The 141955-nt window shown below is 41.3% G+C and overlaps 11 protein-coding genes and 2 long non-coding RNA genes across 17 annotated transcripts in view; 5 read left to right on the top strand and 8 right to left on the bottom strand.

Moving 5' to 3' along the window:
• Nucleotides 1–2710, bottom strand: part of LOC144701165 (uncharacterized) — a 3558-nt gene extending 848 nt beyond the window's left edge. Inside the window, exons 1-3 of the mRNA XM_078572896.1 lie at nt 2568–2710; nt 2249–2374; nt 2094–2164 (exon numbers count right to left, since the gene is read on the bottom strand). Of these exons, the coding sequence (XP_078429022.1) occupies nt 2094–2164; nt 2249–2374; nt 2568–2672 (302 nt within the window). The 5' untranslated portion in view covers nt 2673–2710. The remainder of the gene's footprint in view (nt 1–2093; nt 2165–2248; nt 2375–2567) is intronic.
• A 166-nt stretch (nt 2711–2876) lies between these two features.
• Nucleotides 2877–8808, bottom strand: LOC144701425 (putative glycosyltransferase At3g07620). The gene is made up of 6 exons (XM_078573239.1): nt 8788–8808; nt 5177–5326; nt 4583–5011; nt 4388–4518; nt 3963–4311; nt 2877–3557 (listed from the first exon to the last, which is right to left on the bottom strand). Exons 1-6 carry the CDS (start codon nt 8806–8808, stop codon nt 2877–2879), a joined length of 1761 nt encoding a protein of 586 aa, XP_078429365.1.
• A 593-nt stretch (nt 8809–9401) lies between these two features.
• On the bottom strand, nt 9402–12372 carry LOC144701161 (putative glycosyltransferase At3g07620). 3 transcript variants are annotated; one of them, XM_078572893.1, is made up of 5 exons: nt 11485–12371; nt 11289–11419; nt 10548–10896; nt 9831–10228; nt 9402–9728 (listed from the first exon to the last, which is right to left on the bottom strand). In XM_078572893.1, the coding sequence occupies exons 1-5, from the start codon at nt 12058–12060 to the stop codon at nt 9554–9556; spliced, it is 1629 nt and encodes a 542-aa protein (XP_078429019.1). In that variant the 5' UTR covers nt 12061–12371; the 3' UTR covers nt 9402–9553. The 3 variants fall into 3 exon arrangements, with proteins under 3 accessions (XP_078429019.1, XP_078429018.1, XP_078429017.1); XM_078572892.1 differs by having other exon boundaries at nt 9402–10228; nt 11289–11377; nt 11485–12372; XM_078572891.1 differs by having other exon boundaries at nt 9402–10228; nt 11485–12370.
• Nucleotides 12373–36585: 24213 nt separating this feature from the next.
• On the bottom strand, nt 36586–39293 carry LOC144701160 (putative glycosyltransferase At3g07620). Of its 2 annotated transcripts, XM_078572890.1 has the most exons (5): nt 38952–39292; nt 38521–38874; nt 38243–38373; nt 37815–38163; nt 36586–37480 (listed from the first exon to the last, which is right to left on the bottom strand). In XM_078572890.1, the coding sequence occupies exons 2-5, from the start codon at nt 38647–38649 to the stop codon at nt 36818–36820; spliced, it is 1272 nt and encodes a 423-aa protein (XP_078429016.1). In that variant the 5' UTR covers nt 38650–38874; nt 38952–39292; the 3' UTR covers nt 36586–36817. The 2 variants fall into 2 exon arrangements, with proteins under 2 accessions (XP_078429016.1, XP_078429015.1); XM_078572889.1 differs by having other exon boundaries at nt 38521–39293.
• A 15885-nt stretch (nt 39294–55178) lies between these two features.
• Nucleotides 55179–82523, top strand: GC5 (golgin Putative 5). The gene is made up of 20 exons (XM_078572888.1): nt 55179–55372; nt 55468–55733; nt 56037–56860; nt 57438–57509; nt 72441–72515; nt 73534–73648; nt 73900–73961; nt 74051–74098; nt 74193–74477; nt 74563–74622; nt 74698–74781; nt 80255–80320; nt 80400–80498; nt 80581–80799; nt 81294–81378; nt 81461–81678; nt 81759–81818; nt 81890–82003; nt 82079–82153; nt 82225–82523. The coding sequence occupies exons 2-20, from the start codon at nt 55592–55594 to the stop codon at nt 82255–82257; spliced, it is 2736 nt and encodes a 911-aa protein (XP_078429014.1). The 5' UTR covers nt 55179–55372; nt 55468–55591; the 3' UTR covers nt 82258–82523.
• Nucleotides 82524–96188: 13665 nt separating this feature from the next.
• On the top strand, nt 96189–99748 carry LOC144701154 (DEAD-box protein abstrakt). Its single transcript, XM_078572884.1, has 2 exons — nt 96189–97203; nt 98787–99748. The coding sequence occupies exons 1-2, from the start codon at nt 96209–96211 to the stop codon at nt 99649–99651; spliced, it is 1860 nt and encodes a 619-aa protein (XP_078429010.1). The 5' UTR covers nt 96189–96208; the 3' UTR covers nt 99652–99748.
• A 29-nt stretch (nt 99749–99777) lies between these two features.
• Nucleotides 99778–101093, top strand: CCMH (cytochrome c biogenesis protein family). The gene is made up of 3 exons (XM_078572886.1): nt 99778–99918; nt 100619–100750; nt 100840–101093. The coding sequence occupies exons 1-3, from the start codon at nt 99778–99780 to the stop codon at nt 101038–101040; spliced, it is 474 nt and encodes a 157-aa protein (XP_078429012.1). The 3' UTR covers nt 101041–101093.
• On the bottom strand, nt 100761–102910 carry LOC144701156 (rac-like GTP-binding protein RAC2). The gene is made up of 8 exons (XM_078572885.1): nt 102278–102910; nt 101958–102045; nt 101784–101893; nt 101659–101722; nt 101534–101598; nt 101401–101466; nt 101223–101323; nt 100761–101147 (listed from the first exon to the last, which is right to left on the bottom strand). Exons 1-8 carry the CDS (start codon nt 102374–102376, stop codon nt 101114–101116), a joined length of 627 nt encoding a protein of 208 aa, XP_078429011.1. The 5' UTR covers nt 102377–102910; the 3' UTR covers nt 100761–101113.
• Nucleotides 102911–102937: 27 nt separating this feature from the next.
• On the top strand, nt 102938–104883 carry LOC144701158 (uncharacterized). The gene is made up of 2 exons (XR_013580933.1): nt 102938–104228; nt 104748–104883. It is a non-coding gene; the product is annotated as an uncharacterized LOC144701158 (long non-coding RNA).
• Nucleotides 104884–119479: 14596 nt separating this feature from the next.
• LOC144701153 (DNA-directed RNA polymerase subunit beta) lies at nt 119480–121775 on the bottom strand. The gene is made up of 4 exons (XM_078572883.1): nt 121416–121775; nt 120650–121094; nt 120146–120261; nt 119480–120036 (listed from the first exon to the last, which is right to left on the bottom strand). The coding sequence occupies exons 1-4, from the start codon at nt 121726–121728 to the stop codon at nt 119618–119620; spliced, it is 1293 nt and encodes a 430-aa protein (XP_078429009.1). The 5' UTR covers nt 121729–121775; the 3' UTR covers nt 119480–119617.
• A 4187-nt stretch (nt 121776–125962) lies between these two features.
• On the bottom strand, nt 125963–126870 carry LOC144700417 (uncharacterized). Its single transcript, XR_013580754.1, has 3 exons — nt 126525–126870; nt 126361–126428; nt 125963–126269 (listed from the first exon to the last, which is right to left on the bottom strand). It is a non-coding gene; the product is annotated as an uncharacterized LOC144700417 (long non-coding RNA).
• A 480-nt stretch (nt 126871–127350) lies between these two features.
• Nucleotides 127351–130120, bottom strand: PNSB3 (NDH-dependent cyclic electron flow 1). The gene is made up of 6 exons (XM_078572882.1): nt 129769–130120; nt 129588–129698; nt 129468–129524; nt 127730–127792; nt 127580–127642; nt 127351–127509 (listed from the first exon to the last, which is right to left on the bottom strand). Exons 1-6 carry the CDS (start codon nt 129976–129978, stop codon nt 127459–127461), a joined length of 555 nt encoding a protein of 184 aa, XP_078429008.1. The 5' UTR covers nt 129979–130120; the 3' UTR covers nt 127351–127458.
• A 97-nt stretch (nt 130121–130217) lies between these two features.
• On the top strand, nt 130218–133115 carry LOC144701151 (putative glycosyltransferase At5g03795). Of its 2 annotated transcripts, none has more exons than XM_078572880.1 (5): nt 130218–130375; nt 130969–131593; nt 131678–131811; nt 131889–132237; nt 132337–133115. In XM_078572880.1, exons 2-5 carry the CDS (start codon nt 131099–131101, stop codon nt 132994–132996), a joined length of 1638 nt encoding a protein of 545 aa, XP_078429006.1. In that variant the 5' UTR covers nt 130218–130375; nt 130969–131098; the 3' UTR covers nt 132997–133115. The 2 variants fall into 2 exon arrangements, with proteins under 2 accessions (XP_078429006.1, XP_078429007.1); XM_078572881.1 differs by having other exon boundaries at nt 130259–130375; nt 131418–131593.
• The last annotated feature ends 8840 nt before the right edge of the window (nt 133116–141955 follow it).

Genomic DNA, 141955 nt, shown 5'->3' with positions numbered 1-141955 from the left:
ATCCACCCAAGTATGTAGATCTTATGTGTGTTACCCCCTAGGTTCATGTATTAGTCTAGTTAATAACTTTAATGACCAATACCATATATTGCCCAACCTTATAAATTTTAATTATACTAACATAAAAATTAATAAACGAGGGATCAATTTATCCCAATTAATATGTTAAGTTCTCATTCTATATGTTGCCAAGCTATACCTCATGCTCGAGAATATAAACAATAGTAATTGACCTTTCTCATAGAATGTTCACCGTCATCGGATATCATATATGTATATTTTTTTGTCAATGCGAGACTCTTGAATGACTTATGGGTGGGTTATCCAATTAGTAGTAATGTATAACATAGATTGTGGATAGTGTCTTATCCAATATTTTCACTAGTATGTCTAGGGATTTTATGCATCGCATTCCCTGAGTTAGTCCCTCTAGTGCTAAGGACAAATCATCCCATCTTGACCATTTATCCAATCTTGTATTTGTTTGAATATTTTGAGTAGAGACTCATACAACTCAATCAAAACATAACCGCTATCCATAAGATGTCTTTGGTGGGTCAGGTTAATGGATCACTTATACAACCACGACATGAATCAACATGATTGACGTTTAGGTATTATACCATTCATGGATTCATAAGTATCAGTTCTATTAATTCTTTATCTAAGGAGTACCTGCCATATGTCCTTGTTGCCACACTAACGACCATAGGATCATACATAATTACAGTCTAAGTAAAATGAGAAAATGCTATTGTTTTTCAATAGTTTGATGTCCTTCTCAAAAATCCATCAAATATAATTACTTAGAAGATAAGTTTAGAGAATAGTGAGCACTATAATATGATCTCATCATAACTCACTAAGTCAATGTATTTATTCAAGGACTTCATTATAAAACATCACACAAGCATAATAATGAATAAACATTCATTAAAATTAACCTAAAAATATCATAGAAGTGTGACTGACTTGACAACCACATAGTATCGATTAGGAGCTAGAGTGAAGGGCAATTTGGCTCGTAAATCTTGAAGCGATGAATGTTGTGGTTAGTCATGATGTAGTATTTGATAAAGACCATGTGTTGAAGCATTATTTTTAGATATAGAATGTCAAATTCTATCAAATACTCCCATCAAGAAGATGACTTGGGTGGAGGTGGAGGTGAACAAAGCGAATAATGCATCTGACTTGGTAGTTGAAGGTTGTGATACATTGAACGAAGAGAATTATGAGAGTACTACAACTAGAAGAGGCGTCTAAGTGACGAGGCCTCCTACTCCTGTAGGTGACTTTTTTGCCCTTTCTTGGTTCACTACATGTGTGATCCAACTTTGTTCAAAGATGGGTTTTGTTCCCCTGAGAATGAAAATTGGCTAAAGGTGGTATTTGAGAAGTGAGAATTCTTGCACAAGAACAACACTAGTGATTTGGTGCAACTTACCTTGAGGAAGTTGGCTACTGGATGCAAAGTGAGACTTCAAGAGCGAGCACCCGATGTTAAATATGCTTATCAAATACGGATTTTCTCAAAACATAGAAGTTGATATCAATGAAATCTTTTCACCTGAAGTGAAACATAGATAAGCTTGATTGGTGCTGTCCATTATTGCACATGATGATATGAAGCTATATTGTGGACTGGACCTACGAGGTCATGGATCAACATCTGCTTCGTAAAGGCATTTGCCAAATTGGATATTGTCTGAATGTGATAAATTCCCCATCTAAGTAACGCAGTGATTAGGGGTTGATCATGTTCTTGCCGCGAAACAACTGACTTTGTGTACGGTTCCATTTTCTAGGCAACGTGGAATAACCATCGTTTTTCTTTTGCGAGACTTCCTTCGAAGATTTTTCCTGAGTGTCCCCTATACTCCTCGGGTGTTCTCTTCTCGTTTGCGTTAGTTTTCTGATAATCCTTATTATCTTCTATATTCGCTCCCGTCCAAATATGGTTCTGCGAATGTTTATTCCCTATAATTATTGTGGGTTTTTTTTCAATGAGAAAATATGCCATTATACTGAAATATGCATGGATGAAATGAAAGCAGAGGAGTTGATAAAAAAATCTGGCATGAGAAACTCACCAGAATTCCGCCATTTCGCTGGAAGGGATCTGCTTTGACAGCGACTCATAAAATATTCTTAGTGGCTCCCGCTGAATCAAGCAGTAAAAAGCGCATCGTGCCAAAATCTTCTTAAAACTGCAGTTTACGAAAAATCAGGTTAATGCGCGTTCTACCTCCTCTGGTCGATCGTACTTCTGGCCGGCAAGGTTGTAAACCTTCTTCTCTGCCTTGGTCTTGGTTCTTGAGGTCGTCTTCGTCGAGGTCTTTGTTACACTTGTCGTAGTCGTGTGCGGCCTCAACTTCAAGAAAAAAGAAGAGAAGAGTCAGAATCCACTGGCCGAGGAAGATCCAATGTCTATTAGAACTTCAAACTACGATCATAATCCTCATCGTGACTAGATCTAACATCGAAATCAATCCAATGCCGCGGGAAGAGATCACGAAAATAGGTGAAATCATGAACTAAAAATCAAATTCTCCGCCAGATCTAACCGAGGACGATTTAGCCGCGTTCGATCCGGAACCGTCTGGCCTCTTCTTGACCGTCTGCGACGAAGATTGCGAGGCCTTCCCCTTGCTTCCTCTGATCTCCGTCATGGCCGAGATCTACTACTCCGACAGTGAAATCGAGGCCAACGGCAACGACAACCTTATCACGCGCCAAATCAGCATCGTGGCAGCCTCTGAGCCGTCCGATCCCATCATCAACTTCCGTGCCCATCAATCAAACCCAACGGCTGAGATTCCGACACGCGTCAGAACCCCATTGGGGGATGATGACTTGGGGAGGAAGAAGACTATTTATCCCCGAGCGCGGAAGTCATATACTCGGCTGAGCCAGACGGAGTGGAGAGTCATGTGGAAGGCGTCGAAGCTCTGCGGAGAGCGATGCCAGAGGAAATGCCGTCGAACTTTGCTCACGGCCAAGCTCAGATCTTCGTACCTGCTCGCGGCTATGGCGATGAGGATCTCCTTCAACCTCGGGACGTCTTCTTCCTTGATCGCCACAGAGAACTTGTCCCAGTCGAGAACTTCGAAGAATGGCGGAACGTAGTTATCTGAAACGATCACCGGCACGCACCCTTTCAAAATCGCCTCCACCACTCTCGGGCTGTGCACCTCGTATCCCCTTGCGCAGATGCAGAACTTGCTCCTCTTCATGTACTCCGAGTAGGACATGGTCGCGTTGTACCGACGAGCTCTCCTCTTCAACGGGCCGAAGACCTTCATGTCCGGATCGCCGTTGCCCCAATAATCGAGCAATCTGGGCCGTAGATCGCCGTGGAGCTTTCCCGCGAAGAACGCCAGGATCGGCCGTTCTTTAGCTGGTTTTCCCCCGATCCCGAGCTCTGGGTTCCCCCGGTCGATGATGTTCGCCGTTGGAAGAGTCAGATCTTTGCCTAACTCGTACAGCCCTGCTAGATCTGAGTTGCATAGCGCTCGGATCGTGCTCCCCATCGCTAGCCCCGTCTCCGATGCCGCCTGCCACTTCAATTCTCAGTTTTCTTCGTTAAGGTAGGAGGATTTCGAAGTTCTTGATTGGTTTGGAGATTCTGAAAGTAATTTTTTTTTTGAAATTTCTAGGTTTAGGAACAAGAGGATTGAAATTTTCAGTTTCTCAGTTTTCTAGGTTTAGGAACAGCTAAATTCTCAGTTTTCTTCGTTAAGGTGGGAGGATTTCAAAGTTCTTGAACGGATTGGAGATTCTGAAAGAATTTTTTTTTTGAAATTTCTAGGTTTAGGAACAAGAGGATTGAAATTTTTGGGTTCTTTGAAGGTATTCATGAATTGGGATTTGCTGGGTATTTATCCATGTTCATCAAAACCTAGTATAATTTCAGTATCTTAAGTAGTTCTACGATTTGATAGTTTTATATACGAGCTTACCCAGTCATGGCAGGCGGCGAGGAAGTGGTCGGCGCCGCCGGTTCTGTTCCAGAAGGGGTGCTTGGAGGCGATCTCTGAGACGTAGTTCTTCAAGAACTGGACGATGTTCTTGCGGCTATGGGAAGTGGGGATGAAGAGCTTGTCGCGAAGGATCTTGGAGCTCAAGGGGATGTAGAAAAGATGGGCTTTTAATGGGTTTTCAGTCCGGAATCGCCTGCTTTCTCCCATGTTCTTCATGAACCAGCCCTCTGTACTGTAGATTCCAGTCAGATGCGGGCTGTGGAAGATGGGCTTCTCCCCTTCCTTGTACACATATACCTTGAGAATCTTCTCCATTAGCTCGTAGCTCCTGATGTATGTTTCCATGAAAATTTTAAAATAATTGTTCATGAATAGATCTTGTTTTTCCGGCATCAGATTCTTACCTCTTGAACATGGAGATGTTCCTGAAAGCGGGTGCGTAGAGCTCTGGATCGTTGTCGACTATTGGGGCCTTATCGATCTCGCGTCGGGCTCGTAGTATTTCAAAATCGGTGCTCACAGACCATCGCGGAATCTGCGATAATCGAATCAGGAACTCGGTGGAAACTGCGATGAAATTTCGGATGAACAAATTTTACCTTGGAGCAAGATAATCGACGATTAATGGCGAGAATGTGCTCCATCTCTCGCATCGAAACTTGATTGTTCCTCGTTTTTCTGTTCACGACCGGAATCCTTCGAGCGTCACAGCTAGTCGCGTTCCTCGAGGCTGGTGTTTCGTCTGTGTTGTTCTTCGCGACGATCTCGTCGGTGAGAGAGCTGTTGCGCGAATTTCTTCCATTTTGATCAACTGGCGGGGAGGGAAACGCATCAATGATGGAATCTCGTCCGTCGATCGTGAAGTTTTCCGTCGATGACCGATCGTCGAGCGATGTCACAATCGAATTTACCGGCTTGCGTTCTACAAACGGCGAGACAGGAGAAGCAGCGGAGGAATTTCTTGCTGGATCTGTTGTTTTTTCTCCATTGCCGAGCGAGGAGAAGCTTTCACGGGAGACTGCGGATTTCTGAAACGCCAGCACGCCAAAAGCTATCAGAATTGAGGCTATGGCGAGAGATCTGATCCCGCCATTGCACAAGATTAACCGTCGAGCGGCCATTCCCTGAATTCCTCTCGTGATCCGCGGTATAAACAAGATTGAGATCAAATTTATGGCGAAGATCTCGCTTACAAATCTAGAATGGAATTGACTCCGGCGTGGCGAGAGGACGACGATCCGGAATTGGGGAAGAAGATGAGAGATCTTCAAATGGGGAAAAGATTTGACGGAGAAAACTCGGTGGTCGGTGTCTAGGCGAAGACGATCGTCATCATCTTCTGCCTGGTTTGAATCTCTGATCTATGCCCCCTCAGTGGCATACTCGTAGTTTTTCTGCTGACGCGAGAGAGATAGATGTATGGAGAGAGAGAGAGAGATAGATATAGAGATGGACAGACAGATAGATATAACCATATAAATACATAGGTGGATAGAAATAGAGAGAGAGAGAAAGAGACAGAGAGAGAGAGGGAGAAAGAGAGGCAAAGGGAGGAAGAGAGAGAGAGAGGCAGAGGGAGGGAGAGAGAGAGAGAGAGGAAGAGAGAGAGAGAGGCAGAGGGAGGGAGAGAGAGAGAGAGAGGAAGAGAGAGAGAGAGAGAGGCAGAGGGAGGAAGAGAGAGACAGAGAGAGGAAGAGAGAGAGAGAGAGAGGCAGAGGGAGGAAGAGAGAGACAGAGAGAGGAAGAGAGAGAGAGAGAGAGAGGGAGGGAGAGAGAGAGAGAGAGAGGAAGAGAGAGAGAGAGGGAGAGGGAGGGAGAGAGAGAGAGAGAGAGGAAGAGAGAGAGAGAGAGGCAGAGGGAGGAAGAGAGAGACAGAGAGAGGAAGAGAGAGAGAGAGAGGCAGAGGGAGGAAGAGAGAGACAGAGAGAGGAAGAGAGAGAGAGAGAGGCAGAGGGAGGAAGAGAGAGACAGAGAGAGGAAGAGAGAGAGAGAGAGGGAGAGGGAGGGAGAGAGAGAGAGAGAGAGAGGGAGAGAGAGAGAGAGAGGCAGAGGGAGGAAGAGAGAGACAGAGAGAGGAAGAGAGAGAGAGACAGAGGGAGGAAGAGAGAGACAGAGAGAGGAAGAGAGAGAGAGGCAGAGAGAGACAGAGGGAGGAAGAGAGAGACAGAGAGAGGAAGAGAGAGAGAGAGAGGCAGAGGGAGGGAGAGAGAGACAGAGAGAGGAAGAGAGAGAGAGGCAGAGAGAGGGAGAGAGAGAGAGAGAGAGGGACAGAGAGAGAGACAGAGGAAGGCAGAGAGAGACAGAGAGAGGAAGAGAGAGAGAGGCAGAGAGAGACAGAGGAAGGAAGAGAGAGACAGAGAGAGGAAGAGAGAGAGAGGCAGAGGGAGGAAGAGAGAGACAGAGGAAGGAAGAGAGAGAGAGAGAGAGGAAGAGAGAGAGAGGCAGAGGGAGGAAGAGAGAGACAGAGGAAGGAAGAGAGAGACAGAGAGAGAGGAAGAGAGAGAGGCAGAGGGAGGAAGAGAGAGACAGAGAGAGGAAGAGAGAGAGGCAGAGGGAGGAAGAGAGAGAGAGAGAGAGAGAGAGAGAGAGAGAGGCAGAGAGAGACAGAGGAAGGAAGAGAGAGACAGAGAGAGGAAGAGAGAGAGAGAGAGAGGCAGAGAGAGACAGAGGAAGGAAGAGAGAGACAGAGAGAGGAAGAGAGAGAGAGGCAGAGGGAGGAAGAGAGAGAGAGAGGGAGGGAGAGAGAGACAGAGAGAGAGGAAGAGAGAGAGGCAGAGGGAGGAAGAGAGAGACAGAGAGAGGAAGAGAGAGAGGCAGAGGGAGGAAGAGAGACAGAGAGAGGAAGAGAGAGAGACAGAGGGAGGAAGACATAGAGAGAGAGACAGAGGGAGGAAGACATAGAGAGAGAGACAGAGGGAGGAAGAGAGAGAGAGAGGGAGGAAGACATAGAGAGAGACAGAGGGAGGAAGAGAGAGAGAAACAGAGGGAGGAAGAGAGAGAGAGAGAGAGGCAGATTCACCTGTCGGCAGAATGGGATCTATCTTTCTTAGATTCTTAACGGTAAAAAACGAGCATTACGCCTCATGTTCTATATGATAACAAATATTTACATTCTTTTGTCATGTTTTCATAATTTGCGGTGTGTAATCAAGTTAAAAATTACTCAAATTCGTGAACACGTATTCATTGATTTTTCCTGATCTTTAATATACTTATTTTCTTCAATTTCTCATTAAAAGTTGTCAAGTCGTGGTAAACACATATTGGTGACTATATATTTATTTTGTTTATATTGTTCTTGTTAAACCTTAGGGAATTTGGTGACATCAATCGATCAATGATGAATGGCTCAGATCCACTAAAATAAGGGTTTAAGCGTAGTGTTTATATTGGTTGAGAAGCGATGTATTGGTTCAGAAGGTTGTTTTCATATATTCAAAGTTATCAAAAGCATCTAGAACCACTTGCTATCAATATTGAATTAGGATAAATCCAACCTAGCATTTTGGTATATGTTTTCCATGTTAAATTATGAGCCATAATTTTTTAATCATTATTCAAATTTCAAGAAGAAATTCATTTACAATCAACATTGAGTATTTTTCCATTTTTTCGGAAATCTCCAAATCAAGTAAATTAACATCAAAACAAATATGGGAATCTTAGCTTCACAAAAGAAGTTACTGAAAATTTAATAATAAATAGGGTGTTTAAGTATGCAAGAGTGGAGGGGTGATAAAAACCTAAGCCTATATAAAATGACTGGTCAAAACATGAACAAATTCAATGATCATGGGATATTCTCGTCACCTTTAGGTTCTTAACTTAAGGTCATCAAAAGTCATTGACTCAGCTAGATTCACAAATAAGAAGACAATGGTATGATTTTTCCCTAAATCACTCTATATCTTACAAAAGGCCAAATAAAGGGATCCTCCACGAGTAAATTCTAGAGTTAATCAGTTACACCTAGAAGGAAAATTTAATACAAAATCTGAATAATTTTCGAAGTTAAGAATCAAGAAGGAAATACACATGTCTTAATTTTCTGCCATTGCCTTGCATTTTACAATTAGCTTTATATCATGAAATAAGATTCAAGAATACGCACATCAATAATGCATTTATTAATATGGATATTCAGAGTTTTTTTTTCTCTAGACCACCCACTGATGGGGAAATCCAAATATTGGAAAGAGAGAGGTAATATTATATTATTACACTGAGAAGTCTATAGAAAAATGCTTCTATCAAATTCTAATTACTTTCTATGTCATTGCTTTCTTTCTTGAGGGTGGATAGGCTTCCCTCCGAATTTCACACCTTCAGAATTATTGACTTAGGGAATGTATGACCAAGACGGGCCACAACCATCACCCTTAGAAACTGCTTTTGGGCCAGCTTTGATTTTCAAACAACCGGCCTCTTATTGGCCTAAATTATAATAATAAATGCCCCTGCTCTTGGTCTATTAAGATTCACACCCCAAAATCCTCATCAAAATCAATTTACAAAATCCTACATTTATAATTCAAAAAATATCAATTCCCATGATCCTCAAGCTTGTTCTTGGTGTCCTGGGTGTTTGAGGAGAGGCAACACAGATGAGGGGTAGTTTACCTACACTCACGAATCACCATGATCCATGCAGAACGTAAGGATTTATGATAAGTATCCTCGCCTTGTGGTGCTTCTTTTGATCATCTTATTAGGTTACACCCATATTTTCATCACCATTACACCACATCTCTCCAATTTTTTTTACGTCTCACACTTTCACATCGCCATGTCCTCATCATCATACCAGCATTCCATTTATGTACATTGTTACATCATCACAAACTACCTACTTATCCATCTATCTTCCTTGTTTTCACCGTATCGCTCCCTTTCATTTTCTTGCACAAATCACTATCTCCTATCTGCTGTACTTTATGTTGATCATCTTTATCTTATTAATAACTATCGCCTTTTCGCCTCACATTTTGCTCTACTCACTTTCTCATATTTTATATGTATCTGCTCTCAGTCTGTTAAACATTATTTAAATAACATTAGATCCCTAATTATTATTCCCTGTGGAGATGATCCGTAATCATCGCCAGCTAGATTATTCACATGAATACAGGCTTATATTTTTATTGACTAAACTTACAAGCAATGATGACAAATTCTCGGAAAAAATGTGTTTTCTGTCAGCCAAATCTTTTGAGAATCTCTTCGGAGTGGCTGGGAAAACTGGACCTGAAGAGGATAGACTGCAGCATCAAGCAATAAAAAAAAATTGAACGAATTTCCCAGCCTTGATCACACTTTCTTTGCAGTAATTATTATAAAAAACACGCGTTAGAATAAGTCAACAAACTTTCAGCTTTCATTATTGCATTCGGTTATCCAATCATGTTGGCTCACGCCAAAAATCACAAACCCGCTTGCTACCAAGTTTTAAGATATCAGTATAAACACCACTCAGAAAGGAGTGGACTGTACAAAGTGGTATCAAAAATTCTAGACGAATGGAACTGTAAAATGTACTCATTTGGCATAAAAAAACTGGCGCCGTTCCCATTTCATCTCACCCTCAACTGAAACACCCTGTTGAACCAGACAGAATGAAGGGTCATATGAAAGAGATCGTATCTCTCCGGCTTAGAATGCCATAAAAAATGCCGCTGGACCTTCTTCACGCCATACTGAAGCGCCAAATACTTCTCCCGGGGGATAGCCAGTAGTATCTCCTTCAATCTGGGAATATCGTTCACAGGCACCACAACAGAGAAGGCCTCCCAGTTAAGAACCTCAAAGAAGGGAGGAACGAAGTTATCTGAAATGATCACAGGCACGCACTCGTAGAAGAAGGCTTCGGCAAGACGGGGGCTGTTCGCTTCGTATCCTCTCGGGCAGAGGCAATACTTGGTTCTTCTCATGGAGTTTATATACGTTGTTTTATCCCATTTGCCTCGTTTTCTCAGCGGTCCTAGAACTTTGATATCTGGGTCTTTGTCATCTCCCCAGCGCTGTAATAGTAGCGGTCGGACGTAGCCATGCATCTGCCCAGCGAAGAAGGCGAGAAGATCTCTCTTCTCTCCGGGCCTTCCCCCGGCGTTTCTCGCCGGGTCTTCCACGTCGCGCACCGATGTAAGCGTGACGGACACGTCCTTGCCGAGCTCGAAAGCCCTGCTGAGATCGCCGTTACAGAGGGCTCTGATTGAGCTCCCCATCGCCTTCGCCGTTAAATACGACGCCTGCTCGATGAAACACAGCGACGGTCCCAGTTAAGGATGAATAAGAAAGGAGAGATATTGAAATAAATCAATCTTCTAAATAATGGCATTCTCTTTCGCAACTACATGGTTGATACACGGATGAATATAAAAAGATCTGTGTGTGTCCCGTGGGCTTGACCCCTCGAGTCCCGTTCCAGTTATGTTCATCGTATGAATGTGTATAAATCCCGTAATTACGATAATGGAATCAGTTCAATTGAGGTTTGAAATAAGAGCTTTAGTTAATGCAATTATATAGATGGTATACAAGAAATTAAAGCCTACGGTATTGTATTACCCAGTCGTGGCAGGAGACGGAGAAGTGGTCGGTGCCTCCGGTCCTGTTCCAAAAAGGGTGCTTGGTGGCTATCTCGGTGACATAGGCTTGGAGAAACTCGACCAGATTTCTCTTGCGAGGGGACTTTGGGTCGAATAATTTCATGCGAAGGTTAGTGGAGCTGAATGGCATGTAGAAGAGATGGGCTTTTGAAGGGTCATCGACGAGGAAGCTGTTCTTCGCTTCCATGTGCTTCATGAACCAGCCTTCTGCGGCGTATATTCCCCAAAGTATAGCTCCGTGGATGATGGGTTTCTCCCCTTCCTTGTACACGTACACTTTTAATGTCTTCTCCATCAGCTCATAACTCCTAGATCAGAGAAGAAGCCGAGTGAAGTAAGCTCTAGGATCTTCTATTCTTAAGGATTAATCAATCAATTAACAGAAGATAGAGAAGACACATCGAATGAATTTAAGTAAGTTGATCTTGAAGGGTAGTCTTCTATTCTTTATCTCTTTAGAGTAAAGGGGGATCTCATAGAAGTTCAACCTTTCATGTGACCCCAAATTTATGGGCGACATGAGAAACTTAATCTTGTATTGTCTATATCCTGATCCCATCATTACACACAATCGGAATATCTGAATGCCATATTAACGTAATTGAATCTCTTTGTTGGGGTTTAAATGATCGCTTATAATCTTAAAGAGGAAATATTATTGTCCATTAAGGAAATCAAAACTGGAAAGATATTTTCTCACCTTTTGAAGGTGGAGAAGTTGCGGTAAACGGGCGGGTAGAGCTCTGGATCGTCGTCCACGACTGGAGCGTTGATGATCTCTGCTCTCGCCTGAAGAATTTCCTGATCAACCGGTGAAGACCACCGCGGAACCTACGCGGAAGAATTTCAGTCCGCCATGGGCTGAAACAAATCTACTGAGAATCATGAAAACGTACCATTGAACATGAAAATCGTTGGTTTAGGCGAAGGATCTTGGCCATGTCTTGGATCGATCTCACGGGTTCTGGGTTTCTTCTTCTCTTCCGAGGATCCCACCTCTTCGGACATATTCGTTTCTCCACGTCGTCCTTCGTCTCTTCTCTTTTTTGTTCTTCAGTGCGGTCCACAGGAGGACTCGCTGGCGCGATAGAACTTCCGTTTGTTTTTACCATTCTCTGAGGTTTTGGGCTTGGCCCATTCTCAGCCGCTGGTGCAGAGATGGGGATCTGGGTTGATGAATAATTTGATGCGGAGATTGGAGCAACAGCAGAATAATTCTTCGCAGAGATCTTATCATGATCATGATAAGAATTATTCGGCGCCTCACCGCCGTTTGATGGAGGTGGTGCGGAGGATTCTATGCTTGACGAATTCTTCTTCCGAAGTTCACGGATCAGATCGTTTGTAGAGAAGAGACTGGATCTCTGAAAGTACAAGGCAGCGATCCCAACCATCATCATAATTACGAGGGGGACTCCGATCCCAGGAAGATATCGCTTACGGAGCCGATCAATACTCCTCAGAATTTCCATTGTAATACGAGATCTCGAAATTCCGCTATCCTCTTCTCATACTTGAGCTCAGATCTTTCGAATGATGTGATCAACAAAAAACAAGAACGTACCACGAAAAAAACTCAAGAGAAAAGAGTAAGGAATGAGATCAAGGCAAAGAAGAAGAGTCACACCCCGTTTCTCCCCTTCAGCCGCCGTTAGGAAAGGTGGTGTTCTTCCCCACGTCATGTCTCGTTGACCCAACGTTCAAAAGAGATAGAAATTTCCTCCGAGGTGTAGTTAAACAAGGACGAAACTTGTATGCCTTCGCCGCGAGAGCCGAGCGAAGCACATAATTGAAAAGGGCATTGATAATTTGTCATTCATCGTGGGTAAAAAATCACCGTCTGGTTGGTCGCGGATCGGTTTCTAAACGACTCGCTCGTTCTGCCAAGTGTCGGCTAAACGACTCAGGAAATTTTAATACCGGGGGGTTAACTGCTATGTAGGGCCGTTGAATTTATTACGAGAATACTGTAAAAAACAGAGATTAGACTGGAAAGATCTGAGAAGAACGGAGGAAGAAGAGGAGAGGGTAAGAGACAGTTTGAGCTAGAAAGCCTAGAATTATATTCAAGAAAATCATCCGTTCTCTCTTCATACACAATACATATATTTATAGGTTTATAGGGATGAATATATCCGTTGAGAAATCCTATCTATGTTTATACAGAATACATTTTTAATCCCAAGCAAGTTTTATCCTAGACTCTATGTTTTCCTATTTATCTTTGATCCTATTATCTATAGTGTATGAAATTATAGTGGGTATCTCTCGTGTTTAATGATTGTGAGTGACTTGTCTTGTAATTATTGGTCGATATTGTTAGATTAATTTCTTAATCTATAGACAATTATATATATGTATGTATATAATTGCATATTGTTAAGCTACCAGTTATAAATCCCACTTCATATGTGATTCACTCAATAACGGGATTAAGACATTTATAACAATAAGTGTGGTAATTAATTGTGTAGAGGCTAAGCTTATCTTAATTATAATGATGGGATTAATTAAGATAGGCTTAAGAGGATTAAGTATCTCCTCTTCCTATAAATAGGGGCCAAGTCCTTGGGTCATAAGGTTATTGACTTTTCTCCTGAGCATCCCGTTACTCAGAGAGACTTCAGGAAGTCATCCGGTATTGATCCAAAAAGCCTCCCCTGAAGACTGTTCGATTCAATTAAGCGAAGACGCGATGGATCAAGGTATGTTTTACATTGATTTACATTCACGTACGATCTTCATCATCCTTGAGAATCGATGCAAGACTCCTGTGGATCTAACAAGTGGTATCAGGGCCTACTTGCAATGTTCTTAAGGGATGAACAATTTTTTTTATATCCTACGTGTTGCATGTTGATATTCATTCAAAACTCGTTCATCATCGTACATTCAGATTTGATATTTATTTTATTGATGTTATGTGGAATACATGATGTTAGATGAGATTTTATTTCGTCAGACATTACTTTCGCGTTTAGAATGATGACAAATCCATACTGTTGAAGGATAAGCGTAATTTTTTTTTTCCTTCTTGAGCGAGGAATGTCGAAGAAAAAAAAAATTCCCATGAGGCGGTCTGCCTCAAGGGGCTGACCGCGTCAAGGAACCTCAAGGCTCTCCTGAGGCGGTCAGCGCCGTGAGGCGGTCAGCGCCCTTGAGGCGGTTGACCGCCATAAGGCGGTCGGCCCGTGAGGCAGTGACCGCCCGTGAGGCGGTCACCGCCCTTGAGGCGGTCACTCACCGCCTCAAGGGCGGGGCCATTAAGGGCCCCGCGGGACCCGAAATGGGTGGCCCATATTGGGCCGCCCAGGGCCCCCGCGGGATCCCTAATGGGCGGCCCAGTTCGGGCCGCCCAAGGGCCCCGAGGGTCCGTTAATGGGCAGCCCATTTCGGGCTGCCCAGGGCCCCCAAGGCCCCTTAAAGAGCAGCCCATTTCGGGCCGCCCATGGGGCTGACCCATAATGGGTAGCCCATTTCGGGCTGCCCAGGGCCTTCAAGAGTCCTTTAAATGGCGGCCCACTTGGGCCGCCCAAGGGGCCCCACGGAGACCCATTTCGGGCTGACCAGGGCCCCCGAGGGTCACTTAAGGGGCGGCCCATTTCGGGCTGTCCAGGGGCCTTGCGGGACCCTTTTGTGGGCAGCCCAATCCAGGCCGCCCAAGGGGCCTAGCAAAACCCTATTAGGGGCAGCCCATTTCGGGCTGCCCCAAGGCGCTGTGTGATTAATAATAGGTGGCCCATTTTGGGCCACCTTGGGGCCCTATAAATATATAAAAAGACACATTTGGCCTACTCTTGGGGCCCTTTAGGTATGATATAGATGGCCCATCTTAGACTTCCTTTGGCCCTCGTAAGACCTAAATGGGCCACTACAGCAGCCATCCCAAGGCAATAATAGTTCATATTAGGTCTTTCAGAGATGGAAATATCAAATTTCAAGTTGCAAATCAGCCATTTAAGGGCCGATAATTCAAGTTTGATGGATTTTCACCACTAGCTAGCCGAAGAAGGTCCTAAATGTATTGGTCTATGTTAGTTTAATGCAAGATTGGCAGATTATGATTGATGTTTGGACTTGAAAATACCCACCATCATGGATAATCGAAGGTATTCATAACAGCAGTCAAGTACATGCAAATTCAGTACATTGTCCAGTGTAATGAGTTTTTGACGGAAACAATATCCTGCCAAAGTGGGATCTTTTGTGGAAATCATTTACTCTATACATTGGATGTAGTGTGCACGTGTCAAATGCCGGTACTAGCTGGCCCAAAGGACAGTAAATACTGGATGAGACTTTGTACGCTCGTGATAAATGACATGAGACAAATATCCAGTTATTTTTCTTGTGATTGGTTGGTCGGTCCAAAGACAGACTTGCTAGTTAACGAGAACTTTTTTTCTCTATGTTATTATTCACAACAAGATGTCAATTGTAGTTAATGTTATTGTCCAAAGATGACACATTATTGTTGCACCCGATGTCTTGCGATGGGTTTTTACTTTATTTGCAATTCAGTTCCCTATGTGAGCTATTTGTCCTATTCTACAGCAACTGCACACGCGTATATCACTTTACAAGGGCATAAAATTCCCATCTTGAATCCCAATAACTTTCTGACATGGAAGAAAGATGTAATGATTGCCCTCACATACTCAAATCTTTGTTATGTCATGAAATCTGAAAACCCAGCCGATGGGATTAATTAAGTCTATGCCCTTAGACATGCGGTGGCTCGACTCTAGGGCTACTATTCATGTTAGTGTGTTTATGCAGGGTTGCCTCCATTGCCGGACACCGAGTGCCACTGAAAGCTTCAATTACACCGGGAATGGCAATTCAGCAGAAGTGGTGGCAATAGGGACATTTAGGTTGCACTTAAAGTCTGGATGCTGTTTAGACTTGATAGAGACTTCCGTGGTACCATCTTTTAGACATAATTTAATTTCTGTATCTATTTTGGACAAATTCAGTTATACCTGTCTATTCGTAAATAGTAAAGTTAGTCTCTTTTATGAATCAAGTCTAATCGGCACTGGCTCTTTATTAAGTGATAGCAACCTTTATATACTCGATGTGGACGTCCCATCCAATGAAATTTTGCATACTAGTGCAAAAGGGGCCAAGAGGAAGTTAACGAATAAGAATTCCATTTTATTATGGCACAAAAGACTTGTGCATATCTTTCATCAGAGAATGGATAGCCATATGTCAGATGGTATTCTAGATTCCTTTGATGACGAGGATATTCACACTTGCATCAAGTGTATCAAGGGAAAACAAACAAAACCTAAGGGAAAAGGGGCCATTCGAGCTTCAGATATCTTGGAATTGATTCATACAGATATAAGTGGACCATTTCCTACAGCAACTAGAAATGGTCAACGCTACTCCATTACTTTCACAGATGATTATTCTTGATATGGTCACTTATATCTCATTCATGAGAAATCAGAATCTCTAGAAATGTTTCAGAAATATAAAGCTGAAGTTGAAAATCAGCAAAACAAGCGGATTAAGACCATAAAATCAGATCGTGGAGGAGAATTCTATGGCCGATATAATGGTTTAGGTGAACAATGTCCAGGACCTTTTGCTAAATATCTTTCAGAATGTGGTATTGTTCCTCAATACACCATGCCAGGTTCACCCCACATGAATGGTGTTGCCGAGAGGCAAAATAGAACACTCCAAGATATGGTTAGAAGTATGCTTGCAGAATCGCCTCTTCTTATGAACCTCCGGGGCGAAGCACTCAAGACGGCTGCCTATTTACTTAATCGAATTCCAACAGCGGCAACTAAGAAAACTCCATATGAGCTTTGGACAACTCGCAAACTAAGTTTGAAACATTTACATATTTGGGGTTGTCAAGCAGAAGCACGACCTTATTGCCTAATGAATGGAAGCTTGACTCTAGAACTGTCACTTGCTATTTTTTTGGATATTCTGAAATGTCTAGAGGTTTTAAATTTTATGACCCCACTACTAAAGCCATTTTTGAGATGGGAAATGCTCATTTCTTTGAGGATGTTGAGTTTGCAAGGGGAGATAAAATTCATGACATTGTCTTTACGGAAGAATTAGAGGATGCCCCGTTAGTTATTGTTGATGACCAAGAAGATGAATTAATTACACTTGGCCCACCAACAAAGGCACCACTAATTCAAGATAATGCTTCATGCTCCTCTATTCTAGTTAAACAAACATCACAACCTCAAAAACAAGTGCCCTTAAGAAGATCCACTAGAGAAAGAAAATCTGCAATTCCGGATGCCTATATTATTTTTCTCCAAGAACATGAGGCTGATTTTGAGATCATGGAAGATGATCCTCTTCATATAAAACATGCCATGCAGAATTTTAACTCTCAAAGGTGGATAGATGCCATGAACGAAGAAATAAAATCTATGGTTGACAATGACGTTTGGGATCTTGTCCCATTACCCAAAGGTAAGAAGCCCATTGGCTGCAAATGGATATTTAAAACCAAAAGGAATTCAAAGGGTAATATGGAAAGATATAAAGCTCGTCTTGTTGCAAAAGGTTTTACTCAACGAGAAGATATAGATTATAATGAGACTTTCTCTCCAGTTTCATCGAAAGACTCCTTTAGAATTATAATGGCACTTGTAGCGCATTTTAATCTTGAACTACACCAGATGGATGTAAAGACTGTGTTTCTTAACGGAGACATCAATGAGACCATATATATGGTTTAACCAGAAAACTTTGAGATCGGAGATCCAAAATCAATGGTCCGCAAATTAAAGAAGTCCATCCATGGTCTAAAGCAAGCTTCTCGTCAATGGTATCAAAAATTTCATCGAATTATTGTCTCTTTTGGTTTTGAGGCAAACTTAGCAGATGAATGTGTTACCATAAGTTTAGTGGGAGTAATTACATATTTCTCGTCCTATATGTCGATGACATATTACTTGCCACAAACGATACAAACCTACTTCATGACACGAAGAAATTTCTATCGAGTCATTTTGAGATGAAGGATCTCGGTGAAGCCTCATATGTATTGGGCATTCAGATATATCGTGATCGCTCCCAAAATATCTTAGGTTTGTCTCAAAAGGGATATATTGAAAAAATCCTTAAATGATATGGAATGGAAGATTGTAAACCTCTAGACACTCCTATTGCTAAAGGAGACAAGTTCAGTCTTGATCAGTGTCCAAAGAACAATTTTGAAAGCCAGGAAATGCAAAAGATTCCTTATGCATTAGTTGGGGGGAGTCTTATGTATGCACAAGTTTGTACACGCCCAGATATGGCTCATATTGTTGGTGTACTGGACCAATATTTAAGTAATCCAGGTATGGATCATTGGAAAGCAACCAAGAGAGTCATGCAATACCTTCAGAGAACAAAATGACATATGCTCACATACAAGAAATCAGATCAATTGGAGATCATTGGGTATTCTTATTCTGATTTTGTTGGATGCGTTGATAGCAGAAAGTCTACTTCAGGCTATATTTTTCTGTTAGCAGAAGGAGCTATATCTTGGAGAAGTGCAAAGCAGACATTGATAGCATCTTCTACTATGGCAGCAGAATATATAGCATGCTATGAAGCATCAAATCAAGGCAATTGGCTGAAGAATTTTGTCACAAGCTTGAGAATCGTTGATGGCATTGAAAGACCGCTAAAGCTCTATTGTGATAATCGATCAGCCATTATGTTTGCCAATAACAACAGGAGCTTAACGAAATCAAAGCACATTGATATCAAGTTCCTAGTTGTGAAAGAAAAAGCTCAGACAGGGCAGTTGTCTATTGAGCATATTGGGACAAACTCCAAGGTAGCGGATCCACTCACAAAAGGACTACTGCCAAAGGTCTTTCATGAGCATATTGCTTATATGGGTTTAATACCTCATGAGGATATGTAATTCAGTGGGAGTTTGTATTTTGATGTTCATTCAGTAATAGACACATTACGGAGTTTGTTTTCATGCATGAGTAATCTCCTAAATTTAAGCATGTCTGAACAAACTTCAGTTGATCTCCATTAAGAATTCGGAGGACTAAGTTGGAAATGTACACGTATGAATCATGTTGTGTAATTTCTATGCTACACATCCATACATGATCTATGTCATTCATTGAATTGGTGTATGTGATCATTGTTTGGGTTTAGTTACTATTAATGTAACAAAAGCCCTTTGGTTCTATGCCAGTTTGTGATGGACGAGATGGGCTGAAATGTCTTAGTAATGATGGCAAAGTTTTTGAGCTCCTGCAGTGATGATATGCAATATTTCATGAACATATTTATATTGTCCAAGTTGGACATTGTTAGATTAATTTCTTAATCTATGGACAATTATATATATGTATGTATATAATTGCATATTGTTAAGCTACCAGTTATAAATCCCACTTCATATGTGATTCGCTTAATAACGGGATTAAGACATTTATAACAATAAGTGTGGTAATTAATTGTGTAGAGGCTAAGCTTATCTTAATAATAATGATGGGATTAATTAAGATAGGCTTAAGAGGATTAAGTATCTCCTCTTCCTATAAATAGGGGCCAAGTCCCTGGGTCATAAGGTTATTGACTTTTCTCCTGAGCATCTCGTTACTCAGAGAGACTTCAGGAAGTCATTCGGTATTGATCCAAAAGGCCTCCCCTGAAGATTGTTCGATACAACTAATCGAAGATGCGATGGATCGAGGTATGTTTTACATTGATTTAGATTCACGTACGATCTTCATCATCCATGAGAATCGATGCAAGACTCCTGCGGATCTAACAGATATTGCTTTGCGGATGATCCCGTATGTTTTCGCCACATGTCCTTGATTCAGGGAGTTCAAATTTCATTAATCTCTTCTTTCAGAAATACACCTCTAGATGGAGAAGATAAAAGAAAGCGATCATAAATGTCTTTTTTTATGCTCCGTGCCTGCTCCTTTGGGCGTTTAGCATCATCAATTGAAACCTAAAAAAGAACAAGGGAAAAAGGTTTTCGAATTTCAATGTGCTTTGTATGTGCTGATCATCTTTGAAGATGAATTATTACACTTTGAAGAAGCCTTCTCATTCACTTTTTTGGTAGTGGAGGCAAGGGTTCTCTACACGAATCAAGGATGAGGGACTTTGTAGAGGAGGTGATTTGATGAGTTTGAATATATAATTTGAAGTTTGATAGAGGAGGGGTGAATGAATTCTAAGTCTTATGAAATTGCACCTAGAAGGATGAAATTAGGCCATGAAATAATGAATTGCACCTAGAAGGATAACACCTACTGATTTTTTCATGAATGTCTGCGTTTGACCGCCAATCTGATTCATGTTCATCAGAGTAAAGCATATCCTTGGATTCTCCAAAAATGTGAAACTCATCCAGTTTTGGGCACTGCTGTTGTGGCACATGTGCAGGTATTTTTTTAATTTTTGAGATGCATTAATGGAAATTTGAATCGTCATATTTTGAAGTACTAACATGTGACTAATGTTTAAATTCACATTTATTGTGATGTAAGTCCCTTTTTTCTTCTTTCCATGAGTCCTTGTTAATAGAAAAATAAACTAGTATCACAATGAATATGATGCCGAAGACACGATCGTTCACAAAGAAAAATACTTCAAGAAGACACGAGGAGTGAAAGGAAAGGACCTTTACTGGAGTAAGTATGTGATTCATGCATTATGGGTTCACGATTTGAAACGATATTAAGAAATAATTTTGCAATCATCAGCACTGCCAATAATTGGGCACAGTTATAGATTGGGTACAGCCATAGATTGGCTGCAGCCAATGATTGGGCACAATCCAAGTACAACAGATTGGGACATATGGTGCAGTGCCATTAGATCTCAATGAATGTAATCTTCAATTTATAAATATTTAAAGAAATTAAGGGGGCATCTTCCTTCAGCTGTCTCTTCTCATACCCATGGGGGACAATCCCATCATGATCTTTCAATCATTTTGTTAAACTTCTCGTTGCATCTTATATGGTTTGTAATTCCATGAATAGGGTCTTGTAGGTCATAGTCAAAACACAGCCATCATCCACATTGTCTTTGGTGTCTCATGTAAGAGTACCACTTAAAAATATGTGATTGAAGTTTTGCATAATACCATTCAGGAATTCCTATAGATTAACAAGTGAATTCTCTGCAATAAAAAACACCTAATATATATCCTTAGTATCTTCACATTAATGGCTACGAGATCAACCATATCATATGAGTGAGATTCTCAAGTATTCTTTGAATATGAATCTTTTAAGAACACAGTTTTAAAAACAATGATATATGCATTTTGATCTCATTATAATTCACCAAGCCATTGCAGGTATTTGCCTACTTCATTATAAGCATCACACATGCATTGTAGTGGATTGCCAGTCACACATATTTCCATCAATGACTTGCTTTGATTATTAATGTAATTTGCAACTGGTGTTACAATCATAATATTTGGAGTGTGTATCTTTCCAGTTTCGAAGTGATCTAAAATAATCACAATTAATATCATTAAATTAATTTGAGATACCCTAAATGTACAAACAAAGTGAGCATATGGAAGATAAATATTTAATATTTGACTTTTGTCGACTATCATGATTCAAGCTTTGCATAATGGAATATTGAGAAAACTAGTTGTACTTGTGCCTTCATTGGATGATCTCTCATATCATGGGCATCTAAAAGCATAATTTTATTGTATTTTTTGTGAATGAAAAATATAAGTATGAAATTTTCAATGCTTAAACTCTGTATGAAAACCAAGCAATATTTAAAGCGACAAGTATGAGTTTACTCAACATGTGTATTCAAAACGGATGACTTCTGTTTAACTTTTTTTTCAAACTAGTTAAAATATGTCTTCAGTCTATTTTATAAGACATGTAAAAATATTAAGTTGAACACTTACCACATTAAACACAAATAAGCAGATAAGTGATTAAAATAATAATTCTGAATGAATTAGATGAACTATTTTTTGGAAATTGATGTAGGAATAGGATGGAATATTGGGATACCATATTTTCTCATGGAGGATCTTTATGTTGTGTATCAAGGGATTTTCTTACATAAATATGTGCAAATTTTGTCCCTTTTAGAAAAAATTCTGTTCCAGAAACAAGTAATTCTCCATGGGAATGTGTGTAAGGCTTTTGCAGTAAAGACCTTAACACATATTAATGTTACTGAAAAAGCTCTTGATTCTGGCACAATTTCAAAGAAAAACACCATTATTTTTCATTTTGAATGAGATAGGCCTCGCTCTTTGTCAAAGTTAATATTTCATAAAGTAAACATACTTCAAAATATATCACTGATTAAACAAGAAATATCAAATAATATTTTAAGAAAGAGGACTTGGGTCCCACTATTATACTAATATATGGTGATTAGTATATAAATAAGTTCTTAAAAAGTAGATACTTTGATAGTTAGATGTACACATGCCATGCATGCAACTTCTTTCTTAACTTTTGGGTTTGGACAGATAATATATTTGACACTTCCTGAAGATAATTTCACACTAGCATGTAGCACATATTGGATATTCCCAAAATCTCATGATACTAACATGCGATCTAAGAGATTGACATGTGATTAGAACTCAATTGTTACTCTAGTATCATAATTATTTGTATTTATTTCTATCAACATGATAATGTATGTGTATTATCAAGCTTTAAATGATTAAATCTATTTTTATAATGATATTATATTTTTATCTGGATTTTGGAGTATTTTGATATAAGTGTACACCATACTGATAAAGAACAAATTGAAAAGTCATAATATCTGTATTGTAGAAGTTTCTGACATCGTATTTGAAGATATAATTTAAATTTATGATTTTAAACAGGAATATATTTTTGGGAGTTCTTTTAAAAAATTGGGGTTTACTTTGATTCTACTATGTGTTATATCTGATTTATCAGATAGTGGCCAATCATTGGGGTTCACCAATGGTTAGCTACAAAAAAGTACCATTGTGGCATCACAATTTTCAATGATATAATCCGCCAACCTTGGACTGAGATCTGTTATTTTTAATGCATAGGGACATGTGGCTGCAGGAAAAAACATTTTGAATTCATTTTCCATAAATGCAACAGAACACAAATACATGTGTAAACACATCAAAATTCATTGATTAAAAAAATAATTAATGCACTTACAAAGAATAAAAAAACATTAAGATTTGGACCTTTTACCAAAAAACAAAAAATACATTGAAATAACATCCTCACCCAAAAACAAAAAAAATAATTTTGGAAGCACAAAAAAATTCTTTTGTCTGAGTGTGTTCTCTATTTTCATTATATATTACTGCATAACATTTTTTGAAAGCAATACCATAAATAGTAAAAAAACCTTTTGATGAAAAAACTTAAGGTTAAATTATTTCATTGGAGACTTCTGGTTAATGAAAAAATAATTTTATTTATGAGCACAGAAAGAGTTGAAGTTGAATCAACAGGGAGTAAGAAAATTTGAATTCAATTAGTTTTTTTTATATTTAATTTTGGATTTAAAATAATTTAATTAAATCAAACTAGTAAAAACTTATTAAAAATAATTATGAGATGGTGAGAAAAATAATTGAAAGTAATTTCCTAATAGACTTAATTTATTTAAGTATTATATGATAAATTTTAGAAGTTTATTGGAATTTTATATTAGAAAATAATAATTTATTTTGGATAAATACCTTTGCCTATGCTTTGGAAGCACTATGTGTCACTTGATTACAGTGGTGTGAGTAGAGTGAGTGAATTATTTGACCATGACAAACAATCGCGGAGATGGCTGCAGATACAAAGCGGAAAGCCACAATGAGTGGGTGAGTGGAAATGATTTTATTATCACTGGTGAGACGAAGATGGGGCAGATATGCACTTATGAGAGGCAGAGTTGGCAGTATCATACATATGGTGAAATCCTAGACTATTGACATTAATAACTTAGGGAAATGGGAAAAGAGAAGAGTTAAAAAGGACAAAGATCACTCTAACCTCATTCTCACATGCTCAATGGAATGATTTGTACTTTCTCTTTTGGATTCTTGAATCTGAATGTTACTGCTTCAATCATTCAGCATTTTTTACGAGCAAATCACTCGGCTAATCATAATTTCAAAAAAATCCAAGGGTGACCTTTTCACTTGGACGGGGACCTATATATAGATATGAGATGGGGGACAGATAGAGGGGAGAAAGACGAAGCTACACTCAAAATTTGAGGCCAAAACTCACATTGGATTGTAAAATACTACCATTTGAATTTGGAGCAATCAAGTCCCCTCATTTTTTCTCTCCTCATCTAAAATCTCTAGCATGACATGGAATCATCAACTTTCTGAAGGATTATGTGGTGTAGTCCACACTTGAAAATTCCTCCCAATGATGTGCTTACACATGCCTCAATTTTATACCAAAGAGTGCCAATTAATAGTGAGATTTTCTGGACTTGAAATGGCATGCCCAATAACAAAATGCCATGTGTACCTGCGAAAAGGAAAAAAGAGAGAAAATAATTCATATTTGGTGCACCTTTTCACCAATCATTCTTTTTCTGTCATGTGTCCTAAATCCTGATACATGAATCAGTTTATTTATTATAAAAAAATGTGTCCTTTTTTTATTGGCTCGTGCGCAACCCTTGTTTGGTATACATATTTTAACAATTGGCTGAGACAATGATTGTCTGATGACAATCATTCACCGCACCCCTTGTTTGGTTGGTGGCAATCATCCACTGCAATACATAGAAATAAATTTTTGATATCTGTCAGGGTGGATTAATCAAAGAAATAATGATTCAAATCCTTAAATATTTAAATACTTATACATAAATTAAAAAAAAATTGACTAATAAAACTATTTTCTTTATGACTTTAACATAAAAAATTCAAAAATAACATAAATTTGGAAAAAAATAAGACATTATTTTAAAAATATAATAGACTTCTAAATATTTTTAATAAACCCAAAAATATTTTCTGACTGGTAATATTATTTTCCTATTAAAATTAATGTCTTAAAATTCTACTAAAATATCATAATAAATAAAATTAAAAAAATATTTAAATTGTACTTATTAATTTTAATCTTTTACAACATTCATTTATGATCATTTAGGATAAAATATGTGCATAACATCCATATATTGCTACTAAAAATAGCATTTTATTTGTTATTATCACCAATAAATCATTAAATAGTCTGTAAACTTATTCTAAATCCTTTCCCGCCTAAATAATAATTTTCCATAACTTTACAAATTAGTTATATAATAATAAAAATACAGGATAATTTGAAAGGTTTTATTCAAACATAGTGCATTGAATGATATTAAATGTGAATTAAATACATTATTTTTAAATTTTCATCAACAACTAAGAAGCACAATGATATGCCTTAAACCACGGTGGAATATTCATACATAACTGATGGAGTATGTTGTGAAAATAAACTTTCGAATAAAAAAGTAGTAAACTACTTTAGGATCTTTTTGAATTCAACTACTTTTCTCATTGAATTAATGTCATCCAATTTCCCAAAATCCCACAGTGTAGTCTAGAACCAATCATATTCTAAGGACGCATAAGTTCAGTAAAATACTATGTTATACGGAGTTACTTTTTTTTACATCAGAAGTATGAGGGAGAAATGATTGTATGAGTATGTGTCTATCTCGTTTGGTTTATTTCAGTGACTTTATCAAGAACATGATATCAAATTTATTATGCTCTAAATCCATTAAAATTTAAAATAATTTGAGAATATAGATACTTTAAATGCAATTTTATTGAAATATTCATAATATTTGAGTTAAATTATGTTTTCATTCTTAAGTGGATCATTATCAATAATAACTAGACACATTCCTCACTTGTTATTCTAATATTGTGATCTGATAATATTTCATGATATTTAATCCTGAAATTTAATTGGAAGGATATGTTTCAAATAGGGCTCTGTGAGATACTGTATATCTTACAATTAGGGCAATATTAATGGTGGATTTTATGGTTTTTCCTGATGACTTTTGGAGAACTATGAAGAGATAACATTTTTTGTACTTAAACACAGTATCAGGTTCTATATTTTATCAAAAAGGGGTGAAGAACATGGCATTAGCTTCAAATGTTCCAAGTAAATTGTTATGAATGTTCAATAGGTGAATTATTTTATAATTCCCAAGTTATATCTTTTAATTCTTTAAAATATCGATTAGATGAATCCATAGTAGACCATGGAATAATTTCTAGAATATCTCAATATTTCAAATCACAAAAAGAAATGATTTTGAAAAACGAAATTACTAGAACCTATTTTCTTCTATATTATGAATAATTTTAATTTTCTTGTTACTATATTTATATCAAAGCCTTATGAATCATTTATCAAAATAAAAATAAAATGGTCATATGTACCAAAAAATAAAATATAAGGATAAATTTGCTAATATAAAATACAGGCTAATCATTCATAATTTATAAATAAATTTGAATATTTTATAGACTCAAGTTTATATAATATAATATAGTTTATTTAATCGAATTAATTTGTATAGACATTATATTTATTTCTTAATAGTATAAATATTCGTAAATGCTGATATAAGATTATGTTTGATCTGGTTATCAATGAATAATAAAGATGATAATTGGTTGATTTGAATTTCAGTTATATTCATAAGTTTTTAATGGTGAGAGCGTTCATGAAATATTACAAAGGGTAATGTGGCAAAAAATTTGAATTATCATAATGCTCAATCAAAACTTTAACAGATATTGATTTGTGGTCTTATATGAGACATGGAAAAACATAAGTGGTTAAGAAATTTAATTTTGGTTTTTTCTATTGACATTTGTGCTGGAAAAGAAAATAAGGAACGTGTAAAAACTGTCATTATATGTTGATAGATATTTTTGTGTTTCTAAAAGATATTGTAATGATATATAACCTCTGCCTAAATATTAATTTTCCTACAATTTGGTTCTCAGGGCAGGAACTGCTGAGAAATAGGTAAAACATGGGAGATGAATCCATTAAAATTTGGAAAGGATCATTAAACCATTTTGTTGGAACTTCATTTTTCTCTTTCATGCAAAAGAAAACATATAAATCGTGTAAACAAGTTATAATTCCGATCCGTATTTATATTTACTAGTTTATCTCAAGAGTCAAAAGAAGTATCATGAAATTAGAAAATCAAGAGAATAAAACCCAAATAAGGGAAATAAAAATGGACTTAAAAAATGATAAGAAACAAATTTTATTAAAAAAAACTGATTCAATTAAGAAATATAGAAAGACTGAGAAAAAAAAAGATATGTACAATTTAGTGCTACGAGAGCTTATTGATTTGAAATTCATGTGTTCAAATTTGATGATGTCCTGAAGCAGTTTTCATGCATATTAAACTTCAATATGATAAGGCCATATTTTGACATGAGTTTATTTCTAGATAGTATTATGAATACTCAATATTGATTTGTTTTATTATCTCATTGATTTTAATTTGTGTTATCATGAAGGATAGACGAAGATGTATTTAATCCATTAAAAGGAGTTTTCCCAAGAGCCAAGGAATCAAAGTGACTTTATTTAAGATGATTTCCATTACAGGTTCACTAAAAATCTCAAACTCAACCCAATGGATTAAAAATATGTTTAGGGAAAATTTATCTTCTATCTGGAACACTAAATATCAACAAATCACATTTTATAATTCCCTATATTCATATATATAGATATATATATGAATGAAGAAATTCAAAATACGGAAAGAAAATAAATAGTCTGAATCAATACAACTGTTTCATTGAGATAAATATCAGTAAGATTCATTAAAATCAATGAGAGTCATCTATATGGGGAAGGTTGATAAAAATCAGTCAGGATATCACTGTTTTATTTAAATATTGGTTAATTCAGTGTTCATTACATTATTTGAAAATGTAAAAGACTACTTTGGCTATTTTTCTCATCCAAATAGAAATAGAGCTTTTTGTGAAGGTCCCTTTACATGTTTTGCCCATAAAAAACATCATAATCAAGTAGGTGTACTTTTTGACATTTCAATTCTATTACATAAAAATTTAAAATATCCTTTACAATTATAGAATATATGTAAGAATCACCAATTTAAAAGTTAAAATTCCCCATTTTTATTATTTTTTTATAATTTCCTTTAATGCTTAATCAAGACGAGCTTATTTATTAAAACTATTGAAATTTCCATTGCTTCTCTAGGTAAAAAATCCTTAAATAAGTAGCTCAATATGAAATAATCCAAAATAATTAGTTTGACCGATTAATTTGGCTGGTCAAGTATTAATGTCTAGGTTTTGAACATTGATGCATGTGACATTGTGCCAAAATTCCTGAAGTTTTCAAGACAAAACTAGGTTTGGCCAATTGATCATAGCGTCAAAAGTCAATTATATCCATGAATATCAGTGTTCCAGGTATTATATATCTCACTCCAAAATGATATTTATATTCACCATATGATGGTTTGAGATTTTTAGATAAACATCTATGTTTGGCCATGTTGACCTAGGGTAGACTGCCTTGACAAATATTTGACCAGTCCATTTAGAGCTTTAGGCAATGAAACCTAACTTCAAATATTCATCAAAACATTAATCATATCGCTTTATTTATGCCTCTGTGTTAGGCCCTAACTAGGCGGCATTCCCTACCCAGAGGCCTGCATGCTTATTAAGAGAGCGTGTTTGCGTTAGGACTCACGATATTTAACGCCTGAGTCATCTAAGGGTAGTGATGCCCAAACCTGATCTTTCAGGCCATCACCCTATATGTGGTGATACACAACAAACGGTGTGCGTGCCCGTTCACGCTCAAGGCGGGACGAATCAGGTGAAGACCGCACATGGTGGGTGGGTAGGGCGACAAGCGCCACGCGCAGGCGCTAACACTACATGCGAACCCCAAGCGCCACGCAAGAGCGCAAAGTGGCGCGCGCCGGCGCGGGGCGTGCTAGCCGGACGGCATGCCGCGGGTGCAGCGCGCGGAGTTGTGCGGGGTGCCGCGCAGCGGCTGTGCGGGCAGCGTGCGCATTGTGTGTGCAGGGCGCGGGGTAGGGAGACATCCCGCCAAGAGACTATGGCATGTGGTGCATGGAGAGCGCTGAGGCGTCATAGAGGGCGCGTATCACTCCCGCGGGTAGCGCTGAGCACGCAGCGCCAAGCTTGAGGCCCCAAATGCGGCGGCGCCATGCAGACTACACGCGATGGTGTCAGTGCAGGTGCTGGTGGCGTGTGTGATCGTCAAAGTAGGGGTGGCGTGTGTGATCGCCATGCCCGCGGGCGCGCGGCGCCCGGCCCAGGCACGCGCAAGCGAAACAGCGGCCTCGAGGCGAAGAGGTGACACTACCTTGGCGTGAGGCATCTCGTCTTGTTCGTTTGTATCACCCCTCGTCTTCCCCCATGTAATTTTCCCAACTACGATGTAACCTTTCATGATATGAATGCAATGACCCTATTCCCGGATGGGGCTACGTCCCCACTATCTCCTCTAACCCCTTCTATGCGATCTCAAGAAATTGCAAAGACTTCTGCTACAAGAGATCAAGCTGCTTAGTATTTTGCTCTGAGCACTGAGCCCGGCACACATCAGATTCCAGCAAGAGACCTAGCTCAGGATTTAACCATGTGATAATTGGTATTAGAACCAGGTTGGATTGCTTCCCTCTATGCTCCTGAACTCGGTTGAGGAGATGGAACCACTTTGTTCACAACTATGCAAAGAGCGACGGCAAAAAGAGAAACAATAGAGGTAGGCCACCCACTTCCTACAGAAGAACCTCTTGGGCTTGAAGATCCAAGTTGACAAGAACCGAGACGAAGGCAATTAGGATGTGGGAGAGCTAAGGGTTGAGACCCCCCATAGACAAGAGATCCTTGAGGATACTGTACGCCAGCTCACGGAGATGGTATTGACCCTGAAACTGAAGGTGGAGAGACTGGAAGAAGATCCTAGTAGCCATTCTAGTAACGACGAAGGAGAAAAAATTTCACTCCCGCCACCGCGGTTCGACAGGTCCCGCAGAAAAGACGTCGTGGCAGATTTTCTGTATGATTGCGACCGATACTTTGGAAACAAGGAAATTTAGGACGAAAAGAAAGTGTTGCAAGCAAGTTACTTCCTCACAGATGAGGCGAAGCTATGGTGGCGTTAACGGGAGGAGTGTGGGAACTAGCCACCTCCTACATATGAAGATTTTGTGCGGGAAATAAAGGAGAATTTTGTATCATACAACACGACGTGGATAGCGAGGGGAGAATTGGAAAATCTCATAATGACGGGCAATCCAAGAGAATACGTGGGCCAATTTGTGTCCATAATTAGGAGGATTACTGACATGTCTGACGCGGACAAGCTCTTCCACTTTGCTAAGGGACTTCCCCACTGGCTCTAGATAGAGCTTGAGAGAAGGCACTATCAAGACCTGAATTTGGCATATCGAGTTGTGGAAGGAACGGAGCTTCGTGCCACCAAACTTGCAAAGACCGAAGAGAAATCTAGGAAGTGGAACAAGCCGCGCCAAGAACGCGCCAAGGCATCAGCAAACCCAAGCAGTCAAGGCCTGAAGAGAAAGCTCAAGACGGGCCACGACAAAGGTTGAGACAAGGGCAAGAGCTCGAGACTATGGAGGACGACTCCAGGCAGTGGGGGCAACAAGTTGACATGTTTTGCTTGCGAAGCCCCCACTTCATAAAGGATTTCCCGAAGGGTACGACGGCGACCACCAACGTCAATGTGATGGTCGTGCCGCCCGCCCAACCAGATGTTCGTGGGGGTAGCAATACGGTGACCTTGAACCCCCTCTAGTGCTTGGCGGCACTACAAGGAGTGCCCCTGTCGAATATGAGGGTCTGAACCTCTTGCACATCCCGGTATTGATAAATGGCAAACCTTCCACAGCCATGGTCGACACGGCGATGACACACAATATCCTTGTTGAGAGAGAATTGAAGAAGCTTAGCTTGAAGCTTTCATCGAGTACAGGGAAGATCAAGGCCATCAATTCAGAAGCCCGAGACATCATCGGCGTGGCCAAGGGAGTGTTGCTGTAGGTGGAATCATGGGAAGGCCAGACCAACTTCATGGTGTCTGCCATGGATGACTTCACGGTCGTCTTGGGTCTCAACCTCCTAATGGGATCACGCGTAGTTGTGTTTCCCCAGTACCGCAGTGTGTTGTTCCCTGAGGGGTTTCACCCATGTTTCGTGAGGGACCAAGGGTTCCAGAAAATGTAGAACACCGCTCTTCTGTTTGCAATGCAAATTGAGGATGGATTGAGGAAGGGGGAAGAGACCTTCCTCGTCACCATACAAGGGCCGACACCCCGAAAAAGGGTGAAAGGCAGGGGTGCACGCCAGCCCGTTGGGCGGCACTTAGTTGGGGTGACGACGACGACAACCCCGGTGTAGCCGCAGGTGGACTAGCAGGGGCAATTGCAGATGTACTACAGGAGTATGTCGGGTGATGTCCGCGAAACTCCCCGTGAAGCTGCCACCCAGGCGAGACGTGGACCATGAGATTGAACTAATCCCTGGCACTCGTCCACCTGTGCAGGCACCCTACAAGATGCCCCCCGCCTACCTAGAGGAACTATTGGAGAACAAGCTAATCCAACCGTCCAAGGCTCCCTTCGGCGCCCTAGTCTTATTGCAGAAAAAGAAGGTGGGTCCCTCTGACTTTGTGTGGACTATCGAGTGGGGAACAATGTAATAGTGAAAAATAAATATCCTGTACCCAACGCTGAAAAATTGTTTGACAGGCTCGGCAAGGCTCACTACTTCTCACGGATGGACTTGAAGAACATGTACTACCAAGTGCGAATCAAGGAGGGTGACGAACCGAAGACGGTGTGCGTGACGTGCTACAGATCATTTGAATTTTGTGTGATGCCTTTTGGGGCCATGAACGCTCCTGCTACCTTTTGTTGCCTCATGAACTCAATTTTTCGGGACTATATTGATGATTTTGTCATTGTGTACTTGGATGATATCCTCGTATACAACCAAACCTTGGATGACCATGTGAGGCCCCTAAGGAAGGTGATGACCAAGTTGAAAGAGCACGAACTCTACCTCAACCCAAAGAAATGTGAGTTTACCTTTCAGGAGATTGAGTTTTTCGGGCACATGGTCTGGAAGGGAAGTGTGCGCATGGATCCTCGAAGGTAAAGGCCATCAAGAAATGGATAGAGCCGAAGGGAGTGCCACAGTTGAGATCTTTCCTTGGTCTGGCTAACTACTACTGGAAGTTCGTCAAAGGCTTCTCCCGACTAGCTGCCCCACTAACAGATTTGTTGAAGAAAGATATGAAGTGGCAGTGGACAGACCGGTGTCAAAGAGCATTTGACAAGTTGAAGAGTGCATTCTTTAGTGAACCAGTGCTCCGATTGCCCAAATTCGACTAACCATATGAGGTACACACTGATGCTTCTGACTTTGCGCTTGGAGGTGTCTTGATGCAGGAGAGAAGATATTCAATGCATGAGAAGGAGAAGCCAGCGGTAGTACATTGCCTGAGAGTCTGGCACCACTATCTCCTTGGAGGAAAATTCGTGGTCTACACCGACAATGTGGCCACAAGTTGCTTCAAGTCCTAGAAGCAACTGACCTCGAAGCAAGCAAGATGGCAAGATTTCTTGGCGGAATTTGACTTCGTCTTGAAATACAAGCCAGGGCGGGCTAATAAAATGGTTGACGCCTTAAGCCGCAAGGAATCAGAAGTTTTTGTGGCCGCACTTTTAGGTGTCCAAGGAAGTATTCTTGATGAAATCAAGTTAGCACTAAAAGATGATGCAGAAGCCGTTCACCTGATGAAGTGCATCACAGCGGGCGAGACAAGATGATTCTCGACTGAATATGTAATTATCTATGCAAACGGGAACAAGCCATATGTGCCACGTGCGGGTGGGCTGCGTCGGAAGCTCCTCTACGAAGCACACGATGCACCCCACGCCAGACCTCCAAGGCAGGCCCAGACGCTTGCACTCCTGTCCAATAGCTATCACTGGCCGGGAATGGAACGAGATGTGGAGGCTTATGTTTGTTCATGCCTTGTGTGTCAACAAGACAAGACGGAGAAGGCAAAGGCTGCAGGAACGCTGGAACCTCTCTTGAGGGCGAGCAGATCATGGGAGTCTATTTCAATAGATTTCATCACTTGCCTTCCGTGCGTGGGTGGGCACGATGCCATCTTGGTCGTGGTGGCTTGTTTCTCCAAGTATGCGACGTTCATCCCTACCATGTCGGAGGTGCACACACATGGGGTGGCTCGTCTGTTCATGTCCCATGTGGCGAAGTATCGGGGTCTTCCACGAGACATCATTAGCAACCGCGATACAAGATTCATGGGTCATTTCTGGGAGTCGTTGTTCAAGTACATGGGCTCCAAGCTCAAATTTTCTACAAGCTTCCACCCCCTAGTCAGATGGTCAGACTGAACGTGTAAACTCCATGATTGAAGAGTATCTACGGTATTACGTCTTGATCAATCAAGAGAATTGGGTGGAGCTGCTAGATGCATCGCAATTTGCACACAACATCAATTGGAGCTTGGCTACGGGTCACTCACCGTTTGAAATTACAACGGGAAGACAACAACTAACTCCTCTGGAAGTAGTGAAGAGAAAGGGGTATAGACATTTCCCCGTGGCCTTCTGCTTTGCGGGTGATTATCATGCTCACATTGAGGAAGCCCGCGAGGCACTAGAAAGTGCTGCTCACAAGATGAATAAATATGTTTATCAACACAAACAACACTAGAGTTCCAAGTCGGCGACCTGGTTTTGTTGAAGATCAACGCGCAGATGTTGAAGACGAAGCAAGCAAAGCAACAACACAAGGGTCTGGTACCCTGCTATGATAGACCTTTCGAGGTAGTAGCGAAGATCGGACGGGTTGCCTACCAGCTCAACATTCCGTCGGCTGGCGGTCCATTTGGTCTTCCATGTGTCGGTTCTGAAGAAATATATACCAGATTCCGAAGACGTGGCGAAAAACCAGCCCCAGCTTGCGCCGCCACATGTGCAAGTGCATTTTGATCAGGAAGCAGAAGCAGTCCAGGCGAAGAGGGAAATTGGCCGGGTAGGACATCACGATTGCTATCACAAGATTAAGTACCTAATCAAGTGGAAGAATAGGCCAGTTGAATCAGCAACATGGGAGTGCGACTCGAACTTATGGCAGTTCAAGGACCTACTGTGAGCATATGAAGCGAAGCAGCAGGCGTTGATGAAGGCGTCGACAAGTTTAGGCGGTGGGGGCGTGTTAGGCCCCGAACTAGGCGGCATTCCCTACCCAGAGGCCTGCATGCTTATTGGGAGGGCGTGTCTGCTTTAGAGACTCACGATATTTAATGACTTAGTCACCTATGGGTAGCGATGCCCAAACCTGATCTTTTAGGCCATCGCCCCTGTATGTGGTGATACACTACAGACGGTGCGTGTGCCCGTTCATGCCCAAGGCGGGACAGATCAGGTGAAGTCTGTGCATGCAGGGCACGCCGGGCGATAGACGTGAGAGCGCGCGTGTCAAGCACCGCGTGCCAGCGCCAAGCGCCATGCGCAGGCGCCAACACTACGCGCGAGCCCCAAGTGCCGCGCGGGAGCGCAAAGTGCGGGGCGCGCAAGCCGGGCGGCATGCCGTGGTGCAGCGCGCGGAGTTGTGCTGGGTGCCGCGCAGCGGCCACGCGGGCAGTGTGCGCATTGTGTGTGCGGGGCGCAGGGTAGGGAGACATCCCGCCAGGAGACTTTGGCATGTGGTGCATGGAGAGCGCCGAGGCGGCATAGAGGGCGCGTAGCGCTCCCACGAGTAGTGTTGGGCGCACAGCGCCAAGCTTGAGGCCCCGAATGCCGCAGCGCCGCGCAGACTATGTGCAATGGTGTTAGCGCGGGTGTTGGTGGCGTGTGTGATCGTCAAAGCAGGGGTGGCCTGTGTGATCGCCATGCTCGCAGGTGCACATGGGTAGCGGCAGAGCAGGCGCACGCGAGCGGAACAGCGGCCTCGAGGCGAAGAGGCGACACTACCTTGGCACGAGGCATCTCGCTTAGTTCGTTTGTATCACCCCTCATCTTCCCCCATGTAATCGTCCCAACTACGATGTAACCTTTCATGATATGAATGCAATGACCCTATTCCCTGACGGGGCTGCGTCCCCACTATCTCTTCTTACCCCTTCTATGCGATCTTAAGCAATTACAAAGACTTCCGCTGCAAGAGATCAAGTTGCTCAGTGTTTTGCTCCGAGCACTGAGCCCGGCACACATCAAATTCAAGCAAGAGACCTAGCTCGGGATTTGACCGTGTGACACTTAGCCTTGGTTATTTTATTATAATCGTATTCTAAATTATGATTTTTGGTTATTTGATTTGTGCGTAGCTTTTTAATTACAATTGTATTATTGATATGGGCTGTTTTGCTGATATAACCGCCCGAAACTAGTATCCACGAGGGAAAGCATAAAAATCAATGAAATATTATTACAAGAAAAAAATCTAAAATTATGCTTCAATAGCACATCATAAATTTAGTCATGAATTGTGAGATGACAACATACAAAAGGGTGTCACACACTAAAATTAAACGCCATTACATAAAGTTTTCTAAACTACTAGCATCATAACAATTTAAAGGTTTAAATACACGTATAGACGAACATATAGATAATTAGACGCATATAACAAGTTTAACGATGAAGAATCACCGCACAGATGCCGTCCCGGCTCTAGATGTATCATTAAATCCTCTTATGGAATATTCACAGCAAGCGGATGAATTGTCTTGAATAGGGGGTTAAATTCGGTCGCCGATTGTCTTCCAGAATTTTCATACGAAAACGATGATGAATGTGTGATGTCGGTGATAATTGAGGCCTTGGATGAGTTTTGAACGTCAAAGACTGATCCACCAACAACGAATGAGTAACGTACGGCATGCAAAAGGTACGTTTTTGACCCATTCCGATACCATTCATACGGTCTTCGTTGAAGAGTGGTGTTTGAATACTCTACAGAAATGCCAAGTAGGTATCAAAATCTAATTATCTTTCTCTCGATCTGTCTCTATCGCTTATTAAATAAAAGGATATATGAGAGAGAGTTGTTTCAAGTTTTTAAAAGGACACAGCCGCGTTCATCAACAAAGCGCGTCGACCAGTCAAACAAATTCTGGTGCTCTTGTGTTTTCTCACTTCGACGCACTAAATAAAGATGACAACGGTTTCGAAGATCTTTGGAGAATAAATGGGATGGATTAGTTTCTTTTATTTCGCGAGTAAATTTTCAGTCACAGGTAGTAAAATCACATTAAAGAATTGAGCATAAAATTATTTGTGAAGAAATTGGCTGTACAAGGCCCTCCAATTACGTTTTCGATATTGATATTCATCACGCGTCGTACAAATGATATATCCTACTTCAAGCATTGAAAAATGTCATGCAGTCAATGATGCTGTTCTGTAAGATCTGACTTTTGGTCTTCAGATTCAAACTATCCTTTCATCCAAAGCAATAAAGATAAAAGATCTAGCTGCACGAGACCCGCAGATGATAAGGGGCTCAAATTCACGTCATATAGACTTAAACATTGGTATGATTTTATTGGACTGTTTATGTGAGGAATGATTGTAGAGAGATGAATTAATGCTGCATGGAGAGCTTGTGAAAGAGATAGAAACAAATATATGAAAAAAGACAGAAGGGGAGGCAGAGAGGGCTAAAGCTGAATTGAGGAAAAATCGTTACCCTTGCATGGGTTTTAAAATTATTCACATCTTAAAAGATCATCAGACGATCACCGAGAGGCAGATACCTGGAGAAATATATTTCTCTCAACTTTTGGGAAATATTTTATTAGAGACTCTATGCATATTCTTCGACAAGTTTGATACGTAAAAGTGTATAGTTCAGAACATTCAATCCACGGTTCTGGAGCTGGATGATGCAGTGGGAGCAAGGTTTGTCGCTATACAATGTTTAATCCTTATTACATCTCATAAGAATAGAATTCTTTTATACAAGATCCATAGACCTGGTTGCTTCATATTTATTTACCAACACATGAGAAGATTGTGATGGCCATCAGTCTTTACCAGCCTAAAACATCTATTAGATAGCAGGATCAGCAGAACGTTCAAATGGAGAGACCAAAATTCTCTCTTTTTTTTTCTGTTATCCAATCATGACCTAAACTGCAAGACCCTGTTGAACCAAATGGAATGCAGAGTCATATAGAAGAGATCATATCTCTTTGGCTTCAAGTGCCAGAGAAAGTGTCGCTGCACTTTCTTCACACCTTTCTGAAGAGCCAGGAATTTCCTTCTGGGGATGGACTGGAGTATTTCCTTCAATTTGGGGATGTCCTTGACAGGCACCACCACAGAGAAGGCCTCCCAATTAAGAACCTCAAAGAATGGAGGAACGAAGTTATCTGAAATGATCACTGGCACGCACTCGTAGAAGAAGGTCTCAGCCAATCGCGGGCTGTTAACCTCGTAACCGCTAGGACACAGGCAAAATCTGCTTCTTTTCATGTGTTCGTCGTATGTTCTTCCTCCTCCCCGCGGTAGCCTTTGAAAGACTTGCACGTCGGGATCTCTATTTTCTCCCCAGTGCTGAAACAGCAGTGGGCGAACTTGTCCGTGCATCTGCCCGGCGAAGAAGGCGAGCGTGTCTCTCTTCCGACCCGGCATTCCTCCCACATTTTGCAGCGGATTTCGAGGATGTCGCACCGGCGTTAGCGTTATAGAGACGTCCTTGCCTAGCTCGAAAGCCCCGTTCATCTCAGCATTACAGATGGCCATGATCGAATCTCCCATGGCTTTTACCTTGAAAATCGACGCCTGGAATAATCATCCATCAGCGATAAAATCTCTCTACCCGCGAAGAAATCGTAGAAACTCTAGGGTTTGTGAACGGATGACAAATCTGTTACCCGTCCTGACCTCGGAACGGAAAACGGAACGAACCCATTTACTGGTTCTCGTTCGTAAGGCAGTTTTGTCATCCTTTCTGTCTCACGCTCGGACTGGAACGCGACGAACCCAAAGAAATTCTTAGGGGACGGGCGTAAGTCTCTAGAGTAAGTCCTTGGAAACCGATAACGGAACGGAAGGCACGAAGGCTTTCGTTCGGTTGTGGTTTTCTCTCGTTTTTTTTATGGAAGAGTTGATTTACCCAGTCGTGACAAGCGACGGAGAAATGGTCAGCACCGCCGGTTCTGTTCCAAAAGGGATATTTGGCGGAAATTGCAGCGACGTAGTGCTTCAATTGATCGACCATGATCCCTTTGTCGCGTACGACGGGGTCGAAAAGCTTGAAGCGAAGAATAGTGGAGCTGTAGGGCATGTAGAAAAGATGAGCTTTTGCTGGGTCGTCCACGAGGAAACGTTCGTTTTCTTCCATGTGCTTCATAAACCAGCCTTCTGCCGCGTATATCCCCCAGAGAAGCGGCTCGTGGAAAATTGGCTTCTCGCCTTCCTTGTAGACGTACACTTTAAGGATCTTCTCCATCGCTTCGTAGCTCCTGGGGAAAGACGACGATTCCGATTTATGAGATTTACTATACGCAGTTTCTGGGTTATTTTTGGGGAAAGATGTCTCACTTCTTGAAGATGCTGAAGTTGCGGTAAACGGGCGGATAGAGCACCGGGTCGGCCTTAACGATTAATGCGCTAAGGATCTCTCTTCTCGCCCGAAGAATTTCTTGATCAACAGGAGCAGACCACTCCGGAACCTACCGCCATAGACAATTAAGCAGAATCTCAATCCTAGATCTACCATAAACTCTTAGATTTTGAGAAAGAAATTTCTCTTTTATCTGCTCATCTTCTCTAGCCCACGTCCTAAAATAACTTAAATACACTATACCAGCATTTTATACCTTCAAGCAGGAAGAGCGTTGGTTTCGTTGAAGCATCTTGGTAATCTCTTGTATAGATCTGATGGGTGCGTTAATTCTTCTCTTGATTCTCAGAGGATCTCTCTCTCTCGAGCAATTACGGTGATTCATGTCCTCCGTCCAATCAGGCTCCGGCTTTTCTTTCTTCTTCCATATCTTCTCCTGTTCATCAACCAGGGAGCTGGACGGAGGAAGAGCTCTTCCACTCGTTGGCGGCAGGCTGACATTTAATCTGGGTTTCTCTCCATCGTCAGGGAGAAGCACAGGAAGAATGTAATCTTCTGCAGTGGGGATTGCACTATGCCAGGAAATATTAAGCAAGATGCCCTTTTCATGCTGATACATGAGTTCTTTCTCAGAAAATAGGTTATAGATCTGGAAGCCACAAAAAACCACAGCGAGCAGAAACATACTCAATACATGGGCTCTGATTCCCCACTGGAATAACCTTCGTCGATGTCTTAGATGCTCCTGAATCATCGTGATAGCTGAAGAAGACGATGAACGAAGTTAGCTCTCTCTCTCTCTCTATCTCTCGCAATTTTATCGGAACTTAATGCCGTAAAGGGAAACAAGGTAACCCATAGAGAGAGAGAAAGAGAGAGAGAGATCAAAGCGAAACGAAAGTAGTCTTCGGATTCGTGCTTCCCGGACTTCGCGTCAGGACTCAGGACTTGTTGGCGGGGAGAGCAGAAAAAAACAGACACAACTCTCTTATTAAACGCTAAATTTCTCGAGATGAACGGTAGTCGTTTAGATTTGTACGACGAGGGCTGGTTAGAAGATTATACTATTTGCGAGGGCTAGTTCAGAGAAGTTGCCATCGCAGCCTCCACGGAAGATAGTGGTCAACGATAGTGACGTCCTACCAACAATTCCCACCGCCGCTGTTGATCTAGCAGGAAATGAAGGTAGCGAAAACCCACCAAAAAAACACGGTAATGAAGAGAAGGAATCTTGATCGATGTTTCGGCGATTCTTGATTGAATCAATAAATCGAATGTTACTAATCTTGATCGCATTTGAAAGTTTCTTTTAATTTGCTATAACTAGGAGGCGTTTCCTGTAGACGGATATACATATCTATTATTTTTATCTTCATGTTTCCATCTGCTCCCAACCAATTATTTACTATTACTTATTTGACATACTATTAATTAAGGAATATGGATGATTGTTTCGAGAATAGACTATGTAAATCTATTGTCATGAAATGTTACGTATCAAACCTATACTGTTTAGTGAAAACTGGTGTAAATCTGAAGAATCATTTGGAGTATAAGGCATGAAATGTCATGAAATAGGGCCTAAGAAGGCTATGAAATAATCATTCATTAGGAATTGTATTTAGACCAAATCTCTTGTAGGAAAGCTTCATACGAAGTTGCAACTTCTGAGGTAGATTATGGCTGGGGATCGTCCGATGAATTTCATATTCGATGAATTCATTTGAATTATTTGGGTCTAAATTATGTTGATGATTTACTTCCCATGGTCAATATTAGAAAATTAGAATATGTTAATAATATCATCCCAGGATAGTTGCAATCTTCTTTTACATTATATTTTATTTTCATGGGACATTGGTACTGATATATACACAATCTGTACAGAATGTGTCCAACAATTATTCGTGTTTAATGGATATTTTAGATATAAACTCATTAAATGCAATTAAATAACGATTGGATTTTGTTAAAGTCAAAAGATTTGAAGATCAATATGATACTTGGAATATTGGCAAAAAGATAAACATCAGGTAATTATTATATTTACACTAGTGAATGAGCATAAAAAATTATAATGAATGGGTTCTGAATGACTACTGGTGAATTTTTTAAATGGGTTGATCTTAATGCCCTATATACCATTCAAGCAACTACATGTTAGTTTTCTCAATGACTCACTAACTTAGATTGATGGTGTGAGCTAGGTCCCTATTTAGGGATAGATGTTATTATATAAAGTTAATATCCATTTTACCTGGATGAATACAAAAGATATATGTTTAATTATAGAAAATTTTGCAGATGAAAAATATTTTTCATTTATTTTCGTTTTAATAATGATCTTGAATTTTGGTTATAAAGTCGTTTGATATTCAGGACCTCCATTATACGATTGCCATGAGAACATTATTTTTTGTATTATATGATTGACATTATGATGTTTTTTGCTATTTTTGTGCATAAAACTTAAGAGGAAAATGCAAAAAAAAATTGGGATAAAATATTTCGTTAGGAGAGTATTTTTGCCATGAGATCATTGTTTTTTGTATTATAAGATTGACATTATGATGTTTTTTGCTATTTTGGGGATAAAACTTAAGAGGAGCGTGAAAAAAAAAATTGGGATAAAATATTTCGTTTGGAGAGTATTTTTTGTTGATTTTATTGTGATAAAATTCAAGCTGAATTTATCTTTAAGTTTTATTTCATTTAACAGTTATTTGAGTAATTAAATTACAGCTAATATGGAAAAATGATACCCAATTCATTGGCCTTTAAGGGGATTAGTCATTTAAGTGTATCAATAGCCTTGATAAAATACTAGGCAGATATTTTGATTTCCAAGAACCCCTACTATAAAGTGATAATAGATATATAGATACAAATTTTCCAGAATAAATATAAGGAAATTTTAATTTAGTAATCCATTCAATTTGGTATAATCATTTGATTAATCTCAAAATTATCAAAATATTGATATTGTGATCTTTCTGCAAAAGGTTTCATTAAAAAAATTATAAGTATATTACTTTTCATTTACGGTTTTTGTGTGCACTAATTCCTCACTTTTTTTTTATGATATTTATCTTCTAATTACGTTTTTATAGTTAGTTTTATATTTTTTTTTAAATAAGGAAGTGAAAATAAAACTATCATCCTTACAGATTTAGAAACAATGAAATTTTGGATGAATCCTCCAATAGCTCATTAAAAAATTTTCATACCTTTCTTGATAAAGAATGTTGAGCATGAATTTTTGTGAGAATAATTGTCTAACTTGATCATCTAAATATCGTAATTGGTTTGTCATTAATCTTTTTCAACAAACTTTCAAAATTATTTATAATTTTTAAATCATATTTTTATTTATTCTCTTTCACTCTTGAACAATCAAATTTGAGAAAATATTTATCCCATTAAACCTAATTTATCCTAATTTTACATAAGAATTTTGGGATTAATTAAAAAATTCTACTAGGAAAAACTAATTAAGTCTAATTAAAATAGCTTAGCAGTCACTCTTTTAATGTCAATGGAAGGTTGATTCCAATCAGAGTGAGTGGAGAAGAGTGGGGTTTGGAAAATACAGATGGTGCTTCTGATTAACATGCATCTAGATATGCACCAACAAGAGGCAAAGTTAGTCATTGAGGTGGATAAGTGTCATTGATAATGAGAACGAGTGACACGATTAAATGGAAGGCAGATAGGTGTCAAGGAGTAACAAACATAATGGTGGTATAAACGTGATGATCATATATGTGGCCGGCAAGCCAATCAGACATTCCATGTCTTGTTCAACATTCATTGATACAATCTATACATTATAATGCATGTGATGATTATGATGAAGTCCATGAATACATTGTATGATATAGTGAATTATGATGATATCATAATACAAAGATCACTAGTATTTAAGCATGTGTTCAAAATGTTCCTATTTGAATGATACTCAGGAAGGATGTTAGTATATTGATAAAATAACACTATCTAGTCTCATTCTCATTATAAGTATGGTCGATATCAGAGCCATTAGTGTAGAAACATAAGGATAGATAGTGTGTGTTCTTTAGTGAGAAGAGTTCACTGAATTGATTTGTAAAAACCCTTGAATGGTATTATACCAAACTACAAGTTCCTAACCATGGTGGATGTACGTGTGTACTTGGTTATGAACTAAGAGTTCCTAACCATGAAATTCTAAATAGTCTTAGTTTGGGTGCGACAAGAATTTCACAAAGATGATTGAGTGATCAAGATAGGATCATCCACCCTCTGTATAAGAGGAGATATGATGGAGTGCGCCAGCCCGCTCCCCTAGAGACGTCTTCGGAGCCGTCATCAATGTCATTGACGGCCCCGCCGCTTTGCGTTCAGCCCAAACGGCATGCCAAGGTGACAGTAAAGATGCCCGGGTTCAAATACCCCGAGTAAAAGCACGTCTATGCATTTGATGTTTTGCTCTTCATCGACACGTGATCGTTCAGTTCGTTGTTTTATCACATTCGTGTGACTGTTTTCATCGTGTCAGTACTCATCTTCGCAGTGTCATGATGTGTTCATTGTGTGTCACATGGCCGTATCTTTATGTTTCTCCTTTTGCTTCTTTGTTTGGTTGTAATAGGGGCCCCCTGTATAAAGGCCCCTTAATGGACCCCCATATTGGACCTACCTAAGGGGCCCATCTTGACCCCCCATATAAGGGAGAGATGGGTGCCCTAGGTCGGCAGACCAGACTTCATATTGAATTGTTGTTTCAGTTTTTGGTCCCACGCATGGAAGAGAAAGGAGAAGAGGAAAGAGGAGAGAAGACGAGGAAGAAGAGGGAGAGAGAAAGAGAAGGGGAAGAAGAAGATAGTACGCCAACATTGCCTGCCCTCGCCGCGTCACTCAACACCTGCCATCTCTAATTTACCCCTTTGGGAATGACACCGTCCACCATCAGAGTTTGCTGTGCACTGGCGAGCCACCTCCCTGGCCGTGAAGTCGTCGCCTACCATTCTTGAGCTCGCGCACTACGAGCAAATGCAACCACATCTTGGAAGTCCTCAGTGGGCATACCCATCACTACCGCAAGGCTGCACCCAAGGTGACCATATGCGAGTGATCCACCAGGCACGTACACCGGTCGGCTCGACTGCGTCCAGGTTGATCGGCCGAGCAATCTACCTGGTCTGCACGTCGTTCCTCCGGTTTGACCTTACAACCTGGTTGATTGACTGCCAGGCAGTCTGCTGAATACATGTCCCAACTCGCCGCTCATCAGCCCATCATGTAGACAGGTCACCAAGCAGCCCACTTGCTCAACCTCCACGTTGAACGAGCTGCACCACCTATGCGGTTGCCCGCCCTCTTTGCAGCACCTCACGGGGTCGCCGCTATTGTCGCTATTGCATCTAAGCCTTCGTGCTCCCCACTGATTGCCATCCTTGTGCCCGCTCAGCATCACCTCCGGCGTCGCTGCCAATTGTTTGCACGGGCCGTCCCCTTGGGCTGCCCGTGCATAGCCGTCACGGCCGAACGTCAGCGTGCACCGCCTCATCGCTCAATCCTACGCATCTCTCGATGCTGCCCCGGCTTGCCAATCACCGCCCCATGTGCCGGCGTTGACGCGTCCACTTCTTCGTCCTCGCCTTCATCCTCTAACACCCGCTCATGCGCGATGTCACTGCCACCTGTCGAGCTACACCAGACTCCTCCCTGGCACACCTCCACCCCATCGGCCCACACTGGTTGTTGAACCGCCGTGGGTCTTGATGATGAGCATCTCAATTATGAGGTACGTTGTCCCCTCGCTCACTCATTACATTACTTCTATAGTATATTTTTGGCTGCACTCCACCGCGCTCGGGTTAGTTTAGGTGAGAAGTTCTATCGTGAAAACTACGAGTTGAGTGATTTCCCAGGTACGGGTCGAGCTTGTCCATTACGTGCGAGCACCAAAGGATTTATTCTACTTGACGCCGTAGTCGTCGTTGTCACTTCGACGAGGGTTAGAAGGTCACCGTCACCGTCACCGGTTGTCCACCCTAGAGCCCGGAGCTCGGTGAATCCCCACAAGTCAGGGCCCGCACGTACATCTTGCATAGGACACTACATCACATAGTTACATCCCCTTAGGGATTTACCAGTTGAACGACATCACCGACGACGTCCGACATCAAGATAGCTCCTGTGATTTCTTAGATCTTCAAGTAAAAGGTGTTGAGCTACTCAATTGTGTAGCATCTAGGCATATCCATGTTGTCCTTGCCACATTGAATCTCCTAATTCGCCTTGGTGAGATCCATTTGATAAGAGCAAATTACACATATTAAGTATAGTGTCATTGTAGATTAATTTGCTTAAATCAAATAAATTTGTTAAAATAGAAACTTCACTCAGATTGTATACTGGAAGTGAGGTTGTCTCCACAAGGACTGGCTTTTAGAAGTTGTGCTAGTAGTTGAATTAGGGCGATGTAAAATTTTAGATTATATGTAATAACAACTACTAGTAGGTAGTGATAGAGTAATGAAAGGGAGAGTTGAGATAGTGATAAGATAACATCACTATATCTCCTCATATGATTAATAATTTTCAAGTTAGTAAGTAAGTAAGATTATGTATTAGATTTATAATTTTATAATAAAGGACGATATTAATATCGGTAGTAGAAGAGGTATACAAGATGAGTAAGATAGAATAATGATGATAGACTATTATCAATAAAAGATAAGAAGGTTATTTAATTAATTAAGAGTTACTTGTCTGTAAGATAGGAGATGGGTATGATAATTAATTGATAGAAAGTTATTTGTAATAAGGTGTAATAAGCTAATTAATAGAAGTATTTAGTTTAGTAAGAGGTAAGAAGAAGGAACTAATACTTATGACGGGGGAAAGAAGGGATAAAATGTTAAGATATAAATTAATGGAAGACAGGAATATAAGAATATATAGATATGCATAGAATTTAAAAGTAAGAGGGATATATAGGTGGAAGTATGGTGTTATGTAGTTTATAAGAGTTGGTTCAATTAGATATAGACAGATATAAGAATTAAAGACATAAGGTGAGAATATTTTCTTATACTTCATTTTAAAAGAGTTTAGGAGTTGTAATCAAGAGAGATATGATAAGGGAAGATAAAAGGACTAAGAAGAGTAATTAAGAGGTAATATTTGTAGTAGTATAAGGTTAATAAAAGATTATACTAATAGAATATGGTTTATGTATAATATTTAATAAGTATTTTTTATATATTTTTACGAGAGAAACACGAGACAAATATAGTTAAAATCAGAAGAAAAATATATTATCAGTGCCCAAAATATGTTCGCAAATATAGTTATAAGAAGATTAATCGGAAAAAGTTTTTGGTTCATAATGGAATCGATGGTGATCCATTATCAAATAATGAAGATGAAACTACTAGGAGAATGATCAATGGAAGCCTGAACTCACAGAATGCCATGATTTGAAGAGCAGAAATGGGGGTGTCGCCAGTCGTCTCGCTAACTTTGTTGTGCATTGCTTGCTCTCTCCCCCATTCCAGCGTGATTTTATGATGCTCTAAGTCATTCTTGATCTCCAATAAATTATTTCAAGCTGGTAGCGGCTGTCACATCCCCTATTCAAGCTCCTAGGTTTCTTTCAAGAGTCCTTGCTTTCCCCTTGATTCATGCAATAAAGATGCTCGAATTAGATCTTTTGAGACGTTTTAAAGCCTGGTACTGGCCTCCTCTGGCCGTCGATTGCATGAACCAGCCATGGAGGGTCCTCATAAGCCATTAGATATCCTATAATAGTCCCCTTTGGCCAAAAACTGCATTCCAGCATAAGGAGGATGACAGCCATGAGCACAGATGACATACCTGACCGTTGGTCATTAGATCTCATACATGAAGGGTTAACAGTTGCGATCAAATCACAGCTGTGAACCCTTCTTAAATTGGTGCACCCAATCTATAGATCATCAGCCTCGTCACTGATTTGCCCATCACTTTGCCCCACCATCTGTCTCAACCAATCAAGAACCTAAAAAAACAACCAATCAAGAAACAAAATTAAATAATATGAAACTTATCTCACCTCCCAATCTTCCTTAAGAAGATAGCACGATTGAGATCATGTCCATTCACTTACAGTGGCCTGCTATAATCCGGGTCAGCTCAAAGCTTGGTCATAATTTTATTTTTGATTTCTTAAGATCGCACCCCAATGGGCCGCAATCCCTTTATTTGTTTGTTAGCCCGGTCCAATATGGCTCTGAATGAAATGCATTAAAGATTATCCCATATTGAGAATTTTTGAAATCCAAACAAGTTTTTAAATATTGACTGAAATATGTGATGAATAAACAAAATACTCCCCTTCTCACTCACGTGTGCAGCCTATGACTTCTTGCACATTGAGTTGTGTTACTATGGGCCTTTAGTGGCTCCTTATGCAGCATTTGATACCTCGTTGAGTAGCTCCATGCATGATAGTGTTCGCCGGCTCTAGGCGGCTTGAGCACTCTTCCCTCGCCCGCTTGAAACTAGCTTGACCACTGCCAGCTCTATGCTTAACTACTGGCTCTTGGCCTCTACTAAACAACCACTTTTTAATAATATTTTTTATCTACAAAAAATTTCTACAAAATATATAATGCCCACTTGTGCAAGACAATGATATTGAATTCCATAAAGATAGTTACATTGGAACATGTTCTATGGGAGAATATATGACCTTCTGATGGAGCGCGCCCAAATGACACTGAGGATACATCATCAGAGACGCCCTCACTGTCATCAGCGTCACCGCCAATCCGTGTCCAGCCTGACCGGCACGCCAAAGCGTCCGTGAAGATGCACAGGTTTAAATACCCCAGGTAATGCACGTCTGTGCACATGCTCGTGTTTTCAATTCTCCATTTTGTTCGCCCAAATTCATGTTTCATGTTCGTCATGACGAGTTCACTATACTCGTCATGACGTATCTGTATCATCGTATTTTATCCATAGATTTATTCCAAGTCGTTTAAAAAGTTTCCCCTTTTGTTTTACTTTAAGTGTTGTAAAAGGGGTCCCTTGTTGGGCCCCTTATGTGACTTTTGTAATGGGCCCATCATGGCTCTATATAAGGCCATGATGGGCACCACCACGTTTCAGATCTGGATTTTTGTTTGGGCAGTTACTCACGTTCAGGTCTCATCAAGAAGAAGAAGAAAGGAGGAGGAAGGAGGAGGAAGGAGGAGGAGGAAGAGAGAAGAGAAGAGAAAGGTATAGAGGAGGAGATTGATAATCGCATGGGTAGATAACGATTGGTTTGACCCCTTCGATCCATCACGGCGGTTCTTCTCGGGTCGTTTCTCCCTGAGTGGACGATCGTGTGATTCTACTCGAATCTTTCCATTTGATAGCTACCACTTGTAGCCACGGCGTCGGCGCCATCAGGTGGGTCCAAAGTTCAACGTTGGTCTTAACCACATCAACAACAGATTGGTTAGCATTCGCTGCGCGTTCGCCTGGTTCCATCGCACTTGCCTGCAATCCAGTTGGCGGTGGCCCACTGTGTACCGCCACGCTCATCTGCATCCACCACGCTCGCAGGTGTTGGTCTGCCTTTACAACCTCGATTGAGGATCCCACAAGTGTTGTGCTTCGGCTCCACACAGTAACTGTGCGCATGTCTATGACCGCCGATCAGTGACGGGGAATTGATTCACTCGTGCACGCCTCATGAAGGATGCGAGCGTGTCTGAAAGTGGCCAGGAAGCGCCAGCACGACGACCCCACCCTTCAACCAAGCTTTCAACACTGCTATTTCCAGGTCTGTGCTCATGCCTAGGGCTCACTGGTCGCACTGACATGCACCCTCCGCCGAGTGTTAAATCAAGTGTATCGGGTGTACACCTCGAACAAGTACACTACAGAACGTGAATGTCGGGTCTCCCTGCCTGTGTTTATCCGATTGTTGCCGGGTAAATCGTCCAGGTCCGGCATTCCCCCTGGACGTCAGTGTAGCCATCTTGTCATTGTGTCCAGCGCCCGGTCCGTTGCAACGCCTGCACGCCAGCATTACACCATTACCGCACCACCGATACAATGTGATGTGCCTGCTTGTGAGACTCTGAGCCGTCAAAACATTGCAGACACCCCTGAGAACGTTATTGGAAACAACCGTGCCTGCACCCCATCTGCTTGGTCTCTCCACCAAATTCATTGGTCATTTGAACCGCTTAGCTGTTGGACTACTCTTCCAACTTGCCCTCGCCTCTAACACCTCATCACCGCACTCACCTATACAGATTTGCACCGATGAAGACACCAATGACGGGCGATGCCACAGACGAGGTATGCCATCCCCTTGCTTGCTCGTTATATTACCGTCTTTAGTATACTTTCGACTATGCTCCACCACGCCAGGTTAGTTTAGGTGAGAGGTTATTTCGAGAAGACTACGAATTGAGTGTTTCCCTAGGTACAGCCAAGCCCGTTCATTATGTGGGAGCCCTTTAAGAATTATTCTGTTCAGTGTCGTAATCACCGTCATCGCTCCAATGAGGGTTAGAAGGTCATCGTCATCGTCATCGGTCGCCCGCCCGTAGCTCGGAACTCTGCGAATCCCACAAGTTGGCCCTGCTCGTACATTCATCTAGGGCTTCATCGTATCACGTAGTTACATCTCCTTAGCAAATTATCCATCGAACGATGCCACAAATGACGTCCAACATCATTTTGGTATCAAAGCATCGTCTCAATACTCGACTGGATGATGTCTTCGACAATGTCCGACATCACCTTCACAAATTAGGTAGAAATTTTATTCAGAAGGGTGATTTTAAGCTTACTAAAAATAGAAGTATGAAATAGGAATTTATGCTTAAATTTAAGTATGATCAATTAAATGATGCATGCAATGACTATTAACTATGTATACTTAAATAAATCTAAATCAATTTATCACCATTCACGGCTTGTCATCGTCATTATGTAATCCGATGGGAAAAGAAGGGGAAGAGGTCTGATCAATTCTGACATGAGCGAATTATGTTCATGGCCTTCTCTTATTTATAATAAGGGAATATTTTTCATGAAAACCCCCAAACTTAAAGTATATCTTCTAATGTCTAAAATATCACTTGCATGCGACCTTCTATGCACATGTATCAATGACTCTAATTTTCCAATAGCCATTATTGGACTTCCAAATTGATTAACCATAGCATCGTATAGATCAATTAATGACTAATTGCTTAAACCAATTAATAGGTTGAATCTCCCGCTTGTAGGTTGCCAAGCTATACCTCATTCTTTAGAAGATATAAGGAGTGTGTATCAACTCACTCATGGAACCTATCCTTCATTGGTTCACCATGTACATCTAGTGTCTTATCCATTTAACGCTCCTAGGACAACTTAGGGTATCGTCAACTGTCAAACCCTAATCAGTCATTCAATTTAGTACTCATGTATTCAAAAATCATCGAAGAACTCTTCTATGATATTCCAATACCTCGGCTAAGAACTTCATTGCATTGTCTTCCTTGAGCTGTCTCCTCTCATACCGAGGCCAAGTGATCCCATCTTAATCACTCAATTATCTTTGTGAACTTGTTGTTGCGCCCAAACTAAGATTGTTTAAAATTCTATGATTAAGAACTTGTAGGTCATAGTCAAATGATAACCCTCCATACATAAGACATCTTTGGTATCTCAGGTCTAAGGACCACTTACAAAATCATGACATGAATCAACCTGATTGAAACATTGCTATAGTACTATTCAGGGATTGATGTAGATTAGTTTGGTGACCTCGTTCCGCTAAAGAACACCCATTATCTATCCTTAAATGTCTCCTCACTAGTGGCTACGAGACTGGACATATTCATCATATGAGTGAGAATATATAGTGTTATTCTATACATATATTTTGATATCCTTCTCGTGTATCCTTAAAATACGAATATTTAGAACAAACACTTAAACATTAGTGATCTGCGTATTATGATCTCATAATAGTTCACTAAGCTGGATCATATATTAATGAACATGGAATGAGTTATGGAATGTGTGATTAGCTTGCATGCTACACATATTTCTATTATCCTCATCTATGCATGACATGGTTCTCTAGCATGGCAATGGGATTCTCATATTTCCCACGTATTTTATGCAAAATATACGAGGAATTGAATCTAATCCACATATGTTGTGACCTTAAGATTTCCATGATGCGCCAATAATTGGTGTGAAGATGTGTTTAAACCTTTTGTCCAACTACATTTTGACGCATGGAACTGAAAAAGGAATAAATTTGAAGATAGTTTATTAGAATTTAATATGTTTTCTCACGTTGTGAAATCTTGTTTTTCCACATCTATGGGCATAATGGAATGGGTTAGCTTCATTTATTGCGAATTAAATCACTTATTTTTATTAATCCGCCAAGTGTCCTGTGCATCAGACAACATTTATTGAAATTTATATCTGGCCTTCTTATTGAAAGCACATTTTTCAAATAAAAATTTTTCTTATAATTGTCACGTTGATTGGCATAACTAATAATTTGACATAGTCAATGATTGTCGATAGCTAGTGATTGGTCCAAAATGAACAAATTAGATTATGACAAATGTTGGAGTGTATTAAGCCACAATAAAATGCATTTAAACCATAAATATATTTTTTAAAAATGAAAAATATATTCTGTCTTCTAAAAATTAACTTTTTAAGAATTCGATGTAAAAAATCTATAAAAATACCCAATTTTTGAGAAATTTAAGAATATCATGTTGAAACTACATTTAATCATTTAGCTCTTTATAAATGTTATATATGATTCATTATATTATATAGACATGTAAAATATGTAATATTAACATAATTGTGTATTATATTTATGAAATACGAATCGGGATATTGTATGGAAGAAAGTTATGATGTTATTTCTGATATTCCTTTGTCATTTATGGATGGAGGAAATGTTGGGCAAGAAAAGACGGTAAATATTCAACTGATTACTATGATATCATTCCTCATTTATATATGGATAGTCATCATAGCGTCTCTTTAAATGATATGAATTAGAGTCTCATGAGTAGTGTTAGGATAGAGGATCAAAGCTCTGGAGGCTTGAAGTAATGAAGAAAAATTTTAATCTATGTCAATGAGAAGAAAATTCAAGAAAATTAATTTTTAACAATCAACATGATCACTTATTTGATACAAAAAAGTATGAAAATTTATCCATGCATTCCATATATTTTAAATCAGCATAAATCAATTCAAGTTTGGTGAATATAGTTGTTATTAAATGGCACAACCATTTCATGGAAATCAGGAGACATATTATATTCTTGAATTTAATAATCCTCTTGAAGAAGAAAAAAATGCAATCATCTTGAATGGCATGATCAGTCCCTCTACATTTAGAATTTTTCGGTTAAGATAGCTTTGTGCTTACAATAAATATTTTACACTTATGTCACGTTTCTTGATCCAAGAAAAAACTACTATATCTAAATTTAATGAGAAATATATTATTCGAACCAAATCTAAAATATCATTTTTTCACTCCGCCATTGATTATCTCCTGCACACATTTGTAAGCTACGAGTTCACTTTGATGAAAATAAAAACCAATTTATAATTTGTTTATTTCCCTTTAATTTTTTGTTTAATGAAGCTAGTAGTTATTTTTATTTTCTATTTTCCTTTTCCTTTCTTTTCTTCATCTAGTTTTTTTTTTCTTTATAGGTGGGATGGAATTTTTAACCTTACGAGGAGAAGTTCGATGCATTGAAGCCTCTACAACTCCAAAAATGAATCAAGATGCACAAAAAGGAATATTCTCCCCTCAGTTTGCATCTCTCTGCATCTTTATATAGTGAGAATCACACATGTATAAGTTAAGGGAGTTATTTCATCTCTTAAAAAAAATTATGTTATCATTTTACTAAACTTCATGATTCAACTCATGTGGGGGACATACTTCTTGTAATCAATTTCTTTGTAAATATTCCTTAAAATAAATTGAAATCAAGTTGGAGAAAGATATTTTGGATTATGGTTTATAATCGAAAAAAGGTTCAATGAAAGCGTTGATGAACTCCTTCGTACTTGCAGAACATGTAGTGTTACTCGCCCTCTCATGGGATGGCAACTCGTCCTATTTATAGGGATAAATCAATCCCCAACTAATAAATACATGTTGTGTATTTCCCACATCTTATGTTATAGAGCAAATCAGAAGAAATATCAAGCATCCAAGGAGACTTTAATCTATATTATTTTGATATTTTCTCTTTTAGTTTTATATTTTTTCACATTTTCTGGCTATCTTTGTGAAACAGCATTTTAGGGTACATTATTGTGTGAAATTACATGGAAGAAGGGATTTCATGAAGATTAGTTAAGGATTTTATAATAGATCACCACTTGGACTTCGAATGGCACAAAAATGATGTTTGTGGCATCTCCCTCCTTCATTATCATCATATTTCCTTCACTATAAAATCCTTACATAACATTACTAATAATAACATACATTCCCTGGTTTTGCCCAGGCCAAGATCCTACATGCCATTGTGCCACTGATCATGCACATGCCTTCACCTCACACCACACAGACCACTACTACAACCATCATGCAGCCACAAAAAACATATTAATACTTCATTGAGGACAGAAAAATTAATATGAATTCGATTCAATGCACCAACCTACATATTCCATCATAACGGCTGAACTTAATTTCTTGCATGTTCCAGTGTTTATTATGTGATTTTGACATAATATGAGCTTTCTTCAGTATTCAAAGATTTTCTAGAGTTCAATAATATCAGATAAATAAATATAATGTTATTTTTCTTGTTTATTTTGTGTCTTATTTGTCATAATTTCTAGTTCTACAAGATAAGACTACACCTATCATCATTCGGCACATGCGTTCAATCCGTGCGTTGTTCCTAGCTCAGGATTTGACTATTAGCGCCCCCACGCACGTGTTGTGTAGGCTGTGCACGCTGCATGTGCGGGGAGCGGCCGGGAGACACCCGGTAGGAGTCTAAGGCATTGGCAGAGAGCGCCAAGACCGCTGCAGGGCACATGGTGCCCCTAGAGGTAGTGTTGCGGCCTGCGATGCCAAGGCTTGGGATGCCGAGCACGGTGGCGTCAACACGGATCGAGAGTGGAGGTGTCAATGCGGATCAAACCGCTCCCCACACATGCAGCCTACAAGGTGTGAGCACGTGCTCGCATAGCTCCCGTGCCTCTACCGCTTAGCCTATGCGGCCGACACACGTGTGGTGCACAGCACCCATGCGTGCACAACTCCCATGGCCTACATGCACGGCCTGCTTTGAACCGTCATGCTTGTACGTCAACGAGAAAAATCACATGATGGCCATTGGCTTTTAAGATCATGGGTGTGTCTCACCATCCATGATGCATGTGTTATTCACGCTTAAGAACTTGATCCCCTATTCTGAGTCCAAGTACACAGACATTGTCTCACAATTAGCACGCAGGCCTCTGGGCAGGATTGCATGCTAATTGTGAGACCAGGCCTCCGGGAAGGAATGTCGCGTACTTTGGGGCCTTACACCATCCTATAGTTAATTTATGAGAAACTAACCATATACTAATAGATATAATCATTGCCTAAATTTCATTTATTAATATTAAATAAACTAACGTGTACTCAAATTTAAATAACTATATTTTTATTTAATGTATTGTATGTCTTAAGAATTGAGCCATGTTGATAAAGATATGCTTCTGTTTGAATGTGCATGTTAAAAGACATTGGTATTAGCAAGAAATGTGAAGAAAGTATCCTTTGAAAAGGTAGATCTTGTTGTGTTAATAGTTTTTTTCGACAATAATATGAATCCCTTTAGTGTATATCTTATTAATGATGCATTCTTATACATTCAAAATGCTACTGATATAGTACATCTATGATACATACATAGTACTTATGTTATAAATAAACTCACATGTTTCTTATTTTATCCCTATGATCACTTCACGACAACAAAATATTCAAATCACAATATAATATATTTAGCGTGCATATGCATTTGTACCTTGATAGGTCATTTCTATTATTGCATTTTGAGGTTCATACCTCCAGAGTTACCGTGTCCACAATAAACATAATTAAATAGTACTAATTTGTTATTTGCATGATACTACTAGGTATGTGTCCAAAGAAAGCATGAAGGCTTTTGTATTAAGTGGAGTATCAATCCCTCTACCATTCAAGTGACTTATAAATGGTTGAAATATGAAATAATGAATATTAATTTTTCAATGTGAGGCAGTGGCAAAATATAAAACAATTGATAGAGACACCAAACAAGTACGTTTGGATGACAAACTGACATAATGTCAAGACAATGACATGGGAATGAGCTCCAACCAATAACATGGACTCAAGTCCCTAAAGACGACTACAATGATGGGAAACAATGTAGAGCTTCAATGAGATATAACATGAACTAGATCTATAAAACTGCCCATTAAGGTTTTCCTGCACACAAAAACCAGGGGGGTTGAAATTCCCTCAGAACACTTAAATGGGAAGTCAGATTAAAATTAACCAATGGAGAGTGAATGCTCAGTAAACCTTCCAAAAAAAAGAGAAATTGTTGCGTCTAGTGTTGAAATTCCCTTTCATGGTCTATCTGGTTTAAATTACAACATAGTATTATTATAGATACCGTTTATTTGAGTAAGCAAATTAGATTTTGTTTCTATAAATGAGATTGATGAGGCTTTGAATGTCAAATGCTTCTACAGTTTATGTAATTCCTATTAATCAGTTCGAAATTACATCTAATGTGAGTGTACATTGGTTTGTCAAATTTGCTTTAGGATGACATTTCTATAGTTAAATATTTAAAATATACGCATACAGACTAGATTCGATATAGTTTTAATTTGGGACAGGACGAGGCTTCGACAGTGCACAGATCCGCCAGGGGTCGGTGGGCGGCTTGCCCATGGGTGAGATTTCAAAGCCCAAATTCTCTGCAACACTGCGCCACTTCCTGGCAGATCTCACCTCGACAGATCTCCAAGCTGCGATGATCTTCAATTCTTTTCATACATGGTGGATCTGTTGACAGGTGGTTGATTACTCGTTTCCCGAATAATTTAACCGGCACTGGTTGATGATCCGAAAGGTTAAATTCTCCTAAATCGTTTATGTGGTTGTTTGCAGGAAACTCTTGCGAGATCGAGATTGGATTTCTTGATCTTCGCTGTCGACAGCTGCCACGAATGTGATCTCGGCGGCATTACGACTCGTAATTGGGGTTGAAGTTCTTGTGGGTGTTGGATCCGAGATGGCGTGGTTGGGCAAGGTTTCTCTTGGAGGATTCCCGGATCTTGCCGGGGCGGTGAATAAGCTGAGCGAAAGCGTGAAGAACATTGAGAAGAATTTCGACTCTGCCCTTGGCTTGGAGGAGAAATCCGATTCAGGCGAAGGTGACTCATATTTTTTCTTCATTTTTAGACTAAAATATTCTCCTCATGTCGAGCTCAGAGCGTTGACTGCTGAAATTTATCTCTGCAATCAATTTATAAGAAAATTTTGATATCTGGTTTTTCCATAGAAAACATTCAATATTGATAAAATTCATTGTGGGGATTTATGTGAGGTGTCCTGCATCGACAATTGTGTGTGGTTTCATAGAAAACATCGAGAATTCGTCTTACATGAACTAGTTTCCTGTGCTCGTTGAATCATAATCTGACTTGTTTAAATACAATTTTCTCTTTCGTTGCTAGCATCTGGAATATGGCCGCTGGCACAGGACACAAAAACTCTGTTCGAGCCAATGATGGCTTTTATGGGTCACAAGGTGGGAGATGGTGACACTGACAAAAAGTCGGAAAAGATTGAGCAAGCAGAACAATCTCAGGATGTAGAAAAAGATCTGAAGGTGGATTCTTCTGAAGTGTCTGAAACAGTGCAGGTTGATCAGAAAATAAAAGAAATCGCTTCAGCTGATGAGAAGGTTGAAGTAGATCCTCAGGTGGCAGAAGTTGGCACAAAAGCTAAAGATGACATAGATACGGATCAAGCTGCAATTTTTCCTCCAGAAAGAGATCATATGCCTTTTGCTGATGCGAAATCTGAGATATCTGTCTCCATTCCTCACAATGAGAGTAATGACTCGGCATTATCCTCGAGCTTGGACCAAACTGATGTTTCACATTCATCAGCTTCCCAGGAAAAAGATGATATATCCTCGTCGGCTCAGGTAACTGAAGGTTCTCTTCCAGAAAGAGATGAGGAAAGTAGGGATATTGAGACGGGTAATGTCGATTTGTCTTCTGCGAGTGAAAGTTCCACCATCCCTACCACCACAGCGGGCCCTAATGACGATTTGGGGGGTGCATTGGGTGTAAAGCAAAATTTAACCGCAAATCTTGAACGAGGGCCAGTGGAAGTTAAATCCCTCACAAGCGATACATCTAATGAAGAGCATCCGCCAGATTCAAAGATAAATTTGACTGAACCAGGGAAGACTGAATCTGAAGTTAAGAAACTGGAGGATGAAGCCAAAATGCTGGAAGCTGCGTTACAAGGAGCAGCAAGACAAGCACAGGTACGTTCTTTTGATACTGCCTTTGTCTGCCGTTTTCTCTGCTTTTATCACGATCCTGCAAAAGATGAATTTCTGACGTTTTGTTTCATTCCTTTATTTGCTATTTTCTATAAAATAAATGGTGAAAACACGATTCATTTAAATTTAGAAACATCTAAGGGTGACGAACAAAATGTTTGGAAGCAAAAAGAAATGTAAGAACTGAAACGACAGTTATATATCGAACTCATTTTTTTATTAGTCTATGCTATTTAAACTTTGAGCTAAACAGACTTCTCTTTAAAGATGTTTGTTCCTTTGAGGATTGCTCATAGCTTTCGTAACTCAACCTTTGAGAAAATTTGAATAGTGCATTTTTTCTCGATTTATGCACAAAAATCACGTTATATTCCTGTTTCAGCGAGTGATTTATCGTCATATCTGTATTCTCTCAATTTTTTTTACAGTTTTCAGTGACACACTTCTTCGTTTTGTTGTTTTGGCTGGCAGAGATGTGTCAATGTTTGGCGTAGCTTTGAGAAATTTTTTATCCTTGGTTTGCCTCACTTTTAAAATTTTCATGTTTCTTCTTGTGCAGTCTAAAGCCGATGAGATTGCACGTCTTTTGAATGAAAATGAGCAATTGAAATCTACGATAGAAGAGCTGAAGGTACATATGAAACTTTTTAAATGAATATAAGGTGATAAGTATAGACTTGAGAAGGGAGAGAAGAAAAGAAAGAGTTTTTCAATCAAAAACCATAAAAAGTACATGCGATGTATATTGCTTTTTATACAAGCCGATAACGGCTAGTTCCAACGGTCATATAACGGCTAGTTTTACTACCCGTTATTGGTAGAATGGGTTGGATAGAGAACCCGATATTGGGCCTGAATTGGCCCGATACAATGCCCCTTTATCCTGGGCTTCCCAAGCAGCCCATGTCTTCAGCCTGTCTTCGACACTCCCCCTCAAGTGCAGGAATGTATGTTCTTCATTCCAAGCTTGGATCTTAAATATTGAGTTTGCTTGATAGGTAGCCCCTTGGTGAGGATGTCTGCACACTGTTCATCAGAGCTTACATATTCTGTCTGTAGGTTCCCTTATTCCAAGTGGTCTTGGATATGGAATCTATCAATGTTTACATGCTTCATTCGATCATGGTCAACTGGATCATGAGCTATACTGATGGCAGACTTATTGTCGCAGCGGATGATAATTGGTCTTAGGAAGTTGATTTTCAAGTCTTCCAGAAGATTCTTGATCCATATTGCCTCGTCGATTCCCTTTGACATGGCACGAAATTCAGCTTCAGTGCTTGATTTTGATACGACACTCTGCTTCTTGCTTCTCCAGGTTACTAGATTTCCTCCTAGCATTGTGCAGTACCCAGTAGTCGACCTGTAGTCAAGACGAGAGCCAGCAAAGTCAGAATCAGTGTATACAATAAGGTCAATCTTACCTGTTTTTCGGTGTGCAATGCCCACTCCTGGTGTTCCTTTTAGATACCTGAGAATCCTGTTAGCTGCTTGAAAATGCGAGTTCCTAGGCGAGTGCATAAATTGACTTAACACATTCACAGCATAACATATGTCAGGTCGTGTATGTGACAAGTACAAGAGTTTTCCTATTAGACTCTGATAAGAGTTGATGTCTACTTTAGGTTCATTTTCATTTATAGTTGGTCTATGATTAACTTCGCTTGGTGTTTCATTCACGTGGCAGTTTATATGTTTTGTTTCATTTAGGAGATCTAGTATGTATTTCTGTTGTGTCATTAGGATACCTTCACTTGACCTTGCAAATTCTATACCCAGGAAATTTTTTATGGGTCCTAGTTGTTTGACTTGGAAGTTTTTACTCAAATGTTCTTCAAGGATTCGTATTTCTTCTAAGATATTCCCAGTAATTATGATATCGTCTACATATACTATCAGTATTGTTAGTAGTTTGTTTTTGTAGTGTTTTAGGAACATAGTATGTTCCCCATTACACTGGAGGTATCCTAATTTTTTCATAGTTTGAGTAAATCTCCCAAACCATGCTCTAGGGGATTGCTTTAGTCCATATAGAGCCTTTCGAAGTCTACACACTTTTAACTTATCTTGATGTTCTTCATATCCTGGTGGAATATCCATATAAATCTCTTCTTTTAAGTCCCCATGTAGAAATGCATTCTTAATGTCGTATTGATTTAGTGGCCAATCCAGGTTTACAGCTAAGGATATTAAGATCCTAATGGTATTAAGTTTAGCAACTGGTGCAAACGTCTCTTGGTAGTCAATTCCATAAGTCTGAGTGTACCCCGAGCTACTAATCGTGCTTTGTACCTGTCTATGCTTCCATCTGGATTACATTTTATGGTGTATACCCTTTTACATCCCACAGTTCGCTTATCCTTGGGTCGATTAACAATTTCCCATGTGTTGTTCTGTAGTAGAGTTCTCATCTCTTCATCCATTGCTTCTTTCCAATGTGTACTTTTCAAGGCTTCTTGGGGAGATTTGGGAATAGGTATAGCTTGAACTTGCGTCAGAAATATCTTGTATTGATGTGAAACTTTCTGGTAATTGAGATAGTTTGCCATAGGGTATAGTGGTGGTTGTTTTGTACACTTTCTTGTGCCCTTTCTTAGGGCTATTGGCTAGTGCATTGCTTCGTTCTTTTGATCTACTGAAACTTCAACATATGCCTGTTCCCCTTCATCTGATAGTTCTCCCCCTTCTTGTGATAACTCTTGCTCTTCAAGTGATGACCTGTGTTCTTTTTCCGTACCCTTTTGTTTTCTTTGATAATACTTAGGATATGGGGAAATCCGAGTTGACTCCCCCTTTTCCCCATTCACATCTGGTGTTTCTGATTCCTGGTCTTGTTCGGGTCCACGCAGGTGGCCTTGGGAGTTTACTTCAACCACATTATCTAACATTTTATGCTTGTCTAAACAGTGATCACCTTTATTTTCTGGTGATTGCTTGTCGACATCTGAGTGCTCGATATTGAGTATACGTGATACATCTTGATGAGACTCATTTCCCTGAGGTTTATAGTAGAACAATTTCTCATCAAATACAGCATCCTTAGTTACCATGTATTTCCTGGTAATGGGGTGATAAAATTTATATCCCTTTTGTGTAACAGAATAACCCAAAAAAACACATTTTAATCCTTTTGGTGACCACTTATTCTGCTTATGTGTATTACATAGCCAACACACCCAAATATTTTGGGAGGTAACCCAGTTTTCAATCTTACACTTGGGTAGTATGACTCAAGTAATTCTAGGGGACTTTTAAGACCAAGGCATATCGAAGGGAGTCGATTGATCAGGTGTGTGGAAGTCATAACAGAAAAACCCCATAAATTAGTGGGAATATTTCCTTGTATCAATAATGTTCTCCCTTTATCCACAATGTCTCCTATTTTTCTTTCTGCTACGCCATTTTGTTGGGGAGTATATGGGCATGAGGTCTCATGTCTAATGCCCTCATTTGTAAAGAAATCCATGAGTTCATGATTCATAAAATCTTTTGTGTTGTCGGTTCGTAGTCCTTGTACTGGATCCCCAAACTGTCTCTTAATGAGACTACATAATCCCTTTAGGTTCTTAGTGACTTCATGCTTGTGTTTCATCAAGAAGACCCAACTATACCTACTATAGTCGTCTATACATACCAAGAAATATCGGTGTCCTAGTATATCTGTTTGAGGAGATGGACCCCAAACATCACAATGAATCATTTGGAAAGGTTTTTCCATTCTAGTAATACTCGGAGGGTACGTCCCTCTCTTAAATTTCCCCAAATGGCATGCTTCGCAATTCAATTTTTCAACCAAAACGTCTGTAAACATGTTTGGATACATGTGTTTGAGTAAGTGGTAGGATGGATGACCCATTCTCTGATGTGTCTCCATGATGGCTTCGTCAGGTGGTCTCTTTACTGTGGCCACCCTTGAAGCATCTCCTCGTGGTGGTCTTGAGTTCTGCCAGAGTCCCTGGTGTACTTTAGCTAGTCCAGTCTTCCACCCGAGCTCCTTATTACATAAATAGGCATCAAGATTATCAAACAATATATTGTACTCTTTACTTTTTGCAATTTTTTGTACTGAGATTAGACTAACAAATAGCTTTGGAACATGTAAAACATTCTTTAATTCTCCAATAGGTTCGATGTTTAAACTGCCCACCCCTATTACAGGTAGTAACGTGCCGTCAGCAGTTTGAACATACTTACCCTGGTGTACCTTTTCATATGTCATGAAGAATTCTTTCTTAGATGACATATGATCAGTTGCACCTGAGTCCAGGATCCATGCATTAGATGGATCCTGGGTAAGTAAAGCAATATTGTTAAATAAATCTTCTTTACCAGAGTTGGCCATTGACGTTGACTCAATGATTGATAAACGTTTTTAGGCTCTGTAGTTCGTGCATCATTTTCTGGAAATCTTGTGCTGAAGGTAGATCATTACTGCTGTCTCCTTGTTGTGTCATGTGGGCTTGAGCTATATGTGGAGGCTTGCCATGCAGCTTCCAGCACTTGTCCTTTGTATGCCCCTTCTTTTTGCAGTAATTGCAGAAAATGTCTTCTCTGTTTGGCTTCTCTGAATCACCCCTTTGGTGATTCTGGCCTTTAGTTGCATACGCAGTGCTTTCAATACTCCCTTTACTCGTGTTTAGACGGCTCTCCTCCTGCATTGCCTTAGACACAGCTTCATCAAATGTGGGCTCATCTTCTTGGTTGTAAAGTTGGCTTCTGATGAGCTCGAATTCTGGTCTGAACCCTTGCAGAAATTGGCACAGACGATTTGTGGCTTCATGAGCTCGAGCTACTGGATCGATGGAGGGAGGTCGACAGTGGTCTAATTCATTATGAATTTCCCTCAGCTTATTTGAATAAGTGAGGACATCCATATCCCCTTGTCTGAGAGTATAGGCCTGGATAATCAGATTGATGATCTTACTTTTATCATTCTTCTTGGAATGATTTCGGTGAACGGCCTCCCATAGCGTTTTGGAGGTTTTGTAAGAGGTATATGTGGTAAGTTGCTCAGCCGAAAGTGAATCAAGTAGCCAACCAAACACAAACTCCTCTTCCATGACAAACTTCTGATAATCTGGGTGTGACTCACTTGGGCAGCTTTCCGTTAGAAGATAAATGAGCTTTCTCGGCTTCAATGCAGCTTGAATCGTCCTTGTACAGAGCAGAAGATTGCTTCCATTAAAGATATTGCATTTGGCGAGAACAGGAAGATGAGTGAGCCATCGATCTGGAACAACTAGCTGATTTCCAGCAGGAATAGCTAGTCCTGTTGGAGCCTGACGTTTGGTCGACACTTCTGCCATGATCTCTTAGAAAGACTGGTTCAGGGTCTTCAACACTACTCTTCCAATAGGATGACTATGAAGAAGAAGGCGAGCTTGCTTGAAATGCCTCAAGACCAAGAGCTCCACCACCAGTCTTCTCGAGAGATGAATAAGAAACAAAAAACTTCTCCACAAGATCCTCCCGAAGGATGACCCTAGTCTTCACGAGGTGTCGAGCGTTGCAGGTCACACCTGCTCTGATACCATGATAAGTATAGACTTGAGAAGGGAGAGAAGAAAAGAAAGAGTTTTTCAATCAAAAACCATAAAAAGTACATGCGATGTATATCGCTTTTTATACAAGCCGATAACGGCTAGTTCCAACGGTCATATAACAGTTAGTTTTACTAGCTGTTATTGGTAGAATGGGTTGGATAGAGAACCCGATATTGGGCCTGATACAATGCCCCTTTATCCTGGGCTTCCCAAGCAGCCCATGTCTTCAGCCTGTCTTCGACATAAGGGGATATTGATTCATGCTGATCATGATAGTGTAAGCTACATAATTAACATACGAGTATTATCCCTGTTAATTGTTTCACCATTCGTTATTTTCTGCAATATGTAATACAGAGAAATTTGCCTGGTCGAATGAGATTGAATTTTTTTTTTTAAAGTTAAGCGTTGCCTCTAAATAGCATTGAAGACAATCACAAAATTGATTGGTCCAAAGGACAAAGTTTAAATGCACGAGGAAAAAAGTGTAAATTGCCTAGGTTGGTCCAAGTTTTTTAAAAATCGTCACCCATCAATAACATGATAGATGCATTGCACTGTGAAATTGTGGTTTTATGCTTAGTCTCAATAATTGCCAAGGTGGTGTCAGTGATACGTTCCTTGATTTGCGAGAGAGTTGCTTCAAAGAAAATCAAATTGTTTTCAAATCAAGAACAATATAAGTCTGCGCAAGAACTGCAATCAAACAAGAAGTTCACACTGGAGAGAGAGAGAGAGTAGGGGTAGAATAAGATGAGGGATATCAGAGAGAATCTGTCCAGACCGGTCACGTCTCCTTTAGCTGAGAGAATCTCCTGGTGAGTCGCCACTTGCTTTGTTCGAAATGAATCGATGCCCCTCTCTGTCGACGCTCAACACATTTGTATGTTAGCTGTTTCCGCCTCCTAATTTGATGCGACATGTGCTGTCTCTCAAGAATATGGTGGAATATGCATTCTTCTTTTACCAGGATGATAGGTCGGTGGTTGTACCCTATCAGTCAGCCGCAGAATTGTGATGAAAAAATTATTTTAAGATGTAATCAATGTCCTCATCTTGAGTGCATTACCACCAACCTTGTATCTTTCTGTGTTTCCATCTGCTCTATCTTTTGGAGGAAAATCTCCGCCAGCAAGCCTTTTTCTATGCTTTCAGTGAGACAACCACTTCTCATTCATCTATGGGAAAAGAATGATGAAAGGGGTAGATAATAATGAAGTTTGGTGTTCTTCAAAAAAAAATTTATGAAGTGTGGCATTTGATTTTTGTTTCCAAAATGTTATCAAACAGCCTGTGTTATTGATATAGGTTGTTTGGGAGGCGTGTAAAAAATAGGGCGGTTGGGCGCACAGATAGGTTTCACAGACAGAACGGGATGCATTCTGTCCTATCCCTTCCTGTCACATCCCAAGCCTCTGGATGCAGACAGGATGCAATACCTCTGACCATGTCCCGTCCAAATATCTAGGACTCAATATTCTACAGAATTTTTGGAGAATATTACAACATTTATTAAGTTAAAATCGGGCCCCACTGTAGATGCATCCCATTCAACTTCATCGGAAATGGGATAACATTGATCTCATGAATCTCTAGACGGGACTTACCCGGGGACAAGGCAAACCCTACTCACAAGGGTTAGTTTCACCACTTAGTCGGATTTGGATTAGGATTACGTAGACTTACCAATTTCTAGGGTTCCTTGACCCATTTCTCAAGTTTTAGAGAAGGTTGAAACCATTTTCCATCATAAGATGACCAATTCACCAGAAGACCGATAGTCCCGTTGGTTGTGTACTAATCAATTGTGTGATTAGGGGACTGTTTGATGCAAATATAGGGATGGGAACTATATGGGGGTTGGGGGTGATGCAGTTGCAGAGCACTAGCAGTTACAAAGCTTAGCCTTGGGTCCACAGAGCCGTGCTTTGCTGGAAGAAGTTGTGTTCTGAGTCCATAGAGTCAGCCACTTCATGCCACGAGTCCAGAATGGTAATGGCGGAGTCTAGAAGCACACGAAAACTATATCACAAGGAGTGAAAACTAAATGAATTAAATCCCTCTGAAAGATCATGTGTATTGAAGTGTCTTCAAGGGGTAATCTGCAGATGATGCGCAAATATGATGCTGGCCTATTTTGAGTTGTTGCGGCAAAATAATTTTGATGTGACTCAAAAGAAAAGCAGTGAAATAGAGACGGGACTGAAAGAGAGCTGGAGAAAGATGAGAGAGGATGGTCTGCCTTCTCCAGATGGGAGATGAGGCTAGGGAGTTGGGGGAGACAGTATACAAGTGCTGCAGATGACTAAATGCTGATCTGGCTTAGGGAGAATGGGACTGAGATAGGGTAAATAGATATTTACTTGCAAGAGTAATGATGCTGCAACAGAGAACAAGAACACCTCCTCAAAAAGAAAATGAGGAGATAGAAAAAGATTACCGCTCTTAGTGGGCTTGAGGGGTAATATGGCATGAATGCCCCTAACAGTGGTTGAAGATCGTATGAGAGATGCTCAACATGACAATTCATCATATATTTTTTTGCCTGTCATGTAGAATAATTCTACATACCTATCAGAATCTTTTCTGGCATTTAATCATCTGGAGACTTACGATACCTGCCTAAGGTCACCTGTTTAATATGTATTTCCGTGTGATCAAATTCAGGATAAATGGGCTACACCAATCTATTAGCTCATGAGATAAATCAATTAGTCTTGTTTCTCCAGGTAAAATGATTATTTTTTGATGATTTAATATTCGGGATTGATTATCTAATTTTGGGGAGCATAAGTACAAAATATCCAAATAAGAAAGGATTTCTCATGGATTCAACATCAATGTGCAATGAAGTGTATTTGGGAATCTTGAGCCCAGGTCGTGTGCTTGTTTCAGACGGAAGGATTCTCCGGATCATCATATGACTCTGATGATCATATGATGTCTCAAGATCTGGCTCTTATTATGGATCAATTGGACCAATCGGGCCCTGTCAATTGGTCAATAGCCAATCAATAGTTGATACGATCAGCAATCAGCCATGCTGAATGATTGGATCAGATCATCGCATGTTCCTGCCCCTTCTGCTGCTGTGCCGTCACCACATTGGTGGTACTGTGTTACGATCCCCATGGAGATCTAACAAAATCAAGAAACGGGACGAGGGATAGAGAGGAGAATAGGAGAGATGGAAGAGGTAAGAGAGAAGAAGAGAGAGTGATAGGTGAACAAACTCTCAAGAACATCTGAATCGGGAGTTCTTGCCCTCACGAGAGCCGGATACAGCTATTCGTGCCAGGAAACCACAGGGTGATCATTCATTAAAATTCCTTCTAGTGAACTTACATAGGGGTATTTATAACCCTGCAATTTCAAGAATCGGTCATCTCATCAGGCCTCTAACACACTGCCAGTGAACTTATCCATCCATTGGTGGCCCCATTTTCAATCCTCAGGCTTGCCGCATGGCAGCCTTTGGTTAGACAAAGTGGGTATTAGGGAAAGTGGGCTGCCACATCGATCATATTGAACAATTAGATCTGATGGTGATTCATGGGCAAATAACTCTATGGGTCGGATTGGCCAACAGGTCTGATCCATATTCAGTCCATGCAATCAATCGAATCATCCCCTCATTGATTTCTTGATCTACTAGTCATTTGCATCTGACGATCAAAATAGAATCTGATACACGACGCGTCTTCGCCAAGAAGTACCAAAGAAAGAAGAGAAAAAGCCACCAATAAGAAGGCCACGTGCTGACTAATACAGCATGTGTGAGAAGGATATAAATAAGCAGAAACAGGAGGGAGGACGACACTTTTTGTATTTTCAAGATTCAGTTGCAAGTCGCAACTGAGAGGCTGGAGGAGCAGGATCGGGCCTGTGATTCCAGAAGGGGAGAGCTCCACTCAAGATCTCCATTTTCCATTCAGCATTCTCACTTTCTTTCCCATCTTCCTTTCCTCTCTCTCTACATTGTTCTCGATACGATCTACTGAGTTGCATTGGACATATATCGGCATTATTGGATATGTGGCTAGTTGGATATATTTTGATCAATATCTTCTCTAAAGATTTCTCGGAATGATATCAGAATCCAATCGAACTCTGTCCATTCTGACGCTGAATCCTACTCTGAGGGACCCAACATTCCTTTACACAGGCCCATAGTAAGCAAAGTTCAAGGCCCCTTATTGTCGCAACATTATATGGAAAGTTTTCTGCCGTTTCATGGAAGAGTGGAAGAGTTTCAGATTCCTGGTCTCTGGGAAAGAGCAAGATTCCACAAGACAGAATGAAGAGGGGGAATAAAGAGCACTATCTTTAAAAATCTTCACCCCTCTGTGCTCTAATACCATGTACACTGTTGGACCCCTCTTCTTCCATGTAGACTGTTGCCCAAAGGGCGTAAAACCTAGGGCTTTAAACAAATTCATATTTTCTATTCACCTGAGATTGTTAAAGGTAAGCATGGAATAAATTAGTCGCATCCAATCACTGTACCACAAAATCTAGAAGCTTAACCGCAACGCCCATATCCATGTTTCAGTAGTAGATAAAGATAAGGGAATAATGCCTTGAAAAACAATGCAACTCTTTGCTACACTCGGTGGCTGTTAATCGTTGTACCTGACGCTCATTTATGATATGAAATCCTTGTTGAACTCCATGCTAGGGCTTGGAGGAAGGAGAGGAATGAATTCCTTAACTAGAATATACATGAGGAGGGGTATATATACCCTAGGAGAGAGAGAGAGGAGAATATGAGTTAGTGATAAGTGAGGGAGCCTAGTGGGTTTATAGAACATGACCCACTAGGAGAGGCCTCTCACTAACAGCCCCCCGCAAGCGAGGTATGGATGTCATCCATGCCAAGCTTGGAGGTAGCACGAACAAGGAGAGGATTTGATAATCCCTTCGTGAGAACATCGGCCGCCTGGTCGGATGACGGCACGAAAGACAAGTCGAACAAGCCCTCGTCCATCCGCTCCTTGAAGAAGTAGCGGTTGATCTCCATGTGCTTGATGCGACCCGTCTGGCCCGGATTTTGGGCCAAGGCACAGCCGATTTGTTGTCACAATAAAAGTGGATCGGACGGGTGTACTCGACGCGGTTCGCGGAGCCCCCCGTGAATCCACTGAGCCTCAGAGGCCCCATCCGCAAGTGCCCGGTATTCCGCCTCTGCACTCGAACGGGAGACACGATCCTGCTTGCTGCTTTTCCAGCTCACAAGGCCCCCGAAGACAAAGATGCAAAGGCCGGTGGTAGACCGGTAGTCCACAGTCGAGCCTGCATAGTCAGCGCCTGTATATACCTTTACAGTCGGCTCTGAGCTCCGGGAAGAGTAAACCCTTCCCGACAGCCCTTCAGGTACGCGAGCACCCGGTGAGCTGCCTGACGATGAATCTCATGCGGAGCATGCATGAACTGACTGAGAAGGCTAACTGCATAGCTGATGTCGGGACGCGTGTGGGTCAGATAGAGAAGTTTCACCAACTGCTGATATTGATGGGTGCTGACCGGGCGGAGAGTCACCTCGCGCCAACTTGACGTTGGGGTCGATGGGGTCTTCACAGGAGCACAGTCGGTCATACCCGTCAAAGTCAGCAGGTCCACCGATATTTCTGCTGGCTGATGAAGATACCACGAGCCGAGTAGGCCACCTCGAGCCCCAAGAAGTACCGAGCTGACCAAGGGCCTTGATCTCGAACTCGCGGGCAAGGGAGCGGCTGAGGCGTGAAGCTTCGCAGTGTCCGACCCGTGATCAGGATGTCGCCCACATAAACGACCAGGATAGCGACCCCGGCCGGGCCGTGACGGAAGAAGAGAGTGGCTTCCCCATTGCTCTGGGTGTACCCTTCGGCGCGCATGATGGAGCTGAAGCGGCCGAACCACATCCGCGGTGACTGCTTCAGTCCATACAAGGACTTCCGCAGTCGGCAGACGGTCCTCGGAGGCCCGAGAGGGTAGCCCGGAGGATGATGCATGTAGACCTCCTCGGTAAGATCGCCATGAAGGAAGGCGTTCTTAACGTCGAACTGGCGAATCAACCACCCATGATGAGCGGCCAGCGCCAGGAGGCGGACGGTGTCCATCTTCGCGACCGGAGAAAACGTCTCGAAGTAGTCGACGCCGTAGGACTGAGTGAAGCCACGAGCCACGAGCCACAATTTGCGGCGTTCCAGGGAGCCATCGGCGTTGTGCTTGGGGGTGTGAACCCACTTGCACGAGACGGCCGTCTTCACGGGCGGGAGAGGAACCACATCCCACGTGTGGTTTTTGAGCAAGGCGCCCATCTCCTCATCCATCGCCGCTTTCCAATGAGGACAAGCGATAGCATCGGTTAAGCGGCGTGGAACGAAGACAGAGTCGATGCGGGTCAAAAACAGGCGGTAGGGAGTACTCAGCCGGGCGCAGGAGCGATAGTGCGAGAGGGGGTGAAGGGGAGTGCGGGTGCACTGGCGGACCCCTGTACGCAAAGCGATAGGCAAGTCAGGGGAGTCATCGTCAGCAGGAGAAGAAGACGACTCGGAAATGGCTGGCGGAAGAGAGGAAGGTGAGAACTCAGCAGACGGGAGGGAGCGGAAGCAGGAGGCGAGATTCGGGAGGAAGATAATGGAGTAGGCGCAATGGGTGAGGAAGGAAGGCCGACCGGTGGAGGAGAAGAAGAGGAGGGTGGAACGACTGTGGGAGGAGAGACGACGGTGGGAGGAAAGGGAGCAGCGGGCTCCAGAACCAGATCCGGCTCCAAGTGGGGGGCCGGAGGAGATGAGGGAGAGAAGAAGGGTTGAAATTCAGAGAAGGTGACATTGGCGGAGACGAAAAACCGACGAGAAGAGGGATGAAAGCATTTATACCCTTTCTGAAGCGAAGAGTAGCCAACAAAGACGCATTTGAGCGCCCGGGCATCCAGCTTCGACAGGGAGGGCGTCGTGTCATGAACATATGCCGTGCAGCCAAAGACGCAGGGAAGAAGGTGAGTGCGGAGCTGTGCGGCGGGAAAGGCAGCCGACAACCGGTCAAGCGGAGGGCTGAACTGGAGGGTCGGGGTGGGCAGCCGTTGATGAGATGAGTACTGCCAGAACGGCTTCCCCAATAAGTCCACGGACGTGGTAGTCCAGCAGGAGAGTGCGGCAGTCGACGTGACATACCCAATACGCCGCCGCAAGGCCATTCTGCTCGGGTGTCGCCACGCAAGACGCCTCGTGGAGAATCCCATGGCGGTGAAATACGAGGTCAACTCCTGGTTGACGTAGTCCCGCGCATTGTCGGACCGAACCGCTGAATAGTCCGCCAAACTGAGTCTGAAGCATGGTGCAGAAGGCTTGAACAGTCGAGAGACGGCGCTCTGGACAGTTACAAGTAGGTCCACGTGGTAACGGGTGGCCTCATCAACAAAGATCAAGAACCACCGTGTCCCTTCAGGCTGGCCTGTCGCGACGACCCCATACATCGCTATGAATGCGATATAAGGGAACATCACTGTGAGAAGTCGACGGAGGGAAGGAGGCCCGCGATGCTTCGCCAGTTTGCATGCATCACAAACAATAGAATAGAGGTCCAAGCCAGTACACAATGTCGGAAAAAGTCTTTTCAAAACATGGAAAGACGGATGCCCGAGCCGCTGGTGAGTGAGTAGAAGCCGCTGCCGCGCTGGTCCTCGACCGTCAACAAGCACCGCTGCACCAGGGTCCCCGATCGCCCCCTCTCGTCCAACAGCAGTAGGCCATCCGAGCGCCTAATTCGCAAAGTCTTCCCCACCTTGTCAGTCAAAAAGATCCCATCAGACTGAATGTGGAACGAGCAATGGACCGCATCGACGAGTCGCTGCGGTGACATAAGTAAGGTCTGAAGGGACGGAACATGAAGGACGTTGTGAATGATACCAAGGCCATCCACATGGATCGACCCGATACCAGTCACGCCGGTCGCCCCACCCGCGTGTGGACAGCTCGACCACCAAGGTGCCGCCAGAGGACAGAAACCGGTGGTTGAATGGGGTCATATGCTCTGTGGCCCCAATATCAAGCACCCAGGTGGTATCCAAACGGCGGGAGCTTGGAGGGCCGAGTGTCCACAATACCACTGATCTGACTTGGGAAGAAAGAACGCACCGAAGTCACTGAAGTGAGCCACGGTAGGCTGCGAAGAAGACGCGGTCTGCAGGGCAGCCAGCTGGGAGCTGATACAGGCAAGTTCGGCAGTCAGCTGGTCATTAGTCATGGCTGGATGGCTGGAGCTAGAGGGCGACTGGGCCGGTGCCTGGGCAAGATGGGCTCTGGCTTTGCGGGACCGGCGAGACGACGAGGCAGGAGCTGATGACGACGAGGGGGCGGCCTCCGGATCCCGGTACTGTCCAAAAATTTCTTGATGCACCGGGCCTCAAGATGATTCGCTTAGCCGCAGTAGGAGCAAACCACCGTGCCCGAGAGCCCGAAGAAGGCTTGGGCAGCAAGGGAGGTTGCCCGTAGGGCGGGACAGGAGGGCAGCACTCGCCGGGGACTCGGCAGGCAGGTCCAGCAGCGGACGTTGACGAAGGCTGCTTTCAACCTCCGTCAACTCCTTGACCAGACCATCAAGTCCGGAAGAGGAGTCTGGGAGTGAAGAGCCCGCGCCGGACATCCGCATATTCCGGATTCAGCTTGTCGAGAAATGACATGTAGCGGAGCTTGAGAGCATGGCGGCGGTCGACGCACCGGATCCCCACCGCATGTAATAGTCCACCTCGCGCCACAGGGCTTGGTGGGCAAGGCTATAGTCCATGATGGACATGGTGCCAGGTCGGAGTGGACTCGCGCGCTCGGCCAAAGTAAAGATCTTCCAGTCATCAGCATCATGCCCGCAGTAGCGACGGCGTGCTCCCAGATCTCCGCGAGTCGTCAGGTGGAGGAACTTGTCATAGACCTCCCGAGAGAGAGTGTGAGTCAAGAGCCAGGAGTGGACGAAGTACTGCTCGGCACTCCAGGCCGGGAAATGCGGGTCCGTGACGGGGAGGGGCTGGCAGGTGAGATGTTTCTGGAGCAGACGGCCGCGCAGAGTGTACTCGACGAACTTCAGCCACGACATCAAGTTCGGAGCACTGAGACGGCAGTTATCCGGAGCCGGAGGGAGAGGAACACCGATTTTCGGCGACGGGAGTTCCCGGGCAAAGTCAGCCGCGGTGAAATCTGCTTGGGTTGACGTCGGGGCGGTGGATGCAGACGGATCACTGCCCATGCTGGAGGTAGTCGACATGACGGCAAACAGCAGCAGCGGCAGCGAACGAAGAACCGAACACGGTCCGACACTGCTGGCGGACAGTAATTGCTGGCGGGCGCGCGGCTGCTGCGCGGCGGGCGCTGCGCTGGCGCTGCGCGCAGGCAGCTGCTTGCGGGCTGCTGGCGGCGTCGCGCTGGCGCTCCGTGCGGCGCTGCTCGCGGCGGCTGCTTGCGGCGGTTCGCGGCGCTGCTCGCGGCGCTCCTGCGGCGCTGCTCGCGGGCGGCTGCTTGCGGACGGCGGTTCGCGGGAGGCTGCTCGCGGGCAGCAGCGAAAATGCCCCCTTTTCCCAAATCAAGGAAGCAGGGAGAGGAGATCCGCGAGCAAAGAACAGATTGAGAGGGTGATGGTGAAGAAGAAGGGAAGAAGAAGAAGAAGAAGCCCGCACAAAGGCTTAGGGCTAGAGATGGGGATCAAGAGCTTGGCTCTGATACCATGTTGAACTCCATGCTAGGGCTTGGAGGAAGGAGAGGAATGAATTCCTTAACTAGAATATACATGAGGAGGGGTATATATACCCTAGGAGAGAGAGAGAGGAGAATATGAGTTAGTGATAAGTGAGGGAGCCTAGTGGGTTTATAGAACATGACCCACTAGGAGAGGCCTCTCACTAACAATCCTTATTAAATAGAAAAAATAGTAATGTCTTAGATATAAGATTTTGAAATACTTAAGGCTGATGCCCTCGGTTCTTTCTTCTATTTTGCTGGCATCTGAAATTTTGTGAACAAGACTCTTCATGCGACTTTGTTCTTTTGCAGAGGAAGACTTCTGAGTCCGATTCTGATTCACTTCGGGAAGAGTACCATCAAAGAGTGGCATCTCTTGAAAGGAAAGTATGTAGGTTACCATTATTTTTCATATGACCAACGCTCTTTATCATCACAATACAATCTTCAATTTTTTCCAATGATGTAAGTAAAGTTTTATGTATAAATACTTTGAAACGATATGGGTGAAATGACGTTTAAAGCAGTATTTCTCTTCGTTTTAATATTTCTGCATCTGCTTTCAATATCTGATTTAGCTTTATTTCTCTTGTTTCAAAGATAATTTAGTCGAATGTGGCACCCTCCAGCAGCGTTCTTGACGGGGCCACATGGAAACCCCAGCCGACAAATGGTAGTCAGACAAAATAGACTTCACTTCAATTTCTCAAACTGGTTCCCACGGTAGGTTTAGAATGTGGACCACTCTCATCGAGTGGCCCTTACTGGGCCTGTTATAAGACCTTTAACACATGGGCCTTATATTGACATTTACACAATCACATAGAAACACGGGATCTATGAATAAAAGGACAAAGAAAGGAAGAAAGTAATCTTCCACGGCTGACAGATCATGTCACAGATAATTTCTGTGACATTCCAAAATATCTTGTCTCATGATTACTTCTAAAATATTTTTAATAAGTTTGTGTGTGATGTTAATCATTGCACTGATGTTTTCTATTGAAGAATTTACTGGAAATATTGTGAAATTAGTTGAGAAAATGGGATGAACAACAGCACGGAGGGAGCCCCTCGTGAAGAGCCTGTTAAAATTGTTATTACCAAATCAAAATTTGAAGTGGACGGCAATTTAAAAAGCGTGTTTGCTGAATACTAAAATGAAATGCAGGCTTTGGGGACAAAAGCTGAGTAATTCTTTGGCATTTCCTATCGAAACTAGTATCCTTTTCATTTGCTTTTTAACGATTTCTTATGAATCTCTTTGAAGTAAAGTTGCAATGCTGATGCTAAAAAAGATGTTGCAACGACAGTTTACTTTTGACAAAACAAACTTACTTCTTATTCAGTCATCGAATAATCTTTTATTTTACATAATTTATGCTCTTCAGCGCTGTGCTTTTAGGTGTATGCACTTACAAGGGAAAGGGATACTTTAAGAAGGGAGCAAAACAAAAAGAGCGACGCGACGGCCCTTTTGAAAGAAAAAGATGAGATCATCACCCAAATCATGGCTGAAGGTGTGTCTCATAAACCTCAAAGATTAGGCCAAATCTTTTGGGCCGGATTTTCGAAGTCTCAGATCTGTTCATAAGCTATGTACGCATTTTTTTTCCCGTTTGCAATCTTGTAGCTCATGTGTACCGAATTTCCTACTGAGTTTTTTTAATATGTGGGGTGTATAAACGATTATTCTGATGTTCTAATGCGATAATTGGCAGAGCCTCCCATTGATCTCTGCCACTAATATCGTTTCTGGTTGAATCTTTAGGCGAAGAGTTGTCTAAGAAGCAAGCTGCTCAAGAAGCAACAATTAGGAAGCTAAGGGCTCAGGCATGGTTCTAGAAATTTCAGCTTCTCCATCTCTCACAATGCTTCAGGGTTTACCATAATAAATAGTCATTTGTTTCCATGAATACCAGATCAGAGAACATGAGGAAGAAAAACAGAGGCTGAATTCGAAGCTTCAGGTATTTTCCTGCATTTTCTTTGTCTTCTATGTAGAATCTCTGCATTCATATGGTTTTTTTAACTTAGCGCATAATTTTGATGAAACTGCAATAGGTCGAAGAGACGAGGATAGAAAGCTTGAAAAAGGACAAGGCAATGACTGAGAAACTGTTGCAAGAAACCATAGAGAGAAGCCAGATTGAAATCGCTGCCCAGAAGGAATTCTACACCAATGCTTTGAACACTGCCAAAGAGGCAGAAGCATTAGCTGAGGCGCGAGCAAATGATGCTGCCAAGACTGAATTAGAAAGTCGTTTAAGAGAATGTACTGAACGTGAACATGAAATAACTCGGTCACTACATCAGCTCAGGCAAACACTTGTAAAAACTCAGGAGGAGGTGCTTCGATTTGCACACATTGATTATTGCTAAATTTTGTTTTGTTTTCACCAGATAGCGTATAAGTTTTCAAAAAATGTTGCAGGCTGATTTCAGGGAAGACATGCTTAAGAGAGACATTGATGAGCTTCAAAAACGCTATCAGGTGTGTAATGTTTCTTTCAATGTATGAATAGATTGATAGCCATAAACTTTGGGTATTTATGATTGTTGGTTTCAGGCGAGCGAGCTTCGGTACAATGAGTTAATCACCCAAGTTCCTGACTCCACTAGGCCTCTCCTGAGACAGATCGAGGCAATGCAGGTTAATTTCTGCTTCTCCTATTTAATACAGAGATTCTTCGGTTCAAACATACGGAATGAAATTTATTTGCAAGGGATCATTCTTTTCCAAAAAAAAAATGGCGAGTGATCATTAAAATAATGGACGCTAGTGCTGATGCCTTTATTTTCAAAATAAAACCAGTTCCTATTGCGTACTGTTATTTATCTGGTGTAGAGTATATCTTGTTAGCCGATGCCCTATTTCCTATTTCCCTATTTCTCTATTTCGAATTTCCTATTTCTCTCTTTCTATTTCTTACTATTTCCTGTCTCTCTCATTATTGGGCCTGGCCCATTACAAATGTAACTGTTACTGGATCTGTATTTATACAGATCCTGCAAGTTAATGAGATGAGGCTTTTCATCTTCCTCTTCTTCCAAACCCTAGTCGCCAGGAGTGAGAGAGGGAGATTACAGGTTCCAGAAGGGATCCTGACATGGTATCAGAACCCTAATCCGGGACATTCTGCTGTGTTCACCAGCAGTGGTTTCGGCCTGCCTGGAGCAAGGAGCACCTGGTCATGGCCAATGCGGAGATGACGACAAGGTCTGGAGTAAGCCAAGCTTCATCAGGAAAGATGGTGTCTCTTCAAGACCGTGAGAGAGCTCCACAGATTACTTTTCCCAAAGTTCCTGAGTCGGTGAAGTATGATGGCTTAAACCTACTTCACTGGAGTCAGTATGTCGAGTTGATTCTTGATGGACTGGGACTCCTTGACCACCTCACTAGGGTGGTCGATTCTGAAGATCCAAACTTCAGAGTTTGGAAGCAAGAGGACTCACTGGTTCATGCTTAGCTCTTGGGCAGCATGGCTGGGGAAAGATTCAAGAAATTTCTGTTCCTGAAGACTGCAAAAGGAATATGGGACCATGCACAGAGGAGTAGCTCTAAACGAGATATTGACTGGCGCATCTACAGCTTGGTTACTCGTGCTACTAACTTGGTGCAGGGAGAGCGGTCCGTGGAAGAATATTCAACTGAATTAATGGCCCTTTGGCGGGAGATCGACCACTACAGGCCAATTCTGAATCCTGAGTCACCAGAATGGCAGTATGTGATGAAGGATCGTCTCTACAAGTTTCTCATGGGCCTCAACATGGAGTATGAGGCGTTGAGGAGCCAGATCTTGCACAGAGAGAGAGTTCCAAATCTTGAAGGGGCAATCAGTATCGTTCTAGATGAAGAGATGAGGCTACAGCAGCTGGTGGAGCCTGGAAAGGGAGAGGCTACAGCCTTCTTGACTAAGAAAAAAGATGGAGTTCTTCCACGCCCTACTGTATCAGAGACTAAAAACAGCAACTCCAACCAGCAGGATAACCAATTCAAAACTCAGCAGGGACGTGCGAAGAAAGGAGATGAGAAGGATGATCTATTCTGCACCCACTGCAAGCGCTGGCGACATACTCAAGACATGTGCTGGAAGCTGCATGGGAAACCAACTCAACAGGGGAAGGCTTATATAACCACTCATTCACAAACTGAACCCCAAAAATCTTCAGCAGCCGAGTGTGTGAAGCCTACTTCCTCAGGCCAGCTGGGTGAGCTGGAGAAGTTGGAGGAGGATTTTGAAAAACTGAAGAGCATGTTGAGCTCCATGTCACTCGTCCACTCAGGTGAGGCTAAGGCCTACTTTGGTGATGCACATATTTTTTCTAAGTCAAGAAGGACATTATGGGTCATTGACTGTGGGGCAACAGATCATATGGCCCCCGATGTTTCTAAATTTCTTAACTATAGACCTATTGATGGTCAAAGGAGGGTGTTAACAGCTGGAGGTGAAGCATTGCAGGTTACAGGTATCGGTGATCTAGAGGTTCATCCTCTAGGAAGGCTGAGGAATGTATTACATGTTCCACTGCTGAAGGCACACGTAATTTCACCTCAGCATTTAGTCAAAGAGCTTCCTTACAGATTTATACTTGACAGTGATGAATTTTATTTCTAGGATAAGGTGGTGGGCCAGAAGACTGGACGTGTTAAGGCTAAGGATGGATTGCTGTTTTTTGAAGAAGGAGCGACGTGTTTCTCCACTCTGCAGTCTGTCCGGGATGGAAGGGAGAGAGCACATGAAGCTGCTCAAATCTTGCTTTATCATTCCCGTTTTGGCCATCCTTCTTTTGGCTTGTTAAAGACCTGGTTTCCTTCTCTATTTAAGGATGTTAAGGTTGAACAATTATCTTTTGATGCCTGTCAACTGGCAAAACATAATAGAACTTCATTCAATCATATTCGGAGAAGGAGTGATACCCCACTTTATCGCATTCATAGTGATGTATAGGGTCCGAGCCCAACAACAAGTATATCTGGTCACCGGTGGTTTCTTATATTTGTGACGATGCCACAAGATTTACTTGGGCATATTTGCTCAAGTCCAAGATGGAAGTTGGTCAGACTGTTAAAGTCTTTATGGAAATGATAAAGAATCAATTTGGGGTCACTGTGAAAAGATTTAGATATGATAATGCACGTGATTAATTTAACATGTTTTTGTCCCACTATTTTCAAATGAATGGGATCATTCATGAATCCTCCTGCGTTAACACCCCCCAGCAGAATGGTCTAGCAGAGAGGCGTATAGACCATATTGTGGGAATGGCAAGAACATTATTGCTTCATAATCATGTTCCCAAGAGTCTGTGGGGAGAAGCTGTTCTCACCTCAGTCCACCTGATAAACCAGACCCCTTCAAAAGGGCTTCTTTGTCGAAGTCCACTGGAACTTCTTTCAGGGATGTTCAAGCAGGTTGATCTGAAGACAGGACTCAAGCCCAGAGTCTTTGGGTCGGTGGCATTTGTTCATGTCCACAATCAAGGGCGAGGAAAATTTGACCCAAGGGCCATTAAATGTGCTATGGTTGGCTACTCATTCTCTCAGAAGGGGTACAAATGTTTTCATCCCACAACTGGTAAATTCTTTATTTCAGCAGATGTAACCTTCAATGAGATGCAGTCATATTTCCACAAGAGCAACCCGAAGCCATCAGGAAGTGACAGTACATGGTTAGAATGGATGCCCTCTAGTGTTGAAGCAGAGAGCCCCCAGTCAGGCACAAGTACATGTGAGAAACCAAGCTAGTCAGAAACCGAAGCTGATATTGGCCAGATTGAACCTGTTGAGATTACATCGGTGGACGACGGCGTCAGAGAAGTTGAAGAAGGTAACTATAATCCACAACCTGAGCCTGAGAAAGCAAGTGATCAAACAACTCCAGCAGATCCGTATTATTGGCCTATGGCCCTTCGAAAGGGTGTAAGAAGCTGTACCAAGAAGACTATTTACCCAATGTCCAATTACTTGGCCTATAACAGATTGCCACCTCAGTACCAGACTTTCCTGAGTAACCTGGTGGATGTGGTGGTCCCACGATCTGTAGAGGAGGCCTTGTCTATGCCAGAATGGAAAGCAGCAATGGACCTCGAAATGCAGGCCTTGGGAGACAACCACACATGGGATCTAGTACATTTACCTGCGGGAAAGAAAGTTGTGGGATGCAAATGGGTGTATTCACCAAAGTACGACTCTGATGGAACATTGGAGAGGTATAAGGCTCGGCTGGTGGCAAAAGGCTTTACTCAGTCATAGGGGATAGACTATTTTGATACATTTGCACCAGTGGCAAAATTGAATACAGTCAGGATACTTATTGCACTGGCAGCTCATTTCAGCTGGGGAATATTTCAGTATGATGTGAAGAATGCATTCCTGCATGGTGAACTTGATGAAGAGGTGTATATGTCCCCTCCACCTGGATATAATCTGTCTACTGATGGTCAAATGGTGTGTAAACTGAAGAAGGCTCTATATGGACTAAAACAGTCACCACGAGCTTGGTTTGGGAAGTTTACGAGGTCTATGAAGCAGCTGGGATATCTTCAAAGTAATGCAGATCACACTATGTTTTTCAAGCACAGTACAGATGGAAAATTGACTATTCTACTAGTATATGTTGATGTTATCATAGTCACTGGCAGTGACATAGAAGAGACTAGAAGACTGGGTTGATGTCTATCTCAGGAATTTGCAATTAAATCGCTTGGGACCCTACGTTATTTCCTGGGAAGAGAAGTGGCTCACTCCGAGGAAGGTATATGCGTTTCACAACACATGTACATACTCGACTTGTTGAAGGAAACAGGCAAGACTGCCTGCAAACAAGCAGCTAATCCCATTGACCCCAATGTGAAACTTGGAAGAGGAGAGGACAGTGCACCCGTTAATCAAGAAGCTTATCAAAGACTTATTGGGAAGATGATTTATCTCAATCACACTCGCCCAGATATTGCCTTTGCTGTGGGAGTATTGAGTCAGCATATGAATGATCCAAGAGAGATTCACCTACAGGTAGCTCATCGAGTCTTGGCATACCTGAAGAGGACAGTGGGCCAAGGACTTCTATTCAGACAGACTGGTAATATATCAGCAAATATCTATACAGATGCAGATTTTTCAGGATCAGTGATTGATCGAAGGTCAACTTCTGGTTATTGTTCTTTTATTGGGGGAAGTCTGGTAACATGGAGAAGTAAGAAACAACAGGTTGTTGCGAGATCGAGCGCAGAGTCAGAACTCCGAGCACTTGCCCAGGGCATATGTGAAGGACTGTGGATTAAGTGCATCTTGACAGAGCTACGAATCAAAGAAGACCCAATTAAAGTGTATTGTGATAATAAGTCGGCAATTGCCATTGTTAACAACCCTGTTCAACATGAGAAGACCAAACATATCGAGATTGATCGACATTTTATAAAGGAGAAGATTGAAGCTGGTATTGTTACTATTGACTATGTTGGATCTGCTGATCAAGTAGCAGACATCATTACTAAGGGACTACCTGGCCCGGGAGTACACAGGCTAGCCACCAAGCTGGGCATGACTAACATACATACCCAACTTGCAGGGGGGGTGTTAGCCGATGCCCTATTTCCTATTTCCCTATTTCTCTATTTCGAATTTCCTATTTCTCTCTTTCTATTTCTTACTATTTCCTGTTTCTCTCATTATTGGGCCTGGCCCATTACGAATGTAACTGTTACTGGATCTGTATTTATACAGATCCTGCAAGTTAATGAGATGAGACTTTTCGTCTCCTCTTCTTCCAAACCCTAGCCGCCCGGAGTGAGAGAGGGAGATTACAGGTTCCAGAAGGGATCCTGACATATCTGATCCTCTTTGTTCCTACAAAATGAGAACCTATTGATCTAACTACCAATAGATAATGTCGTCAAACCTCCTAACCCTAGAATTGAGTTCGACCCCCAAAAAATTTGTAAAGCTTTATTATATTTTATTTAACAAAAACTATCATCAGAGAGCTTTGGATCTTATCGAAGAGCTTTGACATATTATGTTATGATCAAATCGTCACATAGAAAATCTCTCAAATGTTCTCTAGAATCAAATGAGGAACTCTAACAGGGCAGGCGATGCTCTTTCCTTGTGTTGGTCGTGATAGGAAGCGGCTGCGAGAAAAGCAGAAGCATGGGATGGCGTGGAGAAGAACTTGAACGCTCGACTCGAGGTTTTTCATCCTTTTCAACATATTCAATTTCTTACGGAATCAAACCAAAACGTTGCTTTGATTAACAACATGCAATCAGGCCGCAGAAGCCAGAGCTGCTGCTGCAGAGGAGAGAGAACGGTCCACGGCTGAGCGCCTCTCGCAGGCATCATCTAGGATGACGATCTTGGAGACCCAAGTAGTTTTTCTCTTTTTGTTTGCTCGATAAACGACTATTCCGAATGAATTAATGACTGACCGGTGATGGGTAATGTCGTTAGATTGCATGCCTGAGGACGGAACAGTCGCAGTTGACTCGGTCGCTTGAGAAGGAAAGGCAGAGAGCGTCAGAGACAAGGCAAGAGTACTTGGCGGCATCAGAGGAAGCTGCGACGCAGGAAGGTCGTGCCAAGCAGCTCGAAGATGAGCTCCGAGATCTTAGAAACAGGCACAAACAGCAATTGCAAGAGGAACAAGCTCTGAGAGAGCTTTTAGAAAAGGTCGGTTGTTTTGAGTGTTCTATTTATTACTTAAGTTCATGGCCCTTTCTTATGATGGTTATGGCATTTTTGTCATTGTCATCTCTTTGCCCTCTATTTTACTCTCTCAGGTGCCTAGTCCATCTGTGTCCTCGTCGGCGTTGCTAAGGGGAACAGAACGAAAGCCTTTGTGCCTACCGTTCCATCCCCTGCCGTTGTCGGTGCCTGTGATTTACTATAGGTTTACTACTGTCCTCAGTCTGTTCAGTCATTCATTCCAGATCCTTGGAAGGAAACTGAAGACACAGTGACTGATGGATTATCCCAATGCCATTCTGTCCCGTCTGTCTTATCTTGTCACCCGTCCCCGAGTTAGAAACACAATGATGAGAGATGACGAGGAAAGTCGTTATCGTCATCAATCGATGATGGATGATGAGGGAAGCCGCCATTGTCCTCAAAAAGTATTCCTGATGTTCTCACCGTGATGTTACTTGAAAATTATGACCTCTCAGGATCTTGAGCGAGAGAGGAGGGAGAAGTCTGAATTGGAGAAGAAGTTTCACTTGGAAAAATCCCCCGTGAGGATCGCAGAGAATGGTAATCTCTGTTTCTATCTTGTGCAGAAGAAAAGTATTTTTTTTTCTTCGGGGCTAATGAAAAATACAAATTACATGTAAAGGTGAGGTCCCCATCCGAAAGCTGTCGAGTGCGGGGAGTTTGGGCAGCATGGAAGAAAGCTTCTTCCTTGGAACTTCAGACGACGGCAAAGCAGAGAGGACAAATCCTGTTGAAATGACTACTATCTCTCCGTACTATCTAAAAACCATGACTCCTAACGCGTTTGAGGCCACACTTCGCCAGAAGGAAGGGGAGCTCGCTTCATACATCTCTCGCTTGGTAAGCCCAAAACATAATTATTTTGAAAAATCGCATATTTCTTGTTTTATGTAGTGGGTATTCTTTGCTTTATTTTGTAGGCTTCCCTTGAGTCTATACGCGACTCTCTTGCTGAGGAGCTGGTCAAGATGACTGAACAGGCAAGTCCACACAGTAGACATTGTTTGAGTATCTACTTATTTTTCTTAACTGGGGTCATCCATTCGATCAGTGCGAGAAGCTCCGAGCGGAGTCAGCTCTTCTGCCAGGATTAAGAGTGGAGCTGGAAGCTTTGAGGCGAAGGCACGCATCTGCTCTGGAGCTCATGGGCGAGCGTGACGAAGAGGTAGCTAAGTCTTGGGGTTGATTTTTTGTGAATGTTTGACCATTGACTTAATTCAATATATGTTCTCTTTTAAAGCTGGAGGAGCTTCGGGCCGACATCGTTGACTTGAAAGAGATGTACCGGGAGCAAGTTGATATGCTAGTCAACAAGGTAATTTCGTCTCTTTTATAAGAGTTGAAACACTCCTGGGTCTATGTTTGACTTTTTGAATGAAATGACAGATTCATGTATTGAGCTCGGCCGGCGCTGCTTGAGGAAGACTCCTGTTGCTGTGTCGTCTTTGACCAGATCTTGTTATGGTAATAGAATGTCCTGCCAAGCCCAACAAACTGGGGTTGACTAGGCTTTGTTCCCGTTGGCCCTGTACCCGATTGTTCTGGTGAAGTTCTTATGTTTACCTTCCCAGTTCCCAATGAAGTGAGTCATGGTGTGTCCTCATTTGTTATATTTGTTAAGAGTTTTGTGTAGAAAAAATATTGTATCTTTGCCTTGTCTTCTGATATAGGATATGGATTGGCAATACCAGGGTCATCCCTCGTAGGGATGACCAGTGGCCTGAATCCAAAGTGGCGATGGCCCCAGTTTGACTTTATCCTAGTGTGATAGGGTCCTCAATTACTCCTATTTTTATTGGAATTATTTTCATTAAATATAGTTGTCACTAGTTCTTTAAATTGTTTAATGCTTCCTAAACCTTTATTGAATATGATTTATATTACAGATATGGTTTTAATGAATTTAAGATAATACGATATCAAATTTTATTTATGTGAGTTTCTAATTGTGAAGGTTTTATCTACAAACTATTACACGTTTTTTAGTTTCATCACTTGTAATCAAATTTTATTTGTGTGAGTTTCTAATTGTGAAGGTTTTATTTACAAACTATTACACGCTTTTTAGTTTCATTACTTGTAATCATCAAATTGTATATTCAACATATTGTGCCTCACACAAATTAACAATATTCAAGCTGCATCGAATATTAATTCACATTATTTAAATAGTGTGCAACAATATGATAGTACATTTTAATTAAAACCTATTTACCAAATAAGCAGTTATCGTCTTTCTTTATAATCAATCTGATTGAAAAGAAGGGGATATAGATATAATACAAAGATTCAGCATGAAGTGGATGTTGATGGTTAGATATGGATGATAAATGTGAGAAGAAACTGAGAATGTATGTGCAAGGAAGTCAATGTAGATCAGTATAGTCCGCAATGATCAAGGAACCTGTTTCCTGCAGGAGACCCCCTCGATCTCTTGTTTGTCTTCAAATTTTAATTGTTAATTAGTGATAACACATTGATTATTAGATTAATATCATTAATTTTACATATTTATTTTAACTAAAATAACTATATATGTGCACATAATAAAGCTTAAATTGATTAAATTTATTTTTATGATTGTTTAAAAGTTTTGATACTTTTATGGAATTTTCCTTCATTGTATTCATAGAGAAAATTATTTTTGAAATAAAAATATATATTTTTAGACTTATATGACAAATAAAGTAATTTTATAAGTTGAAGAATGTATTTAAAATTTTTTATGAATGATAATATATTTTTATAGAATTATTTCAAGAGATCCCATAAGTTTTCTATGTTTATTTACATGTCCCCATGTTTAAAATCATGTGCATTTAGAAGTGGCTAATCATTCGTGACAACCTCATGGCTCCAGCCAATGATTGGCACTTTGATTATGACAAAAAAATGGGGGACAAAGGAAGGAGGTCTGGACCAATGACAGAAATTATGGATTTAAATCGGTATCAATGAAATTTTGAATCTTGAGAAAGCACATACAGGTGGCATCTAATGGTATTGAAAAGAGATTTGTGTGGGCACACTTTTTTGCTAATAAACATGCATTAGTCAAATCTTGGAAAAGAGGTTAAACTGCAGAGATCATCATGGAATCTTCCAAATTTCTGAAGCTTCCTTACCATGATTGTCATCTGACGCTTGGATCAATGAGGAGAGAGAGATCCAATAGCATAGAATTATTCATCATTTATTGAAGTTAGTAAGCAAAAGCAAAGTGGAGGAACTCTCCCTCTGTCAAAAATCAACATGATCTTAGCATAGCATAAGGATTTACCTTGCATCTTCTTGCATTTACATTGTCACCTTATGCTTAACATCATACATCTATTCACATCAGTCACATTGGTCTATACACGTCTATCCATCCACATTAATCTCATTCATATCAGACATACTCATCATCCATTTTTAATTTATTTGTCAATGTATTTGCCTTACCCACTTACTCTACTCATTTAGAGACATCAGTGGTTCCATATCTATCTTTGTTATAATCTTTATTATCCCAGTGTATCATTAAAAAATAAAATACATTTCATCTCATAAATACCCTTTAAAGGGCATTAAATGGCTAACATTCATTCCCTATGGAGATGAACCATGCTCATCACTAACTAGTCAATTTTTTTATGAGTCAAGGTTTATAAATGTTCATTGATTTATTCAAAGAATAACCACAAACTATTACCCTGAATTTGAATTCATCAGTTTGCACCAAGAAACCTTTGATAGATAATAAAGTCACTTTATTCTATTCTACCTACCAATGTAGGAGAAATTTCAAGATGATTTTTCTTGGATACGAGGGTCCTATTTATAAGTCCAAAGTTTTATGGGTGAAGGAGAGAGATGAATCTGCCCTCAAAAGTTTAGCCAAAAAATTCTTCGAGATCGTCATATTTTGATCTCTGAAGTTAGACCATTCCTAGACATTATGTTTTCTCTCTCATCATTGATCCATGTGTCAGATCACTGTGTCAAATTAATACTCACAATTTTCAACCATGATTTTTTTATGTTTAACTGCCCCGCTGATGCATATTTTAGTGAAAAGCATGTACTCGTATTTTTCAAAATGTGTGTCACATTATTCACTAGCATCATTGTTGATTTGAGGGCATGGCCAAAACACATAATTCAAAATTTGTGATTCAATCATTGAAGTATTTTTTATTGTCTGATTCGATTCATATTTCTTTGATTGCATGAATCTTATATAATTTATTTGAATGTGGTCTAAACACAACAAAGAGAACAGTGTTTTTTCATTCGTATACCTAATTATTTAAGTGAAAATTATTTACCGATTCCAAAGCTCGGATACATGATGTTTTACATTTTTTATATTATTTAAAAATAATTCAAACCTCAAATAAAACGTTACATAAATTTTGAATTTATGATTATAATCGAATGTTAACAAGATTCAGTTTATGCAATTTTGATCGGACATTGTACAGTATATCAATCAGATCATAAAATCGTATTATTAAATATTTAATCCATAGCTGATGTCTTTGATAGCTCCTAGGTTGTTATGTTAATATTACTTCCTGAATTTAGTTCAGACCCTGAAGAATATACTATTCTGTATTAATTTTACCATTTTCCAAGCATGCATCTTATAAAGAACGTAGTTTATATTGAAAATTATGAAAATTAGAGTTTACATTATTTGTTTTAAGTTTCATAATTTCATGATTATTTAATACAATAAGAATGTATCTATCTTTTATACCTCGTTTGAAAAAAAAATCCTAAAGTCATGTAACTTGAAAAGCTACTATTTCAACTATCCCAATTATTTTTAACAAATATACCAATTAAATTTTGACTTTATTAATTCAGTTCGTTGGATATTAACATATGTGTTTCATTTTATTAAAATATATTTTATAAATAAAAATAACTTAAAAGATAATATTTATTTTTTATTATGGGCCTAAGTGGATCGATTACAAAAGAAGAAAATTCTTAAAAAGTGATGAATGGGCTTGTTGGGTTGACTAAGTCAATTAGCGCCATTTAGTGCGTTCAAAATATTGTTATTCAAGGATATCCACTAAAATGTTTGCCTATATAAAAAAGGTGAGAAAACTCAAATGTAAAAATACCATATATCACACAGACCTCGTTACCATAGAAAATTCAATGTTCAAGTGATGCTTTTTCTCCAAGCTTCTTGATCAAACTTGAACTTTCTCTCATAAACTCTTGTCGAAAAATTATTGGCTAAATAAATATGATGCACTGGACTGCCAAAATAAGTTGGAAGCATAAATTTAAAATGAGATACAAAGAGGGGAGAATAGTTTTAATGGAAGTGTCCTAACTCTTTAAGACTTTATATTTAATTCCATGGGTTTGGAGGGCTAAGATTACTTTAATTTTAGACTAGAACCACATATTTTCCTTTCCATGTTTAAAAATAAACATTCCAAATTCAAATTGCTGATTGCTTAAAAAAGTATTACCTTTATTTGACCCAGTTCTTGAAAAATGGATTAAATGACCTTGAAGGATGAATGCCTTACGTATTGGATCTGTTTTATGATTCGGCCACGGCTTGTGTTTCTTGTTATTTTCCAATATGTCTTAGGATTCTTTTTTCTCCGGTTGTCATCCAAAATTTACCAATTAATTAAGAAGCCATGTATTTTAATAAAACTCCACCAATATTTGAGAAAATTCCCCTTGACTCAGGAGTCAAGTGGGGTTAGTCTCAGAAGTCATTAAAAATATAAAATTAGAACTTATAAATGAAGTATACGTTGAAAATGCAAGTGTGGACTTAAAATAAGTCGCAAAATAAAGTATATAGACATATTTTTTATTAACTTAATTAGATTTTATCTCTATTTGAAAAAATTAAGATTTCGCTTCTTGGAGTGCTAAATTTGGTTTTTAAGTTTGACCATGAACTTTTTTTGGATTATCATGAATTTTTATGACAAGTTTTCTATTCTTGGGATTTTCCCTATTTTTAATGAATTACATAAATTAAAATCAGTTAAAATCAGGCCTTTGTCATCACTTTGGTGGTGCCACTGGAGTTTGATTGGTTCACATGATGGTTGAAAGATTAGCATGTCATGGCAGTCATAGATCATGAAAATAGTATTTGATTATCTCCTAACTGGTTGGCTGGATTAGCGAAGAAAACTTTGTATGGTATGTTGGAACAGCACCGTCAATCAAGAATCTGGAATGTTAACCTAGTAATGTTGGAAAGTGTGGAAGTTGAGGCCTAAGCAGAATCTGGGGTCACACTGGTGTGCTATGGAAATGGCCGAGTCTTGGTTTCGGCATTGAAGAATCTATAGAAGTGGATAATGAGAGGTGAAACTTTGGGTCCTTATGGATTCCTTTTGGCCTTGACCCATTCAAATTTAGCACAATCTGGGGACACCCTGGTGGGCTATGGAAATGGCGGAGGCTTGGTTTCGGCATTGAAGAATCTATAGAAATGGATAATGAGAGGTGAAACTTTGGGTCCTTAGGGGTTCCTTTCGGCCTTGAGCCATGAGTCTAATCGTACCGGAGTAAGGAGCACCCTTTGACCATGCATCTTGGATAAAAAAATTACTCCATGAGCCCAAAACAGAGATCCAGCTGACAGTCTAAAAATGTAGAAAAGCAACTAGCATCTTAGTCCATGTGCCTGCATAAATCTGGAGGGAAGACAAAAGTGGGCTCCTTGACTGAAAAATCTTCTAAACCAGAGGCCCAGCTCACCTTGGAGTTATGAAAAACATAAGGGTGATTTAAACATAGAGATCCCTCCCAACAAAACATTATGCACTTATAACTCCTTACCTCACTATCTCCAAAAAATCATTTCCATTTCATATCACTCTTCCTATATCACTGATAGGCTCAAAATATGGATGTTTTTACTGGTTAGTCGTGTGAGAATTTGAGCTATGCAACAATATTTTTTAGCCTCACAGCCTTAGGGCGAGTAAGGTGTCGATCCACAGGGAGCAGGTAAATCAATATTAATTCTTTTCCAAGTCAGTTTAGCTTATAAGATAACTGTATCAATCAAAGCAATTGAAGAAAATTACCCTCCGTAGAATTCATGGAATTTCCTCAGAGAGGATTTATGAAATACTTTCTCCATTGAATAACAAGTTCTTCCTCAGAATTAGTGCATAGAAATTAGTAATTTATCTCTGTCTATTTGTCTGCAGGCTCACGCCTGTAGGTTTGGCCAAACGCCAAACACTTGGCGGGCGCGCGTGCAAGCGTTTCTGCCCGCGGCCTCAGCAATGTGCAGACGCGCCTGCAGGAGCGTCTGCGTGCTGCAAGAGCGCACGCAGCTATGCTGCGCGTGGCCTGGCTGCACGTAGTTGAGGCTGCGCGCTGCTAGGCTGCATGCCGCAGTTGCTGCGTGCTGCTCAGCCGCTGGCACGCGCCGCGCTGCGCAGTCGCCACGCCGCCTGCTCGACTCTGCGGACACTGCTGCCGCGCAGCTGCATGCTACTTGCGCTGTTGGCAGCCTTGGCTGCTGGCGGCCTGGGCTGCTGGCGGCTTATGCTGCTAGCGGCCTTGGCTGCAACCTTGGCTGCAGGTTGCTTTGCTGCCTGCGGCTGTGGTTGTGCTTGGCTTGGGCGTGCACACCCTTGCTGTTCACAACCTAGGTGATTATGATGATGTAATTGTGAACAAGTTGCAGTGGAAATCAGAGGATTTGAAGAGGGATGAGCAGAAAGAAACGATTCAAACAAACTTTAAACTCAAAATCAAACTAGCAGAAGAAACAATATCAGTTGGAATCGTTGGAAGAACACTGGAATGTTTCTTCCAACCCAACTTCGATTGTCTATAGGGAGAGGAGTACACAGTACTGAAACTTGAGAAATCGCTCCGTCCACGTGTCACGTCCTTGCGGCGAGGCGGAAGTCTTCAATCCCAAGCTAATCTTCAGCTGGTTCCTTCTCTCCAACTCCAAAGCTCATCAGCTCCTGGAGGGTGCAGAAATCCTTCTTCTCCAAGCCCTAGTTCCCTTAGAGAAAATTCTGACCCCCTAAAATGAACTCTCGAGAGAGTATTTATAGGTTTCTCTTAACTCATGCCCAGGGGCATTTTTGTAATTTTCCTTCTTTGAATTTTTGCCCGCTTCACTTGATCCTCGTCTTCTTCCTTGATCGTCTTAACCTGTCTCTGAATGTTTACTAACCATAAAATGTTAAATATAATCCACTTGATTCAAAGAATCAAGTGGGGTTAGTACTTTCATAAAAATGATGCATATGCATGATACTCACATGAATTAACACGATAATTTTAAGGAATTAACACTCAAAAGATTAAATATTTGATGACATGTTTGAGAGTCATCAATCACAGGAAAAGTTACTATTCAAATTTAACACTTTCTAATTAGGTGTTTAAGGTCAATTTTCAAAATATTATTTTAAATCTAACTTACATCTCCAACCATAAAATGAGTAAAATTGGACTTATAAGATCTTCACTCTACAATATTGGAGAAAAATAATGGACCAGGGACTGATGCTATTTCACTAGGCTAGCAAAAGTAGGGGTAAATTCAAAATGACAGAAAGAATTTTATATAGAGTCACTCCACTTCTCGAAAACGTGGATTTTTTTCCATGGGATTAGAGGGCCAATATGACTTAAACTATAGCTCACATCTTATCTTTGATATCCTAGATCTGGAAAATAACCTCTAGATCTGAATCTGTCTACTACCCAAAAAAATGAGTGTATTTGACTTGGTCCGTAAATCCTTCATGTCTCTTAAGCCTCCTCTTTGGTCCAAGAGATGGCTCGAGATTCTGATATTCTCCCATTTAACTCTACAAATGCTCATTGAATTTCACCCAAATCCTAGCATTCATGGAGAGAGAGCCACAAAGAGAGAGAGAGAGAGAGAGAGAGAGATATGAGCATGTCGAGTGATGAAAAATGAGAAAGAAATATACAGATATGGGAGATATGAAAATTGAGAGAATGAGAGAGAGAGAGATTAAAAATCGGCTTTGATATCACACAACAGATCTACTTGAGGATTACGTAGAGTGTAGGGCAGATGCTCACTAGGCGACATGAAGTGTGTTCTTTTTTATATATTATCACTACCTTCTCTTAGTACTTCATTGCATCGTCTTCCTTAAGATGTTTCATCTTGTAATGGCCATGCAATCACCTTTGTAGACTTGTTGATGCATTCAAATTTTGAGTGTTTACAATCCCATGATTAAGTATTCATACGCCAATGTAAAAAAAAACCATCCATAGGATGGGCTGTTCAAGTCTAAGGACCACGTATTCAACTCTGACATGAATCGGCATGGCTAACATATTGTTATAATATTGCAATAATACAATCATAAATTAATATATATCAATTAAGTGAACTATTTATCCAAAGAATACCAATTACATATCCATAGAAGTGGTTAATAATGATCTAGAATTGGGGGGGTTATCTATGTCACTTAATGTTCTGATTTAGACAATGATATTTATAATTTTCCTTATGAACATAAAGCAAGCAAATCTCAAATCCAATAGGAGAAATTATCGAACAAGAAAATTTAATTTTTATTTTTATTTTTAGATTTTTAAAATATTTTAGGAATCAAATATAATTTTATGGAAGAAAATTATTGAAAATTAATTTTAAAAAATTCTATGAAATTTGGAAAATTTGTGTTCTAATTAAACTAATTTATCCAAATTTTATAGTGGAAAATACTATTTTTTGTAAGCGAATACCTTAACAGGGGCTTTGGTAGCACCAGGTAAGAGTTGATAGTGGTGGAATGTATGGAGTGTGCAGATAATTTTTTTCCTCTCGGATGGCGATGGAGATGGCTGTGAATATGTGCTGATGAGTAACAAAGAAAGGTGGGTAATGTGGATTTTACCACCACTATAGGCAACAAGAATGGAAGTAAATACAAGTGGATGAGCGTCGAGTTGATTGCAGTACACATGATGGTGAAAACCTAGGCTATCAACAACAAAAACCTAGGAAAAAGAACACTAACCTCATTATCATGTGCCTTATGAGAGGAATGTTGCTTTCTCTTCACAAGTCATGTTCAATATATCATTCCTTTAATCCTTTGATCTTGGAACACAAGAACGGATCCAAATTATATTTTGAAATAGCAAATCACTCTATCAATAAGAAAAACAATATAAGTGTACCTTTTTTACAAAGATGGGGGGTTTCTATTATTGATCCAAGGTAGTAAATAGATCTAGGAGATAATGATAGAACTGCCCCCAAAATTTTCGATCAAAATTCGTCATGGATTGTTAGATATATTCATTGGAAGTTAAGTAACTTGAACCTTTTGATCTTTTTTCTCCTCCAATTTTCTCTCTCCACTGATTTTTCTCTCTCATCCTTGATCCATGAGGTAGATTTCCGCGCGGCAAAAAATCCATGAAGTACTCTCATCGGGTCTGCTCACAGCCGTCCTATTTGGGCGCCTGCTCGCGATGGGTCCTTTTCCTGCCAATCTTCATGGGAGCATTTTTGCGAGAAATCCCCTGTCCAGCACTAGGGTCGCCGCATATGGCATCCGACGATCATCACTCGCGTCTCTTTCTTCCTATGGAGACTAACGCATCGTGGCCTCCCAACTGATGATCAGGTGACTCATATCGGTCACTCTCTCGGTTCGCGTTGCCATTGTTGCCGCGCATTTCCCCAGGCTGAGACAATACCGCACATTTTCTTCGATAGTGAGACAGCCCTTGACTGTTAGTGCCAAATTGCACATCATTGGCGCCCACTACTATGTACACCTTCTACTCTAACACTATTAGAGTGTTTTGGCAAGTTTTTTCTCTCGCCAACACGCTCTAAGAGGAGCCCATTCCTTCACGTCACCATAGCTTACTTACTATGGGAGATTTGGAAAGGGCAAAATTCTTCTCATTTTGAAGGGACCCCCATGCGAGCAATGGATATCATGAGACGAGTCCAACTGTGGATAAGACGCACTCACCATCTCATATTGCCCCTCGCCCGCAATCAGCCCTCACATGTGATCTCCTTTGCACTTGGGGTATTTTGGTGACCCTCGCCCCCATCACCATTCGGCTATAGCTTGTCCATTATCACCCACCACCAATTGGCATCCTCAAGTTGAATGTAGATGGTGCGGCCAAAGAAAACCCAGGGCCCGCTGGGACGGTATCCTCCGCGACCACACAGGGAGTATTCTCTTTGCCTTGTCATCTTTTATGATATCCAAACTAACACAGCTGCCGAGGCAATGGCGATTCATGATGGTTTTCTCCTCTGCGAGGCGCGAAACCTTCATAATGTCGTCGTAGAATCAGACTCACAGGTGTTAGTAAACAGGCTCTGTGCAGGTACCTGCTCCTAGTGGCGACTACAGCAAGTATGATAGGACATCATACGGTGCTTCCCTCACTTGATCAGCATTTGTCACCAGTTGCGCGAGGGCAACCAGACTATGGATGCCCTTTCCAACCATGCGGTATGCACTCAAACCCCTTCTACTCTTTACTCCTCCTGGCAGGAACTCCCTCGGGCAGCTCATGGTAGCCACCGCGTTGAGTGCCTTGGCTTGCCGGCTCTTTGCATGCGTCACACCCTATCGAAGGATAACACCCGCAACTAGCGTATTGCATGGAGCACTAGATGCGAGAGCGCTCATCCTCTTGCCTGACTGATGTACACACCACACACCCCAACGCTAACACCTATTGAAGGGGGGACAAGCTCTACACACCCCATGCACCATCAATGCCAGCACGAGCGACCTTCTCCGAACACCGCCTAGGTATACTCATATATGTTTTCTTTTACTGTACCATGTGCGTGGACAAGTAGGATTCGAGTGTAATTGGGATATTTATGCTCTCTCCACACCTATAAACGCTGATAAACAATCCAATTCATATATAAAATTTCCCCTAGGTGGCTTCCAGGGCACGGCTGAATCAGTCTACGGGCACAACCGCAAGGTTGGACGTACCCGGCACCGTGTATTTTGCCCAAAAAAAAGAAAAACACTGCAAAAAATTTAGGAAGACTGGAAACTCCTTAAAGTTTTTTTTAATTCAAATTTTATATTTTTATAACTCATAAATTTATTTTATTTATGAACTTAATATAAAATTCCATAAAGTACAATAAAATAAGTAATTTATAATTACATATATATATATAACGAATACTAAATATAATCAAATTAATCCAAATATGTTTTGTATGAATTATGAAAATATTTTATTTGTGAATTTAATGTAAAAAATATATTAAAATATCAGAAATAAAAATTTAAAACTTATTCAAAAAAATAATCATTTTAAGCCTTCATAGTATTTATGATCATTTCAATAAAAATAAACATAAAATACATGAAATTACTATAAGAACTAGTATGTGAATGGTGATTTTCAATTACACAGTCAATTATCCTCATCATATTAATGGTACTAATACTAAATATCATTATCTATCAAGATATTTCAATTACCCTCACCCGTATCCTAGGAGTGGGAATATTTAGGATGTGTTTAAGGATAAGTGATCACCATAGTATGGTCCCATCATCATTTACTTATCATTGCACATATCCTTAGACTTCACTATAAACATTGAACATTGATGTTGACAAATATAATTCGTATTTATTAATTCAAACAATACCTGGATGTGGGATTGGCTTGAAAATCATAAAATTCTATCAATCTCCCACTTGAAATAATATAATCATTTCGCAGAGAGTAGTCTCATGGCTTCAAATGATGCCCAAAACATGTTAAACGATAATTTTTTGTTACAAATCTGCTATATGGTTGGTTAATTAAACTCTTCTGTCCATAAACACTTTCATCTAGAAAGTGATAAGGACCTCAGAATGGTATTTAAATTTTGACAAGATCATGGCTCTTGCCATTGTGTAATAGTACTATTAGTTTCTCACAACAATACCACCAGGTCTTGTCTCAAGTAAATAACTCCAAAACTCGTGATGAACTTTTTCAGTCGCATGTTATCTTTGGAGATATCGACTGAGACGATGCATAATTTCTATCATATAGAGTCTCAACCTACTTCAAATAACCTCTATTTGAAACTTTCTTCAAAAGCTTGGACCCCAAATTAGTGTAAAGAATAAGTCAGATGTAGACTTCCTACCATTTCAGATTTCATTGAAAACATGTATGCATGTATATTTGTGTATATTTTTTATAATTCTTTATGAATTAGACTTTAATTTATTACTCTTCATTAATGAAAAATACATCTCACATCCTTCTAGTAATTTTCTTCTAGATGATGTTGGAGTTGTATCATCACATTCATATCAATTATCAAATTAAGCCCTATATATATAGTAACATGAAATACTAACAGATTAAATAAGGTAGAAAGTAAAATCACAAATTAATGGATGAATTAATGTGCTTATGCTCCATATTTAGTCTCAAAAGTCTAAAAAGAACATAAAATGGTTTACTTATTGATAAAATGTGGTATTACATGAGATATTATGTAAAGTAGTCATTTGCATGCTTTCATATTTATTAGTATTTTCATTAACCCTACTTGACTTCCTTCAAGTCAAGTAATCATGTTCTCACTGTTTATAGAGGTTATTTGAACGTGAGGACTTTGGTGAATTTTTATGGGCATTTACAGAGTCAAATGGGAGAAAAGGAGAAGCTCATGCCATGTCTTGAACAATAAAAATAGACTTAAGAGAAATGAAGGAGAAATCATCACCCCAAATGAATTTCAATGGGGTTACCTTTTGGGGATAGGCCACAAATTAAAATCTGGAAGTTTAAAAAAAAAATTGGAACTCAAACAACAAACATAATTTTTTTTTGTGCTAAAGTGTGCAACAATCCTCAGACACAGATGAAAGAAAGACTCCATTAAAGAGTTGATGAACCCTTTTGTACCTTTTAAAATATGCACTGCAGCTTGGCACTTCACATGTTGGCGACCCAACCAATCAATTTGATCAAATCAATCTATAGTTAATTAATATAAAAGTATGGTACACTTACCTATATAGGTTGTTGGACTCATAAAATGATTAACTAGACTGGGGCAATGTCACACACCTAGGGTTCATTAGATGTGAAAGGATATATGAAAAAATCAATCTATGGTTAACTAAGATATATAGGTGTGTTCGATACAGATAACTAAATGGGTTAACAAAAAAAAAGAAGTTATAGGGCTCATAAACGATTAACTAGACTGGTACAACTATAAATGCGGATTGTCCCAGACGTGGACGATGGATGGTCGGGATGAATTCTGTCCCGACCGATGTCTGGATTCTGTGCAGGGATGAAGGATGGGACAAATTTTTGTCCGACGGTTAGAACCAGTCCCGTCCAGTCCTCTCGGGACAAATTTTTGACCTGTCCAGTCCTCCTGGGATGAATTTTCGTCCCATCCAGTCCTTTTGGGACGAATTTTCGTCCCGTCCCTTGTCCTGGAAGAAAAAACTTATTTTATATTTTTAATAATAATAATATAGATTTTTCTAAGTTTTTTAGGGAATTACGGAGGAGAGAGAATGCAAAGGGTCAAATGTACAATTATTTCTGAGCGGCGTCTGTTTGCACGCACGTAAAAAAACAGGGACTTTGATGCAAATTGTCATTGCGAGGCCACGTGGCTACATCTCAACAGCCGGATGTGAATCTGGGGGTTTTCCGTCCAGATTCGTCCGTCCAATGTCCCAGACCTCCGGTCAGATGGTTTTTTTGTTCCATGAGACAAAAATCGTCTTGTCCAGTGATCCCTAGGACGAATTTTTGTCCCAAAATTCCACTGCATCTTTGGACAGGACGATTTTTCATCCGGGGACAAAAAAATCATCGCGTCCGTGTCCCTGCACTATAGGTACAAGGCTTTAACATTTTGGACCGGACGGAACTGGGACCGAACAAGACCGGACCGAAATTGGACCGAACTTCAGGTAAGGTTTAGGGCCATGCCAAAAAACCAGACCGGACCGGACCCTGTCAAACGCACTACCCATCCCCCTCCCCGTTGCCCTTCCCATCACCCGCCCCAAGCGCTCATCGTCGCCGCTCCGCGCGCACAATGCCTCCGCCACCCCCGGTACCAGACCGGACCGGGACCGAACAAGACAGGACCGAAACTGGACCGAACTTCAGGCATGGTTTAGGTCCATGCCAGAAAACCGGACGGGACAGGGACCGTCAAACCCTAGGTACAACTTCAGGTAGAAGTCACATTATCTACTTGTAACGAAAAGAAAATTACTTCAAGAAATTCATTAATACATCTCTTTACTGGTTAGATCCCCCTATAAATAGACGCCCGACCCCTTACCGTCAATAAAGAAGAGAGATGGCGAGCACCGCCAGTAGCGTAGCTCCCGCCGCCGCGACGGCGGCGGCGCCGCCGGCGATCGAGGAGAAGGAAGAAGACTTCGTCGAATACATCCCCGTGCACACGCGGCGGGCAATGGAGGCCCAGAAGTTACTCCTGCGCAGAGGTCACCTCGCCTCCACCGAGCCGGCCTCCTCGTCCGCCATTGAAGCAATCGCCGGCCTCCCCAAACCTCCAGAGCTCGCCGAAGCCAAGCCCAGCCTCCTCGTCAAAGCCTCCCGCCTCAAGCGCGACCAGCCCGAGATCAGCCCCACGGAGCAGCTCGTCCAGCAGGAGAAGGAGATGATCGAACACCTCTCCGATCGCAAAACCCTAATGTCCGTCCGCGAGCTCGCCAAGGGCATCACCTACACCGATCCCATCCCGACCGGCTGGAAGCCCCCTCTTCCGATCCGCCGGATGTCGGATCGGCAGTGCGAATCCATCCGCAAGCAGTGGCATATCATGATCGACGGCGAGGACGTGCCGCCGCCGATCAAGAACTTCAAGGACATGCGACTTCCTTCCCCCGTTCTGAAGAAGCTCAAGGAGAAGGGGATTGTTCAGCCGACGCCGATCCAGGTTCAGGGGCTTCCGGTGATCTTGGCCGGCCGGGATATGATCGGGATTGCGTTTACGGGATCGGGGAAGACGCTGGTTTTCGTTCTGCCGTTGATCATTTCCGCGATTCAGGAGGAGATTATGATGCCGATTGCGCCCGGGGAAGGCCCTTTTGGGCTTGTTGTTTGCCCTTCGAGAGAGCTCGCCAGGCAGACTTATGAAGTTGTTGAAGAGTTTCTTGTTCCGTTGAGGGAGCAGGGGTACCCTGAGATTAGGCCGTTGTTGTGTATTGGAGGCGTCGATATGAGAACGCAGCTGGAGATTGTCAAGAAGGGTGTTCATATTGTGGTGGCCACTCCCGGAAGGCTCAAGGATCTGTTGGCCAAGAAGAAGATGACTCTCGATTGTTGCAGGTATGTTCATGCGCGCCATTTATTAAATGTCAATTCATTTCCTTTTGTGTTTTTTTTTAATCTACTGGATTTGCATTCAGTTATGTGATCATGATTCAAACGCACGATCGTGAATATTTACTGTGTTGTTAGATTCCTTTGCAAATTCAGCGGTCATCTGTATCGTACGATTCGAAGATTGAATCGAACGATTCACTGTGTCTTCTGTTTTCCTTGAACTAGATTTGCATTTGTTAATTTCATAGTTTTCCAAGTCTGCATAATGATTTTTAATTTTGCCAATTTACTCTGTTATAGATTTGTTTTTTGTTAATTATTTGTCTGTCTGTTTTTTTAATTCTTCGCTGGCCATTCACTGTTCATCTTCCCTAAATCAGCTTTGCGATATAGTCTTCTGACTTACAAAAAAAACCGTCAAATTTATAGAGAAACAGGATCCCTTGAAATTTGGGGGATCAAAATCCATTTTATTTCTAAATCTTTTAGATTGCTTATTAGAGAGGTACGATCTTTGGCTCTGGAACGGAATCATTTTATTGAATCTAAGAAAAATATTCTTTTTTCCAAAAAAAAAGGACGGAATCAGAATCAACATAATAAATCTTTTCGATTGCTTTTTAGAGAGCTATGATATTGGGGGATACAACTGAATCATTTGTTGTATCCAAGAAAAAAAAAATCAGATTAATGGGATGGAAGCAAAGTCCATTTAATGTCTAAATCCTTTCGATTGTTTCTTAGAGGCATACGAGCTTTGACTCTTGAAATGAATAATTTCTTAAATCTGAAAAAAAACCTGGAACAATAGGAAGAAAACAAAATCCATTCAATTTCTAAAATTTTCCTATCAATTATTAGATAACTAGGATCTTTGGTTCTGGAACTAGGATTTTGTTTCCTTCCCTCATTTTCTAGTATCCGAGAAGGAACGTTGAGACTAATACGTGAAGAAAACAAAATCCATTTGATGTCTAAATCTTTTCGATCGCTTGTCAGAGAACTATGGTGTTTGGCTCAATAACCGAATCCTTTTCTTGTATCTGAGAAGAACATGGAGATTGATGGGAAGGAAACAGAATCCATTCAATTTCTAACTCTTTTCGATCAATTTTTTAAGAACTAGGATGGTTTGGCTCTGGAACTGAATCATTTTCTTGTATCCGAGAAGAACATTGAGATTGACGGGAAGGAAACAAGATCCATTCAATTTGTAAATGTTTTCGATCAATTGTTTGAGAACTAGAATGCTTTGGCTCTGGAACTGAATCAATTTTTTGTACCCGAGAAGATCGTTGAGACTGATGGGAAAGAAACAAAAACCCATTCAAAGTTGTTTAGACCTGGACCTGAATCATTTTCTTGTCCCCGAGAAGAACATGGAGATTGATGGGAAGGAAACAGGATCCATTCAATTTCTAAATCTTTTCGATCAATTGTTAGAGAACAAGGATGCTTTGGCACAGGAACCGAACCATTTTCTCGTATCCGTTGAAATTCTCTGAGTCTCTTCTAATTCTTTTCGTTCATCCGATGAAATTAAGCAAAATTCCCGAGGATAAATAAAAAACGTGAGACGCTTGCAGGTACCTGACGCTGGACGAGGCGGACAGGCTGGTGGACCTTGGGTTCGAGGACGACATCCGGGAGGTGTTCGACCACTTCAAAGCCCAACGCCAGACCGTGCTCTTCTCGGCCACCATGCCGAAGAAGATCCAGACTTTCGCGACCAGCGCGCTGGTGAAGCCCGTCATCGTCAACGTCGGCCGAGCGGGGGCGGCGAACCTGGACGTCATCCAGGAAGTGGAGTACGTGAAGCAGGAGGCGAAGATCGTCTACCTCCTGGAGTGCCTCCAGAAGACGCCCCCGCCGGTGCTCATCTTCTGCGAGAACAAGGCGGACGTGGACGACATCCACGAGTACCTCCTCCTCAAGGGCGTGGAGGCGGTGGCCATCCACGGCGGCAAGGACCAGGAAGAGCGGGAATTCGCCATCGCCTCGTTCAAATCGGGGATCAAGGACGTGCTCGTGGCCACCGACGTGGCCTCCAAGGGGCTCGATTTCCCCGAGATCCAGCACGTGATCAACTACGACATGCCGGCCGAGATCGAGAACTACGTGCATCGGATCGGCCGGACGGGGCGCTGCGGCAAGACCGGGATCGCCACCACGTTCATCAACAAGAACCAGAGCGAGACGACATTGCTGGATCTGAAGCACCTCCTGCAGGAGGCCAAGCAGAGGATCCCGCCCGTGCTCGCCGAGCTCGACGATCCGACGGCCGAGCTCGAGGCCATCACCAACGCCAGCGGCGTAAAGGGCTGCGCCTACTGCGGCGGCCTTGGCCACCGCATCGTCGATTGCCCCAAGCTCGAGCACCAGAAGTCCATGGCCATCGCCGGCTCCAAGAAGGACTACTTCGGCTCCGGCGGTTACCGCGGCGAGATCTGATCGGATCTGATCCGATCGGACGGTCTGGATTTCGCCTCCTCTCCCGACTCTCTATATATATACCTCTCACTTCTGTCTGTGTATTTTTTTTCTTTCATTGGGGTTTGGTTTGGGGGAGAAGAGGCGATGGAGAGTGATGAGGAGGTTAAGAAGGCGCAGACGGTGGAAGCGAGGGCGAGGAACATCAGCCATAATGTGCGGTGCACCGAATGCGGGAGCCAGTCCATTGAGGATTCCCAAGCCGACGTCGCGATCCTCCTCCGGAAGGTGCGCCTTCTTCGTTTCTCGCGTGTTTTTCTCTCGATCGGGCTCTTGGATGGAGGTCTCCGCTTGCTTGCTCCGCGATCTGCGTTTGAAAGATTTGAATTTCGTCAACCCTAGGTGTGTTTTCTAATTATTTCTTCATCTGGTGCAGTCCTAGTTTTATCGTTCTGATTTGTTACTTGCTTCGCATTCTGCGTTTGAAAGATCTACATCGGTGACCGATGGATTCGAAATTCGTCAGCCCTAGGTGTGTTTTCTAGTTATTTCTTCATCTTGTGCAGTCCTAATTTTATCGTTCTGATTTGATACTTGCTTCGCTTTCTGCGTGTGAGAGATAGACCGGCGGCAATCGATGGATTTCATCAACCTTAAGTGTGTTCTCTAGTAATTTCGTCGTCGGGTACAGTCATTATTACATCGTTCTCGTTCGATTCTTGCTTCGCATCCTGCGTCTGAAAGCTGTAGATCGGCGGCAACCGATGGATTCGAATTTCGTCAACCCTAAGTGTGTTCTCTTGTAATTTCGCCATCTGGTGCAGTCCTAATTTTATCGTTCGCACTCGATGCTTTCTTTGCAATCTACGCCTGAAAGATTGATCGGCAATCGATGGATTCGAATTTCACCAACGGCGAAACGTGTTCTCCAGACCAGTAATTTCATCGTCTGGTACAGGGTTAATCTCATCGTTCTGATTCGATGCAGTTGATTAGGGATGAGATCAGGTCAGGCAAAAGCGACAAGGAGATTTACAAGAAACTGGAGGACGATTTCGGAGAAACCGTGCTCTACGCCCCTCGCTTCGACCTGCAGACCGCCGCTCTCTGGCTATCCCCGGTCAGTGAGCTAAAAGGAAAATATTTGTCTTCAAATTACTATAATTCTATTCGATCTTAGAAAAATAAAGGCGTAGTTTTCTCGCTCAGTTTATCGTAGCTGGCGCCGCCGCTGGCGTATGGGCTTATCAGAGACACAGACGAAGAACCAATGTTCATATCATGGCGTTGAACCTGGTCAGAGGCGTCCCGTTGACTCCACTCGAGAAGGAGATAATGCTGGACCTTCTAATCCCGCCGCCGCCCCCGCCATGGTGGAGCTCGTGGCTCGGCAAATTTTCCAAAAGCTAACAAAAAACCCCATTAAACGCGGAAAATTACTAGTCCAACACATTGACCGTCTCGTTCGTCTCCCTCGTTGACTTCAGGCCGCACAGGTGCACCCGAAGACCGACCTCCTGGAGACGTGGAAAAAGGAAAAAATTCTCGTTGAAAATTGACCAAACGTCAACGGTAATGATGGGTTGACTTACATGCAGAACCGGCCGGTCCGCTTTCGGGTCTTGACCATCTGTTGAGCTCGCGGTGGCTGGAAGACCACTCTGATTGCAGCGTCGAAGACGCCTTTTATGTTCTGCTTACAGTTTTAAGAAAATCTGCTTACGAAAATGGATGATCTTCGTTGATTTAAGTTGGAGAATCGATGATCACCTGCTGCGTTTTGGAGCTGCATTCGATGTAGGCCGCGGCATTTATCAATCTCCTCAATTCCTCACCCTGGAACGAACAGTATGAAGAATGGCGATTCCACGGAGAAGAATTGTTGGGGAGAGAGGAATCTTACCTCGGCTGTGGTCACAGGCGATACCCCAGGATGAGCGCCAAGATACCTCGGGTCCTGACGAAGATCTACAAAATTTCGTTAAAGAAGTTCGTGAAAAACAATTTTCTATGAAGGTAGAGGCAGACCCAGCTTTGTGCCGACAAGAATAACAGGAACAGTCGGAGCAAATCGGCGCAACTCCGGCACCCACTGAAAGATATTGATGTTCGTCAGTTTTCTATCGATTAAGAGCAGAGTGCGACGATTTAACCTTTTTTAGAACGTTTTCGTAGCTGGCACGGCTGATCAAGGAAAAAGCCAGTACGAAGACGTCTGCTCCTCGGTAGCTCAGCGGCCTTAATCTGCAGTAGTCCTCCTGGCCTGAAAATGGAGGAGTTGAGAGATTATAATCGCAGTTGTAACAGAGAAAAATTCGAGATAATACCTGCAGTGTCCCATAGTCCCAGGTTGACGACGGTTCCATCCACCGACACGTTGGCGCCGAAATTATCGAACACAGTCGGCACATAATCCTGCGACACGATTGTAAGGTTTTCATTAATTAGATGACGAATCGCACAAAAAAACGATTGAAACATCACGACGACGATGATTTCTGATTGGATGAAGAACAAGCATCAAAACGAGAACAATCTTCGCAAGATTTGCAAAGAAGAGGGATAAAACACCGCAGATAAATCTGAATGAATCGAGTAAAACAATGCGGAGCGGATCGAGATCTGACGTTTCTGATGTGGAACTTACAGTCGGAAACTTGTTGCTCGTGTAGCAGATGAGCATGCAAGTCTTGCCGACCGCTCCGTCGCCAACAGTAACGCATTTGATGAATCTCGAAGCGCTCATCGCTCAATCTAAGACGCTTGCACAGTAGAAGAGATCGGCAGCCGACGTTCTGCAATTTCGAATTCTTCTCTGATAGTTGGGAGCTCGAGCGAGGAAGAAGGTCAGGTAGAAGAGCAGTTGAACATTTAAACCCCTGTACAATTCATGATTTAAGCCCCTGTAATTCTCAGTGCAGATAAAACCCCTGTAATTTTATAATTTAGACCCTTGTAGAGTTTATTATTTTATTCTCGGTGCACATAAAAGGGGTTTTGAATTTCGATGTAAACCGGGTTTACTAGCATTTGTTCTTTTCCGAAGAACTCGAGGAATCGGCGATGACGGCTTCGCGGAAACGCGAGTTACTGTTCTTGGCCAGGTTTTGTCTCTCTTCGATCGGTCGATTGATCGAAGTCTGAAGGAATTCCACAAGCCGAACAGGTTCGCTGAGATCTTTACTTGATTCCACTCCAAGCGAATTTTATGCCGTAGACGCTGCATTCTCAGATCCGTCTATTCAAGAGGCGTTTTCTGTGTTTCGTCCAGCGGAGGCGACTGAGGCTGAGGTGAAGTATGGATATTGGATTGAATTTTTTTTAATACGGAGATTTTATATATTAATTTATAATTGTATGATTCCTGTCAGTCGAAGGTACCAGAAGAAGATTCCAAGATCTGCCGCATTAATGACGAGGACGAGAAGGTCGCGTTAATAGTTAATGCTCGATGCACTTGCCGACGAAGCTGGTGGAAGGTGGACGACTGAGATGACGTGGAATTCTTTCTCGTGCATCGATGCTATTCGCCATCCAGGTGAAGAATTATGCCGCGATCTAGCATGGATCGGCTGTCCATGATGATGAGATTGACAGCGGGGTAAACGCATAAATTCTGCTGCAAAAGATTATCAGTCCGGCGGAAATATCCAGAAATGGAGGAAATGAGGTACAAATAAGAACACTGAATGATTTTTTTGAAAATTGATCTGCCGTGACTGTGTACACATTTCTTACGAGATTTACTGCCCGAACATGTGGGGCTTTGCCCCGACTTCAACGAAAGCGACTTCCATCCAACCCTTGCATGCGAGTAATAATGTTAAAGCATTCGAATCAAATAGTTCATTTTACGTTACCTGCATCAACTTAATTTCGAACAAAGATCTGCTTATGTTTCACTCATTCCTCCTCTTTCGGCTTATTTTCTACCGTGGTGAAGTGCGCATGCTCAACTTGACAAAGATTCGCAAAGAGATAAACGTCAAGGGAATACCGTCACGTCCCCGTCACCGGTAAAAAACATGAAGGAGAATTGTCTGCGGTTTTTATTAGGTAAATATGGAGCGAGGACTGGAGTATATCTCCAATTATTTTTGGACTGGATGTCCTTTTGCGTGCGCTAATTAATGTAGGGACTTTTCTATAATATGCCAATAAATTGAGTTAGCGACACCACGTGGTGAAATCCCGGCCGTCCCGTCGGAAAGCTTAAATATAACGATCTTTAAGCTTTTTTGGCCATTTTTTGGCCGTCCCGCCACGTCACCCATCCGAGGCCCCCTGTCACCATCACGTTACCGTCACACCCAGTTCGTCATCTGTCACCATCACCGTCACGGCCCCAAATTTTATCACCATCACTGTCATGTCATTCATCACGTTGCTGTCACCGTGACGTGTGACGTGACGGATGATGGCTGCCTTTCCCAATCCATGAGCAACCAAAAGGCGCCAAAACCTGGACGCAGAGTCTGCAGGAACTGCAAGTTATGATCTCCAAGCTGAAAAGATATATTTCATCGGCTTCTAAAAGGGCATATTTTCTATGGTCTCATCTCCAAAAACGGGTGAATTGCTTCAACCGATTCTTCAAGGTACATGTTTTTGTAGACTGAAAGAGTTCATATTGCTTTCGTCCTTATGCAAGGCCCTGCTGTGGGCTGGTATATAAACAGAGAGGAGAAGTTAGGATTTGACTATTGGCTTGTATTTAGACGACATTTTGAACAAAAACATAGTCTTTCCTCCAAATAATTACGTGAAGTACTTATGCACCTAGCTGCCTCAGTAAAGGATGAAATTGCAAGCTGACAAACAAAGGACAGATGAATTGTTTCAGGAAATAGACTCGATTTATCCCAAAATTGCTTCAGGAAATAGACTCGATTTATCCCAAAATTTGAGCTTATAAGATGAGATTGCTGGCTAGAAGGGCTTTCAAAAATTTTGGGCCCCTTCAAAGTCATACAAAAAATTGGTCATATCACTTATATTTACTCGATAATTCAACACTACACCCAGTATTTCATGCATCACAACTGAAAAAGGCCTTGGGAAATGCACATAATACCCAATGCCTGCCTCTTTTTCTAACATCTGAATTCAAATTGCAGGTTTTTCCAGAAGACATTCTCTGAGTATGACATACTTCTCAAGGCTCGAAAGTACTTGGGAAATGAGCCAATCTTCCAGAATGAAAAATCTCATGGGACTGTACCCAGAAACTTAAAGTGAATATCCTTATTATCATCTTCACCACCCTCATTTTGTGCTCTCGTTCAAGAACTAAGCTGGTTTGGGTATTCCATTTGATCTTGAACTTATTTCAAGGCGGTTTTTAGGAGAAAAATAGTATGAATCCCTCCAAAGTACTATGTGTTGGAGTTTCTGAACACCACAGCCTTAGGGTAACTCCAGCACATCCAATATGAAGCAGCCTTAGTGTTTCTGAACATCCTAGGGCTAACGCCCTTTATACAAGCCTAGCGGGTTTGGATCTTAATGTCCAAACCTACTTACTTACAACTACTGTTTGATAGTCTCAGTTTGGTTTGGGTTTTTAGCAAAGACCTAAACCTTAGCTAAACTTCAGTCTGGTTCCAGTCCATTCTTTTTTGGTCCTGGACCAGTCCGGACTGGTGCCGGTCTGGTCAGATTGACTAGTCCATGTCAAAGTCAAAGTAGAAAATTTATGTTCATAGTAATGTTAAATATCCTCTACATCAAGTAGGTGCCCACAGATGGTCAAATACGTGGCATCTATGCTGAACTCACTAGAAACCTCTTCGTCAAGTTGGATTTTATTTTTTTAGAATTTTATAAGAAATATCAAATAATATACTTCCGGTTTGACCCTTGGACCTACACCTGTTCAAAAAACTGGTCCACCTTCAAATGGAGGACCTACGGTCCTAGTTCAGTTTGGTCAAATCAATCCCCAGTCCTAAATGTACAACCTTAGTTACAATGGTAAAAAAATACATCTGTTGTGGTGGATGTAAAAACAAATACATGGGTTGTAGGGTTGAAAAACAAAGATCAAAATTATTTTTACTAACCCTTCCCCTCAAGCTGGGAAGGAGTATTGTGCTTTACGAGCTTGGAGAAGTGATTCTTCAATAGAGGGTTGTGAACCCCTTTGGTAAGTAGATCCGTACATTGATCTATTGAGCTGACATGGGAGGTATACATATTATGTTGCTTTCAATATTTTCTCGTATGAAGTGGCGGTCCAATTCCACATGTTTAGTTCTGGCATGATGAAGTGGATTGTGAGGAATGGCTATGGCAGATTATTTGTCATAGTTCATCATGATTGGCTTTGTAAGAAGGATATTGAAGTCTTCTAATAGGTGTTTAATCCACAAGTTTGCATAGATGCCAAGGGCAAGCGCCCGGAGCTCTGCTTCAGCACTCAAGCATGACACTACGTGTTACGTCTTGCTTCAGTTTTCACTACAAGGAAAAACCTCTTGTCCCATGTCCTTCGATTCCCTTCATGAGCCATCTCCCAAGAAAGTCAAGAAAATGTTCCATCCTTCCTTTCGTCCCCTGTCTCATTTATATCTTTATTCATATCCTCCATTTCCTGCCAAGATACTTGGCAGTTATTCATGTTGGCACCACGTCAAGGGCCATCCAGGGAAATTTCATTGTTACTGGTCCCTTCCTCCTCCTCTTTACTTTCTCTTTCCTCTTCCTCATATGCTTTAATACTGGTACCGTAGCAAAATAGTTATACGATACATGAGTGTATCATGTTGTGGGTCTTTCACAAAAAAAACAAGAATTTTTTTTGTCAAAACTTATTTTAGTGCCATGCCTTGAGCTAACTTATTTCATTTGTTCTTGAGCCTTTCTACATTTTTAAGCCAACCTCTAAAAAGGAAATGCCAAAATTCAGTGGGCCAACTCGTTATTATGCTGTAATGGCTGGTTCACTAAGATCGCTCAAGTAGCCTAGGAACAATGTTTCTAAAAACTGGTGCTTAAAGAACATGGAAGAAATACAAATATTTGAAAAACATACATGTTCCCTTTCTAGCTCAGACCCAACTACCTAACCCACTCCTTCCAGGTCTGTTTGGTTTTTTTTCCTATCTTTTCTTTGAACGGGATGGGATCATGATTTTGACCAAATGTGAGAGAGTGATCTTGTCCAGGAGGCTTTGGAAGTGAAACGGATTGTTAAATCAGTCCGACAGAAGAAAGAACAAAGAATTATATTTATTTTTTGTCCATTTCGTGGATTTTTTCTGGAAATTTTTGGGTCCAAAAATTTCAAAATTTATCATGAATTCTACTTCATGATATGGTCTTACTTCACTTCATTTATTGGTTCATTTATTGTGTGTGCCTATGTAACTTATAACTCTCTTTTGATCTTGTTGGGAGCTCAAATGGTCGTCTCTTTCTTTACCTTTTTTGGGTTCTGGCTCATCTCTTATTGTAAGTTGTAGTAGATATGTTTGAAATTATTTTGAATTTAATGCATATATGATGGAATACTTATGTTATTTCTTGTGATAAATTGTATAATTATTGTCATAGTGGATATTCTAGACACAGTTGAAGTAATCAAAGTTTATTTCTTGAAAATTTATTACCATTTCATTGACTTTATAACTCAGATAATATGAATTTTTAACATGTCTACAAATTATAAAATAAAATACTTTGAGACCAATTGGCCTCCATAAAATTGGGCATTTGTATAACATGGAGGATAATGGGGAGTCCCATCAGTCATAAATGTAACACCACATGATCAATGAGTAAATAAAATGCATAAAGTTGGACTATGTATTTGTCTTCCTACGAATGGTGCCTATAGAAATTTCTAATCCATTTTCAAACACACATTTTATACACCTATTTTGTGTCATTATCAAACACAAATATAATGTGAATAAAAATAAGCGCTTAATTTAGTAAAGTAAAGTTACATTTCACAAAATTAGTTCTAAAAAATGAACAAAAAATTTACAACTCATAAATAAATAAAATGAGACAATATTATTTTATCTAAAAATACAATAGCAGTATGAGTGTGCATGTTGTCTGATGGAACCATATGCGGGTGATAAGCCAGTCACACATTCCATATCTCATTTTGTGTTCACTAATACAATGTATTCTTCATAATGCACATGTGATGCCTATTATAAGTCCATGAGTGTATGATCAGACTTGGTGAATCCTTGAATAATACCTATTTAAATGATTCTCAAAAAGGACATCAAAGTATCTGAATAGAGTCACACTATTTATTTTCATTCATATCAAGTGTGCAACCAATCTTATTGCCATTAGTGCGGCTTCACTAAGTAAATATATTGGGTGTTCTTCAGGGTAAATAATTCACTAAATTGAAATGCATGAATCATTGACTGTGATTATCCTAAATTTTTAATTGGATATATTCATGTCATGGTTATATTATTGGGCCTTATACGTGAGACAACAAAGATAACGAAAGTATATGTGGCCGGGAATCCAATCACACGTTCCACATCTCGTTCTGTGTTCATTAATTAAACATATTCATTATAGTGCACGTGTGATGCTTATTATGAAGTCCATGAATATATGATCAGACTTAGTGAATTATGATAAGATCGTAATACGGAGATCACTAGTCTTTAAACATGTGTTCTAAATATTCATATTCTAAGGATACGCGAGAAGGACATCGAAGTATCCGGACAGAATCACGCTTTTTAGCTTTACTCATATGATGAGTATAATCATTCTCGTAGTCATAAGTGTGGAGACAATAATGATAGACAGTGAGTGCTCTTTAGTGGAAAGAGTTCAATGAATTGATCTGTACAAATTTCTGAATGGTATTATACTGAACTGTCAATCAAGTTGATTCACGTCACAGTTGTGTAATTGGTCCTTAGACATGAGACACCAAAGACGTCATGTGGATGGACAGTTATACTTTGATTATGACCTGCGTGTCTCTAATCATGGGATTCCAAATAGTTTTAGTTCGATTGTGTCAAAAAGTTCACAAAGATTATTGAGTGGTCAAGATGGGATCATCCACCCTCAGTATAAGAGGTGACAGCTTAATGAAGACGATGCGATGAGGTCCTTGGCCAAGGCAGTGAAATATCAGAGAAGAGTTCTCCGATGATTTTTGAATGCATCAGTACTAACTTGGATGACCAATTAGGGTTTGACAGTTGACCATGTTGGGTTTGAAACGCCTTGACATGGATGAAGACGAGGATTCCACGCATCGAAAGACAAGTAACAGAATCAAAATAACGAAGTACCTTTACACGGATCGCATCTATGATTTCTTGGACCCTAGAGAGAGCTAAGTCCAACTGCTCAAGTGTGCAGCCTCTAAACGTATCCACGTAATCCTTGGTATGTTGAATCTCCTCCTTCTCGTTGAGAAGGCATGTTCTATCTCCACCATCGTCGTTACGTCATTCTGATCACATCAGGCATGGAGAAGGGTGTTGAGAGAGAGGAGAAGAATAGGAAGGCCCATGAAAAATTCTGGCATATGTGAATTTTGTTAGGGGCCTTCCCCTATTTATACTAAGTGGGTATTTTCCATAAAAACTCCCAAAACTTAAGTATATCTTTTGACGTCCAAAAAAATCATTTGTGTGTTACCCTCTAGGCCTATGTATTAATCTAGTTAACGACTCTAGTGGCCCAATAACCTTTATTGGCCTTCCAAATTAATTAACTATATCATCGTATAGATTAATTAATGTTGGATCGATTTAACCCAATTGATAGGTCGGGTCTCCAACATGTGAGGTGCCAAGCTACACCCTGTGCTCTAGAAGATACAAAGGAGTGTATATGGACTCACTCATAGAACATGTTCATCATCGGTTACCGTGTACGTATAATCCCTCATCCACTTGACGCTCCTTAGACGACTTATGGTGCGGTCAACTGTCAAACCCTAATCGGTAATCCGAGTTAGTACTGATGCATTCGAAAATCATCAGAGAACTCTTCTTCGATATTTCACTGGCTTGGCCAAGGACTTCATCGCATCGTCTTCCTTAAGCTGTCACCTCTTATATCGAGGGTGGATGATCCCATCTTGACCACTCAATCATCTTCATGAACTTCTTGATGTACCCAAACTAATACCGTTTAAAATCCCATCATTAGAGACTCGTTGGCCATAGTCAAATTACAACCATCTGTCCACAAGATGCCTTTGATGTCTTAGGTCAAAGGACCACTTACATAACTGTAACGTGAATCAACCTGATTGACAGTTCGGTGTAATACCATTCAGGGATTCGTACGGCTAAATTCAGTGAACTCTTTCTACTAAAGAGCGCCCACTATCTATCCTTAGTGTCTCCACACTAATGGCTACGAGATCGGCCATACTCATCATATGAGTCATACTAGATAGTGCTATTCTATCCGGGTACTTCAATGTCCTTCTCGCGTATCCTTTGAATAGGAATGTTTAGAACGCACGCTTAAAGATTACTGATCTCCGTATTAGGATCTCATCATAATTCACTAAGTCCGATCATGTATTCATGGACTTCATTATAAGCATCACATGTGCATTATAATGAATATGGAACGAGATATTAATGAATATTCATTAATATGTTATATTAGTAAATATGGAATGAGATGTGGAATGTGTGATTGGCTTGCCAACCACACACATTTTCATCAATCTCCCGCTTGGACAAAAGCCAATCATTCTTAGAGAACAAATCCTTTATTTACGAGTGATAGTTAAAATACATTGAGCTAATGGCTTCGCCTATGGATGTGCTATAATGTCGTTCAATGGAACACTTCCATTATGTAATATCCTACAAAAGTTGATCTTCCTAATCAAGTGAAGCGTCTTAAGAAGTTCTCTAACTTCAGATGAAACCTAGACTATTTCACTTGTGCAATAGTACCATTGGTATCACACAATAATGGAAAAGGGTTTATGATCAAATATAAATTGATGTAATACGATGTCGGCCGGGATCGATCGGCTCGTATTACGTCACAAGAATTATGATGCGAATGACGTGAGATGTAATTCAATGCACGGGAAAATAGCGGATGAGCAGTAGAGGGAATCGACGGATAACGGTGTCGGCCGTGCCGGTCAACGAGAGAAGAATGATCCCTAGATCAAACTCCCAAATGACCCGCGAAATCAACTAGACGTCTAGACAATGAGGGGCGTATGACGGCCCTGGAGTGTTCGGCGTTTAGGCCAAAGAATATCCGTCAACCTCAAAGAATTCCTACACTCGACGACGGTGGCTATCCTATCCGTGAATTTTAATGAAAATAATGGTAGAGGACGCGATAGCGGAAGACGAGACTGGAAAAGATAATAATGCTGGTAAACAGAGGGGAGACGAGACTAACCTTAAGTCCCGCAAATCCACGGCGTCAAATCTCGTTCTGGCAGGTGATGTGGTGTAGATGGTAACGTGTTGGTAGATGACTCTGGCGTGATTGCTCGGACGTCAGACCGATGAGCGCAGGAGGTGATCAAGTCAACCGACCTTGGGACCACGGCAAAGGATGTGGCAGCAGACAAGCACACGTGGAGGTGTTTTGGTGCGCGCACGCACGGGCCAGCGCGAGGAGCACGACGCTTGCACTATCGAGCGGACGCACCGCGCGGTGGTCGCAGGCGAGGGCACACGGACGCCTGCAGAGGCGGGCGGAGAGGCACGCGGGAGGGGTACCCTCTCTCGCGGGCGCCGAGCGATGAACGGTGGAAGGGTGGTCGAGCGGGAGGCGAGGGCGAGGGGCCAAGAATCGAGAGGAAAGAAGTGTGGGAGAATTGAGGGTTCAAGAATGGTAATGGGGAAGGGTCAAGAACGAGATGGGGAAAGGACCAAGAATGAGATGGGACGGATCAAGAACGAGATGGGAAGGATCAAGAACGAGATGGGGAGGGTTCAGGAATGTGGAGGGACGGATCAAGAACGAGATGGGAAGGGTCAAGAACGAGATGGGAAGGGTCAAGAACGAGATGGGAAGGATCAAGAACGAGATGGGGGGGTTCAAGAACGTGAAGGGACGGATCAAGAACGAGATGGGAAGGTTCAAGAACGTGATGGGAAGGATCAAGAACGAGATGGGGAGGGTTCAAGAACGTGGAGGGATGGATCAAGAAGTTCAAGAAACTGGGTGGGACGTGGTAGAATCAAGAAACGGGGCGAGGGGAAGGAATCAAGAAAATGTGGGGGAGGGGAAAGAGGGGAAAGTCAAGAAATGTGGGAGGATGTTCAAGAACGGTAGTGGGGTGGATCAAGAACGAAGAGAAGGGTGGGGTATGGATCAGGAATTGTGGAAGGGTGGGAAAAGGTACCAAGAAATGGCTTTCTTGAACTGTAACAACCAAGAACCCTCCAAGAAAGAGGAGTTCTTGACGGATCTGGGGTGTGCTCCTTCAGCGGAGCAGATTTCCCCGGTTGATGGCGTGTCGGCGATGCTTTTTGAATCTCCAAAGACCCCCGGAGTAATCTCAACAAAGTCCTCTTTCGATTCTTGATGGCGGCGGCTTCTTGAAACTCTTTCCTCGCACCGGAGTGATCTCGATGGCGCGCTTTAACACGTCTCCCTCGGAGTGATCTCGACGTGGGGTGGGGCTAGCCAAACCCCCTACACTACTCTCTACGATAGGGGGGAGACGAATTGGGAATAAACTTTTCAACAATGACTCCAAGGTGTTCCTTGGGCATGCCATCCCCTTATATAGTGAGGATGGGTGCCAAGTGAACGTGGGAGAGGACGAACCGTCGTGAGACGTGGTTCGGCCTCTCCTTACAAATTCAAAATACAAACATAAAAAGTAAAAACGACGAGGACGGGGCCCAACAACATTGGCCCAGTCCACGAATCCGAAAATACAAACACACATGAAAATGAGCATAAGTAAAAAGATAAAAGTTCTTACGTGGGGTACTTAAACCCCGGGTGGTGAGCGTCGGCGCGAGCTGCTCGGCGTGGCTGACGACGTCCCGTCGCGTCATCCTCGAGATGGTTCTTCGTCATCGTGGCGTCGTCCTCGAGATGGTCCTCCATCATAAATCTAGGGTTAGTGATGAACATTTCAATCACTTTTTCTTCTTTGGAGACTTCAACTACAGTGATGTACTCCATTTTCACCGTCAAGTTTTAATTTGACCTACTTTGAAACCTTCCAATAGGTTATACTTCCCTATAGTATAAGTATAACATCAAATGTAGACTTTCTATCATTTGAATATTATTAAAAACTCAATTTGATGTTGCCCGTGAGTTTCAATCCATCTTCTCCATGAACTAATGTATTTTCTTTTGTCTTCTCAATACATCAAGAACATATCTCATATTATTTTAGTACTCATAACAATTAGAGCTTAGGCAACTTTAGGCCTCTCACCTAGAATGATGTGCATGATTAATCTTATTATCATGGCACAATGAACCTCTCTCAAAGTTTTCCTTCCCAAAACTCCTTTTGGTGATGATATCTATGTTTATAGATTTGGAGAGTAGTGATAAACTTATTGACCTATCTCTATAGATCAATATTCTCAATACTCAGGTTATTTCTCCAAAATTCCTTCATGGAGAAGATATTTGATAGTCATTCTTTTATCGAGTATAACATTCCTACATCATTCTCAATGAGTAGAATGTACTCTACACACGGAATATCATAATTATGATTGTATTTGTGCTCCCATTGGTCATCATGTATACTCACATGGCTAGTTCTTCATTCTCAATGAAGACATGAGATTTGATCACTCTATCAAGACTCATATTATAACTTCAGAATGCCTACTTCAATCCATAATTTGATTCTGGCAGCTTGCACACTTGGATGTATTATTTTAGGTTGTATCATATAAACCTTCATCCATTTCTTCATTCCATAATGATAGTGTGCTTCTTGGAGAGAACAATTTTGGTGGATTGTATCATGGCAGCTAGTGTGAACCCTTACTCCATGAACTTTTCCTTTGAACAATTTCAAGTTTTCCATCAGCACCTAATCTTTGTAGAAAAATTACTTACTCATAATGGGTACCATACCCTTCAGAGTTTCGACCAAGTTCAAAACTTGGTTGAGATGTGTGGACCAAATTCCAGAATCCATATGTTCTCGCTCATTCCAAAAGTTAGAATAACCTCTTCATATGTTAGAGATCACCATCTCTTAGATAGAGTGTTTTTACATTAACTTAAAATCACGATGTCCAACATTATGATCGAGTTATCTGATGCCTTCTACCAAACATATGAACTTCTTCGGTATACTTCTGAAAAATTTTAGGACTAAGTCCTCATCCAATGAGGTTATGATATTTATAGATCTGGTATTCCTTCTAAGACTAATTTTGCTCCCACTATCTTCTCATAGAAGATATGTGTCTTCCAACAAAATAACCCTTAGACAACAAAACACTTTTGTTCCTTAGTATGGTATAAAGTAGTATCTAAATTTTCCAATTGGATATCCATAAAATCCATATCCTATAGTCCTCAACTCCATCTTATCTGAGTCAAGCCTCACCTTATGGGCTATACTTCTCATTCATAAAGTTGAGCTTCATTCTCTTTCCACAAATCTTATGGAATAGAATTCATATATTAAATGGTTAACAAGTTCAGCTTTCATGCAATTGCAATGAGTGCATGTACACATGGGTTCACTAGGAGTCTAAGGTTGCTCTTCAGGGATTCCACTATGTCCAACAAAGTGTGAATCCACCTCTTTGATGAACAATTCATCTCATAAGTGAGTGGATGACTAAGTTGAGATAGGTAACATTTTCGTGCATCAACTATGTGAACTCCATAAGTATTATTCTCTTCGATCGCATCAAAACGTTTTCATACTCTTTTAGGTATGTAGAAACATACATCCACATGTATCAACAAATCATTGACATGTTCTCCACTTCATAATTTTGGAGGCATGGGTACTTTACCCAAAAGGTACGATTAGCATCTAGCATATGATTCAAAATCAAATACGCGAACTATGCATCCCATGCATTTTAAGTTCTTTACATTTTGCCAATGCTATTTATGCCCATAAAGATGAGCTTTTTTTGCATAGTTCTTGCTCTTGTTAGGAAAAATATCACTCTGAGATAATGGTAAGAATCATCCATTAGAATTATTCTCATTCTATCAATGCCAAAGCAATGAAATCATTTCTCAAATAAATGGAACAACTATTATTCTCAATAGTTTAGGAATATCCACCAACTAGATCTAGACTTCTAGAACCCAACAAAACATGTATTATAGATGGACAGTGATGCTTTGACTATGAAATATGAGTTTTTATTCATAAAATTCTAAATCATCTTAGCTTGTGTGAGACAATAAGTTTACAAAGATGATAGATTGGTTAAGATGGAACCATCTACCCCTATTATAAGAGGAGACAACTCAAGGATAACAATATGATGGAGCCGTTAGCCAAGGAAGTTGAATGTTAGAGAAGATTTATTTGATGATTTCACTAGGCAAAAGCACTAACGGGGATGAGTGATTAATGTTTAATAGTTGAAAGTACCTAAATCATCTTAGGATCGTAATATGGGTAGGTGATCCCATCAAAGAAATGGTAGCCGAAGATGGACTATACATACATGGTACCCGATGATATTATCATTCGTGAGAAAGTCAACATAGTTTTGTGGCTTTTAGAGCATGAGGCATAGTTTCGCGCCCCATTGGCTGGAATCTTAACTTAGTAGTTTGACTAAATAAATCTCTAATTAGTTAATCTATATGTCGATACAAGTAATCAATTATTGTGGACAATAAACATCCATTGGCTACTAGGATCACATACAAAATCATATTTTGAATGCTGGAAGATATAATTAAAGTTGAGGGTTTTTTGAAAATTTAAATTTAAGTTAAATTAGAGAAAGGCTGTGAATGAACTCCACCGAGGTTTCATGTCAAAAATTTTAATTGACGTGAAACCTCGGGGTGTGTTTTGATCAATAAGTAATCATTTTATTTACCAAAGAGGAAGAAGTAATTTGTAGATCTTACTCTGTGTCTTCCTTGTGGATTATGATCCCTAATAAAACGATGGCATTCTCTATCATTCACACTTCTGCAATTAATGAGACCCCATGGATCTTAGAAAACATTTACACCGCTTTTCCCTTCACCTCTCTACACCCTCCTCCTTGTGGCCTTCATCACAGTTGGACCAGGGAGGTCACCCACCACTTGTGTATGAATCAAACATATTCCTACTTTGTTTAACTAGAGATGATGGTTCATAAGTATAGCCTGTCTAACTGCTTCAATGTGTTCCCTGACTACTTGATATGACATTTATCTCATTGTGTAATATATGATGGGCTTTCTCCAAATGTCTCTAAATTCAATTATTATTCATGTACTTAATCTACTTGATGAAGACCTTGTGCTTGTGATTTTGTTACTGGTAAAGCTTGCATCACTACTAGTCAAGCCTAATTTTAGAGAACTTTTCCGATATATTTGACTAATTTCATCACATGTTATATGACAAGTTATTTTCCACAACCTCTGCCTCATATCATTAGTCCAATCCTTCTGCCACTGCCCTAGGAATCGAATGCAGGGATGTACCAGTTGTTGACTCCATTACTCAACTATATTGAAAGAATGACGACAAAAATTAAAGCAATCAAAATAAGTGCTGATAGCACAAATAATGTTGAAGAAAATGGTACATTAGTAGTTGAAGATGGGAATAAAAAAATGCAAAATATTCAAATCAATAAAATTAAGAACTTAGACATTGGAAGGAGTTTAACACGTAAATGTGCAGTTCACGCAGTTTTCTGAATGATTAAAATGATTTGAAATATCTAAACTTTCCCCATAAGTAAAATAACAAAAATAACTAGTGAAATAACTAACATTAATTGCTAAAATATCTAAAGTTTCCCAAGAAGCCACATGCATAGTTTGCTAGCTTAATCTATATCAATTAATAGGATAGTGAAATTGCAATTAAAAGATGGTTAAAGCAAAAACATAAATAGAACTCATATTTGATGCAGGATGACTCGGACTGACACGGGTAAGATAGGCTAACTCAACTAGAGATAAATAAAACAGACCCACAAATCAACACAATTTATTTCGAACATTTGAATTCGGTGAAAATGTTGATGGTGCAGCCCCTTTCCTTGGTTGAGGCCAGGAGGACTATCTTAAAACCACCGCAATGAAAACAAAGCTCCAAATCCAATATCTTGAACGGTTGATCATGAGAAGATTCAAACCTATTGAACTAAATCCGAAGGCGGTGAAAAAACAGACGAGAAATGCTGGATGAGAAACACCGACACCAAAGAGGCAAGATTGTACCTTTGGCACAAGAGTAGTGCGAAGAGGCGATGTAGAAAATCTCGATGCGTTGTTGGCGGGGGCAAGTGATGTGCGCTTCGATAGTGTCACGGATCCAACTGTAGGCGCGACGACTAGTGGCTGTGCTGGCGACGTTGGGGTAGACAGTTCAACGCAATGGCCAAGCGGCGGGCAACGGTGCTGACAGTTGCAAGTGGCAGTGGAGCGGGCAGGAGGCAGCGCTTGGTGCACGGGCAAGCGGCCGTCGGGCGGCTGGGTGCGCGGCGACGGCCGTGCATACGGCGGGCGCGGGCGGGTGGCTGTGTGTGCAATAGGCACGGGCTGGCGGCCGTGCACGCTGTGGGGACGACGGCTATGGGCAGAAAACTCCTCTCTCGACGGCAACAACGGCGGCAAGAGGCGGCGGCAGCAATAGCGGAGAGGGGACTAGGGCAACTTCTCTTAGAAGAAGAAAAACTTCAATTCCAAAAGAAAATTCACCAAGTAGTCCATAACAAAATTGGCCTATGTATAGGCCTTGAAGGAAAGAGAAACATAAGATAACTATAAAATTTAAATCTAACTTGTAAAATTCAAATCCAACTTTAAATGACGCTCAAATCCCCGTTCTAAAGTTGACGTTGGCGACGTGTCATGACACAGTACGTCTCATGCGGTAGTGGTGTCACATTTGGTGATAGTGCGTGGTCGTGTGCGCCATTAATATTTGTATCTATGTGGATAATAAAATGAACATCTCTCCTCACGAAAATTCCAATAGTGATGGAAATTAGAATAATAAGGAGAACCGGGTCTTCAATGAAAGATTGAATAGGGATCTTCTACACGGTTCAACTTGTGAGACAGATTTTTTATGGTTATATTTTAATGATCTTCAATTGATTTTAGACAAAAATTATAACCTCCTATGTTACCATATCCCAGATAGGGGTATGAAAAATCAAGGATACACCCCTCTGATTTGTACCTGAAGCATTGCCATGGAATGTTGAATTTGGGCGCGTCAACTCCCATTGCTTTAAGATCATTACTTTTTTCTCAATAGGAATTTAATACAAGATCAGTAACGGAAGAAGGAAACTACCGGCATGAAAACAAATTATTTTTGTAAAACAAATCGTTTAACTTTGGGCAAAGATGAAACATTAGATAACTTGCAAATGTTTAATAAAATATTATATGACAAAAGTTTCTATCAGGGGACTATTTATTAAGTGATATATAAGGCTCAACATACATTTTCTGGTTAAATATTTGTACCCACGTACAAACATGCAATTCTTTGATCTGAAATGAGCTTATGTAAAAACATTAAGAAATTTCCCCATGACTAAAAACATTAAGAAATTTACAATTCATGAATGAACAAAATAATTCAAAATTACATTATGTGATAAAGGACACTCTCAATACCATTATTGGTTATTGGCAAATATTATTTGACAAAATTCTCATGTTAATATCATATATTTGCCATACCAAACTAGCATGTCAAAAAAGTATTGCATACCGTTTAAACATAAAAAATTTAAAAGCTGTTGTTTCCATCAAGATGTTGAGTCTTTTGTCCATACAATGTAGCCATCATGAAATTATTCTATTGACCAAAAAACATACAGAGTTGGTGCAGCCTAGTGTTTTATGCATTCTGAATATGCCAAACAAAACAATCAGGCATAATTATCGATTATGATCTCGCTAACATACTTGATCAATCAAAAGTTTTGATAGATCACCAATCCAACCTTATCAATCGGTTGTTATTTAAGCATCCATTATTCCTCATTGAAAAGCTCTAATAATCTTATTACTCAATCATGCTGAATAAAAAACATAATAGAAAACAAGTGTTTAGATAGAATGCAGAAATTAGAAAACAAGCTGCTTTTGCAAGCGATGGGAAAAAACTTAGATCCAGAGAAAGAGCAACACCACCAACTGCTGAAGCAGCACAACATCACAGCAAAGAAAGAGCAACAGTCGAGGATTTTTCCCAGAGCAAAAGAGCCAGAGGCGCAGAGAGCCCAAGGGTTTTGCATTATTTGACGAATATTTTGGAAGGTAATATTTCTATTCCCAGACATTGGACAGTATCGGGCACATAATCGAGACAGGACGGTTAGGACGACCTAAAAAAATGGGACACAGGAGAAGGACAAAAATCCAAAATCTTTTTGTCCTGGACGATCACACACTTAAAACTCTGCAACCAGAGTAGTGATCTCATACCCTGCCTCACTCATTCAGCCTCTTGATGCCATCTACAAAACATGAGATGCGATCTACTCCAGCAATCTCTTATTCCGTATAATAAAAATGCATAAATCCTAGTATTCTTTAGATGCATTTATGATTCGGTCAAACAAGCTCTTGGGTCTCCCGCAATAAGCAGGATTCCTGTTGCTTTGTATGTCTTCATGAGGTTGAGTATCATGAAAGCCTGAGAAGACTATCAGACAGGGTGCTGCTTCAGCGCAATGCTCAGTAATGCACAATTGCCTTTTTTCTTTGCACGATAAGAATGACTAAATGCTATTGAAATGCTCAACCTCGAAAATTTCATTTACTTACCACACAGGATACCATGGCAACTACGTTCATCGCAGCAAACTCATCTCTCCCTTCAGGTGGATGGAGAGATTTGGAGATAGACCATTTGGGTGTAGCCATTAAAGACAGAGGGGTCGAGTCCGGTAAGCCCAAGCTTCTGGAACAGACTGAACCGGCCTTCATCAATTATCGGGTCCGAGCTTCGGGCCGGGTCGTACCGAGTCTGGTGCGTGAGGGCGGGCCCGGCCACGGGAGGCAGTTCCCAGTAAACATCTAAGATGGATTCCACAAAGCGGCTGTTCTGGAAGTGCTCACCCAGAGTGATGATTCTGTTGCTGTGGTTGAAGTCATCTCTCATCTCGCCCCTAACTCCCCACCATGCCTCTCCTCGCCCGCAGAGCTCGTCCCTGTCCACTGCTTTATCCCACATTTTTCTTCGCGAATCCCTTATTCTTGCCTCATCACTCTCTTTGAAGCAGCTGTGCCCGCCTCCTGAAGAAGGAAAATTTGAGCTTTTGGCCGAAAAAAAACACACCATAAATTTCTAGTTTTTTAAAGAACTTTGAGAGTTGTGGTCTCCTGCGGGTTTGAAATATCAAACCTCTGATGTAGAATTGGTCGCAGATTTGCCTCAGCGAGTAGTGGTCACCTGTTCCTGTGTCGTAGTTGTCCTCAAAGATGAGATGTCTGAATCCTACTTTTAAAGCCTGCTTCAACCTGTGAACCGGAATTTCGCATCGTAAGTTTATAAACGGGGAGGCTGGTTACAATTTTCCCGCGGGTTGTTTTATGTCATATTTTATTTTATACGGGATCGAATGAAGTCGGTTGCCTCAGCCTTTGAGCCCAAGTTTTCACATCTTTTATGAATAAGAAATTCAATGGGGTACTTTAAATTTCAGGTGAAGAAAGTAGGAAGTGAATTATACCAGGAAATTTATAATTCCCAAATGAGTTGTTCAATTTCTTCTTCTAATTGAAACGGCTTCTTCAGTTCTGTTATCTTGCGATTACACCCCCCTCCATAGATGATAAAGAAGAACCAAATATGATAGAAATCCATGAGATAAAAATCTTCGATCTCGATGTTAATAACACAGCTTACCTCTTTAATTCGTTCTGATGATCGTCGAAGAAGACGAGGGCCCGACTGAAGTTGGAAACACCATGATTCTGCAACACCTTGGCCCAGTTAATGCTGCCAAAATCAACAAAATCTTTACCAGCGAAGTATGTGCAGTTGGCGTCGACATAGGCTGGCCCCTTCTTCAGGTACTTGTCCGGGTGACGCGGAGAGAGAGAGATTATCCTGGTCTCAGGCATGGCCTGCCTAAGCACCCAGGTGGAGTGCCCTTTGAATGCCCCACTTTCGATCATGATCTCAGGTTTGATCCATCTGGCCATGAACCAGAGCCCAAAACTATGATCAAATCCCATGCCAAACATGTTATTCTTAATCGGCCGCGTCTCGTATATTGGCACAAATTCTTCCAGCCCCTTGATCAGATCCTTTGTCGTCCACTCCACTTTCTTGCCTTCTTTCGATCTGCCTTTTGCCCCATGAAAAATCGTGAAGGAAATATAAGGGCAAGAAGACGACTGACAATGACCCAAATTAAGAACTACATAACGGAGTGAAGACGCCCCGGATTCAGAACGCGAAGATCAGTGCTGCTTACTTCAGATTTTTTTGAAATCGAATTTCACAGGAAATCGAAGTATAAAACCGATGCCATTGTGATCTCTCATTGAATAAAACTATAGTGAAGCGGATGATTAACACTACAGGAAAACAGAAGATACCGCCGGATCTAACACAATCTCTCTGAACATAGAACATCATAAAAGTTTAATCGGCGGAGAAGACTTACACCAGGGAACACCGAGAGATCCAAAATCCGAAGGAAGCCCATCCAAGCTCTCGAACACCGGCAACCGGACCAGCGCCTCTCGCTGACCGACGCACACGAAGCCGCGGGACCGGGACAGGAAGAACCCTAAAGAGAACATCACAACGGAGAGAACAACGTACTGCACTACAGATCGAGCTCTGAAACTTCCGCCACAGATCTTGCTGAGCCGGAAAGGAAGAGAAATCTGCTTCCTCGTCTTCGATTCATCGTCTCCGTCTCCTTCCTCCGCTTTCGGCGAAGATCTCCGAGCAGAGAGCGTGCTCTCCAGCATCTTCTTCCTTCCACCACCTCTCCCTCTCTCACTCTGCTAACTAACAAATCCTCTCCTGCTGTCAGACTGGCAGAGAGTGAGAAACAGGGCAAGAGTATTGGGCTGACCCAATCCCAATTAGGCCCAGTTTGTGAGGTTTCTCTCAGAACTTATTTATTGTAGGTAATTTTTTTTGTTGAAAACAAATTTATTTATTGCACGTAATGAAGTAGTTAACCTCGTTAAACTACTCATAAATTCGCAGGCTCCTAAAGTCGTGCCTTTATCTTGTGGTATTGGCTTTCGGGTAGTGGTGGATTCCATCAGTTAAACTCGCGATCAATATTTAGGCTCGCGTAGGTTAGTCCATTACCTTCTGTCTGAATTCGTATAGTTCTTCTTTCAGTTCAGATGCAAGACCTAATTACTGAAGAAGCATTATGTATGTGTGAGTTGACAAAATAGCTTTTGCTACTAATGTGCCAACTCAGAACGGGTAAGCCAATGTGTGAGTTAAGGAGCGGATAATTGAAGGTTATCCAATGTTCTTCTAGAAGGTGCACAGTGATAATCGTTTCTAAGAAGTAATCATAATTTAGGCGCAAGGTTCCAAGCAGGAATGGAGAAAAGATGAATGAGGTTATGATGAAGCATTGTCTTTAGATAAAAACACATTTACTCGACCCATTCTTGAGTCTCCCACACAGCTCAACAGTGCAGCTCTGTATGAGGATATGCCTATTTTCCTGAGCCAAAAGCTAATGTCTTTTCATCTTGAATTGGAGTGTTAGACTTGTTAAAAACTGCTGAGGTCTTGATCTTCTCCCTTTGATGTTACTCTTTATGGTAGCAGCAGATAGTGGGTTGACGGCTAGGGTTTGCATGAGCCAAAAGAACATTCTTCTATTGAAACATACTGGCTTAAATACCAGCTAATAGACCAGAGTATGTGGGCCCTACTTACTTAAGTGTTCCACAATCATGTGGTCCACATCTAATGATTTAAAGGACAAAATATATGGCCTTTAAATCAACCCCCACCCCTTGAAAGTTGGGTGTAGATGTTGATAGTGCCCAACTTCTAGAACTGTGGTCATGGTACCTTTGGTGAAGATGTATGTAGCTTGTGCTGTAGATCCCACAAATATTGGATTGATGACGCCTGCCTCAATTTTGCTTTTCACAAAGTGACTATTCAGACAAATGTTCTTGGTTCAATCATGTTGGAATGGATATTGTGCTCTAGCTATAGCTGACTTATTGTCACAATAAAGAATTATAGTATTATTGGAATGGAGATCAAGTTCCTCCAGTATTTCTTAAATCCACATAGCATTCTCCTCGCACCATTTCTATTTACTATGTTTCTGCTCTAGATAGGGACACTATTTCATGCTGCTTACTCCTCCAAGTTACCAAACTTCCTCCGATAGATGCACAATAACCAATAGTCAAATGAATGTTGATTATTGAGCCATCAAAATCATCCTCTGAGTATGTCTCAAGTGTCACATATCCACTCCTTTACTTTTACACCCTGACCAACAAAACCCTTTAGATAAGCGAATACTTAGTGAGTTGCATGCTATGAACTTCAAGAGGATTGGTCATAAAATGACTCTTATAGTACACTACATAAGCAAATTTGGACGAGTATGATTCAAATAAATCAATTTTCACACAAGTCTTTTACCGGTGCATTGTCTTTTCCACTACCCAACTTCACATACTTTTCAACTGGGGCCCAGAAGGTTTCGAGGAAAGCATATTAGTTTCCTTAAACAAGTTAATATATACTTATGTTGTGATAAGTTTTATGTTGTCTCGGCTTTCCTGATTTCTTGGAGAAGATATAACTCCAAGTGTGAATTCTGTCAGCATCATCTCCAGTAATAAACATATCATTCACATAGACAATCAACAAAGTTCGTCAACCATCATTACTATATCTAAAGAACATAGTATGCTCCACATTACTCTTCTAGATAACCAGAATTTTCATCATTCTAGCTACTTTCCCAAATCATATTCTAGGAGACTACTTGAACCCATATAGTGAGTATCTTTCTTAACTTGCACGCAACACCTACAAGATTGATCAGTTTATAACCAAGAGGGATACAATATACACATCTTCTACTAATTATTCATTTAGGAATACATTCCTGATATTATAATTGATAAAGTTTCCGTCAAAATTTCCAAATTAATTAAAGTCACACACAATAAAACTTTAGCTACTATTCTAGCCTTTTATTTTATATAATGTTCCATATGCTTTGTACTTTGTAGTATGCATCCATCAGCACCCCAGGCTGGTCTCTTCACTGGTTTCAGTTCAACAAGCTCCCGAGTTTGATTTCTTATGGGAGCCTCCATTTCTTCATCCATTGCCATTCTCCATTTAATACTTTTTAAAGCTTCTTCTACAGTCTTTAGAACTTGTATACTCATCAAAGAATTCAATAATACCTTATATGAAGAGTTCAACTTCGCATAGGAAATATAATTTTCGAAATGATACCCACCACTAGTCATATAGCTTCTCAATCATTTGAATAAAGCAATAGGACATCCAAGATCATCTCCACCCTGCTCCATTCTTTTGATTTGCAACTCATCTTCATCGTCTAGATGATCTTCTTAAAGACATGTATTTATAAGGTCTTTTCTCGGAGCCCCCTGCCCATGCAAGCCCATATCATTAGATTGTGCCCCTACACCTACAGATATAGTTTGGAGATATCCTTGTGATAGTTCCATATCCAACTATACCTCCTTAAAAATCATAAGAAACTAAAGATTTGAATTCATAACTTTGGATTGGTCAACCTCTTTTTCTTTCTCATGGCAGAACAATTTTATATGACATCAACATACGCGTAAATTTTTTTAGGTAAAGCTTGATTACAGATATACCCTTTTCAAGTATTCGAATACCCCACAAACACAATTATTTGCTCTAGGATCAAGCTTGCTTGTGTGTATATCATCAACATGTACATATGTTGTACATCCATTTTTTTTTGAGGAAGAATAGTGCACGGCCTTGTACATCAGGAAAACTGAGTTAGAAGATCTCTTAGGCTAAGAAGGCCAGTTTTCTTAGCTTAAACACAGTGTATAAGGTAGTTTGCAGTCCAGACTACTACTCCTGAATAACACTTTGGCCTATGTACTTGGAAGAGGAGTGACCAATCTGAGGCTAGAATTTGCTCAATCTTACTCTCTGCCAATCCATTCTGCTACGATGTACAGACACATGAAGATTCATTGACAATATCTTGGTTTGGGAGATAGAGATTCATATTTGAATTTAAGTACTCTCTACCGTGTAAGTAATCATTTCACAGAATTGGAGAATAGTTTGAGGAATATGAGAGAAACTTGTTCTTCAACACTGCTCTTCAACACTTTTTCAATTAAAAAGTGTCAGTAACAAGTTTTTTAATTGAAAGTAAAAGTACCTTAACAAGTAAAAGTGTCACTGTTCTCCTCATTGGATCCAATCCAGTATCAGTAACAAGTTTTTTAATTGAAAGTAAAAGTACCTTAAGCTCTAGAATATGAAAAACTTATTTTAAAACTCTAAGCCTTCTGAATTCAACTTCACCTATTCCTACAACTGGAAGGTATTGTCGACCAATTGTAATAACCTTTCTTTGTGCCTTCCATATGGGTGAACCTAACAAAATCATTTTTGTCGAAAGAAATATGATAGGTGCTCCTGTGTCCAATATCCAACATGCACTATCTGCAAGTGATAAGATTGAACCATAAAAAACATAAAATTCACCTAAAAACATATGGGAAGACGATGCTTAATCCTTGGGCTGCACTTGTACTCCAGTATATTATGATGTAGCTACATATGCATTCTTCAACTTCTGGTTCTTGAAAGCTAGCTTCCAACACATCTCCATGGTATGCCACTTTTTTCTAATAATAATTGTGGAAGAGTTCATCATTTGGATCAACACCTTGAAATTAACTAAGAGTAATCTTCGATTGGGCGCCTCGCTGTATAGTTGGTGTAATGCTCTTTGACATTGACCTATTGTCTATCTTTTTCAATGAGAACATAGTTTGGGTTGGTTTTTGAGTTTCAAAACCCACCCTTATAGGAGTTTCCTCTTCAGCTACCATACGAATAGCTCTATCTAAATCTAGAATCCTTTCCAGATTGAGAATATAAATACTCACATTTTCATGTCCAGATTTGAGTCTAATGACAATGGGAAAAAGTCCTTGCTTCACCTTGTACCCTCTCTCTACTTAATGAGGATTCTCCACTGGCCAAGACCACCATCATAGAATCTTCTCCTTGCTTGGCTTGAGCCGCCTTTGCATTAAGGTCATATAACCTCCAGTCAGTATTATATTTGACACTGCTCTTATGAATCTCCTCCAATGGTTCCTTTACAATGTTGATCTATAAAAAAGTATCCTTGTCTCTAGTGCAGTGGTACCGATAATCCATTACTTAATAAGCATCTCCTCTGCTTGCCATGTATTGTGCATCGGCTGCCCTTTCATGACATGCTCCTCACCAAGGTGATCTCCTGAAAACCTCCCCTCAATAGCTAAATCCGAAAGCTTTCTCCATTCTTAAATATTAAACACATCAAACTTAGGTTCAATATCTGGAAATACCAGATCACATGGTTGTAGTGAGCTTCTTCCTTGCCCTTGGTAATGAGAACGAATGTCTTCTGGAGGACCTAGAAAGATCAGAAATAAGTAAGGAGAAATGAACCCATACTAACTTCAAAGAGTGCATGGATCAGAATTCTATCCTAAATGGCCTGCTTTGATACCACATTAAAAACTACTGAGGTCTTGATCTTCCCCCGTGATGCTCCTCTGCGTTGTGACAGCAGAGAGTGGGCTGACGGTTAGGGTTTTCATGATCCAAATAACATTCTTCTATTGGAACATTATACTTGCCATTTGGCTAGGGTTTGTTTTTATTGGCTGGCCTAAATACCAGCCAATAAAATAAAGTCTGTCACCCTACTTAATAATGTGATCCACAATCATGTGGGCCACTTTCAAATGTGGCTCACATCTAATGATATAAAGGACAAATTATATTGGCCACTTATAACATGTGGCCCATTTACAAGAATAAAGACAAAAATAAAGGACAATAGATAAGAGCAAGATCTATAATTAGCAACACTCAGTTGCCCTTCAACTGTGAGTGGTTAACAGTGCCGCCTAGCCCTGGGTCGTCTGGTGGGGACATCCAGTACCGGGGCGGTTACTGGCTAAACCATGGCCCTAGTTTGCCTCTTTCATCTTTTAGGTTATATCCCTGTTACTTCCCTTCCATTTCTCACATCATATTTACTCCATTGAGCCATCTGCTTCTATCATTTAATTGGATCCTTGTACCCCATAGTATCTTCACTGTTTAATATGTAGGCTAAAACTTTTTTGCCTCCAAAATAAGATTATGCCAAAATGATCCTCTTGGAGAAATACAATTTGTAGTACTCTATGGTCAGACGTGGGGCCAAAAGGTAAATTCACTTCAAACTTCAAGTTGTACACAATTTCAAGCTCTTTTTACTGTAGTGGTCTCGTTTGAATCTTAGGTTTTGCTCTGAGAGGAGAAGAGTGTCCAGAAAGGGTAAAAAATTTGGAGGGATGGGCCAACTTCGTTACTGCGCTCGAAAATCTCTCGACAAGGACCAAGATCACACAATTTCGATTGATTCAGCAGCAGGAATCCGTCCTCGGGTGAGCTCATTTCTGCCATTCGTGCGCCTTCCACTCCGGCAGCTGCTGAATGATGATCTGACGACGGAGAATCTCCAGTGAGGAAGAAGGAAGAACAAAAGGGAAGACCAGAGTGGGAAGAACTCACCTGGCCTCTCGATTCTTCGCTGCCGACCATGGTCTGGCACGCCAGCCTCCAATTCTTCGGCTTCTGCCAATCGTTTTGCAGGATTTCCGTTCGAGATCATTCGTAATCAGAAGAAGGAACGGATTAAACTGCCTGAGATCAGTAAAGTACCTTCTTCAGCGCTTCCTTCTCCTTCTCCGTTCTTGGGCTCAGCAACTCCGTCCCCTCCAGCACCTGAGTTTTAAAAAACGATGATCATGGGTCTAGCTTCTGGGACGGACGTCCGATATCCGTCAAATATTCGATATCCGGTAAATGACAAAGGGGTTTCTGATACCGGATATCGGATACCGACAACCCTATCTATAATGAATATCGGGATGGATATAGACTAGGCAAGGGATAGGCGGATCTTGGATACTGGATACTGGAATCTGATATCTGGTATCAGGAGAAAAAATCAATATTGAACATGATAGCAGATGTTTAACGTTAACACCCATCCCGATACCATAATCAGATGTCATTGTTCTGATACAAGGCGGTTTCTGATACCAGATATCGGATACCGACAACCCTATCTATAACAAATATCGGGACGGATATCGACTAGGTAAGGGACAGGCGAATGCTACTCATTCGTTGTTCGTCGTCCTTATGGATAACGAATGACGGTAATGGACGGAACAGAATGGACCCCCTTCAGTCATCCATTTATCGTCAATTTGTAATAGTCACCATTCCATCAGCAGTCCCGTTCAGTCATTCTTCCACAACGACGAACCAATGGAAGTCAGAAATGACGGAAAGGACTGATATGTGGGGAATTATCAGCCAATTCAGGCATGGGTCATATCATAGGAGACTGATAAGTAGTGCACGGAAGCGGACCGGACGGTCTTTCATCCTGGGCAAGACACTTGATGAGACAGAAATTCATCTGGCAGAAGGGCGGGACAGGTTTTTTCATTTTGGGACAAGGGAAGGGACAAATTTATTATAATTTATTTTTATGATCTTTTTTTGAATTTTCAGATCTCAATGAATCAGAATGTCTATCATAGTGAATCTGGACGCCAAGGGTGCCCTGTTTACGAACAGGACTGTTCCCTGATGGGACGAAAACCGTCCCAAAACGTCCGGCAATCCCCACCCAGACGATTTTGCAATATACTGGTAACTAATGATGGAAATGTCCGCCTAGTCATCCATTCAGGATGACGAATTAAGACGAACGGATAATGAATTGAAATGACAGATGACGAATTGAAATGAATGGATGAAGAGTTGAAACGAACAGATGAAGAATTGAGACAAAATGATGACAAGTCAAGATGAAATGATGCGAGTTGAGACGAAATGATGATGAATTGAGACGAAATGACGATGAGTTGAGACAAAATGGCGATGAATTGAGACAAAATGACGACGTATTGAGACGAAAGATGGCGAACTGAGATGAACGGATGACGAATTGAGACGAATGGATGACTAACTGAGACAAAAGGATGACGAATTGAGACGAACTGATGACTAACTGAGACAAACGGATGACGAATCGAGACGAACTGATGATAAATTCAGACAAAATGATGACGAACTGAGACAAAATGATGATGAATTGAGACGAAAAGATGACAAACTGAGACGAACGGATGACGAATTGAGACGAAAGGATGATGAACTGAGACAAACGGATGACGAATTGAGATGAACGGATGATGAATTGAGACGAACGGATGACGAAACGGAACGGGAATACATAAAGGCTTTCGTTCCGTTTCCTGTTCGAATGTCAAGAACGAGATCCGATGACGGCCAGGAACGCAACGGATGACGTTTATGCAAACGTTGACAAAGTCAACGAGCTTCACTAACGATGACGGGACGGATAAGAGGAAACGTCAACCTCGACAAGGCAGGTCGCGCAAGTGCCGCCGCCACCGCAGTTCAACAGAGGCCTGGCCTGCAAGATCGCCGGAGATGAACGAGGAAGAAGAACAGCGAGCGAAATCTACGAAAATCTCACGTAAGGTCCGTAGAGATCGATGTGGCCGTCGAGCATGATGTCCCTCAGCTTCTTCCCTCCCACGGCCGATCGAATCTGCACGTCCGGCGATCCATCGGGAAACAACCTAGACTGCAATCCCCATTTCTTCATCAGCCAGATCTCAAATCGCCGGAAGAGGCGAGATCGAGGGAGTACTCACGCTGACGAACGCGAAATCGACGGACGGAGCTTCATCAGGGACGGAGATCTTGGATTCCGCGGCGGTGATCTTCTCTGCGGTAGTCTCGGCGGAGGCTCTGATCGACGGGAGGCCAATCGCGGTGGATCTCCTCCCGCCGCGGCCGCTGAAGCGGGATCTCGCCGTCGGAGCGGCGAGGCGTGGGAGCGGACCGATCTGGAGGGCGGTCATTTGGAAAATCGAAGGAGAAGATCGATCAAACAGAGCCGGCGCGACAGGCGAGTTTCTATCTGGCCCTTCTTCGTGTTCTTCGCCTTATCCCCAACGAGAGATGCAGCCGTCTCAGGCATCGAATTTTCCCCAACAGCGATTAATTTCGAAACTATTTTTTTCTGTGAAAATTCGCTCATCGAATCCGGCTTAAAGTTTGGACTTTTAATTTCTTATATTATAAAATCCTTGCTGGGTCCCATTTTATTTTCTTTTCCCGACACTTACCGGCGCTCCGCTGATGTTCCAGGAGATGAAGATCTGGCCAGGGAGTGTATCTTGGCGCTCGCCGGCTTTGGTTTCACGAGATCGCGAGATCGTGAGAGTACTCGCTCTTGCATTCTGGATCTTCGCTAAGGTTCGTTACGAAGCAACTTTCTCAGATTTCCCTGTTTCGAGAGGTGTGAAAGATTCAATGTCCACTGTTCTTGACGGATAAAATGTAGATCTATTGACCTAGTTATGCGTTTTGGGGACGGAATGGATCGAATGGGTTGAAGTTTAGTCGTATTGAGCAATTTGTCGAACAATTTGAAAGCATTCGCGGTTTTGAGTTCTCGTAACTTATCGCATGACATCTTTTTGGAAATTTGGTTTTCTCTTTGTCGGAATCTACTGGCATCATCTTTATGCGTCAAAACATTATCTTTGTGCTTGAACAATAGAGGTTAATTGAAAATGGCGGACAGTTATGGATAGGGCTGGTTTAGATATCTGAATTTAGTAACTGTTTATGGGTCTTAATCTCTGAATAATGTGTTAGTGATATCAGAGTTGTTTCTGTAGTTATCATATTTTGAGTCCACCGTTTGCTCAAAATTACTGGCTGGTGGACTGGAACCTTTCTATACCTTATCCTCGAATGTTCATTTTTAACTGGTTCCATTTCATTGTTTTAGCCCATCTTTAATGATTTTCCTGAAATTTGACTTTTTTCTTCCTCGTTTTCAGCTTTTCCTGAAATTCAAACATGGAAATGGAAAGCTTCGCAATCTCCGAAAAATTCCTTTTGATCTAGAGCCATATCTGTGGACTGTTCGATTCAAAAATCCTTTGTAGTCTCTTCATACCCTTCCCGAGGATGATCTCATTTCACAAGTTCATCTCACAGTTTCAGAGGCTATACAAGTCTAGAATCAGGAGACTCGTTCTTGCGATGACTTTGGTCGCGTTAATCGTATTTGGATTCCAGAGTTCCTCATTATCCGCCATAAAAAGTGTTTCAATTGAACTTCCATTGCCGAGCTCGCAAAGTATTATTTCCTATAAATCTGAGGAGCCGAGAAAGATTGCCGTGTTTGATCCCAAAGAATCTGAGAAGAATGGTCTTAAGGAAGGAAACTTTCAAAGTCCCATGTCCTTGGACATTGAGAACACTGCTGAAAATATTTCAGTTTCAGCTAGATCTGAGAAGCCCAAGGCTGATGCAATCGTCTCAGCTGATAGTATAAAGTTCATAAGCCCAGTTCATCAGCCCGAAAAGAAGGCTAAGCTGAAGAGGAAAAGGATGCCTGGCATGACTTTACAAGAAATGAATCTGCTTCTGGAGAAGAGCCGTTTCTCTCCACCATTAGCAGTATGTTCTCATACCAATTTTCATTTCACCGTTTACTTTTCATTATTGTAGATGACACCCTTATTTTAATTTCTGAAATTGCAGAGGATAGCCCACAGGCACTCTGCATCTGACCTGCAAATCTTGGAAGCCAAGGCCCAGATTCTGAGCGCTCTCCCAACCGAGAACGACCGAGATCTCTTCTCCCCTGGTTTCCGAAATGTCTCAATGTTTAAAAGGTAATAGAACGAGGCAGAGCTGCTGACAATTGGAAGAAAAAAAGGGGTCTTTATTCAAATATTTGCATGGTATCCAGGAGCTACGAATTAATGGAGAAGGTGCTGAAGGTGTACGTATACACGGAGGGAGATAAACCCATATTCCGCCAGCCAGAATTAAAAGGTGTCTACTCCTCGGAGGGATGGTTCATGAAGCAATTGCTCGCAAGCCAGCGGTTTGTCGTCAAAGACCCTTCCAAGGCCCATCTCTTCTATGTACCCTTCAGTTCCAGCACTCTGCGATCCTCATTCTTCATCCCAGGTGATCACAGCCACGACAGGGCCATTGAATACCTCAAGAACTACACGTCAATGATCGCCGGCAAGTACCCATTTTGGAACCGCACAGGCGGCGCTGACCACTTCTTCGCCGCCTGCCACGATTGGGTAAAACATAAATCACTAGAGATGACCTGATAGAATTATCTGCTCTTGTTCGATTTGGTGTTGAGTGTTTATAACTTTTCCAAAGATATGGTTCGACAGGTGCCGGATATAACAGTACCAACAATGGGGAACTCCATCGCTGCCATCTGCAATGCTGACTTAGCAGTAGGATTTGTGATGGGCAGAGACGTATCACTCCCAGAAACATATGTGAAGAGAGAGAACAATCCTAGTCCGGGCACTGGTCGCCGGGCTACAAACAAGCGGCCCATTCTTGCCTTCTTCGCTGGGAAGATGCATGGCTACCTTCGTCCCATGCTGGTGCATCATTGGGAGAACAAGTATCCTGACATGAAAATCTCTGGTGCCCTTGCAAAGAACAAGACTACTATGACTTATGCAGAGCATATGAAGAGCAGCAAATATTGCATCTGTCCAAGAGGAAGTGACGTAAACAGCCCGAGATTGGTGGAAGCAATCCTCTATGAATGCGTTCCTGTCATAATCTCTGACAATTTTGTGCCACCTCTGTTTGAGGTCTTGAATTGGGAGACCTTTTCTGTGGTAGTGTTGGAGAAAGACGTCCCTCGGCTGAGAGAGATTCTCCTCTCTATCCCCATGAAGAGGTACTCTGCCCTTCGGACTGCAGGGAAGAAGGTCCAGCGGCACTTCATCTGGCACAGTCAACCTCAGAGGTACGACCTATTCCACATGGTTCTTCATTCCATTTGGCTCAGCCGTGTTCTCCAGCAATTCTAGATTAGCTTTGAAAATGGATCTTTTCCAAGCTATGTCATGAAATTTGACACTCATTGATTGTGGATGAGGTCTCTGTGTTGTGCAGTGAAGGGTTCTTGTATTCATTCAACTCTTTTGACTGTAGGGATGATCACACCTGCAGAATTTTATTTGTATATTAACATATGTTTTAAATGCAAAAATCTCAAAAATAAGTAAGACGTTTCACGCCGTCAAGTTCAGTTCAGTAAGAGAATAATTTAACCCCAGAGCTGAGAATTTGTGAATTTTATCTGCATTACATACTTTGATCTTTATTTCAGTTTGTAATTCACTAATTGCTGCAAGTAAAATCACCAATATGATTATGTTTTGTTCATGGTACGAATGTTGATGTTGATTTTTTCCATAATAATTTGACATAATCCTTTTGTATGCATACAAATTTTTATTTATATTCCTACTTAAATGTATGAGACAAAATCAAGTGTACGAATATAAAAGAAACAATGAAACAGTTCATCTACTTCATGCTTCCTCAACCTTCTTTTCTTAAAATTCCTCACTTTCTACTATTAGCTAAAAAAATGCAGATAATACTATAAGATATGGTAAGATATAAATATTTTCATTATTTTTTTAAGAATTTTAGTGTCACTACCCAGCAACGCCACTGGATAAGCCTAAAAATGGTTTGTTACAATGTGAGTTGTATTGTATTTATACAATAATATTTATAATATCTATGTTTCAAAGTATTGAAAATATAAGATGAGAATATGGTCGGTCCACATGGAATTACAACCCTACAAAAATCTAGAATTAATTTTTCTTGAAAGAATAAATTTAATTTTTGATAATAACAAGTTAAATAAAAAAGAGAAAGAAATGCATATTTCTAGGAACTTTAAAGACTTCTAGAATCTGGTTGGAACTTAATATAATTCATTTTTTCTAGAGAAACTCAAAATATGTAGTATTTATATTTTTATAAAATTTCCAAAGATACACCAAAATTTTCTGGCAAGTCCGGGTTAACCTGTGTAATTGAAAGGGACAAGAATAACTTTGAATGGGATCCGTCCAAAATTTGAATAAGAAAAAATAGAGAGCCAAATTTGAAGGTGAGGTGAATGAATTTTTTTATGAAAACTGACTGGATGGATGGTAGGGATGGTGGATCAAATTGTGAAACAATAAATCTTCAAATATAGAGACAGAAAAATAGAAATTGATCTAGAGATATAACACAGGGATTTAAGATATGAATAGAGATCACAAAAATGGAGGAGTAGTTTTTATGCATTTAATCATGGTTTTGAATGAAATGAAACACTCTTAATCCCAAAATCCTTAAGGACATGTACTTGTCATTTTGGAGACATTCAAGAAAAAAAGTCAAATGATCAAGAAGAATTTTACAATTTCAATGCAAGGTGCAAGGAAATTTGTACTCTTGAAGAAAATGTGCCATTATTGGCCAATTAGGCTGGAGCGAGCTTCTATAAGTATTTTTATCTGCACTCATAACCTTTCTAAATTAATCCAACCACATGGATAGATTGAAGGTGAAAAGATAGATGACTCTCAGAATTTGGGCTCAATCTGACAGCTGAATCTCCAATTGCGATTTAAATTGGCTTAGCTTTTATTGTCAGATCTTCGTCATATCTCCCCCATGCAATTGTCAGCTGAACCCGACTCCTCAATCTGAAAGTTTTATGCACGTTTCCTTTTTTATCCATCCTTCAATGATCTACCTTCACATTTTCTGTTAACAGAATAACAAAGGTTAAGAAAATTCATTAGTTTATGAAGGTGTCTCTGATAAGCCTAATTTTGGATAAGAAAATTCAGTTAATAATGTCGTTTAGAATTAGGCTTATGCAATAAAATTTGTAGTACTTTCCCTTAAGCACAATTATGAAATATAGGATGAGAAATGGGTCCAACCACAAGGAGACACTTCTCAAGAATTTTTATCCTATGTTTTATGAATTAATTTCAAGAATGAATTAATTTTGTACTTAGTGAGCCCTAGTTATATTGATGTTTATATTTTCAGTCAGAACATTTTAAAGATGATGATTTTTATTCCCATATCAAAATAAATCGAAACACTAAAAATGCAAGGCAATGTGATTTATCAAGAGAATTTTTATGTATTTAAATTGGGAATTTATAAGCAAAGCAATTGATTTAGAAATTGGATTTGAAGATGGACAAACTTTTCAAGTAAAATTTTGGATTTCGGTATGGTAGACGTGGAATTGAATTTTGTAACAATCAATTTCAAAATCTAGAGAGAGAAAGTAGGCGAGATAACATAGGGAGAAAATTCAGAAACATTGGGGAAAATGAGTTGAAGGTGAATTCGACTTTGATCTATAGATCTTAGGTGTAAGATGAGATTAGAAGCAGTTTAGAACTGAAAATCTAAATTCAGATCTTGAATAAAAACCAAAATGCAATGCTAATCACCATTCAATTCACCTCCAAGGGCATGTACATTTCACCCATGCCTTGGCGTTTTGAAATCATTCAAGAAGATGCTCAAATAGGGAAGAAGAAATGTGCTACATTACGAAAGGAAAAGCTCTGTGCCCACCCAAATAAGTACATTTTCTTCACCATAGAGGTTTCTTTCCTAGGTTTTATCATATCAGCCCGAGGAGTAGCTACCGACCCAGCTAAGGTTGATGCCATTATATCATGACCAAAGCAAAAAGACGTCCACCACGTCTAAAGTTTTATGACCTTAGCCCATTACAGATCTCATTGGAAAATACAAGTTCAAATGGACTCGCGCGGCCGATAAAGCTTTTGAAGTTATTAAAAAGCTCATCCGAAGCCCCCATCCTTCGACTACTAGATTTATCTAAAGTTTTTGAAGTAGCCTGTGATGCATCTGGCGTTGGCATTGGAGGAGTCCTTACTCTAGAAGGACTTCCCATCAAATACTTTAGTGAGAAACTAAATGAAACTCAAAAAGATATGATAATTACGACAGAGAATTCTACGCATTAGTGCAATCACTATTTGCTACCCAAGGAATTCGTTCTATACTCAAATCACAGTGCCCGTAGTCATTTACATGATCAAAAGAAGGTCATCAATCGTCACGCTACATGGATTGCATATCTACAAGATTACACTTTTGCTATCCGACATAAGAAATGGAAAGACAATGCGGTGGCCGATGCCCTAAGTAGAAGGCCTTTGGTCCTGAACATGATGCGAACCCAAATCCTAGGATTTGATCAAGTAAAAAATGACTACGAGGAGTGTTCTGATTTTGGAAAGATATTCCAATCCATGAAAGGACAATCAAACTCTGAATTACGAGATTATTATATCTCACATGGATACCTCTTCTACGGAAAGAGGTTGTCCATCCCACGAACATCTCTATGCGACTTCCTTATCTGGGAGACTCATGCTGGAGGACTTAGTAGTCATTTTGGTGTTAAAAAGACAATCCAGGCTGTAGAATACCAATTTTACTGGCCTTCACTAAAAATAGATGTTAGCAAAATCGTCTCACGATGCCTAACATGCTCTCGCGTCAAATTGACCAAACAAAATTCCAGGTTATACACGCCACTTTCGGTACCCAACAGGCCATGGGATGATGTTAGCATAGATTTTGTCTTAGGACTTCCTAAGACTTTACCCCGACATGACTCAATTATGGTCATTATCGATAGATTTTCTAAGATGGCACATTTCGTGCCATGCTCTAAAACCACCGACGCTTCACGCGTCACACGATTATTCTTTGACGACATTGTAAAATTACGTGGAGTACCGAAATCTATTGTCTCGGATTGCGACGTGCCATTTACGAGTTATATTTGGAAAACACTTTGGGTTCTTATGGGAATCCAATTTAAGTTTTCTACGGGCTATCATCCCGAAATGGTTGGACAAACTGAAGTTGTCAACCATAGCCTTGGCAAGTTATTAAGGTCTATCGTGGGAGAACACATTACTTCATGGGATCAAGTGTTACCTTGCGCGGAATTTGCCTATACTGTTCGGTCAACCGTACTACTGATAAGTCACCATTTGAAATAGTGTATGATCAACTACCACATCAACCCTTAGATCTTATGTCGTTCGACTGCAAATTTTTAGTCTGTTGGTAGGGCTGGCCTTCATCTGAAGATGCATGGATCGCAGAAGCAGAACTACTATGACTTTGACCAGATCTAGGGCAACCTTTGGAGGACGGCATCGGCATCAACTCATCGGAGTTGAGTTCCTCCCACCCCGGGAGGATGATGGGGGACCATCTTGCCAACGGCACCAAAGGACTCCGGCAACCACTTAGAGTCACTCATGTTGACGTCCACGGCCTGACTTTCAAGTATACGGCCTAATAACAGGTCGTGATCATTTGATTTCATTGTATTTTCATGTCTTTTATTTTGATTTTGAATTGTTGATGGGCTTCGTGTTTGGACCTCATCCATTATGTGTGTTTTCCTTAACGTTCATTAAGCGAAGACCGCTCGTCACCAGACGATATCTTCCCGTTCGGCCCAATTGGGCATATCCCCTACACTATATAAAGGGATGCATGCCCAAGGAAAGCCTTGTAGTTGATTGAATTTGAAAATTGTTTCCACAATTGGTTCCCACCCTCCTCCTTGGAGTTTTATCATTTTCTAGTCTAGTATAGATCGTGGGAATTGTACGCCACGACGTCCTGCCCACATCGAGAATCCGTGGAGGAACTGTCGTCCTTGCATCCCATAGCTGTTCTTGAAGGTCTGCATCAAGAAAGTTAGTTTCTTGAATTGGATCTTGTTCAATAAGTGTCAAGAATTCATATCTTGGATTGTTCTTGGGGTTGCCATTGTCGACGTTGCTGTCGTAGCTGCCACCTCCAACGCTGCTCGCACCGTCGCTTATCGAGCGTCGTGCGATCTGACCATCTCTGCCCATACCACCACGATCCATCCGTCTGCCAAGCGCGCCTGTGCGCAGTCACTCCTGCCCGTGCACACCCGAGCGTGCCGCTCTACCGGACGACATGAACCCCCTCGCTTCTGACCGCTTGCGCACTGTTGCGCAGGCTTGCGCATCCAGCACGCTCGTGCACAACGTCACTTGCCTCAGTGCCTAGCGCGTTGTCTCACGTCGTGCGCTAGCATGCGAACGCCCCCACGTGGTTGCAGGCCAACACCTGCGTGCACCACCACCTCCGCATTGGCGCGTGCCGTCAGTGTGCCCCATACATAAACGTCCACAACCTGTCTCTTGGGTGACATGGCCCTCTACTGAACGACTCGTGCTCGCCAATTCCTCTACATCTCGGACCTTTGCTTGCCATCGGCCCAAAGTCGACCATTTTGAGATTACACCTGAATGTCTTCCCTCTACCGCCTCGGACGAGGAGCCTTGCTCACACAGGTTCTATCGTTCCCCTTCGTTCACATTTAAAATTACTTATTTCAGTGTTGTTGAAGTGTGTTTCCGGTGCCTCCAATTTAATTGCATTGTGATAGGACTAGCCACCAAAATTGAGAGAGTTAGGTTAATTCCTTGTGATACAGATAGACCTTATTGGTAGAGGTTTGGACGCCACCGAGTATTAACAATACCTCTCATTAATTAATCATCTAGTTGGTCCAAAGGGACATTGAGGAGTCTGATTTGATTAATCGAACTCCGCCACTTAAGTTGATCACCTGAATCTGTCAGTGCTGTTGAGTATTAATTCATTTGGTTTTATGCGATCATTCATTTGTCATTCTTGCATCTTTGACTGAATTCTCTCTTCCCTTGTGTCGCAACACGAGCCAATCGATCCCGGTCGTACTGTGTTACATCACAAGATCTGTCAACTTCATAAGCAGCACCTGTGTCTTTCTTGGCCAATTTCTCGGGGGAGAGCTTCCTCAGTGGTTTTTCCCTTCTTTCCGACCTCTATTTAAAAATCCAACCGTATGGATTGTAGAGGGTGAAAAGACAAACCTACCCTAAAAAAATGCGCATAATCGGACGACTAGATCTCAAGATATTGCCATTTACTAGCGATTAATCTTAGTCATTTCATTTTATGATTGGCTGACGCATTTTCCTTGTTTTATCCACCTTTGGATCATGCGCTGCCAAGTTTTTGCGTGCTTCCAAAGGCTGCAATCATTGCAAAAAGATGATGCCTTTTCAACAGCTAAGAATGAGCCACGTTGCCCGGGTCGATTCCTATTTTTAAAAAATAAAAAAAGACAGAATCTTCACGTTAAAAATCATCACCCATGGTTATCGATTGCTGCGTGCAACAAATGCACGTGACGAATAGATTCCGTGTGTATAAGGAATATTACTCTTGCATAAATGTACGCGGAGATCGATTCTACGCATGCATTTATTGCACAAAAATGCAAAAAGTATCCTTTTCCTCACCGTCCATGCCAATTAATCATCGACCCATGATTCGCTCATCATGGCATCGCGAATTGCATGTTATTAGTTAATGGGTGCCCTAATTGACTCCTTTAGGGGGAGGAGCTAAGTTGGCTTCCTCCCTTAAGGGTCCTTTAGGGGGAGAAGCCAAACATGGGCTTCCCCCCAAAGGGTGTGAACAAAGCAAAAAAAATAAACATGACGCACACATAGGGAGGCCCTTAGACACACAAGAGGGGGCCTCCCAAGAGTCAAAGGGGACAAAAGAAGTATGACCAAAATGACCCAAAGAGGGGTATGTACATGGCAAAGGCCTCCATTAAAACAAAAGATGACACAAACATGAAATAAAACTATGTAAAAATGCAATAACGTGAAAACATAGACGTCGTCAACCCGGATAGAGAAAACTTGAGTTCTTCACATCAGCTCGGGCTCCGCAACATGGCTGATGATGAGTCTGGATGTGCTTGATTGGATGGCCTTCCATCACAATGCCCGGATGATTGGTTCGAAAGCCCGATTGGATGGGGGACAATCACTGCCCCTGAGCATCCATGACAGTCGCTGAGAGCGAAGTGAATCTGACTCAGACAACAAGAATACCTAACACAAAACACGATAGCTACTCCTAGGATTAGATAGCTCTTGGCAAAGGATCAGACTAGACTTGCACTGATGAAGGTAATGATAGAGTAAAGAGAGAGAAGGGGATGTGACCTATGGGCTCAGGCCTGGCTGCTTGTGGTGGATTGCGAGCGTCGCGATATGATGAGAGTCTCAGTTGGGGGCAGAGCCGCTATTGTCGATTGTTCGGTTCTGTGTTGGAAGACCAATGTTCACACCCCACTTACACGGGCAGCAAGCGCGGATAACTCTGTCAACAAAGGGTTGAGGCTGAGTGTATAAGCTTGGAGTCCGTGGGTCGGAGTCTGGGTGGCTGAGGGGGATGGCCGCAAATGACCGCCTAGTTGGCCAGTACGGCCAATATGATAACTCTGGATGAGAGGACCATGGTTGCAGTCCAGGCCACAGGTGACATGATCAAGACCATAGAAGGGTGAGGCTGAAATAGCATTAAGGCGGCGGGGACTAAGGACGGTGCGGCAAGAGCGAACAATAGACGGGACCAATGACTGCTGATAGCGTGGGGAGGTCGTGGAGGGGTGCAACGATGGATTGGAGCCTACGGCAGGAGTTGCCAAGGGTGGGGACCCAGCCTTAGGGAGCATAGGAGAACCGTGAACGCACACGGTAGGGGTCCCGCCGAGGGGGCACACAACAACAACCGAGGGGAACCATGGTAGGGGTCCCAATTGAGCCTGCCAGGCCACTCCATTGGGGATGTCTTCAGAGCCAACAACATTGTCATTGATGGCCCCACCGATTCGTGTCCAGCCTGACTAGCAGGCCAAGGCAAAGGTGAAAACACTGGGTTTCAACTACCCTGGGTAAAGCACATCCATGCATTTTGTCGGCACACACTTATTATGTTCCTCATTTTACCATGTTTGTGTGTTCATGTTTGCATACCCGTCATGTGTCATGTTTTTGTGTTGTCCCTTTTCTTAACATCATGTTGTGGTGTCTCGTATTTTGATTTTACATTTATGTTTATTTTGTAAAGGATGTAGTGCCCTTATTAAGAGCTACCATACCCTTTGTAAGGGTTCATCCTACCCCTATATAAGGGCACAATGGATGCTCTAAAGGGTAGACCAGGTTATGGTTTTGAAAGTTTTGTTCAGTCCTTGGTCTCACGTATGAAGAAGGAAGAAGAGGAGGAAGAGGGAGGGGTAGGAGAGGGAACCATCACCGCTGGCAGCTCCTTCGTGTGCGCTGTCCTTTTCTTCCCCCTCCCAGATCCACGTTCACACATGTGACTGACCTCGCACATACTTCTGCAGCATGTTGCCCTCATGGCATTACAGGCACTGCTGCCATTAGACCTGACAGTGCCGGTCACAATGCCGAAGTGCCGCCTGCAATAATGCCAAGCTCACCACCCGTGTTGCCGAACATCGCCCACTACCTTGCTGAACGAGACTTGCGTCATCACCCAACATTGCCTGCTATCACAGAATGTCACTTGTCATCATAGAATGCCTCTTGCCGCATCATCGAGCACCATACTCTGCTCTGCTGAGCGACGCTGCTCTATCATCGAGCGCCTCCCTCTACTGTGCTAAGCGACGCGGCTGTATCACTAAGCACCACCCTATGCTCTGCCAAGCGATGTTGCTGCATCACCATGCACATCCCCCCGGCTTTGCCAAGCGACATCGTTGCATCATTGAGCACCGCCCTTTGCTCTGTCGAGCAACGCTTGCGGCACCGCCGAGTGTTGCTTGTGGCTTTGCTGAAGTGCTGCTTGATGCAGGCAAATGCCACGCACAACCATGTTGCCTGCGTCTGCACAGCTAGCACCATGCCATGAAGACAGTGACGTAGCTCGTTGTGACGCCTCGTGCGCCCCACGCACTGTCGTGTTCACCTCCGCAGCGTAGTGAGTGCCACTGCACTCTGTGCGCTAGGCGCTGCTACCGATCCCATCATGCTTGCGCTG

The sequence above is a fragment of the Wolffia australiana genome, chromosome 3 (assembly GCF_029677425.1).
Source record: "Wolffia australiana isolate 7733 chromosome 3, ASM2967742v1".
Lineage (NCBI taxonomy): Eukaryota > Viridiplantae > Streptophyta > Magnoliopsida > Alismatales > Araceae > Wolffia > Wolffia australiana.
Note: the sequence above shows the minus strand (reverse complement) of the source record. Positions and strands in the feature narration are given on the sequence as shown.

Bases quoted from the DNA above. Each gene is read 5' to 3' on its own strand.
- LOC144701425 (XM_078573239.1), bottom strand. From the start codon at position 8,808: ATGTACATAAATGGAATGCTG. The intron at 5,327-8,787 runs GTATGATGATGA...GATTCAAACCAG, and splicing joins TGTACATAAATGGAATGCTG to GCAGAAGATGATGACGATCG. The intron at 5,012-5,176 runs GTAAGCGAGATC...CTGGCGTTTCAG, and splicing joins GTCAATTCCATTCTAGATTT to AAATCCGCAGTCTCCCGTGA.
- LOC144701161 (XM_078572891.1), bottom strand. From the start codon at position 12,060: ATGGAAATTCTGAGGAGTATTGATCGGCTCCGTAAGCGATATCTTCCT. The intron at 10,897-11,288 runs GTGAGAAAATAT...TCTCTGATCTAG, and splicing joins AACTTCTCCACCTTCAAAAG to GAGTTATGAGCTGATGGAGA. The intron at 10,229-10,547 runs GTAATACAATAC...TTCATCGAGCAG, and splicing joins CCGTCTCCTGCCACGACTGG to GCGTCGTATTTAACGGCGAA.
- LOC144701160 (XM_078572889.1), bottom strand. From the start codon at position 39,018: ATGATTCAGGAGCATCTAAGACATCGACGAAGGTTATTCCAGTGGGGA. The intron at 38,374-38,520 runs GTATAAAATGCT...CTATGGCGGTAG, and splicing joins AACGCTCTTCCTGCTTGAAG to GTTCCGGAGTGGTCTGCTCC. The intron at 38,164-38,242 runs GTGAGACATCTT...GTCTTTCCCCAG, and splicing joins AACTTCAGCATCTTCAAGAA to GAGCTACGAAGCGATGGAGA.
- GC5 (XM_078572888.1), top strand. From the start codon at position 55,592: ATGGCGTGGTTGGGCAAGGTTTCTCTTGGAGGATTCCCGGATCTTGCC. The intron at 55,734-56,036 runs GTGACTCATATT...TTTCGTTGCTAG, and splicing joins GAAATCCGATTCAGGCGAAG to CATCTGGAATATGGCCGCTG. The intron at 74,782-80,254 runs GTTAATTTCTGC...TGGTCGTGATAG, and splicing joins GACAGATCGAGGCAATGCAG to GAAGCGGCTGCGAGAAAAGC.
- LOC144701154 (XM_078572884.1), top strand. From the start codon at position 96,209: ATGGCGAGCACCGCCAGTAGCGTAGCTCCCGCCGCCGCGACGGCGGCG. The intron at 97,204-98,786 runs GTATGTTCATGC...AGACGCTTGCAG, and splicing joins ATGACTCTCGATTGTTGCAG to GTACCTGACGCTGGACGAGG.
- CCMH (XM_078572886.1), top strand. From the start codon at position 99,778: ATGGAGAGTGATGAGGAGGTTAAGAAGGCGCAGACGGTGGAAGCGAGG. The intron at 99,919-100,618 runs GTGCGCCTTCTT...GATTCGATGCAG, and splicing joins TCGCGATCCTCCTCCGGAAG to TTGATTAGGGATGAGATCAG. The intron at 100,751-100,839 runs GTCAGTGAGCTA...TTTCTCGCTCAG, and splicing joins CCGCTCTCTGGCTATCCCCG to TTTATCGTAGCTGGCGCCGC.
- LOC144701156 (XM_078572885.1), bottom strand. From the start codon at position 102,376: ATGAGCGCTTCGAGATTCATCAAATGCGTTACTGTTGGCGACGGAGCG. The intron at 101,599-101,658 runs GTCTGCCTCTAC...GAAATTTTGTAG, and splicing joins TCTTGTCGGCACAAAGCTGG to ATCTTCGTCAGGACCCGAGG. The intron at 101,148-101,222 runs GTAAGTCAACCC...CCACGTCTCCAG, and splicing joins CGGACCGGCCGGTTCTGCAT to GAGGTCGGTCTTCGGGTGCA.
- LOC144701153 (XM_078572883.1), bottom strand. From the start codon at position 121,728: ATGCTGGAGAGCACGCTCTCTGCTCGGAGATCTTCGCCGAAAGCGGAG. The intron at 120,262-120,649 runs GTAAGCTGTGTT...TCCGGTTCACAG, and splicing joins CATCAGAACGAATTAAAGAG to GTTGAAGCAGGCTTTAAAAG. The intron at 120,037-120,145 runs GTTTGATATTTC...TTCCTTCTTCAG, and splicing joins CGACCAATTCTACATCAGAG to GAGGCGGGCACAGCTGCTTC.
- PNSB3 (XM_078572882.1), bottom strand. From the start codon at position 129,978: ATGACCGCCCTCCAGATCGGTCCGCTCCCACGCCTCGCCGCTCCGACG. The intron at 127,793-129,467 runs GTTGACGTTTCC...TTTAAAACTCAG, and splicing joins GCGCGACCTGCCTTGTCGAG to GTGCTGGAGGGGACGGAGTT. The intron at 127,643-127,729 runs GTACTTTACTGA...AACGATTGGCAG, and splicing joins AGAAGGAAGCGCTGAAGAAG to AAGCCGAAGAATTGGAGGCT.
- LOC144701151 (XM_078572880.1), top strand. From the start codon at position 131,099: ATGATCTCATTTCACAAGTTCATCTCACAGTTTCAGAGGCTATACAAG. The intron at 131,594-131,677 runs GTATGTTCTCAT...CTGAAATTGCAG, and splicing joins GTTTCTCTCCACCATTAGCA to AGGATAGCCCACAGGCACTC. The intron at 131,812-131,888 runs GTAATAGAACGA...CATGGTATCCAG, and splicing joins AATGTCTCAATGTTTAAAAG to GAGCTACGAATTAATGGAGA.